Source organism: Vidua macroura, chromosome 15 (assembly GCF_024509145.1).
Source record: "Vidua macroura isolate BioBank_ID:100142 chromosome 15, ASM2450914v1, whole genome shotgun sequence".
In the NCBI taxonomy this organism is placed as follows: Eukaryota; Metazoa; Chordata; class Aves; order Passeriformes; family Viduidae; genus Vidua; species Vidua macroura.
The window spans coordinates 1292647-1434224 of NC_071585.1; the positions used below are offsets into that span (position 1 = coordinate 1292647).

The window sequence follows — 141578 nt, forward strand, 5'->3', positions numbered from 1 at the left end:
ACCATTAAGAAACTCTGTTTATTTAGGTAAAATTTGTAATGATCATCCCCTTCATTAAGAAACTTATTTTTCTGCAAGCCTAATTGCTTGGAAATTAGTTTCTCCTTATTTACTATGGTGAATTTTGCTAAGCCAGCTAAAACCATCACCCTCACAAGAAGTGCTGGAGAAATTAATAATACATACATGGAACAGTTTTAATTAGTATAATACCAAATGTTAATAAAAGATTTATGATCCGGTTAAAAGTTCTAATGATCACAACGGGAAAAGGGCTGAAATGTGGTGGCGATGATCTGTTAAAAATAAACAAATATTGCCAAACTCTCCAAATTGAGGATAGAGGAGATTTTCTTTTCCTTCTCCCGCCCTTATGCGTGTCCTGGCTCAATTATATGTGAGGTCAGGCTCTGACACCACGGAAAGCAGAGTAAATTCAGAATGGCAGGAGGATAGCCGTGGGGGTGATCCTGTGTGACAGCAGGGCAGGAGACACCCAGTGCAGGGGGAGAGACTGCATTTAGTTCAGCTGCTGCCACTGGGCTGGGAGCAGCCAGCCCCAGGTGGGTTTAGCAGAGCTCCAGCATCGCTGGCACAGCCTTTTAGCCCAGTTCTAGGAAAGTAGTCCATATTCTAAGTAGTTCAGAAGGCCAGCGGTGGAGGGTGCAGACAGAACCAGCTTGGCTCCAGCCAAAGGCAGATGCAATAAGCAGTGGCTGAATTTCCAGATGTTATTTCCTCAAGAGGAGCACACTGAAAAGCCTCTCAAGTCCCAGGTATCTCAGATGCACCTTACAGCTCTGCTTGTGTGGAGCCCGGGCAGCCCCTGCTGAAGGCAGCACGCGCAGATGGAGGAGCCCTCACAGAGCTGGGCTGGGGAGGGAAGGCATCACAGCATCCATCCAAGTCTTTGAACATTGGAATGAGGATCTCAAGTGAGAGGCCCTCTGTAACTGCAGGGGTAGTATGGCTGGGAAAGGAGCTGTGTGGGGGGACATCGAGCGACATTGGTCACTGCTGAGACCTGCTCTGAGGGTATTTAGTCAGATGAGATAAATTAAGATCCTGCCTTAAACCCTCTGGAACATGCTGGGCATCTCACTGGTGTCTTCAAGATGAAGCCCCAAAATGTGATATTGGAAACATGAAGATTCTGAGTGGAAATGGGTATTGCTTGCTTGGATTTGGGGGATTTTGGGGCAGGAACAAATGCTGTGATCTTTATTGTTTTCTTGAATGCTGCCTGGATTTGTCTCCCAGCAGCGCCGACAGGAGTGGGACTTTTCAGGCACAGTCTGGGGATACTCAAAGCCAGTATCAGAAGCCAGTCTTGTGCTGCATCCCATCAAAGTGCTCAACCTCAGATGGCACATGCTGGATCTCAGTCCCTGCATGGGTCCAGCAGGAGTGGAGCTGCTGCATGGTGCACAGGTCATGCCTTACCTGGGGCAAGTACCAGCACATGCCAACAGTGTGACTCTGACCTGAGGGGCAGCAAGGCCAGATGGGAGCTGGGGAAGAGCATTCCCAGCAGATTTGCTCCAGCTGAAGGCCTGCCACTGGAGGATGAATGTGTAGAATGTGTAAGATCACAGAATCACAGAATTAAATGGGCTGGAAAAGACCTTTGGGATCATTGAGTCCAAGACTAATGTCCTGCAGCTGGGGCTGGGCTTCCTTCTGCACTGGGTGAGGCCAGTACTCCAGAAAAAGAATTGATGGAAAAGTTTGTGTCAATAACAAAATTGGATGTCCTATCCCTGTTACAACCTTTGCTTTTGGAGCAGTGAATGGCTGAGCAGTAGTAAACCAGGAGCATTTTGTCATTTCCTTTTGCCAGCATGCCAGGCCAGGCACAGCTTGGGAAGGGCTGGTCTTGCTCCTCAGCAGTAAAAGCCCTCATTGCTTTTGTGTCAAACCTTTCACCTTGACACTCAGCATGCTGGAGTGGATCTACACGTGGATCTACACTGTCTACTGGGGCCTGTTTCCTCTTAGGAAGTTCCCTGTTAAAAATCTGAACTGGAGTCCCAGGCTGAGACCTCAGTGTTGCCTGTGCAGCCTAGGATGTACTTCCTCTCTTTGCTCTGGAGAACAAATGAATAGCAAGAAATTGACTGAATTGTCTGGGCAATGTGGAGATTTTATTCATTCCTAAACTTCAGAATATGACTTTCCATATTTGTTCTTTCCAAGGCCAAAAAAGGAAACACCATATTTATTCTTGCTAATGTAGCAATATTGATTAAGTCATAAAGCACATACAAATACATATTGACTCCCATTAAAGTATCTATCACTTACTACTTGTTCCTCAATAGCATTATATTTATATTAAAAAATGCATTAAAATTGGCATTACTTCAAGGAAAGTAGGATCTGCCATCATTATTAATATTAGGTTTTAGTGGGGGGAAAAAAAAAAGCTCTAAAGAGGATGCAAGTATTGAAAATGGAAATCCACCTCCCTGTTCCCTGAACAGCGACCAGATACTTCTGGCTGCCCCAGTCATTTGGTCCCAGGTCCTGAGCTGTCAGGTCAGCACTTTGGTTGTGTTGGAAAACTTTGCTGTGGGTGATATCCTGCACAATGGGATGAGGGGTTGGATATCCCTCAGTATTAGCACATCCCTGCAGAGCTGGGGGCTGTTGCTGTCCATGGTTGGAAGGGGAGGGCAGGTCTGTGTTTAGCTGGCTGTCAGAGCACAGTGGGCAACCTCCTGCCCAAAGATGGGTTTGCAACTCATCCACTCCCACTAAATTGATGTTTAAAGCCTAAACTTATGATTGAGATGCTCACAATCCCCATTTAATTCTAGAGGTTTCTCCCAGTGCTGTGCCCCCTGCTTTCTGCCTCCCAAGTCTCTCAGGTGCCAGGATTTTGGCAGGTCCCAAAGGCTGTCACAGATAACCTCACTCTGGTTGTGTGCAGCAGGCTGCATCCACAGGGACCCAAGCAAGGAACAAGCATGGACAATGCCGCCACGTTTTCCCACTGGAAGCCACGTGCTTCTTCTCAAAAGCCAGAGTGTTCCTTTTCCCTGGCCCCAACAGTGACATGAGGTGGTATGGAATAACCTGGCCAGGAAAGAGAGATAAACCTCATTTCTGGGAGTATAAACAGGGCAGAAATTGCAGGAAAGGCACTCAGTTTCTTTCTGAGGGAAATCAAGAGTCTTTGGACCTCAGGGCTGGTGACTCTGATGAACACACCAGGCTAATAAGGAACTGAGTGTACCCAGGCTCCAGGAATCTCAGGAGTTTCTGTGGCTGCTCCAGAGGAGGAACATGTCCATGGCAAGGGGCTGAGCAGGAGGTGGGTGGGATGGGTTGTGCTGCCTCGCTTCTGCTCTGCAAAGCCTCCAGGACCTGGAATTGTGCTCCAGGTTGATTGTGCAGAGATTTAAGGATTTCTCTTAGTTTGAAGAAGCTGGGTCTCTATGAAGATTTGGCCACTGCTTCACACAACCTGGCAGGTTGTCTGAACATGCACTGCCTCCTCATGTACAGCACTAAATTAGGAAAACCAGGAGAGAAATTGTCTTAATATCCATATATCTTTTTTGCAGAACATGTTTAGCCTTTTCTGTGCAAAGAAAAACTCCAGAAAAATACTGTCCACATGGCTATTTTATGCTTCTGCCTGTCTTTTCTTCTCTTTATAATTAGCCTAATATGTTATCTGATCCCTGCTCTTTTTAGTGTTTGTGTGCCAGTCTGACAGCCATTGTGCTGTTATTTCTTAGATAAGTTAATCACTTCTTAACAACTGGACAAGGTATCTTTATTTAACTGCATAAAGAGATTTAACTTTTCTCGTTAAGCTGTGACTGCTGGTTTATGTTTTGTTAATGACATATACTGTTGGTGTAAGGCTCAGCTGGTACACACCCTGGAGCTTTGGGCCTCCAGACTGGGCATTGGGCAAGGAGAAGCAGTCAGTGAGTCACTGCAGGGGAGCAAAGGGATCGTTCAGCTGTGGGTTGTGCATGCACAGAGCAGAAATGGGGCTTCTTGGTCAGATTTATGAGGGTTTCACACCTAGAGCAGTGTGGGTGGTGAAGCGGTCTGAGTGTGAGCAATGGAAATCCAGCTCAGAAATACAAAATTAGACCCTAGCTGAACCCTGCTGGGGGCACAGAAATGCAGTGGCAAAGGGGGAAAAACATCTGATAGTATTGTGTACTGTAAGGAGCTCTTCAACACAACAGAATGGGTAATCTTAGAGTGTTTTTAGGCTGCTCTATTGCAGAGCTGTGAGCAGGGCTGGAACAGCCCGTGTCAAACCCACCCCCACCCCCTGACTGCCTGTGTGTCAGGAGCATTAATACCCTCTTGGAGATCGGAGAATGGAGGTAGCAAGAGGTCAAGTGGCTTCATTAGGCCCCGGAGGGTCCCGCAGCGGGAGCTGAACGCGGAGCGTGGCACAGCGGGAGCGCTTTGTGCGGCCCCGGCCCTCCCAGAGCCGGCCCTGCAGCGCTCGCACGCCCTCTTCCCACTTGAACTCGCACTTAACTCTGTCCCTTGCGATTTTGGCTGCTGGTGCGGAGAGTGCTGACGGTTTCTGACAGGGCTTTGCAGACTCCTGGGGTGACTTCGACACCCTCGCCGTGGGGGCTCCCTGCTGGGGACACTGCCACTGCTCGTGGTTGGATTCAGCCTCCCCCCAACTCCCGCAGGGACACAAGGAGCAAGAGGCATCTCCGAGCAATTCTGGCATCAACTGCAACAGTAATAACAATTAGCAATTATGCAGAGTTATACGCCTTTGGTGCCTGTTACAGGCATCAATGAGGAGTTCTGTTTCTGTTTCCTACTTGTAGCTGGCCTGATCTTGCATTTTAATGGCAGATGCTCTGAGATAATTAGAGCGGCCGCAGATGAACCCCGGGGGTGGTTTGCTGCTGCTGCAGTGTGGCATGGCCACTCAACCTGCCCAGCCCCCCAGTATGTGCCAAGCCGTCGATGGTAGAAAGCCACGTGCCATACAGCCTGTATTTTGGAGAAGGAGGAGGGAAAAAAGAGAAATGGTTTCTGCTGCCCACAGCAGAGTTGTGCTGGGGTCCAACTCTGGGTGACGGAATTGGGTGGCAGGTACCCCTCTGGAGCTGTGGGGATCAGTGCTGCTGTGTTCTTGCCTGCTGTGCTGTCTGCAGCTGAAGCCGCTAACAGAGAAGGTGGAAATGAGGGCTGGGAGGCTGCAGAGCTCCTGCCAGCCCGCAGCGCTCCCTCTGGGAGCAAACGCGCTCTGCGAGCAGAGGAAACACAGATCTGCGCTGCAGCTTCTCCTCCCTCCCCCCAGTTCCCAGAGAAAAAAATGGTTAATGTAATACTACATCAGATTGGACTCTAAGGAGCAGAAAGCCAATTTTGGGGGAATGTGAGCCAACCTACATTTAACTGGGATGCTGATATTTACTGTTGCAGTGATCCGGGCCTGTAGCATGGGTGAAGTCGCTGGTTGGGGATTCAAAGTCCAATTAGACAGTGTTAATAGAGGAGGCAGCAATGCTTCATTGAGAGAAATTACTAAAATTGTACTTTCAGGACAGTCAATTAGCTGTGTTTTGACAAAGCAACAAAAAGATGAAACTGAAGCCCTTGGAAAAAAGAATGAGAGAATTCAGAGGGAACATGTCTGTTTGGGGAATCCTAATATTTTTTGTTGAAATCATTAAGTGAAATTAAATACTATTTTAAACCAAAGGGATAGAATATCTAATTAAGATAGAAAAAAGGTTTGGGGAGGGGTATTGTTGAGGGGATTAGAGAAAGGGTTTACAATTCATGTTGACTGAGGCGGGGCCCCCTGAATGTATTAGCTATGTTAGTAATGAGGATGGGAAAAATCTCTCAACAAGCAGATCTGAAGTTTAGGAAAGGGTTTCTTTAGGGTGACTCCAAGGCTCTCAGACTCCAGAGTGAAGTGTGGGAATGAAGCCAGGGAAATCAAGGAGATTGAGGACAAGGTGTGTTTTTGGATCTGCATTGGGGCTTCTGGGCTGTGCCGTGCTCCCAGTGCTGGTATGGAGTCGCTCCAGCAGCAAAGGGGCTGCAGGGCTTGAGGAGCCCTGGGATGGGCCAAGCAGCGATGGGGAGGACGATGTGGGCATTCCAGGGCCCCATGGATGGTGGGAGCAAGGGAAGTCCTGCCACAGGACAGGGCAGACAGTGGCCCCATGGTACACCCTGTGCTGCAGAAGCCCTGAGCCTTGGCTGAGCTGCTGCCAGAGCCCTGGAGAACAAATGGCAGGAGCTTGGGTGCCTTTGTGGGCTCACTCTTGATCCAAAGAGTGAGCCCACTCTTGTGTTTATTCTAAGACCTTCACCTCTGCTTTGCGATTACGGCTCCAGGACCTGGGCTGAGCCCAGTGTGCTCTTCCAGAGCAGAGGATGGGTGATGGGCTGGGGGGTCCCTCCCAGCTTTCCATGATGATTTGTGAGACCCTTGCACACATCAATCCCTAGAGCAAAGCCTCAGTGCATGGACAGGGCTGGCTGGAACTGTCAGGAGGTTTCTTGAGCAATTCCTCAGTAACCTGGGATGATTTTCCCCTATTTTGCAGCCAGTGTTCCCACTCTTAATACACAGCTCCAGTAAAACTCTTATGCCTGAAGACCTCTCCTAAAGAACTCCATTTTTGACTGATATCATCCTACTGCTTAATTCATTTGATATACAGAGACAGTTAGTGAAATATGCATGCTATATTATATTAAAGAGAAATGTAACCTTCAATTGGTATCTGATGTGCACTTTGCAATAACTGCTATTAGTTGTCTATAAAACTCCTAGACATCATTTGATTTTATTACCATTATATTATTTTACTTGGGAACATATATAGGAGGAGTGGTGATTGCAGGTCTTCAAGGGCTTACTGGGAAATATTTAACACAGAATGTTTTATTTATTAGCATAAAGAGACACAATGGATTGTTGGTGATTAAAGTGATGATACTGCTGCCATACTTGTCAAAAATATAGACCTAATTCAATAGAAAGGCGACAGTCAGTCTCCGTGTTGATCTATGCTGCAGCAAACTGCCTCTGAAAGCAGTACAATGCCTGAATTGGCCTCTTAATTTTATGCTCTAGGGCATAGCATAAAAAAGGGAATTCTTTCTAAGTGCCTGTAATTGCATGTTACCAGAACCTAAAATATAAGCCAAATTTTTGAAATCATAAGTGTTAAGTTTTCCATTTCAATTCCTTCCCTTCCTCCTCCTAAAAAAATCATCAAAATAGAAAGCTTTAAAATGCCTCGCTATCCCACATCATTAATAAAATATAGAGTATACTCAGCCTTTAATTGCAAATGTACATTTTAAAAGAAAATACTTTAAAAAAAATAACTAATTTTCCTTCTCTCCTGGGCATCAGGCACTGGAGCAGGGACCTGCTGGCCACACTGTACACGTCACTCTCTGTTTTGCAGTGGTGTGTTTCAAGCAGCAGCAATGTCCTGCCTGACTTGGGTCTGCTTGGATGGGCTGGACTATTGTTTCCCTCCCTGAGCTGGGGAAGGCTGGGAATTTGGTAAATCAAGCATAAAAAGAGGGAGGCAGCCCCACATCCCCCAGGTGGGTTTGGGGTCTCTTGACCCAGACTGGTAATGTTGGGGCTCCTGCCACCTCCCAGAGGCTGAGTGAGTGTGGTGATGCCAGGGAGGTGGGTCAGCAAGGTGGCTCCAAACCACTCAGGTGGACCAGCTTTCCACTGGGAGTCTGGAGTGGGAAGGGCTTGTGTCCTTCCTTTGCCCTGTGCTAAAATTAAATTCGTTTTGCACAGACACAAATCAGCATTTGCCTTGAAAAAAGTTCAATGTATCTCCCCTGCCACCCTCCTTGCATGGATCAGTGTTTACAACTTCACTCCTCTGAACAGACAGCAGGGAAAAAAAATAAGATTAACCATTTTGTACACTTGATGGCTTCATTGGACTGGCAATAAATCAATACAATTGAATTGAAGCAGATAGTGTTCAAATGCTATTATCCGTCTCTCTGTTATTGAGCTGGGATCCTCGGAATGACATAGAGAGATCCCTCCAGCTCCAGGATTCCCTTCCCTAGGAAATCTGCAAGATTCGACCTGCTCCAGGGCTCACCTGAACCCACTGGGCAGCCCTGCATTTTGCTGCAGATTTAATCCTTTCTGGGTTTGTTACTCAAACCTCCTCCATTCTGGGTTTGCTGTTCCACAGTTCAGTTGTTGCATACAAGCAGAAAATCATCTTAAATGCTAATGCTGGTGACAGTGTGAGACACTATGCTCATCATGAGAAAAGTCTGCTGGTAGAGCTGAGGGTGGCAATGCCATGTGGTCCCGGAAGGGTTTCCAGGGCTGGAAGCAGAGGCTCTGGATAACTCATCTGCTCCTGTGTGTGTTTGTTGTTGCTCTCTAGCAGTGAGAGCACCAGAGAAGGTCTGGCTGCTGCAGTCCCTGCAGTCATGGACATTTATTTATTCAGGCCTGCTTGGAGAGCACAGGGATTTTACCAAGGAATTTCCTGGTGCTCCCTGCCTGGTTCAGGTGTCTGTATTTCCATAGATTCTCAGGATAGATGATGGTACTGGGAAGTTTGGTTCTGCAGAAAATAAGAGTCATCTGTAACAGCTTAATATACCCAAAAGGCCAAATTTAATGTTGATTAAATGGGCCTGACTGCAGCACAGTTGCTGATAAGTTACACCTTCATAAAAGCAAGGTAAATCCAGCCAAAAGCTGAATACTGCAAGGACTGAGGTTGAGTTCAAGACTTTGGCAATGTTTTGTTAGCATAATGTTGTGTTTCTCCAGCACAGGGTTCAGTGTTTGCGAGCCACGCTCCCGTGGGGATACAGTTCAGGTGCTGTGTCCAGGTGCAGTGTCACCGGTGCTGTCCCCACGTTCTATCCCCAGGTGCTGTTCCAGGTGCTGTTCCCGGTGCTGTTCCCGGTGCTGTACCCCTGTTCTGTCCCCCCCGTTCTGTCCCCAAGTGCTGTCCCCCACATTCTGTTCCCAAGTGCTGTCCCCATGTTCTGTCCCCAGTTTCTGTCCCCAATTTCTGTCCCAGTTTCTGTCCCCAGGTGCTGTTCCAGATGCTGTTCCCGGTCCTGTCCCCACGTTCTGTCCCCCCGTTCTGTCCCCAGGTGCTGTCCCCACATTCTGCCCCAGGTGCTGTCCCCAGTTTCTGTCCCCACGCTCTGTCCCTAGTTTCTATCCCCAGTTTCTGTCCCCAGTTTCTGTCCCCACACTCTGTCCCCATTTTCTGTCCCAGTTTCTATCCCCAGTTGTTTCTATCCCCAGTTTCTGTCCCCAGTTGTTTCTGTCCCCACGCCCTGTCCCCACGCTCTGACCCCAGTTGTTTCTGTCCCCAGTTGTTTCTGTCCCCAGTTGTTTCTGTCCCCAGTTGTTTCTGTCCCCACGCCCTGTCCCCAGTTGTTTCTATTCCCACGCTCTGTCCCCAGTTGTTTCTGTCCCCACGCCCTGTCCCCTCTCCCGCCCGTCCCGCCCCGCCCCGCCCCGCCTCGCCCCGCCCCGCCTCGCCTCTGGACGCGGCTCCCTGCGAGATCTGCGGTTCCAGAGCGCCCTCTGGCGCCCGGACCCCGCCGCGGCCCCGCCGGCCCCGTCCCGCCCCAGCGCTCGGTTTTAACTCCTTCATCCCCGAGCCACGGGCGGCCCACGGACCTACAGCGCGGCCCCAGCCCCACAGATGGCCCCAATATCCACGAGAGGCCGCAGGTGCGACTCCTCAGCCTGAAACGCATGGCCATGAACTTGGCTTGAGCCTCTGGGAGTTCCCAGACTTTGCATTAGTTAGGGAAGCATTCTGCTGATCTGGCGGTGACATCAGAGCCCAGAGCTGTGATGGTTTCATTTTGCTACTGATGAGAGCAAGACCTGGAGCACGGGGCCTTGGAGAGCAGGGGGCTCTCTCAGCGGTGACTCTGCTCTCACTCAGTGGGGATCCCGGACAGAACGTGGTTGCAGAACTGATCCAAGTATTCCAATATATTAACAAGAAACCAATGAGCTAAAATCATCCTTGCTCTACATCCAGTGGGTTTATCTGGAGGATGATTTTCTTACACAGACTAATGACATTTATATTAACTGAGACTCTGATCTGTTTTTCATTACATGGAATGACTTTTTAAAAGGTCTATTAGTTTTGGAAACATAAATCTCCAACAATATCCTGTAAAATAAAACCAGTGGAACCTCCATGGGCCAGAGGCCTCAGCACCACAGGGAGGAGCAGGTGTGTTATGGGAGCACGTTCTAGGAGCACAATGGCCCTGCAGGGACCTTGGATGCTGGCAGCAGGTGTCAATAAAGTGTGCCAGGTCTAACAAATGAGTGTCAGAGACCCCCTCAGTTGACTTCTCCTCCTCTATGGCCAACATATAAATTGTGGGTTTGCAACTGCATCTGTTTAGATTGTGTCTGATACAGCCTGGATTGTGTCTGATACAACCTGTTGTGGACACCACAGTGACATGACAGCACATGGAAGGATGGCATTGTGGACCTCATGGACCCTCAGGAGCTGATCCACCTGGTGTTCTGCTCAGCTCCAGCACTGCCATGTGCCACTTGCTCTGAGGGATGACTGGGCACATGGGAGGTGTTCCAGCCACATGCCAAGACCAGAACATACAAGATGACGCAGGTGAGTGTAACACAGTGACAGCATGTGGGTGTGACACAGTGGCAGCATGTAGATGCAGTACAAGACAGATAGGAACTCTTATTTTAATGTTGCTCTCAGCACTCAGACTTCCAAATTTTAGATGAAATTGAAGAATTTCTTCTTAAGGTAGATGGAAATCCTTTCTTGAAAGGAAGCTATATGTTATTCTGAGGGCTAATATACCACAGGGCCCCAAACACTGGTAAACCCACCACCCATTTTTTGAAAGCCTACATCTCCCACATATGCACCATTCATGACCAGGGGCTTCCCTGGTTTGGGTTCCCAACTGGTTTGGGAAATGCAGAGAATTAAACACGGGGTCTGTGTGTTTTTCATTTGTGTCATCCAGGAACCAGGGCCATGAGTAACCTTCCTCCAGGGATTAGTTTTCCCCACTATAGGATACAGTTGTGAGATGAACGTTGAGATAATTGTGTGAATATTTTGTCACCTTTCTGTCTCTACCTGCTGCAGATTACTAGCAGCAGTACAACAGAGACTTCATCTGAAGTAGGTTTCCAATGCAGGTGACAGTACAAGCTTGTAGGAGCCTCTGCTGTCACTGAACAGCCTTCCACTGTGGGATTGCCAAAGCTGGCTGCACCTGGATGGAAACGGCTGGCCAGAATATCCTAAACCTCTGCTCTGTATGACCAGCCTCAAAACTGGACTCTGTTCTGGATGTGGGTATTGCACCCAGCACTGTGGGGCCCACTGGGCGGGAGCCCAGCCTGGATCCAAGGGCTCTTGAGCTGCAGCTGCTGGGAGCATCTGTCTCTGTGACACCAGGGCACGCTGGGTGCTCAGCCAGCCCAGTGTCTCCAACAGTGCCTGGAAAAAATGTGTGAGAGCAGACTAAGATTACAGTGATCTTTTCCCCAGAATCTCTTCCAAGCTGTTCAAGGATTTATTGAGCCACAGAACAGTGTCTTTTGCCTATTCTCCCTTGCTGCTTTTTCTTTTCCCATGAGCATATCTGATGCTCATGAAATTCTGACGTCCCCAGCATCCTGTGGCAGTGACTTGCACAGCTCTGCTATGTGTTGGCTGAGGATCTGCCTCTTTATTTTTTTTATATTTAATCTGCCACCTACAAGTTTCATTTTATGTCCTCTATTTCTTGTATTAGGGGAGACGTCAGGCAGTTGTTTCTTGTTCTCCGTGCTTCTTGTTATTGTATAGCCCTTTATTTTGTCTTTTTTTCCCAACATGCCTATTGCTACCTACAGTAGTCAAGATGTGGTTGTACCCCACACTCATACACTGACCTAATGATATTTGCTGTTTATCTCCCAGAGATTCCTACCATTCAATTTGATTTTTGACATTTGCAGTGCTTCACACAGATCCTAGAGCTATGTATTACATCTCTAAACTCACTTGTGATCAGAGATCCAGCCAGAGCTCATTATTTGATCTGTAAGATTTTCAAAACTGTAGTTTGAAAATGTGGTAAATGTTCATTTGTTCAGTAAATATCTTTGTCCAAAAGCCTGCTGAAGCCTATAAGCACATATATATTCATATTGATATACATAGAATCATATCAAGTGATCTGCGGGTGTTTTTTGTGCAGGAGCCAGTAACCCACCCTGAATGCTGCTGTGATGAGAAACCCTCATCCTGCTGCCCCAGCTGGACACATTCAACCTACCCTGCAGAGCAGTTTAATACATTAGATAAGCTCAGGAAAGTCCAGGAAATAAATTAATTCATGTGTGTGGCTTTAAATATACATCATGTTCTGCATGGCTTTGGAGTGGTTTTGAAAGACCTTTCCCAGATTTGTCTCTGCAAATTTGGGAGCTGTGATCCAGATCCATGTGTATAACCACATGGCTTCAGATTCCTGGTTTCCAAGAGTGTCCCCTAGCATAAGCTAGAACCCTTTTAGCCTAGCAATCAAGTAGAAACACAAGAGCTTGCCACATGTATCCCACATAGTACCCTTTTCCTGGCCACAACTTTGTTGGTGGAGGAGGTGCTTGATGCATCAAAATTCTGTAGCAAGAGCATCCAGAAACTTGGTGTCCTTCTGTTTCCTCCCCTGCAGCACCTTGAGCCTGCAAGATGCCCTGATGAAGCGCCAAGGAACTGAGAGAAGGCAGCAGTGAAATTTGCACATTGTCCCAGCTAGGAAGAGTAGAGACACAATATGATACTGCCATCAACACAATACCCTTCTGCCTTTTTATCCACCACAGAGGCCCCAGAGACTCTTGTGGGGAGGGTGAAATGCAGCAGTGCAGGAACTGGGGTGATAACAACACATCAACCTTTCCAGGTTTGCCTGTGGATCCAGCAGATTTTTTTTTTTTTTTGTAGGGTATTTTGCAGGGGGTGTAATGGGAAAAGAACAGAAGGGCCCATTGCGCTTTGGAGGTGTGGAGCTGCCTGTCTGCTTGTGCTCAAATAATGTTGGCCAAGCTTTTGACTCTCCTGACATCTGTACTATGAGCTGTGCATGCCAGTGGGACCTTGAAGACAAAATGCCACCTTTGACTGGTGTGCTTGAGGTCCTTACACAACATGTTGGCTGAGGTCAAACATAGCAGAGACCTAAGGGAAGAATGAGAGAGATTATTTTCTTTCCCTGGGCAGATTTATTTTAAATGTGGAATCTGCCTAAGAGGGCAGGTAAGATTCTCGCTGAGCCAAATGGGGTCTGGAACACAGCTCTGCCACGTTTTCTGGCCTGGGATTTAGTTTGGATTATGCCATCCCATCTCTGAGGTCTGTGACTGTGGCCAAGGGAAATCAGTCTCCCCATGAAAGACCTTCCAGTAAACAACCCTCTAGTAGGAAGGGTGTAGTAGGTAGGCACAGACAGGCAAACCTCACCTGGGACACCTGGGGCATGGATGAAAGTTGGGAGAAAGCAGGCAGCCATGGAGGAAGCTGATTTGGGATCACTAGAGGGTGCTGTCGACCTTGAAATGGGAACTGACAGTGCTAAGATGAGGGAACATCTTTCCTGAACTTACAGCCAGAGCAACTACACCAAGTTATGGTTGACCAACAGCATCCTGCATGTCACTCAAACACCAAATGGACCTGCCCCTCAGGCTCTGGCAGTGAAGCTGTAGAAATGGAGTATAACAAACGCAGGAAAATCAGGAACTGGACACGATCCTGCTGTGCCCCACCCCATGGCCCTATGTCTGCTCTTCTAGACCCTGCAGGAACCATGGGGCACAGGGGTAATATTTCAAAGCTTGTGCTGCAGTAGGAGTAGATGTGAAAAGGGACCACCAGAACAGGCTACTTTGATGTGCAGTATCAGGTGTTGTCTCCCATCTCCACGGTCCTGGCTGCCCATGAGTGGTCAGCAGAACTCATGTACCCTAGCAGTGCTGCAGAACTTCATTTTGGGATCGAGCTCATGGAGTGTAACAAGCAGAGCAGTGTCATGGGCTGGCAGCAGGTATAGTATCAGTACACAGCAGTAAATGATATTGCAGGGGGAGTCGTGGCTCATGGTACAAGGGCATGTGGCATCACTGGGGAGAGATGTTAGGTGCAGTCTGCCTCACTAGCCTGATGGAGCTCTTTGCTGCCACCCCCTTCCTACCCATGTCAGCCCCACCAATTCCAAACTCCTACTGCTCCTACTGGGAAGTGGCCTCGCCTTTGGGACCTGCAGGACAAAAAAAGTTTTAAAGTATCCTGGCTTTTCTCCCAGTTTCAGTCAGGACAGTGTTAATTTTTGCAATAACCAGGAAGGGTCATGGCCAGGACCTAGAGGCCATTCTGTACTGAATATTTAAAGCAAAAAGACAAAAAAAAAAAAAAAAAAAAAAAAAAAAAAAGACAAAAAAAAAAAAAAAAGGAATAAAAGAGAGAAATTTCAGGCTATCTCAATTCTCAATTTTTACTGTTGTGCACACTGACACCTGTAATCTATCTGTGTAACCTTACTTCTTTTCATCACTGGAATAGCTGAGTGCCTCCCCTGTGGACATCCTGGCTCACCTGCCATTCCTCCCTTTTACAGTTGCATGTCTGAAATTGGGCCCTAATAGGAGAAGGATCCCCTGAAAGCTTTATGCAAAATCATAGAAGAGATGGAGCAGCACCAGCTTGTGCTGCCATAAGCAGAAGCTGGGTCACCAGCCTCCCTCTGCTCCCCTGATGCAGCATTCTTTGGTGCTGAAGGACCTTCAGACACAGCTCTTTATGCTGCTCTGCATGAAAAATATGCTACATGCAAAGCTGGGGATGGAACAGGCACTACAGAAAGAGGGAAGAGGAAGAAAACTTCCAGTGCCACTTACAGCAGGGTCAGCAGCAAAAAGCAGACTGTGGGTAAGAAAGAAGACAACCAGGTAAGGATGGTGCCTCCATCACAGCTCCCTGTCCTGAGCTGGCTGCAAACGAGCCTGGAGGTGAAGGGAAATTGCAAATGCAAGGCCAAATCTTCCCAAAACAGCCCCAGGAGATGCAGCTCTTACCTGTGTTCAGGGCGCTCACGTGGCACCCAGCAGGGTGGCTCTGTCCATGCTGCCACTGCAGTGCCTAGACAGCACATTGCTCCTGCTGGTACCCCCAGTTCATGGGGACGAGGACAGCTAACACCTGCCTCTTGCTGCCCTAGCTGGGGATAGCAATGTGCAGTTCTTTCAGGCTAAAGTGAAATATTTGCATTTTCTGGTGTGCAAGTGATCTTTTTTTGAGATCAAGAACGGTGTTTTGATGCCAGTTAAGATTTTGGCCCTTAGTTCACAGGGACAGAAACTGTTGACTAGTGAAGGGAGGGGGAGCCCGGTGGAGAGGTTATGTGACAGCCATGGGGCAGGGCAGCTGAAGATTATTTCATTATGTCAGCATGTAAATTAAGATTGCATAGGAAATCTTTACTGTGTCTATAGCTTCTGATTGTTTGATTACAACTGCACTGTGGTTTTAACCATGCTAAAAATACAATTTCCTAAGTTTTGTAAAAGCTAGCTAAAAAGAGAATTCCATTCAGGGAAGCTCTGATTTTCTCCTAGTTGTCCCTGTACGGCTGTTTCTAAATCACTTGTAAGCCTTTTCTGCCATGCCGAGCATTACACAGCACAGAGCCGAGCAAAATAAAATGATCGATATTGTAATGGACTTCTCATCCTAGTACCATGGCAGAAATAATAAATGCCATGATATATGACAGCCCTTCTAAAGCCCTATGGAGCCAAATGAGACGCAGTAAGCATATATCTCCTACTTCCTACCCCTGTTTTGCTTCTCTGTGTCTGTCCTTTGTTTCCTCCCACATTTATTTCCTCCATAATGGAAGGCTGTAATTGTATTGAAAGTGACTCTGCACACAGGAGGACATGCTGTGGTTGCACTGCTCCCTTCAGCAGACCCAGGTGGACTTCTGGAGCTGCAGTTTGTGAGCTGCTCGGTGCCCTGGGGGGCAGGGCTTTGGGCGGGTTGGACCAGCAGTCATGTCCTCCTGTTGGCATTACAGATAAATGTAATTCACTCCCTTCCACTATTACAGTGTAGGATTCACCTTCCAGCTCCAGTCTGACATCTGGGTCATGCCATAACTTCATTTGAAATTTTGATACTAGTTCCCATTTTCAATCCAGCCCAAACAAATACCTCATCTGCATCTTTGCAGCTTTTAAGGCTGAGATGTCTGAGCAGTTAATGAGGTCTCTCTCTGCCAGGAACACCAGCCACTGCACTTGGTGGGATTTCTGCCTCTGCTGCTCCACAGATCCCTGGGTGTATCTCAGGGCAACTAAGGGTGTATCTATAGTGGCAACTATTTTCCCATAGTTGCCAGTCTTCCTACCCTAACGGCCACCCTCAGCAGTAACGACTTTGTAAAGATAATTAGAAATTAACCAAACCAAAGGTTAGAAAATGAAATAAACACTGTTTGTTCTCTGGTTCCTTGTGAGACTTTAAGGGGAGTAAATCACAGAATATCCATCCTCACTCATATGTTAAGCTGCGCTCCAATTTATTCCTGTACCTTGTTTTCACACACAATTTAACTATTATTGAATTTTAGTCAGCCTGTGGCAACCACCAGAAACACCTCAGTGGACAACCTGCCCTAATGTTAATGGGATGGTAGGGGATTGTATCGTGGCGAGACCATGTGCATCCTGTGGAACTGCATTTGCTGTTTGCAAAGGGGCCAGGTTCATGCAAGAGTGAGGAAGGGGAATCTTTGACAGGGTAAGTTTCATTTTCCCATTGTGTCAGTTATTCTTCAGTTTGTCTCATTTTCAGGACCATCATTTAATGTTGTTCCTTTATGAATGTCAGTGAAGGTAACACAACTACAAGTTACACATTTCAAATCAGTTGAGAGATAAGAGCACCAAGAACCTTTATACTTTTATTTTTGCAGTGTTCAGGTAAGCGTGAGATTAGCACACAAGGGACCCGACTTGTGCAGATCAGCCCCAGGACATGGCCTGGAATGTGTGGATGGTGGGCCCAGCCCAGGGCCAGTGATGGGCTCCCACCACTGAGGCAAACAAGTCTTTCCAGGACTGGTAGCTGTATGTATAAAATAACCCTGGAACTTTTAGCTTTATTGTGACAGATTTCCCCGTGTGCTAATTTCACATTAAAAAGTGGTGTGCTCCCATCATACGCCAGCTGAAAAGGAGGTTCCCACAGTGGTGGTGTCCCTGGCCTTCAGAGCCAGTGGCACAGGGAGCAGTAGCTCGGGATGGGAGCTCATCCTAACAGGTAATGCACAGGAAGGGAGCTGCTTTCGTTCATTTATTATTTCAGTCAAAGATGACAGCAGCAACCAGCTCCCGTCACAGAGCGCGGAGGGCACGTTCCACGGCAGCACGGCTCTTCGGCCAGCGGAGCCGCTCTGGATGCTGCGGCTGCAAGCCCTGGGCCAGGCCCGGGGCTGCGGCCGCGCCCCATCGCTGTCCCCACGGGCTGCGCGGCCGTGGAGCGGAACGCTGCGATCCCCACCCATGGCTCTACCCCACGTGTGATGCGGCCCCGGGGCGGAGGCTGCGATCCCGGCGGCCCCGGGGCGGCCCCAGCTCCGCGGCGGCGGCGCCGGGCCCGGGCCCGGGCGGGGATCGCACCCCTCACACGGCCCCGGCCCCGCGCCGCCCCCTGGCGGCCCGCCCGGCCCCGCGCGCGACCGCCGTCAGCGTGCGCGCGTGCGCAGGGGCGGCGCGGGGCACCGAGGGACGGGCCTGGCGCGCGGCTCTCGCGAGAACACGAGGCTATATCAGCGAGTGGGCGGGCAGGGCGCTTCCTTTAGTGCGCGTCCGCCCGCAACGCAGCAGTCTCGGTCAGTCGTGCCCCGGCCTCGCGATGGAGGACAGCGCCATGGACATGGAGAGCATGGGCCCCCTGCGCCCGCAGACTTTCCTCTTCGGTAACGCTCGCCGCGCCCACGGCCACGCTCTCCCGGGGCGCGCTGGCCCCGTCGCCCCCGCAGGCCCCGGGGCCGGGCGCCGTGCGGGGCCGCGGCCTGTGCCGGCCGAGCGCCGCCCCTCCGCGCGCGGGGAAGGGGCGGGGGGGCTCCGTCGGGGCCGGGGGCGCGCAGCGGCCGTTCCCGCGCGCTCCCCACGTGGCGCGCGGCCCGCACGTGGCGGGGCCCGTCCCGCTTTGTTCCGCGCTTTGTTCCGCGCTTTGTTCCGTGCTTTGTTCGCGGTGTCTCCTGCCGTTCCTAAGGACGCGGCGCCCCAGCAGTGCCCGCGGAGCGCATGGCAGCGCGGCCGCAGGCGGAGCGCATGGCAGCGCGGCCGCAGGCGGAGCACGTGGAGTGCCGCGGCCGCGCGCGCCTCGCTGCCCCGGGGCAGGCCCGGCCGCCCACGGCGGGCGGCTACGGAGCTGCCATCGCCCCGGGCACCGCGGCGGGTGCTGGGCGGGGATGGTCTTTAAGCTGCTGGGCTTAACCGGGCCGCGCGGGGAGATGCGCGGTCGACAGCAGGCCGCGCGCTCGCCTGGCGTTCTCCTCACCCCACGTGTTTCGCTCCGTGCGGGCCCGGAGTGTGCCGCTAGTTCCCTGCAAGTACGAGGCCTGGGAGCAGCAAGCTGCCAAATAACTGGTTAGCAAATACTTGCGTCTTAAATAAAACAGTAGGCTTATAACTGAATTGTTTTACAGGCTGCGAGCTTAAAGCGGATAAGGAGTTTCAGTTTAAAGTAGATGATGAAGAAAACGAACATCAGTTGTCTCTAAGAACGGCAAGTAGTGTTTGGTTTTTAACTTTCCATTTTAGATGTAGTGTTGTGCTATGATGGTGACGTTTTTTAACGTGCCATTTATTTCGCCAAACATAATTCAGGTGATAATTAATATGTAAATCTGTTAAAAATAACCATCTCTTACTGGCAGTGGAGCATATTTCAGATACTTTCTGTATTGAAAACGTTTCTCCACTGATGTTTCATTGTGGACAGCAAGCAAATGCAAGGCTGGAAAAGGTGAAAAATCAACTTACAGTGGGATAGTAAATATCTGCCAAATGGAATTAAATGCTAGGCTATACCCTGAGGCAAATAGTGCAGATGCTACCAGAGCACAGGGAGAAAGTTAGATTTGTAAGAGTCATACATAGGCACACTCTTGTAGACTACTAAAAACTTGGTTTTGAAAACCATTTCAGTGTGTTCCCATAATATAACGCCAATTCTTTTTCTTTCCCAGAAGCAGATAATAAGTAAGTCCTAATAAGAGAGCAGGAGGTTTATGTTTTGAATTATTGTCCTTGGTTTGCCCTCTCCAAGGATGTAACTGGGAAATCCCATCTTTCATTCAGATAATTCATCTAACAGACTCCCAGGGAGTTCTTGGGTGGGTCCTTGGAGCTTTCTGGTGCCACACAAATCAGACACAATATTTCAAGGCTTTTGTTCTGGACTGACCATGATTTTTTGGGTAACAATAATGTGCACTATCTTAACAGACAAGAAATTGAAGAGTTGTAGCATCTTTGTGGTGTATTGCTGTGTTTACTTAAATGCAGGGAAATGCTTTGATACCTGGAAGCAAGAAAGTCTTAAAATTGGGGACTAATTCCTACAGCAAAATTGCTTCCTGGAGGTCACTTGCATAATTAGTCTCTCCAAACACTTCATGGTGTTACTTAAAACTCTTCTGTTTGTTATGTGAGTCATGTGTTTTCCATCCTTGTATATTATGAAAACTACAGCCTGGACTTGACAAAGCAATTTGTTCTTAATTACAATTCCTTTTGATGGAAGAATATAGCAATATATAGGGCAAGTCCACATGCAGATTTCTTGTATCTGAATGTTTGTTATGCTGATAAAATTTGTGATACTTAAATTGTATTGTTTTACGCAAAGTTCCTTTTCTATTTATATTTTCAAAACTAACTGTAGCATCTCTTCTGATGTTGTACACTCAGGGATGAAGCAGATCAATCCACACCACTACTTTGTTGTTAGGCTTGGGGGGCGAATTAGGTCCTATGTCAGTAATCTCTTTTCATAGAATAAAAAGGGATGATGCACAGGACAAATAGGATTCAGATACCAAAGGACAAACTAGGAAATGTTTAAGATACTTGAAGACTTGGAAGGTCTCAGACAGGGTTGAAACAAAAAAGACCTTGTGGAGTAGAGAAAGGACTTAAAGAAAAGGTGTAAAGGCAGCAAAAATCCAGGGGCTGGTCTATGCTCCTGATAAAAGCCTAGATGAGTAAAGGCAGTGTCTTTTAAATTATAAATGTGGTGGACTTGGGCATAAGGTACAGCAAGATGGGAAGAAAAGAGGTGGATAGATGCAGGAGGTAAAAGTGCCATGAGTTTCTGTAAATGTCTTACTAATGATAGCTAAGAATAGGGATGGTCACTGCTTCATCACCTATTTGGTGTGCATTCCTTCAATGTAGAAATTAAACCGTGTGCATGGATGCTTGCCAAACACACGAGAAATAAATGAAAAGTAAGTGCTATAGTATTAAACTGGGGCAAATGACAGGGTATGCTCTAAAGTTTTTGTCCCACTAGCTGAGCAATTGAGTGTTCTTAAGACATTTGAGAGGTGAGATCAGAGCTGCAATTTCACCTCTTTGAATTGCTAATAACAAAATTTGCCAGTAGTGAATCCAATGTTCTATTTCCCAGCCTTCAGTCTGATACATCTAAGTCTCGACCATTGCAGCCTCATTAAAGCTCAGCTCTTGAAGAATGGAAACTTCTGTGTCTCTGCCTGAAGTGTTCACACCTACATCTCCTGTGGGGGCTGGAAAACTTTCTTGGAAGGGGCACAGAGCCTTGTGCACTGCTGTTGGTAATAGTTACAGTATGAAGGATTTGTGTTTTTCACATCTTCTGCACATAGTCCTGTCTGAGAGGCCCATGGTTCAGTGAACTGGAATTTCAGACCTGGCCACTGTCTGTCACTTGTCTCCTTGCAGCTATGAGTTTTGAAACTCATAACACTCTTCAGAAAGTGCCAGACTCCTCCTCAGAGTAAGGGATCCAGATGCTTCAGTTTAGAAATGCCTTGGGACAGCAGTTCTCAGTCTGTGATGAATTACAGCAAAAGACATGTGCATAAATCACTGTATTCAACTAAGCTGCGGTTAGACTTGAGTCCTCAGTGAATGTAAGCAAAAGGCGCACGGTGTGGTAAAGGGAAGCAATTGGCAGATAACATGTGCCAGGAGGGGGAAACCTATAGGTGTGATTCTGTAGAGGAGATGATGTGTTTATACTTCTGTCTTTGGACCAGCTGTAGAGCTGACTGAACTTGTCACTGCCTCTTTTTGGTGCAGTGATCCATGAGCCAAGTGACCTGATTCCACTGTCATCAGAACACGCCTGGAGGTGCCCCTTGGAAGTTTTAGTGTTGTGGAGACAGGGTGTCAGCTTGAGATGGAGTCTGATGGAATAATTTGTAGTCAGAAATGCAAATTTCAGTATTAATTGATGCAGAACAGTGAATGGAGTTTTTTCATTCCAGTGAGTGGAGTTTAGAAGATTTTAAAATATTTGGGATGCTCAGACTGTCCTGTTCTTGACTTCACAGGTTACTTTAGGAGCTGGAGCCAAAGACGAATTACACATTGTAGAAGCAGAAGCACTGGACTATGAAGGCAACCCTACTAAAGTAGTACTGGCATCTCTGAAAATGTCAGTGCAGCCTACAGTAAGTACAGAAGCTTAGAGAATCTACTGTAAATTTGGTCTCTAGTGAGAAAAAAAATGTAGAAATGGCTTGGGTCAACTGAATTTTAGTGAAACTGAGCAGTGTGTTCCGAGAAGTGTCTGTTTTACTAGATGTAGTAAATACATATTTTTTGTGCCTAGTAGAGTACTTGAGTTATGTGGAGATAACTGACTTGTTCAAATTACACATTTTTTTAAGCAATAGTAATTATTCATGGCATCTATATATAGACAAGTCTAGGCATATGCAAGCAGATGCATCTTTAGGTTGTGTTGCTTTCTCTAAACCTGGGATGGGAACAATTAGTTTTTTCTGCAGGTCCCAAGCTCTAACGCCACTCTGAAGAAGATTGCTGCTCTGTTTGAAGGGCACCTTGTTGTCATTTCTGCTATCTGGAATATAGTTTGACTCACTTGCTGATAGTGTACAAGTAGAACTACACAATGCTGGGGCAACTGGGATGGATAATGTTCAAATCGACATTGCTGCCAAGTGGAGTAGAAAAAAGTGTGTGTTGGTCTGGCCTTGGTGTGCTTTAACTGGGATACGCAGTGAGTGTAGCAAACCCCTGTGTGTGGCTTACTGACACCGAGTTGATCCTTTAACACTTGCAGAATACTCTGTTGAATGGGAACTTGGAGTAACTGTTAGCCATGGAGTCTCCAGCTGTTGGTGCTCATTTCCACTGGGGTGGAGTGTCTGTTGAGTACACTTTGTGTGGAACATTTGACTGAATACCATTGCTTTGTCTCACAGGTTTCATTGGGTGGCTTCGAGATCACACCACCAGTGGTGTTGAGGTTGAAATGTGGTTCGGGGCCTGTTTACGTCAGTGGTCAGCACCTCGTAGGTATGTATGGCTGGTCACTGCTGTGTCCTGGCACCTGGCAGCACCAGCAGAACTTAAAGGATTTGCAGCTGGTGCCACAAGCAGTGCTTTCACTGGTACTGGCCCTCTGAACCTTAAAGGCACATCCTTGGCATGAAGTGGCTGTAGGGCAGGAGTTGAGAGGCATGCTTGCATGCCTTTGCTTGCCACTTGGTTCGTATGAATAAGGGGCGTTTGCCAGCCTTGCAGTTTCAGTTCTAATTTCTCCCCTTAGAAGTGGGTGTTGATGTCCCACTGTAGGCTTTCTGCTTGTCAGCTGAGTGTAGTAGTACTTGCTTCAGTCAGCTGGAAAACCCCCTAGTCAGTGGTTAGGTCACTAGTGGAAAGCTTCCTGCTGTCAATTCAGCACCTCAGCCAGACCAAACCTACTCAGTTGTGGGTGATGCTTTTTGTTTCTTACTAGTGGTCTTGCTTTATATTGTTAAATGAGGTGAGGTTTTTACACTTTGCCTTGGCTTTATCAGCATTAGAAGAAGAACCAGAATCAGATGAGGAGGAAGATGATGCAAAAATTGTCAATGCTTCAACAAAGAGACCAGCAAGTGGAGGAGGAGCTAAAACACCACAGGTATATGGACTTGCAGTCAAGTTCACAGCATTTTCTTCTAGTTTGGTATTAGTCCTGCCTCTAGGAGGAAGCGGTTAGGTGCCTTGCTATTATAAGTGGGAAGGGATTAGTTTGTACTAAATGACAGAAGTGTAAATAAAGTACAGAAGGTCCCCAAAATTTTGCTGAAGGGGTAGATATAATGGCTGCTTTTGTGGAAATTCTGTCTCCTGCAGTAACTGCAGGTTCTGGTATAAACATCAGTGTTGAAATGCTGATTGAAGCGCTGGACTTCAGAGGAAAGGTTCATATATTCAGAGCATATGCAGTGAACATGTCAATAGCTTTGGACTTGGCAGCTGGAACTTCCTGGGTTTAGCTAAATTGATGGAAAGTAGCCTTGTACTTAGGACACAGTTTTATATGGCAGTTTCTCTTTATTACCACAAAATGGTATCAACACTTAACAGACTTTCTTTTTTAAAGAAAAAACCAAAATTAGCAGAAGATGATGAAGATGACGATGACGATGAGGATGACGATGATGAGTATGTATTCCTGTTTTGCTAATGTATTTTCAAATACAGGGCTAACTTTCAGAACATGAATTGTGTGACGTAACTGGATGCTAAGTGAAAAAGCTCCTGTATCTTGGCTAGGGAAAAGGCATCCTTGTCTTTTTTATCTCTACAATGCTATCTAAATTAATGTTCTTCAGATATGTCATACTGGGCTTCCTGTTACTCATTAACTTCTGACAGTAGTAGTGGAAGTCCCTACGATATATCCCTTCAGTATTGAAGAGGAGGGAGTGCATTTAACTGCTTTAAAGGTAGTGCTTGCCCTAGCACTTAGCCATGTGTTAAGGTATAAAGTAAACTTGGAAAGATTGCTTGCTTCCTTCATGAATAAAACATTATATTGGGAGGGAGGGGGAAGATCAATTCCTAATGTGGATCTTGAGTTATGGTGAGTGACTTCCTTTTTAATTGTAGTGATGAGGATGACTTAGAGGATGATGAGGAAGAAATTAAAGCACCAATAAAGAAAGTAAGTGGCTAATACTGTGATACGATAATAGTCGGGCAGGTAGTCTCCTAAATCAATGAGTTTTAGCACAGCTCTCTGGAATGTGTGAATGGGGGATGTGCTAGGTTTAGCTCAGTCTGTGTAAAGAAATTGTAATAGGGTGTGAGAACACTTCAGTGTGAATGTGCACCCATCCAGTCCATGTTTTATTTCCTTGGCTGCAAAGGTGTGACTGGGTCTTATCAGCACAGGGATGCAGCTGTCAGCCTGGTGTGGGCCTGGATGGCTGTTGGGCAGCAAATGAAATCCTGCTCAAAGGGGGGGTTGTGCTTTGCAGTTCCAGTCCTGCATGCTGTGGAAAGGCGCTTTCAGCGACTTCAGGTGCAAAAGGCTGTAAATGTGGGAGCCTCTGGGAGGGTTCGCTGCGGGCAGGAAAGTGCCGGGGGGGCGCCGTTCCCTCGGCCCGCGAGGGCCATCTGGTGGTGCTGGAAGCGCACAGCAGGGCAGCTGCCCCGGGAGAAGGGGGGGAGGCATTTTCTTCTCACATTTGTGTACTTCGGCTTGAAGTTTTGTGTTCATACCTACTGTTTAAAAACAGATATTTAATGTTTTTACTTCAGCACGTGCTGCTTTGTCTCTGCTGAATTGCCACGGGTGATACTGCACGGTGGCTTGGTGAAAACAGTCTGAAACACAGATTCCTGCCATGTGATATCATCTAGGGTGCCTGAACAAAATGGTCCCTTGATTTATATAGGAATTTTAGACTCCATGTCATAGATAACGTGTATGGTGTCATGTCCCATGCACATCCCAGACAATATTTCTGGATGTAATGCCAAATGAGGTAATGATTGTGTTACAGAAAAAAGATAGCACTGAATGAGGTAACAGAACTAGTTCTTAGGTGTGTTACTGTGCTGCACCAAGAGGTTTTCCTTCGGGTTCCTGTAACCTGCTATCTTGAGTTTACTTGCAGTTCATTTTACAAATGAATGTGTGTGCTTGCTTTTCAGCCTGTTCGTGAGGTTGCAGGAAAAAATATGCAGAAAGCAAAGCAGAATGGAAAAGACTCTAAGCCATCCACACCAGCATCTAAATCAAAAGTGAGTGAAAACAATCGAGTAAAACAAAGGTTTATTCTAGTGGGGAGGCTAGTTTGCTTGCCTAATGTGAACTTCAAACAGCATACTAACATTCAAATTAGATTTTTAGATCTTGATATATGAAGCATGTTAAAGATACTGTTCACTGCTTCATGTTCTCTCTGAAACTCTTCAATGATCAGTATGTACCTACAACAGGCAGGATCTGAAATCAGACACACTGTCCCTTGGGAATATTGGTAATTCTTTGGTTTGAAACACTAAATCTGTTCTTGTGCAGCACCTTGTACAAAAGGGTGACTGCCAAGTGTGTTTCTACTGGAGAGCACTGGAGACTGCTGCTGCCACGGGGCTCTCGTGATGATGACCCACTGCAGGACTGGCAGCTTCCTTGTTAATGCTGTCTTAACTGTGTCCTGATTCCTTGTGCAGCTTCTCTTTGCTGCATGTACTCAGACATGATGCCAGGAAGGTTCATAAAGAAATGAGCATGGGATCTGTGGCAGGACAGCATCTGAGAAGCACTGCAGGTGTGCCTTTTAAAGCATGATCTAATTTGGCTGCAGATGTGGAGTAAACTCTGAATCACTAAATATTTTGACTATTTTTGGTTTCATGTCTGTTCAGAGAGCTGTGGAGGCACCTGCCCTGAAGCATAAGATATCAGTTATGCTAACTATAATAACTCTAGATTTGAAAATCATTATTTTTCATGCTTCTAAGGAATGTGTGGGAAGCATAAATGTAGGTTTTGTGGCTTTCTGAAAACTATATGGACTTGTCAGTGTGATAGCTAGTTTTATAAAATTTATCTTATTCTCTGTAGCTTTATGTTCAAGTTACTAATAAAATGAATCATTTTCAGACTCCAGATTCCAAGAAGGATAAAACTCTAACTCCAAAAACACCAAAAGTCCCTCTGTCATTAGAGGAGATAAAAGCAAAAATGCAAGCATCTGTAGATAAGGTGAGTTTTTTGGAAATGAGGTTTCTCAGCCTTTCTTTTAGAAGTCTGCAGATGAGAAGAATTGGATGTTTCAGGAAATGGTTATGATGTTGCTGATTCCTGTGCTGTTACTACGCATGTGTGTTGATGTTGAAGCTCAGAAATGAAAATACATTTGGTGAAAAAAGCTTCTACTAGTGAGAAACAAAACCACTTTGTATTTCTCCAGTAGTGCTGATTAGCAATTTAGTATTTCTTGGTGAACTGTCTCTGTTCAAATTTAAAAAAAAAAACAAACCAACAAACCCTTAGGTGATATTTATTGTAAAGATGACTTAAATAGTGCATATACACTTCTGGTTACTAAAGTGGAGTGAGTTCCTCACGTGGTTGGAATGCCTTGGTCTTGAAGCAGTATCCTGATGCTTGTAAGGCTCAGTAACTTCCAGAAGAGAGAGATAGATGCTTGTGCTATGAATTGATGCACTGCTACAGACCTGAAAACATTTGTTTTCTGGAGGGATCTGGGGTTGAGTCTCCCTTCAGTGGATGCTTCACCCTTTTAAGGTGTCAGGGCACTCACTTGCTCTGGATGTTACCAGGTTTGACCAGCACTTGGTGGTCACACATGTCAGTAGTGTTTCTAGCAGCTATTTAAGTATAAAATAGAAAATCCACTTGTAGGCTGATTGGGTGTAGCAGGTGATTCTTTTCCTCCTGAGCCAGGGTTGAAGTGCATCTGCCAGCACGGTGTTATGTGCTGCCCCTGTGCTAGAAGCAGATGGGAGTGAGGGCCTGGCTGTGGCTGCACTTGGCTGGCTCAAAAGTGCTGATGTGCTAGGAAGCATTGTTGGTTTGCCAATGGGGTTTTTTAATTCAAGGTAGTACACTTTAACCCATACAATGGCAAACAAAGGTCAGCTAAAGAATTAGGATCATCTTCTGCTTAGATTATTAGTGTTTTGGGGCTGCTTTGTTTCAGGAATGCAAATGAGACCAGAAGTGTTTAAATACAGGGTTGATGCAGAATGCTCAATGACAGGCTGTGATGAGGATGGAAATGCACAGCCCTGGACTGTGAGCCTGACATGATGGATGGGCCCATCCTGGTGGGTTACAATAACTCCTGGATGCTGCTGTGGTGTTAGGAATGACTCAGGAGCTGTGATGAGTGATACTTCTGCAGTGTGAGCACAAGCAGCTTAGCTGCTCAAAGTAGACAGTTGCAGAGGGAAGCATGCAGAGCAGATAACTGGCAAAAAAGAGCTTTAAAATACATTATCTGGTGCTGAAGAGTGCTTCTATTGGGAAATGCTGTCTAGCAGGGAGCAGCTAAGTGTGCTGTCCTAATTGGCATGGGATATTTCAACTGATTCACCTGAGATATTGGAAAGTATTTCTTTTGGGACATGTGAAAGGAAATCAGTGTCTCTTAAAATAGTAGGCTGTGTTATTTTCCCTGGAGATATTAGGAGACAAGATGATAAACCTATATCTATTATTTATTGACTGAATCTGCCTTGTACATTTGAGCATGTGCAGAGACAATTCCAGGGATTACAAGAAAATGTTTCTAGAACAATTCTTTAAATTAATAGAAGTTGTGTATTAATGAATTTTAAAGGATAGGTGGGAGGTAAAGTTCATGTTTTGCTTTAGAGAGCTGAAGCTAAAAACCTGCCTGTGAAGGGTGGTCTCAGGTTGTGTGTTGTAGTAAGAGTCCATAAATACAGAATTAATTGTAATTTATCTGAGTAGCACGGGACTGTTGACTACAAACAACATGATTTTAAGTGGTGAACGCTGCTGTGCTCTTCAGCATTAGCAAAGAATCTTGGACAGCAATTCAGTGTGTAGCCACTTCTGTGAGAAATATGTGGGCATGGTAGAAAAACAAGCTTCCTAAAATGGTTTAAAGCAAACTAGTGTGGGAATTTGCCAGGTGAGCTCAATCTCCATGTATTGCAAAGGGTTTTCAGCATCATAGGTTATTTATTGAAAGCATTAAATGACCTGCAGACCCTAAGACTTGCTTTTTTTCCAAATAGGGTACTACCCTTCCTAAGCTGGAGCCCAAATTTGCCAACTACGTTAAGAATTGCTTCAGGACGGAGGACCAGAAGGTAACGGAATTCATCAGAGCTTGATAAAGTCCAAAAACTTTTATAACCTTAGGGATTCTTTTCCACTTCTTAATCTTTACAAGCTTTGGACTGTTTTAAAGGGTTGCAAACCACAAACAATACTTCAGGTTAAATATATGGGAACGGTTTTAAGGGTTTTAGTTGGCCAAGATGGGAAAGCTAATATTTTATTACATTTTTCCAGCTTTTATATGGTTGGTAAATTATCTCTTGCTTACTAAACCCACAGAATTTTCCTTTAGGCACCATATTGACTAAGGAAATGAGCTGTGGTTTCCCTTGCTGCTGAATTTGGCCACCTCAGCCAGTCTGGTGTTCAGCCCTTTGTTGGGGAGGGTGTCTGGGACGGTGGAGCTGTTTTGTGATGGAGATTATGGCATTCTGGCCACATTCTCTCCCAGAATCAACGCAGCTCTTGAAGGAGCACAAGCCGAAAGGTGATATCAGAAAGCAAGTTTCTGAATTGGTTATTACTTCACACAGACTAAGCTGAAAATGTGTCTTAGATTTCCCTGACAAAATTCCATCAAGTTAGTTTTGCAGTGACAGAATTGCTTATGCTTTCCTGCTTCCCTCAATGGTTTGGTGTAAACTTGTCTGATGGACAAATTTATATGTTCCTAAAGGACTGTTGAAAAGCAGTCAGCCTCAGCTACTGGACTTGCTGTAGCATTAGCTAGGGTAGGCAGAGTTCAGCCAGTATTTGCCTCACTGGTTTACACCCATCCTCTCACCTTCACTGAATTCTTACTGTTGTGACCTAGTGTGAATAATAATCTTCTAGCAGAAGGACCCAATGTCATGCTTTCAACTTGATTTTCTCTGAAAGGAATGTACTTTTTTTTATAATTTATTGTCAGTATTTTATGAAATAAGTGGTGATAGTAAGCTAGAAGTGATTTTTTAAAATGGATTTCAATTTCTAACTTTCTGTGTACACTTCCAGGTCATTCAAGCTCTCTGGCAGTGGAGACAGACTCTGTAAGAAAAGAAAACAGTTTAAACAGTTCGTTAAAATCTGCAGTCTTATTTCTGTAACCATTATTTGGCTGTTCTTTTTACAAATACTGAACGAGCTTTCCCTCCTGTGTCTGATAAATGTCATCCAGATTACCTTGCCAAGAATGTGTTGTCCAAAATGCCTGTTTGGTTTTTAAAGACAGGACTCCACCCTCAGCTTCATTTTAAGTATGTATGGAATGTTTTGATAAGGCATGGTGGTGGTCAGACAAATGGAAATGGTGGGGAGACTAAATGTATGTGAAAAAATAAAATTTAGTATTTTAATAAAGTACTATTGTTTCTTTTTTTTATGGATATGGGGAATCTGCATACTGAACCCAGAGATAATTGGGGTTTAAAGTTCTCTGAGAAACTACCTTTGAGTATTTTAGTTGCTTCTCTTTACCAAGTACACATAAACTATCGTGTGTTGTCAGCTTCAAAAACAACTCCAGTTCCATGAGCTTTGGAGCTACTGAGCAGATGATTCAGAAGAAGACCAGAGTGGCAAGCGGGGCTTTATTCCTGTCTGAAAGTGACCACTAATTGTGTAATTGCCTCAAACAGCCCTTCCTGCATCTCAGTTTCTGACCTGCTTCACTGCACTTTGGTTTATGGTTTCTCTCTAACTACTGGGTTTATAAAGGGCCTGGAACTCTGCTTGTAAAATGCAATACTTTTGATCTGGGATTCGCTGGCTGTGCTGTTCCTCTGAGGAGCTGCAGAGTCTGAGGCTGCCTCACATAATGACTCCTGTGAGGATTTTGTGGAGAGAAGAATTAGCTTGAATGATGTAGGGTGTACCTAGAGAGCTCACTGAGTTCCAAGCCTGTGGATAAACTCCTGTGAGTGCTGAGACTGATCTCTGACAAATCCAAAAGTTTAGATGAGCAGGAAGTCCTCTCAGTCAAGTCCTCTGGCCTACACATGATGCTCAGAGGCAGAGTTAATATTTTGGACCATTGTTATATGACATAAGAGCATCAGTGGTCGTAAGGGCTTTCAGGTGAAGGGAAGCATGGATGTCTGTACCTTGAGGATGAGACTCCTCAAGTCTCCTGGCTCTACGCTGTCACTTCCAATGCATGACCGTTCCATCTTGTGTCCAGTAACTGCAGTAATGGAGACTGGAAGAATACTCAGAAAACATTCAAACAGTTGTAACTATCAAACTCTGCTTTAATCCTTGCTGTGTTTGTGAATTAACACCACTGACTTGTGTTCTCACAGCAGGAAACCCCCTGAGTAAAGCAGGTTGAGTTTTCCCCACTTGAAGGACTTGGACACTTGGGTCCTGCAGCAGGTGGCTTTGCAGGACATATGAACGTGCACTGGGTTGTGCTGATTGGGCATGGGGTCTGTTCTACTGAGCATTCTTTACAATTTGTTTAGGTAAGATACACAATTTGGTTTGTAAAATTGCCACTGAGTTTATTTTTTTTATGTTTGCTGTTATAAAAACCTTAGTTCATATTGTTGAGATGCTGGGTGCAATAGAAAGTGCAAGTCTCCAGAAACAAATAGTTCTTTTTGGGAAAACAAAGCCATGGGAGGTGCATGGTAGACAAGCAAAATGGTGCAAGTCTTGTGTCAAAGATTTATTTAAGCTTGAGTATAATTGCAGCATGTGAAATGGCAGAGTATAACAGTTTGAAATGCCTGTTTTGGTGGGGTTATGTCAATAGATGATGTCATATTCACAGTGAGAGCAGATTTCGCTGGTGAAACAGAGCTAATGGCACAGACAGGCTTATTTAAGCAAAATTGCCCTCAATTTTGGCTGAAAGAAGTGAAAATTGTATGGTAATTTCAGCAAGAAATTACTAGCCAGTAAAATACTCTGATTACTGAAGTTTTAAGAAAAGCCAGGGTGTTGTCTGTAGGTGACTGACCAAAGCAGGTCTGGGATGCAGCCATGCTCTGCACAAGCATTGCAGGGGGAAGGCAGAGCCTGTATGGGCAGCTCTGAAGGAAATCATTGCTGTGCTGGTGCTGCTGTATAATGTAGGTCAAGTCATTGTCAGGCTTCTTTGAGGCACTCATGGCATAAAAATAATTTCACTTGGCTCTGTTAGGTCCTGCACTGTTCTCTGCCAGTTTATGGAGTAGTAAGTTTATGGTGGTCACTGTCCCACTTCTCGCCGTGGGGCCTTTTCCCTGCCTCTGCTGTTGTGCTGGTCACATCTCCAAACCCTGGCTCATTTTTAGATTGGCTATCTGATGACTCTGGATGCAGCTGTATCCTCTTGGATGTTCACGTGCAGCTGCCAGTTCTTTCACTTTGAACAGAGCCTCAAAATTTGATTTTAAAATAAGTTCAGATGTGAAAATACCTGTTGAAGAGAAAAGACAAATACCAGATGTAGGTTTTTGAAGTACTGCTTTTGACTTTATGCAGAGTTGAAACATGTTCTTGCCATGGTAATGATGACAACAAAGCTGTAGTGTTTTGATAGCTGTGTTGAGGGTTCTAAGCCTCTGTGTGATCCTGGTCCTTGAGGATGGCTTATTTGAGAGCATGGAGCTCTGCAGCTGAATGCGTTGCTATTTCCTAACACTGATGGGAAAACAACTTCTTTACAGGATGATGAAATGCCTGTCCAGGTAGTGGTGCCTTCACCTTTCCTTTGTACGTGAATTTCCCCTACTGCTGCCTTTCCTCTTGCAGATCCTGTCTGTCCTGGCTTTTTTTCACATTTCATTTCCTTCTGCAAGTGTTTCATTCCCTACAGTGAACAGGTAGCTGGTGTCCCCCTGTGTGGGACAGAGGGGAGGCCACCCAGCTGAGTGGGTGTGTGTGACCGTGCTATGTTGTCTGCAGATAGAGCTGCTCCACATGGATCTCTTGTCTCCAAGTCTCTGGTGTCTCTTGCCATCTCATTTCAGAAGAGGTGATAACAGAAGGACACCATCCTGTTAGGAGCTCTCAGTCTGTGCCTTATTCCTAAGGGTGTTCAGGAGAAGTGTTTGTGGCTGCCTTAGGTCTGTCCTGGGGTTCTCTTTGCTCCTGTGATCCAGCAAACCTGCCAGAGTGGCTTTTCAGTGTTCAGGGGCTGTGATGAGTGCAAGGCTCTTTGCCTGTGCTCAGCAATTCTTGCAGCTTTTGGAGAGAAGCAACTCAAGCATGGCTGGCAGGAGGGTGGGAGTGTGTGTGGGCTGAGGTAATGGAAAACAGGGCCAGGATGGGTGGTGGTTCTGGGCTCCTTGCCACCCAGACAGTCCCTCAGGGGCTAAGTTCATGCTCCTACCCAGATACCCCAAGCCATGTCCTGTCTCTTTATGTGCCATTACTGACTAGCAGCCAAACTCTCTCAACTTTTCCTTCCTTCTCTGTGGAACCAGCACCTAGATCCTTATTCTCCTCACTGTTTTCCCAAAAGGGCGTTAAAGACTGGATCCTACTTAGAAATGTCAGAAAAAGCTGCAAAAGAATGGGGTGGTTTGGAGCTCAGTGTTGGATGGAGCACAGCGCCTTTATTCCTGCCCTTGGCTAGTGGGCAGTAGGTTCTGGCAAGTAACAGCAAGTACAATTGATTGTGTTGAGTGAGGTTTGGAGGTTTTGTGATCTGGTATTTATTAAGGATTGCTTTGCCTGAGCCTGGTTCTCGATGTCAACACAGTGAGTGTGTGTGATGGGGCACAGGAAAAGTGATGCTGGATTTGCAGGTGTGCCTGACGGGGCCTGACTTGTCCTCCAGTTTGCAGGTAGCACAGGGAATACCCTCCTGGCTGCTCACTGGTTTACCTGTATGGATACTTTTGGGAACAGTTCTGTGTTATGTTGGATCAGCTCTTCAGTGACTGGCCTTTGGATTGTGTTACGTAAATGGATTTTCAGCAGTGCCTAATTGGGACCAAGTAAATCAATCAAATATATCAAATGCTAATTAAGACGTGTGCTGTAAGGACTAAATGTATGGCCTGCATCCAGTTGTATGAAGATGACTTTTGCTCTTCTTCTTTCTTCAAAAACTTCTCTCCTTCCACCACTTCTGTCACCTCTCCCTGACCAAGCCATAAGAGCCTCTATGGGAAAAGGATCCTGGGAGAAAACAAGCAAGAAAGGGCAATGAATAAAAGAAGGGGCCAAGGGTCAAAAGTGAGAATGGGAAAAGTGAAGACCCTGGGAGGGATGCTCAGCAGGGCACCTCTGACAGTACCCATCCTCACTGAGCTGGCCATGCCAGCGCCCCGTCCTGGACAAGGGCATGGCCACTACCCTGCTTGTAATGCAAATGGCAAAGAGAGGGAACAGAGCTAGGCCACTCAGAGTTGATGCGCCTGATTCACCTCAAGTGATTACTTTACCCTGGTACTAGAAACAGTCTTTGTTTTAATTGAAGGCAATTTTGTCAGAAGGGTCCTGGAGTCTTACTCAACCAATTCCTGGGGCCTGAAGCCTGCTGAGCCCCATCCAATTCTGTTGACTTACTGTATTTAAGAGAAAACAGTTTCTCTTGCCTGTTTTCAAATGAAGCCTTAGGTTTTACATTGGCTTTGTTTTGGTTTTTTTTTTTTTTTTTTTAATGAGTAATAATTGCAGGGAGAGTTGAAAATGTATTGTAGCTGTGGAGGTATTTGGCATTTCACCACTGCAGCCACCTTTATCTGTGCCTGTTCATGAAACTTCCCACTGCTCCTTACATTTGTCCCAAAGCTTGTAATTGTGCTATTTTCCCAGGAATGTCCTTGATAAAAGGCTCCTAGCAGCCCTTACCATGCTATTTTAAGGCAGTGAATGTTATCTGGGCACTGCTTCGAGTGGTGTAAAGCTGTTCCTTGGGTGTAAATGTGTGTGAGGACACCAACAACAGTGCACAGTTACAGCTAATGAGTAAAGCTTTCAATTCAATAATAAGGCCACCTCTGGTGTTTAGGCCATTCTTCCCTGATGAATATTTATCCCATACTTTCAAACCTTTTCTTACAATTTTCTACATGGAAAATAGATTTTAACTAAATGACTGTAGCTAAGGGCAATAACATGTAATTGGACCACTATAGTGCAGGGCACCCAGCCAGTCCTTGTGATCTCCAGAGAGCACAGGACAGGGAGATTGGGGGATCTTGGCTTCATTTTTAGGGTCTTGAATTAGGAGAGATGCTTCTACTTTTTCCTTTTGGCTTCATGGTTCTAAATAGTCCTTTCCAACTCCTTCCTAGTTCTACATCTTGCCACAACCTTCTTGCTTAGTCCTTTGCGGCTCTTCAGACTTTTCAGTCTTCTGATCCTTTTCAGTTCCTCCTCCAGTCTTCCCTAGCCACTGCTGTTGGAGCAGCACAGCCTTTCCCTGATCTCTAGGAAAAGCTTGGACACCGTTGCAAACATGGTGCTCCTGCATGAATCTGTCCCCTTTCTGGGTTGCTTGGCAGTGTCCCTGAGAGCCCAGCTGTGGCTGGTGCCCTCATTGTGGCCATGATGGAGAATGCTGATAAAAGCCCTGCTGCTGTACCTCCAAGTGGGTGGAGCTCTGCTTGAAGGAGACACTTGTGCGTGCCCCAGGAGAATGGGGCTTCCAGAAAGGTCTCTTTACTAATCTGTGACATTGATTTTCCAGAAAAATGGCATTTTCCAATTTTTTTTTGTGTAAATCCACCCATATGATGTTTTCTGAGTTCTTGCTCTGATGCAAAGTGTGGCTACAGCTCCTCTGCAGAAAGATTAGTAGAAACATAGGTTTTCCAGCATTGTTTTCAGAAACTGCCCTGTCTCACAGCCCACCCTGAGTTCCTCCAGGGTCACTTGTTCACTTGTGTCACCACTGGGGACAGTGACACAGGGCTTTGAGAGGTCTGTGATGTCACCAGTCAGTGCCTGCCTCAGCCCTGAACTGCCCCTGCAGTGTCAGTGCCAGCTGTGGGGACATGGGTGGTCATGCACATTGTGTGAGGTCCTGCCCTGAGCCAGCAGCTGGTGCAGAAGGCAGGAGCCCAGGGTGGTGGTGTGGGGAGGGATCGGTCATCCTACAGACAGGGCTGGAGATGGTGACTTGCTGGAGACAGCTTAATTCTGAGGACTTCAGTCAAAGAGGTTTATGTTTAAGAGCTGTTGAGCTGAAAAGCTCTAAGTTAAGGAAATATTAAGTTTTGAAGCTTAACAGTTTGTGATATTTTAATTTTTTTTTATTTTTTTTTTTTAGGGAAAAATGAAACCATAGAGGAATATAAATCCAAGGAGCCAAGCCCTAGGATTTAATGCAGTGCAAAGGCTGGAAAGTGGAATTTCTTGCTGGTTTGGGTAGGGTTGTCTGCAGAGGTTGGCCTATTCTTGCCTCCCTTCAAAAGCATTCTAGCAGCTGTCGCGTGCTTTCAGAGGGGAGCTGCAGTGCTCCTGGGATCAAGGAAAGCCCATGTGTGTCCATCCTGTGCCAGTCACTGGAGCAGGGTGGCCGGGCTGGGGGACACAGTGTCGGGGCAGGCTCTGGCTAAGGGGCCCTGGGTACTGGAGAGGGGCTGGATACCCCAGAGAGCAGGCTGTTGAACCAACCCCCACTGGTCCGCCCTTTAGCTTGAATGCCTGAATGTGGGGGAGCTGTGGCTGAAGTCCTGTCCTGAACAGTTCAGGGTCATTTTGAGGTGACTCTTCTGTCAAATGGCAGTAACTGCAAAGCATCCCCTTCTTCCCTGAGTGTCCAGATTATGTGGCAGAAGCATTCCTTGGGATGAAGTTGTCTTTCTGTGTGTAAAGTGGATGAAGACAGAACACGCACCCCAGTCAGTCTGAAAGTTGTCTTTCCTTTTACCAAGGCTTTCAAATTCATAAAACCTCTTCAGCTGGATTTTCTGTAAGGAAAAGTTTGCTTATAGGAACAAGACAAGGCTGGAGATGCAGATAACAGGAGCAAACCACACACAGATTTGCTCCCTGGCAGCAGGGCTGGGATGTAGAGTGAACTTGATCTTTGTATAACATCAGCCCACGTTTTTAATTTTAATTTAAATCTTGGCATGCCAAATGTAGCGGGGCCAGATCCTGGCTGTTCCTGCTGGCTTCTCTTTCACATTCCAAAGGGGTATCTGGGGTAGGAAGGCTTCCCATTCAAGCATGCTCTTAAGTCCTTGGCCCCATTGAATGGGCTCCGTGCTCTATGAAATGCCCGCTCCTCATGGGATATGGACCAGTGGAGCAGGGCGAGGGAAGCTCATTTCACTGGGGGCACCCTCAATGCCCTGCAACTGAAAGGTCAGGCTGCTCAGGCTTTGATTTGAGCTGCTGAAGGATGGTCACTAATCCAGTAAGTCCACCGAGGGACTGTAAGACACAGCCTTAATTCAGGCATTTGCAAGGGTGAGTGGAAGGCAGTAACCCCAGGAGCTCCTAGGGTGTCCTGCAGTGCACTCCTACCTGGCCTTGCCTTGGTTTGTAAAGTGTTGAGAACTTCAGGCTCTCAGGAACGTGCTGCACCAGCCTTCACACCCTGAGCGTGCTGTAAGAAAAATAAACAGCCTTAAAGGTTTTCCAGTGGGCATCAGCTGCTCTGGCTGGATTTGTGCTGGGAATCTAATCACACAGGAGCCTTCAGCAGTGGAGCAACAGGTTTGGGTGTGGACTTTTAATATTAGAGATATATACATATACACACATGCTCATATATATTCATAACAGCATGCTGCTAAACTATATTTCTGTTTTTTTCAGAGACATGTATGAGCTGCCTCTTCTTTATTCTGTGCCCCATCTGTGTTGTTCAAGACTGGTAGTGTAGTCTGAGATTCACCCAATATTGGTATTATTCTCCAGGTAACTATTTGGATACTGAAGGTTAAGGGGTCTTACCAGACTACTGAGGCACAAAGGATGGATCTATTTTAAAAAAGAACTTTTGTGATTACAAGTACAATAATTGAAAGAAGAAAACCCTCATGTGCCCTTTAAAACAACCCCTGGTGTTGCCCTGGCAGTTTTTGCTGTTTGAGGTGTCCAGGTCCTGGCCTGTGTGGATCCAAGTCCTTTGGGTCATGGCTGTGGGGACAACTGTGCTGCCAGCACATGGCTTCTCAGCGTGGTCTGGGCCAGCATCACCTGGGATGAGTTTTTCCATGCGTAGCTCACAGCTCTTGTTGTAGCTGCTGTGATTTTACTTGCTGTTGGGGCAATTAAAATGATACATGTTAGCAACAGCTTTACAAATTCCTATTTGAGCTGTTCTGCTTCCAGCCAGGTGCAGCAGCCCTGGGGCAGCTTGGGTGTTGGGCACAGCCAAAAGTGGCCGTCTGAGGAGCTTTTTCTTGGAGGCAGGTGCAGCCACGGTGAAAAGCCTGAGGAGCAGTCAAAGCTTATGCCCACAGGTGACTGTGAGGATTTTGGAGGAGTTACTGCCTCTGGCTTTGCAGAACTCCTGTGTGCATTGGGCAGCAGATACTGGACTTAGCAAGGTGAGGGGCTGGTACTGGGCATGACCCTGTGCTGTGGGTACCTTTCCTGTGGGGCTGAGCAGCACCTACTAGCATAAGATGGCACAGGCTGGGCTTCTGCCATCCAAACTGCTTCCAAACTGGTGATGAGTAGGGATATATGGAATATTTTCACATCTAAGCTAAATACTGTGATCTTGTGAGTCCCCAAATTCTGAATCATTCCAGTGGAGGCATCTCGGTGAGCTCAACTTGTAGGGCTCAGGATGGTGTCTCTAATGTTCTTGGCCATGTGTGAAAACAGCTTTCAGCTGTGGCAAGGTGCCATGGGACTGCCAGGACAGGGATGCATGGGGCCTCTGATGTTGGTGACATCAGCAATTGACAGCAGTTTAGGTTTTTGTTTTCTTTTTTAAATTTGCAGATCCATAAGACCAGAAGTGTGAAGTCTGTTAGATACATCACAGACATGTGTTAGTGCTGGAAGTTTTATAAGGACTTGCTTTGATCACTGTTTTAAAACGTAATGTTTTCTGTACCTCTTGGGCCTGAAACTATGTGGCTGAGAGTGCTGGGGGAGCAAGCACCTCGGTCCCTGTAGGGGTGGGAGCAGCTGGGCCCAACACGCTGCACTGATGCACGCTGTTATTTGAGTGGAGAATTTGGAAAGCTCAGAGTTATGGTTATGTTCTCACTTAATAAGGTGTTAACTGACGTTGGGTGCTCTTTGGAGACTTCGGCTATGTGTGGAGGTTAACGGTTCCTGGCATCTTGTCTGCTATAAATGAGCTTTCAGACAATAGGAAAGAGTTACCACACGCTATCAGCGTGTGATTTTTTTCCTTAACCTCAAGCAAACCCCCAAACAAACCAAAAAAACTCCCCAAAGCTGAGGCGGAGGAAGCCTCTGGGCTTTCCCCGGGGCTGCGGGCGTTGCGAGGCGGCGAAGCGGCCGCTGGAGGGCAGGCGAGCCGTGCGGAGCGGCGGAGGCAGCGCCGGCAGCCCGGCGCTCTGACCCTGCCGTCCGCGTCCCGCCGGGGAGCGGTGCCGGGCCCATGGACCGGGCGGCTGCGGTTGTCCCGGCCCGCGAGGGGCCGCTCCGGGGCTGCCGGGCCCCACTGCCGCCCGCCCGGGGCTCGGCGGGCACGGGACGCGCTCCTGCCCCGTCGGAGGTAAGGGCGCACTGGGCAACCGCGGCCACACGTGTCGGTGGAACGGGGCAGCGGCCGCTGTGCGGGGGGTTCCGAGCCCCTCGCGTCCCGGGCGAGCGACGCCGCCCGCTCTGTCGGGCCTGGGAGGGCTCGGGGGAGCCCGACCCCCTCCCTCACTTATTCTGTAAAAAACGTTTCCCCGGGCGGCGCTGCCCGCGGCCGGGCGGTGCCCCCTCCGCGCAGGCGGTGCCAGCCCCGGGTCCGCCCGGGCGGGTCCCGCCTCCCGCCCCGCGCCCCGCGCATCGCTATGCCGCCCGCCCGGAGCGCGCGGCGCGGGGTGCGGAGCGGAGTCCGGAGCGGGGCGCGGCGGCGGCCGAGAGGCTCCATCCGCCCAGCGGGGCTGGCCCGGCCCGGGGGGACGCGGGGGGGCACTTGCTGATGATCGGAAGTTACTGACAATAAGCACCTTCATCCCCCCAAAGGCGGAGAGAGGGAGAGGAGGAGGAGGAGGAGAGACAGGGGGAGAGGAGAGCTGATGCCTGACGAGTCACTCGGCGGAGGCAGAGCGGGCGGTACCACAACTTCCCGGCGGCGCGGAGCGGCGCGGAGCAGCGCGGCGCGGATCGGAGCTCGCCGGCCGGATCGCTCCCATGTCAGCGCGGCGGCGGGAGACTGCGCTCCGCTAGCGACCAGCCGCCGGCCAACCCCCTCCTCGCCCAGCGATGTATTCACTGCTCTCAGCCTGCACTTGCCTGTAAGGATTATGGCATATTTCTAAATATTTTTTTTAATTTTTAAAAATATTTTAAATTTTTTTTAAACTTTCATTCTGGAGGCTCCGGTTGCATTTTCCTTGCAGCCAGGTGATAATGGGGACCTGAGCCTTTTTATAAGCAGAGCATCGCTCTGAGCCCTTTTAAAAATTGCAAACAAAAACAAAGAAAAACCCAAACAAAACAAAAATCAACTTTAATCATTCTACCACATCATTTGATCTTTTGTTGCTTTTTTTTTCTCCTCTCCAGATGTTTACATTTCCTGCTGCTGTGCTTTCAGGTACAGGTACGTGTCCTTTCTGTCCTCTCTCGCTTTTGGTTGTAAAATAGAAACAAAGGCGGCGTGCTGACCTCGAGTGCCAGGCAGGTTTGGCTGGGGCTTTCACTTGTTTCCCTCTAGTTTTTATAGCTATATTAAACCGAGCCCCGCACCAGATGCTGGAGTGTCACTTGCCCTGGACTGGGGCTTCCCCTGTGCCCCGTTGTGCTCGGCCGGCGGTACGGGCAGGGGTGCAGCCGGTGCGCCGGTAGCCTGCCGTAGCGGCATCCTCTGGAGTGCATTAGCCTGGCTAATGATCTGAGAGGGAGTGCTGGACTCTCCTTGCACAATGTTGATTGATGCACTTGTCTTGGAAGAGCAGGCGCTCTCCTGGTCGCCCTTCTTTCCCTTTTTCCCTTTCTTTTTTTTTCCACCCCCCCCCCTCTCTCTTTTTTTTTTTTTTTTTTTTTTTTTTTTCCTCTTCTCCTCTTTGGTAACTCACTCCCAAAAACCGATGCTTTGAAAAACACAAGTTTTCCTAGCCAAGAGAAGGAGGCTGCGTGCTCCCTCCCCATTATTCAGTAGAACGCCGTCCAAGTCAGCTCCAGCCTTTGATCCTGTCTCGGCAGGAATGAGGCCGTTGGAGGAACACCCTGAGTGAGGCTCTGCAGCCCAGGTGCCCGCGGGATGGGGATGGCAGCTGCCCCCGTGGCCATGCGCCCCACTGCCACAGGGATTTTAGCTGGACATCCTGGAACAGACCCACCTGCGGGGCCGGGCAGAGCAGGTGCCACTAAGGTGGCTCCAGCCACCTTCCCGCCGGAGCTGGGGAACACTGTGCCACCCTTGGCACTGAGTTGTGCTTTGGCCGGGATTGCACCTGCTCACCCTCTCCAGATCTGCAGCAGGGGATGGTCCTGGATGAGCACAGCCTTGGAGGGGGCTCCATCCCTCTGGCCAAGCTAAAACCCCAACCAGCCCCATCCCCTGCTCTCCCATCCATCCAAAAAATGCCCGATCACATTTTTTTCCTCTCCCCCTCCAAAAACTGCAGCTCGAACCTGACACCAGCAGAGCCTTCCGTGGTGGAGCACTCTCCTCAGGAGGAGAGGATCCACAGCTGTAAATTACCCTGCGGTTGGAAGGTGTTTGCTCTGTTTCTCTGGTGCGTGTTTTTTTCAGCCCGAGGAATGACAGGCTGCGCAGGGCTCGCAGCGCCGGAACCCTTTGCAGCGGGGAGAGGTTTTTTTGCGCTTGTGCGGTAACTGAAGTTAATCAGCCCTCCAGCCCCCTTCCTCTCCCCCTCCCTTCGGTGCTTTTAGTGAATCAGAAAAAGTTTGGCTGGCTGCCTGGAAAGCACTTGCTAAAATCTGATCTCTTACTTCAGCAGCCTTAAAACAAAGTTATTGGCATTTATACAGTTGGAGCTTGCAGGCTTCCAAAGCAATAAAATAATAAAAAAAAAAGGAAAAAAAGAAGAAAGCTCTGTGCTCTGGTGCTATTAGAACCATACTTGCTACCTTTTGTGCTGATTTTGCAGCGTTTTGGGGGCTGTGAGGTGCGATGGCTGCACTGAGCTCTGCGGAGGTGTCCTGGCTGCGGCTGGAGGGGCAGAGGCGCTCTTTGGGTGTCACACGCAGAGCGGAGCTCCTTCGGCGATTGGTGTGGGGAGCCAAAACATTAGATTAGTCATACTCGAGGGCCTTCGAGTGAGTGTTTACAGTATTAATGGTAGATGAAAAGATGTGAATGCTGTAAGTTTTTATTGCCCATTTTGTTACACTTTCTTTCTGGATTTATTCATGGGATTACATGTTTTGAGCCTGAATGGGAGCAAGGGATTATAGGATTTCTTTAATAATGATCAGTTTGGGTAGGAGTTAGCCTTTGGTGAACTGGAGTAAATTAATGCATCACTTAGGTTTAATATTTATTTAGTCTAAAGGAAGTTGTTTAGTTTTGCTTAAAGGGCTCTGTGTTGTACTGGGGAGATTTAAGAGTTCCTGAAGTGGATTATGTTCTAAGGCTGCCTTTTGCCCTCCGTTCAAGCCATGATCTGTGGCTCATCTTGTGTGCTGGTCTTAGAAGTACTCTGCTCTGCTGCTGCCTGGTACCTGTGTGCAGAGGTAGAAATCCCTCTAGTGTGTGTGGGGCTGGAGGGATTCGGGGACAAAACACCATAGTTTGGATATGCTCAGTGTGTTTTGGTGGATCCTCGTGTACGAGGGCTGTGGTGCATTGACGTGTGAGCTGCTGCAGTTCTGTGGTGGGTGCTCAGCTCTGGCCAAAAGCTTTCTCATAGACCCCAAGGCCACCCTACATTTGCCAGTGGGTAATGGGGCAGGTGTAGTATCCCCTGTGGGCAGGTTATGGCAGCACTGGGAAATGTTCCCCAACCCTGGCCACAGGGAGGTTGGAGGGTCGGGAGTTTCCAGGAGCAGGATTTAGACCCCTGGATGAGTTGAACTCTTCCAGGGCTTTGCCATTGTGTGACATTTCCACCAAGGAGCACAGGGACTAACACATGGTGGGGCAGAGGGGAGCACTGCCAGAGCGTGGGTGCAGCACAGCCCTGGGAGTGGCCCTGGACCTCCCAGGGCTGCCTGGAGGAGCGGTCATTCACTTTCCCCTGCAACAGCAATGCCCCTGTTCTTGTTTTCTTCTCTTGCCTCTTAGGAAGTCACTCTGATGCTTGGAGTCGCTGCAGTTCCAAAGCAAGGACACTGGATACCCTTGCAGACCCTGGAGACATTAATTTATTTATGCAGGTTGTTCTCAGGAATGCTCTTTTGCTGATGGTTACTGAACTCTCCCTCTGTCACATCTTTAGAATTCTTCAGTTTATTCTCCTACCTTTTCACACTTCCAGGAGCAATTTCTCTTCCATGTGCTTTTTTGTTCTGTATGTCCCAGAGTGGTTTGGGGTTTGGCTTTGGCTTTGGAGTCAATCTCTGCTCTTCAAGCAGGTGAGAAACCCCAGAAGCACCTTGCAGGGTTGGAGGGTTTTGCCCCATGCTGTGCTGGCTCTGGCAGCACCAGTGACATCGAGGATAACAAATTTGGGGACATGGGACCTCAGAGGGCCCCCTTTGCCAGGGCAGGTGGGGGCTGGAGGCAGCTTCAGTGTAAGTTGAGCAGTAGGATCTGAGGTTCTGAGTGCTGTCCTGGTTTGCAAGAGCTTCCAGCTCTTCTGTCCCTGAGCCACCTTGAGTGCAGGGCCAGGCAGACCACGGGGCAATGCCAGCGTGAGCTGCCCTGGCTGTGCTGCAAAGCAGAGGGTGGTCCTGCCTCAGCCTCTTCCCTGCCTGATAAACCTCGCCATGTTCTCCTACACGGAGTGCATCTGTCTTAGATTATGAAGAGGTCCCTGATAGGGCCAAATCCTTTGCTTTTATGGCTCTTGTAGGTTAAGATCCAGCTTTGGAATCTGATCCAGAAGCAAACAGGAGGTCAGAGGAATGCACAAGGCAGCACTGGGCTATTTTCACATCTGCTGGTGTTGTGTAAGAGGAAGGCTGCTGTGTGCCATGCCAATAGCAACTTATGTTTCTCCTAAGCTCCTGTGCAGCGACAGACAGTTATTGTTTGGGACATTGTAAAGTGAGACACGGAGAAGTGTTGCTTCCACACGTTCAGTGAGCCAGATCCTGCGGTCTGGCGGAACCACACGCAGGAATGCCAGAAGGACATGTCAGAGGCATGAGCCTGCTGAGCAGCTCCCTCCCCTCTCCCTGCCTGCTGCTCCATAGCCATCCTCCCTGGGACAAGCAGGATGGGTGGTGAGTGCCACCAAATGGCTCCGGGGATTCACTGTGGAGAAGCCAAAAGAGGTCCTGGTCACAACCCGCCCAGCTTGCCTTGGCTGGCCACTCTTTCTGCAGGTGTGCAGCAGTGGTAGAGCCACAGCTCCCTGCCTGCCCTGTCCTTGCCCTCCCGGTGACAGCACCAAAGTCAGGGTGCTAGACTCCACATCACCAACAAGGTTATTCTCATGTCTCCCCTCCCTGCAGATGGGCACCCACTTGCCTTTGTCCTCTCTGGGTGGCACAGTGCCTGTCTTGAGGAGGCGCCAAGGCTGCGTGTGCTGCCAGGGATGGAGCTTTGGGCATCCCCATGTTGTTCCTGAAGCGCTGTGGGAGGGGGTAGGTGGTGCGTCCATGGGCTGCTCCTTCCTTGTAGTCAAGCCCTGCATGCCAAGGCTCAGTGGTGCCCAGAGCCCCCCAGGCTGGGTGATCCCATGCTTCCCCTCTCTGTTCAGCCTGGATTGGGAGCACCACATCCTCAGACAGCATCCCTGTGCCATACCTGCCTCCTGCTCCACAAGGGTGGAGAAATCATGCTGAGAAGGACAGAATATGGCAAATGTGGTCTGTGAAAGGCTGGGCAGCCCTCTGTTGATTTTTTGGATTGCACCTGCCTTGATTACTAGGCAGTGAGAAGACCAGAGAAACTGCGTGAGCAAAGCCTGAGTTAATGAGCAGAGGAGCTCAGCGATGTGGAAGTGCATGGCCCCATCATGGGCTGGAGTTGATGGGATGGTCCCTAGCTCTGGCTTGGTGCTGTGCTGGATTCCCAGTGGTGAATACAGTTCCTCATGGTATGCCTCTGCTGGCCTGCAACCTGCAGAGGCAGGGTCCTGTTGTACGTGAAATCGTTTGTTCCAGGAAAATCCTTGCTCTCCAGGAAACAACCATGTGGCTTGCCACAAGGGATTTTTATTCCCTGCTGCTGACTCATTGCACCAGACTATGAAGTGTTGTGTCCTGAAGCTGCCCTGTGTATCTGCTTCTGCCTCCTGAACTTTGGAGAGCTTGGGCTTGTGGAGGAAGAGGAAACACATTGGAGCAGTTGCCTGGGCTGGAGCAGGGAAGCTGAGTGGCAGTGGGCTGGTGCTTGGGCTGATGTGTGCTGGGGTTCTCCTGTGGGAGGGGCGAGACTCAGCTTAGCTCGGGTGAGCGTAGGTGTGTGTCCTGCTCCTACACCGATGGGGATGTGCAGCCTGTGCCCCAACAGCAGCTCTTGGCTGCCTGTCCTGGGCACACCATGCCTTTGCTTCTCCCTGAAGGTCCCCAGTCCTTCAAAGCGCTGGGACAGGTTCTCTGCCACAAAGACCCCTCAAAGACATTTAGCAGGAAGATTTGCAAAGCTGTTTCCAGATTCTTACCCCAGCAAGGCTGACAGAAACGTGAGCTGCTTCAGCGTTTGGGAAGAGTGCCTAGAAGAACACCATGAGGTTCAGATTTTAATTGGCTGCAGCGTGATGGTTGTATTGTATTTCAGTTTTGCTTTCCTTATTGCACCTAACAAGTACAAGACTGGATGGAGGCAAGGGGCGCAGCGTTTGGAGTACTGCAGGATTTGAAGTGGTGTGAGGTTCAGTGCGGGGTTCAGAGCAGTGTGGGATTCTGAGACATGCTGGGTTTGGAGCAGTGCTGGGTTTGGAGTGGAGTGGGATTCACAGGAGGAATTCCTGCTCAAACTCAGAATTAGTTTTTCTTACAGAGTAGCTTGGCTGTTGCATATCAAGGTGGGAGAGAAAAGAGCAGAATGGGCAGAGGGTGGCACTGCCTGAGGTCTGCAGCTGTGCCTGGCATGTGGGAAGCAGCTGGTGGTGGGAGTGACTGCTGAGGGTGACAGGAGGCTCAGGGAGGATGAGCAGCACTGGGGGCTTGGGCAGCCACACTGAATATTTGATTTTGCTGTAAGCTGATAGCACCGAGCTGGTCAGCCGGGCCAGTGGGTATCTCTCTCTGCTGTGGGAGGCTGAGCTCAAGAGAGAGACTCACCTGGGACTGAAAATCATTATTTTGGATATGTAAAGCTACTTCCCAGATCCTTGGAAGAATTTTTATATATCTCTTCCTTTCGTTAGGACTCTGCTTTGCTCTCTCCTCTTCTCCCTTGCAGAGCTGCTTTTGCTTTGTTTTTCCACAGATTTAGATACTTTATTAGGATAAGTGCAGGTGAAAAAATGTGTTCATGGAATGTGATTTAAGAAGGGAAAAGAGGAATGGCTGCTGTTGGTGCCTGGACAGACATGGGGATACCTCTTGCCAGGGTCCCTGCCTGGGGTCTGCGAGTTGCTCTGGCCCTGGGAAGCCTGGGGTGGGTGCTGGGGGAGCTGGAAGCCCTGGGCCCAGGGAGGCACCTAAATGCCCTTCTGCCTGTGAGATGCTCTGCTGCAGGGCATGGCCTTCCTGTGCTCTAATGCTGAGACCAGGGGGCTTCCACCTGGGTACTTGTGGCCTGGAAGATCCAGACATGATTGTTTTTCTTTCCTTCCCTGGGTTTTTGTGTTTTGGTCACCTGCTGTACCATAACAGCAGGTAGAAGCAGACATTATGCAGAGCTGCGCAATGTGCTGCCTACCTGGCATGTCGCCTCTGTGTCCTGATGCCTCTCCAGATGTCCATGGAGGATTAGGCATCTGGCAAAGAAGCTGGAAGGAAAGTAAGAAAAAAACCCCAAAATATAAAAGACTGTCTGGCTCTGCAAAAGTATTTCACTATTGCCATTCAGCAGCCTCGCCATAGCATGAAGAGAAAGAAAGGGGAACACAGAGGAAGGAGGAGGCTTAGCCTGTCATGGTCTGTGTGTTTCCTTTTGTGCTACCTCCTCACAGCCCCAGGGGCTGCGGCGGGTGGGAGCCGACGTGCCAATCTTCCCCCTCCAGGGGCTGGGCTGTGGTCTGTGCCCCTGGTGCGTCCATGTGGGGTTGGTTGCCTGGGCAATGCTATCTCAGCCCCTGCCTGCTCTGCCTACACAAACAGCTGCATTTCAGGCTGAACCACGCGGCAGTGTTGTCCACGCAGTGACAGCACATCCTCCCCTTTGCCAGGCTCTCTCACACCCTGCTCACTGTGCCTTTTCATGGAGTTACTGCCTTCGTTCTTCTGCAGCCAGGAGAGCCAGAACACCTTTAACCTCTGGAGCTCAGGGTGCAGAACAGCTCTGATGATCTCCTGCATGTGACTCCTTGCCTGGGCTGGTGCTTCTCTGGCTACAGGGCTGGAGCTGCACTGGTGCTGCTGAGTTTGCTGCTGATGCTGCTGGAGGTCAGCGTTGCTTTGGAGGCTGTGGGAGGACAGGGGAAGATCTGAGGCTGTGGCATTGGGGTAAAAGGCCTCAAGTTGTGCCAGGGAAGGTTTAGATGGGCTATTAGGAAAAAATTTCTTCAACAAAAGTGTTGTCAAGCACTGGAAGAGTAGAGCCACCATCCCTGGAAGTGTTCAGAAGATGTGTGGATGTGGCACTTGGGCATCTGGTTTAGCCATGGGCCTGGCAGGGCTGGGTTAACAGGTAGATTGGTGATCTTAGAGGATTTTTCCAACCTAAATGATTCTGTGATAGGAAGTGGGCAGTGGGGAATGGCCCAGCACATCCTACTCACTGTTGAGTGGCTGGTGATGGACAGGAGATGGAGCAGAGTCCAGCCCATGGGCTCACCCATGTGGAGATGGAAGCAGGGGCAGGCTGGGGTGCTGGCACTTGCCACAGGCAGACCCAGAGCCCCCATGGTGGCCAGGCTAAGGGGCTGGATCTGGAAACAACAAGAAGCTGGCACTGAGGGGAAGCAGGATGGCGAGGGGCCCAGTGTGCCCTGTGATTCCTCTGCTCGTCTTTTAAAATCCAAATGCAGGGATGCTAAACCTTGGTGAAGGTGCCAGAGAAGTGCATATTGCGTGGATACAAATGTCAGGATGCAGCAATTAATAATGGATTGCTCTTCCTACAAGGTATTCCCAGCACTCCTTAGTCCTCCCAGTTACTTTTTCTCCTGCAACGTATTTCAAATCCCTTTTTTTCTGCTAGAATACTATCTTTGGCATCATTTTGAAGGCCAGCTTGTTAAAAAGCTTTTGTATCTTTTGGAATACTCTGAGCTGCTCTTGCACAGAAATCCAGAATTAACAGAAAAATGCCGGGAGCAGTGGTGAGCCTGGTTAATGACTGTGTGTAATGTGTGTGCTGGGTGTCTGTAGGCATAGCTGCTGGGATGGGAAGCCATGGGAATATAAATCACAAAGTGGGTGAAGGACATTTTTGGTAAAAGGGCATTTTGCTGCTTCTCTGATGCTTTTTATCCATTTGAAGAGAGGGGTGGTCTGGAAAGCTGGCAGTGCTGTGACTACAGGGACTGGGGTCACTTCCTTTCTGTCACACCCTGGGTGATCTCCTCACGGTGTGGCTGCATCGCTTCTCCCGTTGGAGTGTCGGGTACAATCCTGATCAGATAACTGTATTTGCTTTCCCAAGCCAATGAATTCAAGCCACAGGTGGAATTCAACTGCGTTGTAGGAACGAACAGTGAGTGGAGTATGTGCTCCGTTTCCAGCCACATTCTCCAGCTCTAACATGAAGCTGCTTTTGGTCCCCTTACTCTCCCGGGCTGGAAGGTTATGATCCCACGTGAGCAGCCTCAGTCCCTGGGTGTGAAGGCTGCACTGTAGCACTGCACAGGGCAGTGCAGTATTGATTAGCTGTACAATATATTATGATGTATATAGTGCAGGTTTCTGACCCTGTGGTTGCGACCTCACGGTGATTGGGAGAATCCCGGCCAGCTGAGATCAGAGCAGCAAGCAGCCCCCAGCAATCGATGAGGCAGCAGCAGCTCTGCTGCAGGGACAGCGCTGGGTGCTGCAGGCACGTGCCACCTTTGTCCCAGGGAGCAGGCAGTGCTGCAAGCTTCTCCTGGAATTCCACCTGGAACTCCGTGCTGGGAGATGGGCCGTGCCAGCCTGACTCCAGGCTGTGGGGATGGGAGGGACTGTGTGTGTGTTTCCTTTGGGGTTCTCAAAGCTGGAACATCTCAGGCTGGAAGGGAGGAGTGAGAGCAGCTCTGGTCAGCATGGAGAGTCTGCCCTGCTCATCACAGAACCAGAATGGTTTGAGTTGGGAGAGACTTTAAAGCCCCCCCCCTGCTGTGGGCAGGGACGCCTCCCACTGTCCCAGGCTGCTCCAAGCCCCAGTGTCCAACCTGGCCTTGGACACTGCCAAGGATGAAGCATCCCTGAGGCTGCCAGAGCTCCAGGAGTGTTTGGACAGCATTCCCAGGAATGCAGAGAGTGGGACTGTTGGGGTGTCTGTGCAGGGCCAGGGGTTGGACTGGATGATTCTAATGTGGACCTTCCAATTCAGAATATTCTGTGATTCTCTGGGCAATGTGTGCCAGCACTTGACCACCTCTGAGGAAAGAATTTCTTCCCAACATCTAATCTAAATTTCTCTTCTTTTACTTTAAACCCATTCCCCCTTGTCCTATAATAAATGGGAGCAGTCTGCCAGCAAGGCAGAAGGCTTGCTTTGTGCTGTTTATGTTGAAAGAGTAGGTAATAAGAATTTAATTGCTATTTAAATGTAGCAAACAAGAAAATTGAATTTATTTGCTCAGCTTTCATTTCTGGGAGCCTGATTTCCCCATTGTGCACCATCACCATGTCTGTCAAGACACTGAGCACCAGGTCAGTGGTGTCAGGTTCAGTTGTGGGGTTTCACTTCCAAAGGAAATTTGTGCAGAGTCTGATCTGAGGTCAGCAAGGCTGAGCTGGAAGAGCGGCCCTGTGCTGGGTTAGTGGCCCTTGGGTGAGGGTCCCCAGAGGGTGTCCCCAGACCAGGCAGGGACCTGGGGGTGTCTGGATGAGGCATGGGGCCTTACATCACCTCAGTGCTGTGGGCGTGGATGCTGGTGGCTCAAAGAAAGGGCTCTTGGGGGATCCCCAGCTTCATGCCACAAGGTCTCATCTTCGTGTCTGCCCATATCTGGCCTGTATTTCCCCCCAGCCGCATTTTCCCACTGCTGGTGACTGGCAATGGATGGAGCAAAATGTGTGGGGTTCTCCCTGGTACCCCCAAGCTGTGCAGAGATGCAGCAGCCCAAACCTCAGTGATTTTAACACAACTTTATTTTTTCCCTTATTTAAAACATTTCAAAAACAGATTTATTTTCCAAAACAGTTGAGAATTGTTCCCTGAAAATGGGAAACTTGCAATCTAAATTAATTAATACCAAATGAGACTTATCCCTAACTCAACAAAGCTGAAAGATAAGAAATCCTATTTGTCTGCTCTTTGCAGTGCAAATATTTCCAGGCAGAAGTGTGGCTAATAGAGATCAGAACAAATCTCCTATTAGAAAACAAACTCAGCCTTTCTTTTCTGGCCCTAGGCTCATGTTTGTTCTATGGGATCCTGAAGGCAGATTGACAGTTTGGTTTGGATTAAAGTCAACACATGGTTTATGCCATATTTTTGATAAGGCTCAGTAGTAATCTGATTTTTTTTCCTAGGCCGTCTTTAGTACATAAGTAGTAGAATTGTCCATTCCTGGGAATATTTTTCCAGTGAAGCTATTGAAGAATTTATTTCTGGAGGGAAGATGAAATTTCTTGTTTTAAAAACTCTTAAAATCCCAAGTTAAGTTGAAATCCATTAACTGCAAGCTGTAAGCTTGACGTGAGCTGGGCAAACTTCAAACTATTTTATTAACTGATCTAGAAAGTGTTTTCTTAAAATACCTTTGGAAAGGCAGAGAGGAGGAGACTGGGTCATGCAGGGGGAGCAGAGCAGGTCCCTGTGCTTTACCACCATCAGCCAGCTCCGACCAGCAGGAGTAAAAGCAGCCACCATTTGCAGCTGTATGTGCTTGTGAGCTCAGGCTTCTTCATGGGAATAATAGGCATTGCCACTGGCTGCTGGTTCCCTCCTTGATGTGTCCCCAAAATAGGCTTTGCTTACCCTTGGCCCCTTGGGTACAAACAGCTGTGTATTTGTATGGTATAGATTTATTCTGTATATAAATAGGCTTCACTCTCCAAAGTGAGTGTGTTTTTGTCATTACTGTGTTTCCTAGAAAGAAAGTGGGGGGGAAAAAAGTAGAAAAATTGGGAATGGGGAGCACCCAAGGAGGAACTGGGAATTGCTCACTGCCTTTGAACTCTGTGCCTCAGCAGCTCTGTGCCTGGAAACCCATCTGCAAAACTCTGGGTCTGTCCTCACTGGAGGATCCAGAGAGCTGTTGTGGCTCACTCTGTGGCCACCTCCATCTCTGATGCCAGTGTGGAAACTTCCAAATGGAATTATTTGATCAGGATGAAATGGATCCCAGAGTTGTCTTTGGTGCTTGAGGGTAACTGGTGCTGGCAGGACCCATTGTGTCCTGAACTGGGCACTGGAAAAGCTCTGACTTGATGGTGATGCTGAAAGCGAGTGAGATACCTGTGCCAGCCATATATTAACTCCCTTGGAAATAGAATTAATGGAGCTGAATGTTGCCTGCATCTGCATTCATTTGAAGCTGCCTCCAGCAGCAGGTTGTGACCAGCAAAGGGCTTAGGTGAGCTGTGCCCTGAGTGACAGGTGCTGGGACGTGTCATGGACTGAGGTCCTTGTCCCCCAGCACGTGGAGTAGCTTCCCTGTATCCCTCCGCGCTGGGTGAGTCGGAGACCTCCGGCCTGGAATGGTAAATGTGTGTTTGCACAATTAGCGTGGTCCCTTCCTTCCCTGGGAGCAGAATGGTTTATTGATTTCTGTGGCCCACTCATCCCCACCTATTCAGCAATAATGACCCTTCCACACCAACTCTAAATCATCCCAGCATGCTTCGCCCATAAGCCCTCTAATCTTTTTGGGTTGTTGTTGGTATTTATGCTCATGGAGGTTTATGATCTGTTGGTGCTGGCTGCTGAAATGCTTTATTTACCCATAGGCTGGGCCACACAGGGAGCGTCCTTATTCTGGTATCATGTTCAGGATGCTGTAGTTAAGGGTTGTGTCAGCACTTCCATGCACAAATTTTATTATTCAAGGGTTTTGCAATTCTGTGGAAAAGAAAACCAGCAACCTGGCACAGCAAGGGGAGGCTCGAAGGCAAACATGAAAGCCCAACAACCCACTGTTCATTTAGGGATTATTGGATGGGCAACCTTTTTCTTTGAGGAAAGTAGCCAAAAACATCCTCCTCCCTTGCTTTGATTTTGTGCAAAGAAAACCCTCTTTTGTGTGCTTGTGTTGGGGTGGGATGGGGAGAGCACAGTGAGGCAAGACACTGGCTGGGATCCTCTCTGGATGCTCGAGAAACAAACCTGTGGCTGGTGCAGAACAGAGCCGCCTTCTCCTCGGAACGTGCGGCTGTGGAGAGCTCGGGAGCTGCTCCCAGGGCCGCCTGCTCCAGCCCGGCCCACAGCCCTGGGAACAGCAAGTGATGGGCTTTATAAATGTGATTTATGGCCCTGTTAGTGCAGGAGCTTGTGGGCTTATAAATTATTTGGAGATCTCTCAATGATAGAGGGAGTGTGGTATAAACAGGAGAGATAATAGGGCTTGAGAATGTATTTCAAAGGGCTTTTGGGGAAGGAGAAGTTCTGTGACTGCTGGCAGAGGTGATCCTGGCTGTGCTGGCAGAAGAACCTTTACAGACCAACCCAGCCAGGATATTTTTTATTTCTCCGTCTTAATGCTGATGAGTTTTGTGGGCACTCCATGGACAGCCTGAAGCAGAGTTCATAACTTGGAGCAAAAATGCTCATGGAGCCCTTTGGCCTGGGACAACAGACTGGGGTTAGCATTGAGGGTGACTCAAGCAGAATTGATCAGTCCTCAGACAGGAGCAGGCAGTGGTGAAGCAGTGAGGGAGCTGACAAAAAAGATGGAGAGACAATTTACAAGGTGATATAGTGCCAGGACAAAAGGGAATGGCTTCACACTGCCAGAGGGCAGGGTTAGATGGGATGTTAGGAAAAGTGCTTCCCTGTGAGGTTGGGAGGTCCTGGCACAGGGTGCCCAGAGCAGCTGTGGCTGCTCCTGGATCCCTGGAAGTGTCCAAGGCCAGGTTGGACACTGGGGCTTGGAGCAACCTGGTATGGTGGAAGGTGTCCTTGCCTGTGGCAGTGTTGGAACCAGGTGATCTTTAAGGTCCCTTGCAACCCAGGCCATTCTATGACTCATCCTGTGGTTCCTCGGGAAGGGGACTCTGTCACAGAGGGAAATCTGGATGGCAAACTGCTTGCTCATTCCTTTTGTTAGCAGGTACCGGGCTGGTGTGAATGGCAGGGACTCCAGAGGAGGTCCCTTCCCCTTGGCACCGTTCCCACAGAGGGTCACTGGGTGTTACCTTGTCAGAACGAGCAGGAGTGGAACTGACTAGGGCTTAGTAAAAGATTTCCAGAGAGGACACTTCATAGAGGAAGGTGATGCTGGGATAATTCAGTCAAGTCCCCAGGCATCTCTACTGAATCAGCTTTTAGAGAAGCCACCTCTCACCTGAGGTCAGTACTTGGAGCTGCTGTGGGGACGGTTGCTGGCCAAGTCTCTGTTTTCTTTGAAAATGCAATGCAAAAAGGTATTTTCTGAGTTCTGCCCTAACCTGGTGTGCACTGCTCGGTAGTTGCTGTGTTTTACCCTAGAGGGAGTTGCTTTTCTGCAGTGGAAGCAAGGATCTGTGTTCCTTGAGGATGTCAGGGGACCACATGAAAGGAGCTCCCAGGATAAGCACTGGATCACCATGAGGTGCTGCCCCTGCATAAGTTTATTCTCTTGTGGGGATTGTGGTCTTTGATGATCTTCCATCTCCTTCTGATGGCAGGGTTTTCCTGAGTATTCCTCGGGTTTTCTGTATCTCGTGCCTTTGCTCCTGTTTTTGTGGAAGTCTCAACTGGGCTGGTATCAAGCAGAAGAGCAGAGATATCACCTTGATATCTCTGGCAGGCCTGTGCTTCAAACTGACATTTTAAGTCCTTGTGGTCAATAACTCTGCCTTTTTCCAGGGTTTAGGAAATGCCTGACCAGTTTCAGGGTAGTGGGCTCGGGGTTTCCACTCTGCCTTGCTGCTGTGGCCAAACGGGTTTGCAGCAGGAGCATCTCCCCTGGGGAAAGGGGAGAAAAGGTCAGGGGTGCTTTGAACCTGGCAGGTTGCTCAGTAATTGAACTCAGGTCCAATTGAAGAGGTAAAGTAAGTATTTTTAGTGGGGTGCTGCAGCTTTTGTCCCAGGAACACCCCGCTGGGTGCTCTGCCCTGGTCTCCACTGCAGCCCCACTGCTGTGGCCACCCAGGCTCCTCCAGCGCTGGGTGAGCAGCAGAGGGTCATGGGGACAGCCGGTGTGCTTAGCCAGCAGTGCCCTTGGGTGGGGCAGGCAGCCCCTCAGCCCTGTTCTCACCTGTGCAGAGCCACCTGTGCTGGGCACGGGTTTAATTCCTGCATACCAGGGCAGGTTATTTCAGCAGGAGTGCTTTCTCCATCAAGAAAATAAGGTTTTTTTGTTAAGGTAGTGGAGCCAGTTGTACCATGCTGAGCTCCCCAGTCCATAGTTTCACAGGGCTTGGTTTGGGCTGTTCTGCAAAGCCTGCTGCAGATTTCTTTGCAGCAGCACCGATGCTGTGAGGAGGGACATGAAATGACTTCTGAGAAATCTGTGTGTCGTGGTGGGAGCAATGAGGAGTGGTGGCAGCAGCACAGAGCCTCTTAGGGATGTGGGATCCAGTGTGGCCCAGGTGAAGGATGAAGGACATTGCCACTGGTCAACAGAGTCTAGGGGACATGGATGAACACAGAAACTTCCTCTGGAGCAGAGAGTGCACCCCATGCAGAGGTGCCAAAGCTGGAGTGGTCACACCTGTGTGCTGTCAGGTCAGACCTTGCAGCTCTGACCTCCCTCACAAGCCCTGGGCAGCGTCTCAGGGAGGCAACCCTTAGCCAGGCGCAGGGGAAGTCAGAAAGACCACCCAGTTCTGATAAGGGCAATTTAGAAAGGAAGGGGAAGATTGTGAAAAGAGGGGCAAAGGGGCACAAAGGGAAGAAAAAACCCACCCCACCGCCGAACAAAACTGAAGATCAAGACTGCTGTTAAACACACTGCCTGTGAGGGAGGTCTCACCGTGCCTTTTCTAATCTAGAGCCAGCCAGGATTGTATTAACAGCTTCAACGCAATGGAACAAATTAATCCCTGATGTAATTGAAATCGGTGAGGTCGCACAATAGGTGAGTTTGACCCAGTGGGATAGAAATAGAACAAGTATTGGAATGAAGGAGTGAAACGAAGTCACACTGTTCAGCCATTGGTATTTCATTCCTAGAAACAAAGGCCAGACAAATGCAGAGAATACATGGCTCTGCTGGGCATGGTTGAAAGCTGCTCAATAATATCAAGCTTTGAAGGGATATTTCTGTGTGGAGAGGAAGTATATAGCAGAGATATAACAAGCATTAAAAAAGAAAAAAAGACAAAGAAAGAAAGGAAGAAAGAAAAAACCCTGCTTGCTCCTTGCCTGATGGATAGCATGGTAAAATAATATTATTATTTTAATATTATTATTATTAAAACAGCTATTAACTAATAATCATCACCATCATCCTCATCAAGATATATCACAATTGGAGAAAAATAAGAAAAAGATTTAGGGTCTAAACTGTATTTCTGGAGACTCGAACTGTCAAGAGCCCATGGCAAGCTGTGGCCTCCCGCAGCTGAGGTACATGGGGTTGGTTTGCTTTGGTCAACACAGGTAGCAGGAACTGGTCCCACTGGAGCTGCCTTTGGATGCTGGGAGGGGGCTCAGTCTTGGCCCCTTTGGTGCTGCAGCACCAGGGCACAGCTCAGGGGCACGGGTGGCACCAGGGCTGCCTAGTGCAGGCAGCTGAGCTGCTGCTGCTTGTGGTGACATTGTCAGTAATGTGACCTGGGAGCTGCTGGCAGCGACCTGTTCTGAGCCAGTGAGAACAGACAGGTGCAGGGGGGGATGAGAGGCTGGGGGCTGCATTTCAGCACCTCAGCAGCACTCTGGTGCTGAGCTGGGCTCCTAAAAGTCATTCATCAAGGCTGAAACCCTGCTCTTCCCCAGGATTAACCATTTCCCAGGGTGCAACAAGTTTAGAATCTCACCATATCACACATGGTGCATTTTCACAGTTCTGGCTATGGCTCATTCCACCATCAAAAAGAGAAACTTAGTTTTCTGGAAGGTGGCATCATCTTTCTCTAGAAAACGGTCAAATGCTGATTGATGGGCCATAAAACATTCATTTCCTTAAGCTCTCAAGTTCCAATTGTTTGGCCCTCCCTCCAGCCTCCCTCCTGGTTTCATACCAGGCTCAGTAACACTGTGCCTGCCATTCCAAGGCTGACAGATGCGTTGCTTTTGCAGTGGTGCATGGCTTGGACAGCTGGTGGGGTCTCGGAGCTGCTGGAAGCGTGGCTGAGTGATGGCTGCATTTCTCAGAGGTTGTGTGTTTCAGAGGGAGCAGAGGTCTGACACTGCCCGAGGAGATTCAATCTGCCTTTCTGAATGCACAGGTCAGCTCTCTGGAGGAAAGGAGGCTTCGCTTGCAGAACAGCTTTTGGATCCAAGTATGTGTCACCTCATGGAGCTGTGTCCACTTTTCTAAGCCCTGTAAATGTGTTCTCCTTGGGTCTTACTTAACATTTCTGAAATCCAAAGGGACGGGCAGGCTTGACCCCTGCATCACCCCATTTCTTTCTCCTTTTTCAGCTTTCTCACCAAAAAGAAATATCAAAAAGCATTTCAAGTGAAATACTTTGTAAATGCCTTTGGTAGAGTTTTTTGTGGAATCTCGTATCTGATCACTTTGAACAACCACTTCCACAGTGCTCCATGCCCTTTCTCACTGACCATCCCAAAGGGTGCCTAGTCACCATCCATGGTGACATCTCCCACAGTTTAAGAGTGCAGCTTAAATTTTTGGATATTTATTTTTCAAGAAAAAACTATTTTTCAATGGGTATCAGGAAGAAACAAACACCAAAGCAAAGCTCTAAGTTCTCTTATATGGAAAGGCTTAGCTCCATTTGTGGAATTCTGGCACTATTGCACCATGGCCTCTCTCCCATTGGATGTACAGAGCTTCACTGCAAAGTACCTTCTCTGCACATCTGAGTGTGGAGCTGCTTTTCCAAATGTGCTCCTAAACCCACAGAAGGAACCACGCCCAAGCACTGCTCATCCACTCCCATCTGGCTCTGGGAGGCTCTGCGACATGATAGTAACAACATCCTGCTGGTGGATTGACTTTGCAGTTAAATGGAGGAAAGAGGAGTGTATGTGTTTCACTGTGTGCTGAGGGTGGCTGTCATGGGGAGCCAGCAAATCCTGCTGTGATTTGTATACAGGAATTCCGCCAAAGCCATGGAAGCAAAGTGGTTTGTTACTTGCCTTTGAGGGCTTGAGAGAGAGAGATCTGTTTTGGATATCCTCTTGTTGACCTTACTGAGTTAACTTTCATGTGTTTAGAAGGTCATGGAGAAAATCATTAATATTAGGTTGATTTGATGGCTGAAAGGTAATAAGTATTTCCTGCTTATCAGATGGGATTTGAGAGGACTTTGAATAGCCTGATTTGTTTATCTTTTGCAATCGGTATGGCCCTTAGCTAGAGGGATTTTGTATTCCTGGTTCAGGTGGGGGAATGACATACGGAACTCTCTATTGAGATCTCCGTAGCATAAATAGCAAAACACCAGGAAATCCTCAAGTCCAGCTCCCAGCAAACATGGGTATGCTGTGGGCCTTGGACATCTCATGCTGTAACACTTTATGACATGAACAATAACAGATTAACATCCCCCATTACTGGAAAGCTTGAAATAGAAAAATCCGAAATGCGTGGAGGTTGGTTGGGTGGAAAGCCAAATCCTGCAAACGTGGCTTGGCACAGCCAGGTTTCATTGACCTTGGCGAGACTAGGATTGCTCCATTCACAGGAGGCATCTGTGAGAGCAGAGATGGGGCACAAGCCTGTGCAGGGCTGACATCAGAGTGCTGCTGTTGGAGGCTTTTGCTGCTCCTGAGCTTTTCTTGGATTAATGCACAGTGAAACCTTTGGCTGCATCAGCAAAATGGTCTTTCCCTCACCCTCCATCTGGGATTTAACAAAGAGGGGAGTCATTCTTTAAGCTGAAGGATCATTGTAAAGCCATTTAAAATGAAATTCACTCTTATTTGGGAATCATTTGGCAAAAGAGCACATGAAAATCTCCCATTGTGGACTTGCTGGATGTCATTTCTGGTTCCTTTGGCTGTTGGGAAAGGAGGTAGGACTGAATGCTCCACCTTGAATGATAGGGCAAGGACAACAGACGAGGGAGAGCAGCTTCCTTTCATGAGTGAGACATTTCTGTTGCTTCTGGGGCTTGAGGTGATGGTTGTTTTTAAAATAAATGCTATTTATTCCCTTGTATGAACTCTGGATAGCCAGCTGTGTTTGTAGCTGGATATTATCACTGAAAGGTGTAGTGAAAAATAAATAATAAATGGATAAGGAATTAATGGAAAAGGAAAAGAGAAGAGTGAAAATGAAACTAAATTCAATGTTCTTATTGGACAACTGGGATTTTGCAGGTTATAAATTGTTGCCAAAGAATGAGATGGAGTTACACAAAACCACTATCCTGAGATGCTGAAATGGACATGCACAGATAGCAGCCCATACCAGCTGGACAGATGCCAGACAGACCATAATACAACCCCAAATCCCTGGAAGAGTCCTGTCTCTTGTGTCCCACAGTGCTGCTCAGGAGCTAGAAGGTGCAAGCAGCCCTTTCCTTCAGAGACCTGTTGTGTGGAGCTCTGGACCCAGGGTCTGTTTTGCTGCCTACATGGAAGTGTGGATGATCAGACTGAAAGGCAAAAAAGGGCCTCATTTTGTGTATGATATGTTATGTGCAGTAAACAGGAAAACTTTCTTTGGTGAACAGGAGTGAAAGCCCTTCAGTTTAAGGGTCTTAAAGATATTTCTGCACTCAAGTGTATTTGAGGGTGAGTCTACTTGGTTTCAGGTGACCTCCTTGACTGCGTGTTGGCAATCAGTTGCCAAAGGAAACATATGTTACTAATTTTTATGAGATTTATAGAAGAGTCTGTCTTTTGGTATATACATGGAGTTCCTTATCTCAGAGAGGTTTGCTGCTTGAGGGAGTGTACCCTGTAGGGAAGGAGTCCCGTGAGAATGGATTTTAGCAATGATCAAACAGGTTTTATCTCATTAAATCAACACTGTGTGAAGTTTTTTTTGAGGGGTATTGATATTCTCTGCTGCAGGCCAGATGCAGCCTGGGCTGGCACGGTTAATTCCCTTTGGCCACCCTCCAGCAGAGCATCCTGTTTCCACAGGGTGGTTAAGTGTGAGCTTATCTTTAAGCAGGTGGCTAAATCCGGGTGGTTTCACTGCTGCTCTTACCACGGCTTCTGGCCAGGAGACAGCTCAGCTGCAAGGGGAACCTGTAGCCTGTTCCTTTTCCAAGATTTCTGCCCTGGGTCAGAACCGGGCACTTCTAGGGAAGTGGTGGAGTGACACACACTAGGCTGACTGTATTTCGGGGTCAGCATCACCTGCTGATTCCTGCATCAGCTACTTCAGGCCTTGGCTAAGGGCTTGCCAGCCAGCTTCTTGGACAGGGGAAGAGGAGATGTCACCCCCTGTGCTGCTGGTGCTCTACTTGCATAAGGAAGGGGTGCTTAATTAGCTGATCTTAGGCAAGACAGTAGTGACAAAGGTGCACAGGTGTGTTGGTGACATGTTGGAGCTGAGCACTGTGCAGGAAGCTCCGTGGGTATTCCTGGGCCCACCGAGGCACTGCAGCTAAGGGCTGGGGCCTCTGCAGTGTGAGTGCTCCAGAAACAATTAGAAGAGAATTAAAATGTGTTTTGGAAAATAGATTGCATTTTCTGTTGGGTGTTTCCAAAAAAGCAAAGCAACCTGCCCTTCCCCCCACTTCAAATCCCACCTGTTTTGGTTTTTTCCTAGAAAAATGTGAAATTCATTAACATGTGGTGAAAGCAATGTAACGACGTCATCTTGATTTAAAATCTGTTTTAAATCTTAAAATAACAGAGCCAGAATTTTAGCTGCAAAAAGCCTTGCTTTGTGGGCACAAGGCAGACTGTCAGCATGACTGGAACATCTCTGTGTTTGGTAGTTTAGCATCCTTTGCAACAATGGGATTTGAAAAACAAAAAAAAAGCAAGAAAAGACATGGCAAGGAGAAAAAGAAATTAATATGATTTCTGTCAAAAGTCAAGTCCTGTGTGCTTTGCTCAGGTGTAGCTGTGGTGCCTGGGGAGGGCAGGGCAAGCAGAGCCCTGCTCTGTGCTGGCCAGAGCTCTGTCAGCATCCTGATGTGGCACCCTACCATGCCCTATGGCTAGGGGCTGCTCCTCCTCCTGCTCCCCAGCTCTGGGTCACAGCTCCTGGCCACCCTGTTTTCTGAGAGTGGGAAATACTGTGACCCCTGTCTGTCACCTCTGACATCGCAGTGAATGTCCCAGCATTGCCCTGAGCCTCCCTTGCCCAGCCTCTGCCTTCAGCTCCCTATGAGCATCTGACAGCCAAATCAAAGATAAATCACTTTCTCCTCAAAACATCAAATACCAAAATCCCAGATTTTAGTAACAGCACTGAAGGCAATCCCGAAGCATCACTGGGAACCTCATTGCTGCTGCCGCTCTGCTGATCTTGGGCTTTGGCTCAGGGTGCTTTCTGAAGGTCTGGTGCTCAGCAGCACTGCCTGAGAGAGATTTTCTTCCTGTTGCAGGCCTGGGTGTCCCCAGGATAACTGGAAAAGCTGCAAAGTTCTAGTGAGGCTTTCACTTTCAGGCTTCACTGTATTTGCTGGTATGAGATGATGTGCAGAAGGCTGAAGTGGGGCTCTTTGATGTGTTGTGGCCACTTTCTTTATGTGTTTTAGTCAGGAGTGGATCTGAACAAGGATTTATTCACCTTTTCCATTTTCATTGCCAATTCCCACCCCACACTGATACATCAGAACACTTTTGCTTGCAGACCATGTTTCGTGTCATTTATTGTGCTCTAAAGGGAGCACAATATTGTGCCACCAAAATGTTGCCCATCTGTGAGTTTGGAGTGGATGGTGTGGATGTTGTGGTGCAAATGCTCCACAGGTCATAGATGGAGCAATTTTTGGGCTTTCCTCTTGTTTGGGTGTGAAGAGGTTTTTGGATGCATGCTGCCCAGTCTGCCCTTTGGGAAGGCATCTTGAGAACAGTGGTGTTGTTGGGTCCTCTGACCTTGGGCAAGTCAGGAGACTCTTTGGAAGGAAAAGTGGGACTACTGTTTTGATATTTCTTGGGAATACTTAAAATAGGAAACAAAATGAAAAGTTTACATTAATATTTTAAGCTGTAGTGAACTAAGGTTAATTTACTCCCTTGGCCAGAACAAACAGATGAGGTGTCTGAGGCTGTCAGACCCCTCCTGATCACAGCCACTGGTGGAAAAGCTGGTTTGACTTTCACCACTCCTCCTGTGGCCCTTTTGAGGTGGGCAGAAACACATCCATGGCTGGTGACCATGTGGTGGCTTCACTGCAGAGAAGCAGATCTAGTCAGTTAAGCTGAAGAGTATACAAGTGTCACTTCTGTTGTAGTGGACTTTATGCCAGTATGAAATTCAAGTCCAGACTGCTAAGGGCAACATGAAGGGCAACATGAAGAGTTTTTTCCCTTGACTTTTTCTTGTAGTTAACTACAAGACAATCAGTGCAGCTACTGAAGGTGATGCACCAAATCTCTGAGAAGGGTTTGGCTGTCCACACTTTCCAATTTGTGCCCATGTAACCTGCTAGAGGCTGTGCGTATATAGTGGGGAGCCTAATTTATGGTCAGCATGGCTGACTAGGATTTAATCAAAGCGGGAACAAGCAGAAGTTTTTATTCAAAAACCCACAGTTTGATTGTAATGGCCCAGGTTTGTTTTACTGTGGAGACCCAGCTCTGGGTGGAATTATACACGAGTACTTGACACTGCTGCCAGGTGAAAGGCAGCCAAATCTGAGTCCCCCAGTGCCAGTGCCCCTGGCAGGCTAGTCTGCAGTCCCTCTGCCCCAGAGCCTTGTGTTCATGGTCTGTTCTGCTCTCTCTCCCCACTCCCCACCCATCTCAGATGTTTGCTGCTGAGGAGAATGTGGATTTTCGGATACACGTGGAGAATCAGACGCGAGCGAGGGATGATGTGAGCAGGAAGCAGCTTCGGCTCTATCAGCTTTACAGCAGGACAAGTGGGAAGCACATCCAAGTGCTCGGCAGGAGGATCAGTGCCAAAGGAGAAGATGGAGATAAATATGGTAAGAATATTTACTGTTATCCCCCAGACTTCAGGTCAAAGGCTTTAATCCAGGATGTTGTGTTACCTCTTGGGAGAAAAGTAATAAGAGCAATAAAAACCAAAATAAAATGAAAAATAACATTTCCAGGTTAAGAACATGAGATTTGTTTTGCTGGTGCTGCCTCCCAGCTGCAGGCAGTTCCCACAGTACTGCCATGCCCCAATTTATTAGTGTATGGTTGAAGAAAAGAATGTCTTTCTCCCCAAGCCATGAGCTCACAGTGTGTTTACTGCAATTCATAAATGATGCCGAAATTGGTGGTTGGGGAAGTCCTTTTGCCATGAACTCTTGGGCTCGCATTTCAGTGAATCCAGTGTTTGAATGAAGCACTCTCATCTTTTTGGGTGGTGGGATATTTGGTTTGAACTGAAAGTAGACTTTGAGAGCTTTGAGAGTTCCCTAGAGCTCAAGCTGAATCTCTGAGTGTGTGTGGATCTTGCAGGAAAAACAATACTTACCCTGTGCTAGCAGTGCATTCAACTATCCTTGTTCCGATTTGCACACAAGCACCATGCTGGAAATGCTGCTAAGAGGCTGGGCTATGAAAAATGCTGTAATTCTGGTTCATTTTGAGATGGTTTCTGCTAAGATGCTTTTACTCTAGTTGTCTGTTGGGAGGATTTTAGGGATGTTGAGAACACTGGTCCTGTTTGTGTTTGGGATGTGCGGCCCTGTGTGTTCCTGTGCTGCTGCACAGGTGTGTGAGTTTGCTGGCTCAACCATTCGTGTGGGATTGTCGGGTGCAGCACTGGTGAGGTAGAGCTGAGCTACGAGGAGGGCAGGTCAAAATCTGGGAGTGGTTGTTCCCTCAGGAAGCTTCAGGATGGATGAGGCACACGCTGAGCACTGAGGGCAGCTGCTGCCACTGCTGGCACAGGTGCAGGAGCAGCGAGCTGTGCCACGGGAAGCGACAGCCAGAGAGCACCTGGCAGGTGGGAAGTGACCCCCCCCAAGGCACTTGTGTAGGGTCAGCCCCTCTCTCAGAGAAAGCCCTGCCCTCAGGTCTCATCAACCTTGTCCTTTGTCATTCCCAAATTTCTAGATATTACAGGGCGGAAATGTGCCACTTGGCTGCTAATTATTTTGTCAATTTATGGCATTCATCCTCCTGAGCGCTGATGTGTAAACGAGGCGCTGGGCGCTGCCGTCGCCGCCCGGGTGCGGCTCCTGCCCGCGGTGGCTGTCAGGTGCTGTGATGGAGTTTTCCTCTCGGTGAAAGAAGGCGGCATTTACAGTGGGTGCAGCAGGGAAGTGTTCCCGGGAGCAGTTGACAAGTGCTAATTTATGTGTCAAAGCCCATCTTGTCCCCTTCATACATATGCAATCGTGTCTGAACAACAAACCCGCGCGTGCGGGAGCGTGCTCGTGGCCGACGACGGTGCTGCCATGACAGAGCCCGAGATTCCGGGCCGGGAGCTCCTGCATCCCTGCCTGTCTCCAAACCCCCGCACCCCGAATCCTTCCCTGCCTGTCTCCAAACCCCGCTCCCCCATCCCTGCCTGCCTCCAAACCCTGCTCCCCCATCCCTGCCTGTCTTCAAACCCTGCTCCCGCTGCCGGTGTGCTCCGTGGGTTGTTTGCCTGCACCCCCAGACCCGCCCGACTCCGTCCCCAGAGCTTCCTCAGCAAACGCGCCCGAGGCTGCAGAGCCTTCTCGCCCCCAGCCCTGTGAAAGGTTATGGAAATCTGCTCTTGGTGCTGCTTGGCACGGAGCACTTGGAGCATGATAATCGGGGAGACAGTGAGGTGGGACACGGCAGGCCGGGATGGAACCACGCAAAGCTCCTGTCCGGGATAATGGAGGGGGGAGAGATGTCGGAGTTACTGGAGTGAGAACCATCTGTGTTACAGCCCAACCTGGACACAAAGGCAATGACACAGGGTTCATTATGTGCCAGGAACCCCTCCCCCTGAGGCATTATTATGGAGTAACCTTTGATCAAGACCAGAGAGAGGCTTAAACCGGGTCTGGGGATCTCAGCAGTTGCAAACTTTTGATCCACATCTCCGTCTTGCCGGTCAGGTCTGCATCTGGAGGAGGACACCTCCCACGCAGCAGATGGCTGAGTGTCCCCCTGCCCTTTCCCTCCCCTCTGGGTAACAGAGCCGGACTGTGCCACCCTCGCAGATGGCACCGGCTCCCCCGGCTCCTGCCCCGGCCCTGCCGAGGGAGCGCACGGCGAGGGCGATGTGGGTTGGCCTAAGGATTGCAGCTTGGGGAAGGCTTTAGGAGGAGAAGCACGTCTGAGAAATGTCTGAGAAAAGGCAAGAGACGTGGGAAAAGGTGCCCGTGTGCTGGCTCCAGCCGTGAATTCTCTCAACAGCCCGGTCCAACTGGGAGAAGGTGATATCCCGCAAGGACCACGCCGTGGGAAGCTCTGTCAGGGCGAAGGCCCCTGGTGCTTCATCACCAGCCCATTACCACCAGCCCGTTTCAAGGATAGCGGAATAAATAATGTTTTAGCACCTCTTTCCCCTCTTCCCTTACATTCACAATAGTGTCCAAATGTTTCTTTTTTCTTCTTTTTTTTTTTTTTTTTTTTTTTTTTTTGCACATATCCAGCTTCCAAATGGGAGGGTTGTCCTGCCTTTGAAGGGAGGTTACTTTTATTGCAAGGTTTATTGACTTCTGTAAAACTTCTCACCTCTTGGCTGCAGAGAATGCCCAGAATAGAGGGGAAGTGGCAGATCTCAGGCAGGGAACTTCTGCTTTCCAAGCAGCCACCCCAAGTACAGCAAAATGAGCAGCCAGCCCTGGCTCAGGGAGGAATGATGCTGCAGGGCTGGGGGATCAGGCCAGAGGAATCCCCGTTGACTGCTTTATCCAGGCGTGCAAATGCCATGTGCAAGGCAAAATGCATGCTCTGCAATGCATAATTCTGCGGTCATAATAATTCCGGTGTGTAATTTTTGGTTTATGCATTCTTCGGGGCCAAGATCTGGCCCCGTGTATCAGATTATTAAATGGCAAATTAAGTCAGTTAATAGAATTAATTGAGTCGATGTAATCCATTTAATCAGATGGATTTGATCCCTTCTCAGATGAATTAGAGTCCATTAACAGATAATTATTGGACTAAATTAAATCTAATAATAATGCCTCCTGCTCACAGCAGCACTAATTAATCTAAATACATTTACCTATCTCCCAAGGTTGTTCTTTTTTAAAGGCTTAATTGATGTTCCTAAAGTGCTCTGAGATCTTTAGATAATAGATTATCTGTGTGAGCAAAAATATTATCTCTTAACAGACTATAAACTAATTAAAGGACTGATCTATTTGCATTTTTACTTTAATCCCTTTAACCTATTCAGAAAGAATTTTCACTGGCCCAGAAAAACAATATTCCTATTATAAGCTTATTATTACTTTACAGGTTCCTAAGTGGTCCTTTCATTCAGAAAATGAAAGGGTGAAGGAGAGAAAACAACCATTAAAGTGCTGAAAAAAAAAAAAGGACCTGGAACCTTTATATTCTACCTCCGATAAATGGTACAGATAGGGAAGAGAGGGATCAGTGACCTGAAACCTTAGATCCTTTCATTTATTTTCATTTCACAAAAGGCAGAAGACATTCTATCCTGTTTGCTCACGATCTGTGTATCCGGCGCAGTTGGGCAGGCAGAGCTCTCTTGGTTGGGTGAAGGCATTTTTTGCCTCATTTGTATTTCACAGCCATTGGGGTTTTGGTTTCATTTGTCCCCAGCTACTGCTGTCCTGCGGGGCACTGAGCAGTGACTACCATCAGTGCAGAGGTGTGAGAGCCCTCTGCTCCTTGCGGTGGAGGGAACTAAAATTTGTGCTGTCCCGGAGGCTGGGCTGTGGTGTGGAGGTACCTCACTAATCGCCTGTTCCAGGTGGTGTTTGCTCCATGGATCCATTCCATCACCGTTCCAAAAACGTTCTCAGGTCCCTCAAGAGGTTATAATCGCTGTGTTTTATAAACCTTCCTACTGATACGCTCTCTAGTCTACAGCGTGGAGGCTTTATTTGGGGCCACCCTGTGCAAGGGGCAGGGCACAGGTGGGACATCAGCACTGGGCACTGAGGCAGTGCCAGCCCCTTGAGAGGCTCCCCCGGGTTCAGTGGGTTTAGCTCAGAACTCCCGTGGGATGGGTTTGGGGTCTTAGCAAAGCTTGGGTTTGTCGGGAAGGGAAGGGAAGGGCACAGACAGATGTGCTTCTTTGGGTGGTACAGAGACAGCAAGGCGCTGAGGCAAACGGGTGTCACTTCCTGGGGCCGCTCCAGCCGGGGTGGTGAGCCCTGCATCCCCCACCTCCTGCTCGAGCTGGAGCTGCCCTGAGATGCCAGCGGACCTGCCCATGGAGAGCACATTACAGCTGTGTAGACATCAGCCACACTCCATCCTGCTAGAGATTTCATTTGTGGTAGAAGTGGGCTCTGTTCCATAAGGAGGTGTAATATGTGTGGAAAATATTAGAGCAAAATAGCCTCCTTTAATTGACTCTAAATTTTGCAGGATTCCTTCCTAGGTTTGGGTAATCCGGTGCTCTCCATAATTAATGGCTGACATAGCACTTCTTCGGGCTTGGCAGCCTGACAGCTAATTTAGAACTCCCTAAACTCATTTCACTAATGACTCCCATTTGTTCTATCTGAAAGCCTGGAAACAAATGCAAAATACCAGTGCCATTGTCCCATCCTTAGCAAGTCATTCTTTCCCTCAGTATTTCTGGCACCTTAACAGCAAGCTGCCTTGGGAAATCTGATTAACCCTTTCCCTTCCTGGAATAGTTTAAATCAATTTTGATCCCTCTCCTGGAAAGAGCAGGAGTAAAAAACTAAACTTACTGTGGCTGGAAGGCTCAGAATTTCTGTGCAAGAAAGATAACAGATATAGTCCAAACATCAATTTGAATTTGTGAAATATCGCTGTATTTCCACAATTTTTCCACGTGTATTTCCAAGCTGCTTTTCTTGCCAGGAACAGGTGCGTGCACGGGTTTGTCTGTCAGTGCAGCTCAGCCCCAAATCCCGAATGAGCTGGGATCTGCTTTGTAATTTATTGTGCTGACCCATCAGGATGGCTGTTTCCCATTTAACTGAAGTATCGCTGCCTCCAGTCCCTTCCCATTACAGTTTTGACATTACGACAAGACAAATAAATTTTTAAAAGACCTTTTATCTTCTAAACCATTTATTTTCACTTACTTAGCCCGAGGGCAGAGCTGACCTCAGCGTAAGGGATGATCATTCACCATGGCAGCTGTACAGTCAATGGGTCCTGGGGACAGGCCTGAGCCGAGCAGCCTTCGCCCTCCAGCTGCTGTGCTGTGGCTCTGGGCTTTTCCCTGCTTGCCCAGCTATCCCTGAGAGCTGTATTATTTTTTGTTCCTTAAAACGTCTCCCCTTTTCATTTGCAGTGGGGCAGTGGTGAAGCTTTTCCTTGAAAGCAGATGAGGGGATGAGCTGAAGCTCCAGGCAGCTCAGGGTTTTGCTGAGCCAGGAGGAGCTTCTGTGTGAGGCAGAAGCCTGGGCTGGGGCTGGGCATGGAGCTGGGCATGGAGCTGGGGCTGAGGATGGAGCTGCAGCTCTCAGCTTGCTCTGGGCAGCGAGAACTCTTGGTTGCTCTCACCTTCCTGGTGGCTCTGAAAGGTTCCATTTGAAACACACTGTTAGCATCTTACACAAACCATCTGTACACTGAAGATATTTTCTGTTTTTATTCTGCCATATTCTGTGCCTGTGCCAAGGTGGGGAAAAGCCTTGCTTAGGCAGGATGAGAAGTCTGAGAAAAATCCTAGCTTTTTTTGATTCATGACAAACCTATTTCGAACTATTAATTTGTTGGCAATTTCCTTTACTTTTGATTTTGAGCTGCTCTCCTGAGCTCCTGCTGCAACCAGCATCACACCTGAAGCCCAGTTTCTGTGCAACAGTCCTTGTTCTGTACCTCCACTAACAGCAAAACCTTACATTTATTGTGCCTCTGACACCACACTGATTTTGGATCTTGAGATAGCTTAAGGAACTTTGGCTTTCATGGGGAAAAAAAGAATCTCCTTTTAACTCTCTGTCTAAACTTCACAAGTCTTCACAAGCACTGGTCAGGGTTTGGAAAGCATAGGCCTGTCTGTCAGCAAATATTAGAGACTCAGAAATAATGAGGAGAGGCAATTTAGATATCTGCTGATAATTTGTCATTTTTAATTCCTGTGTAGAGTGGAAAGTGAGCTACAAAGTGAAAAATCTTTATTTTCATGCAAGTCATAAAAGGGTTTTTGTTAACAGTTTGTGTGTGTGTGTGTATAATTCTCCACTGTGATTTAAGTGTTCCCATTAGAAATGCAGAATAGGAAATAGGATCCCATCTGTGAGCAATTTAAGAGGAAGTGAGACAATGGAGTCGATTGCTGCTTCAGTTTAGATAATCAATACAAATATTATTAGTATAGTGATTTATCTTCTGAGACACTTTATGAAAATGTGAATGCCAGCCCCTGAAGACAGGTCAATATGATGTTATCTGTTCCTGCCTTGCTGTGTTTATGGTGCTTTCCCATGAAGGTCAAGCAGCTGCTTTGTTAAATGTTCTTCCTTGGCTCTGATGAAATAACACATAAACAAACTTAGGGCTTTCCTTTCTCCTCCATGGCTCCAGAAATGTGCTGTGCTTGTCAGTATAGTGATTACTTCTGTCTGAAATCTGTACTGGGGACTGCTAGGGGGACACTGGCAGGTGATCTTTAGGGTCCCTTCCAACCCAAACCATTCTGTGATGAAGTTCTGGAAGACGTTTGTATTATTTTAAATATATTTCTAGGCCAGGAGTGATTCTGTGCACAAATGCTGAGAGCTCCTTTGGGTTTATTGCAGTTGTTCTGCGTTGGTGTCTGTTACCAAACCTTGTTTTATGCTCTCTGAGGTTTTCCGATGTTTAAGCATTTGGCTAGTCATTGATTAATTCAAGTTGGTTCTTGGGGTGCAGTTAAAAGCACCCTACAAATAGGCTAGTCTGCATTTCCAAAAGAGTTTTTAATTGCTTTTACTTTGGACAAGAAGGAAGGAAAACATTGTCAACAAATGGTCTTGTACGTTTTGCTTTGGGTGAACATTCCCATACATGATGTCAAGTGGCCAAATTTATTCCTTCACAAGAAACATTTGGAAGAAATGAGAACTGTCAATAACACTGTTAAGAACTGCCTAACTATAGACAGGATGGGGAATACAAAACTTGATGTGAAGATTACACTTCTCCTTGAAGGTTCCATGGAACCTCACTCTGCTGTTGTTTGAGATTCCTAAAGTCAGATTCCTGGAGACTCATAGTGGTGTTGGCATGGGCCACACCACTCATCTGGAGCATCTCCTACTCCACTTGGCTGATCTGGGGTGGTGGGACACTGGGGCTGGACCCTCCAGACACTGGACACGGAAGGAACTTTGTTCCTCATGTACAATGAAGTGACGTGAATTCCATTGTCTCAGTGTCCTCATATGTCTCTCCTCAGCCCAGAACTCCCTCACCCCATGGTGTGCCAGCAGGATGAAAGCTTTGCAGATGGAGTGATGCTAAGGAGACAGTGCTAATGGAGACCACACTGGTAGCCTGGTTAGAAGGAATTATTTGGTGCTTTGAGATGCTGTGAGACTGTTCCTGTTTTTAGGTTGGGATTTCCTCAAGAAAGGTGTTAAGTGCATAAAAAATAAGGCACTTCAGTCACTTGGATTTCATCTCAGTTCTTTGAAAAAATAGATAGTCAGGAATTTCCGCAGCTGCAAGGTGGAGCACAGCAAATATTAACAAGGCCAGTGGCATTGCATGGCCGTCTGCAAGAACAGGGGAGCGCCCAGGCCCTGCAGAACTGCACCGGGGCTCGGCAGAAAGGTGAAAAATAACGAAGCTGTGAAGAGGAGAAACTGCTGATGCATGATGCTTGGAAAGCTGGAAGATTCCAAAAAAGGAGCTGAAAATATCCCCCAAAAATGACTATCTGTGGCTTGAATGAAATAGTGTCCGATCAGCATTCAGAAACCACTGAATCCAGGCCGTTCCAATACTGGCGTTTTCCAGACTGCTTGCCAGTCGGGTGCAGAGGAGAACATGTGTGGAGCGTCTGCGGTCGCACTGCTCGCAAGAAGTGGAAGGTGAGCTGGATGTAAAGGCAGTGAGAAATCCCAGTAAAAAAGAAGAAACACCTACTTTTTCTTCCAGTGAGGAAGAGTGGGGGTATTGGGGTTCAAGGGAGATGGGAATGTTACTGCACTCTGCGAGCATCCCTTTTAATGAGCTGTGCCAGCAATAAATAGTGCCCGCTTTGGTCTCTGAAGAGCTTTCAGTATTTTCTGAATGCCCATAATAGACAGTTCATGCTTTTATGGTGAACACAGGAGCTGAGACCTTCTCAATATATCCTGAGCTTGGAGTCCCTGAGTTGTGCTGTAGCTGCCTTGGGGATGTGTCTGTCCTTTATTGATGCTGCCTGGAGTGGTGGAGCTTGGAGCGTGACAGGGTAGTGCTCAAATTTTTTTGCCCTTGTCTCTATGAGCTAAAATGTGTGCCCAGAGGCCTTCTCCTCTTCTGGATTTGCAGCTGCCAAGAGCAGCACAAACTTCCCAGAGCAGCACGAACAAAACCCCACCATCCACTGTGACCCTGCCTCTTTCAGCTGTGCTGAGTTTTGGGTGTTCTTCAGCAGTGACAGCAGCTGTGCTGCCTGGAGGGCTCCAGCCCTCTCTGTGGAAAGGAGTCCTTGTTCTCCTCCACTGCTCAGCTGCTCTGGCCTCATCCCAAAGCTGGGCTGGTGGGGCAGAGAAGGAGCAGACGTTGCTCCTGAGCAGCTCGATGGTGATGTGAGCCTTTGGTGTTTGACCACATGGTGGGTGACATGCTTGGGATCCTGTCTTCAAGCTGGTGTGCTTTGGTTTACATCTGATGTTCTCAAGTGCTTGTGGAAGGACAAGAAGGAGAGGAAATGGCTGTTGGAATGTGAGAGGGGAGCTGTAGCCATCATGGGATGTCACTCACAGCCTCTGGAGGCTGTGAGGACCTTAGAGTAGAGAAGCAGCAGGGAAGGGCTAGGAATAGGGTGGCATGGAAGCACCAGATAAATCTAAAAAATATTGTGCAGGTGTCCCCAGTGCTTGGCCAGGGACAGCTGCAAGGCTCACAGTTTGCAGCGGTGAGTGCTGAAGCAGACTGGGGGATGCTTCAGGCTCCTGGTTTCCAGTCACATACTTGGCTGGTTAGAGGGCGAGCACTGCAGCTCCCAAAAGACGGTCTTGTCCTGTTGGGATCAGTGTTGTAGGACCAGGTTCCAGTGCCGAAGGAACTTGCCTAAAGGTAACTTCAGCATAAATCCCCAATAAGGTTTCTGCTGGTTAAGTGGAGGGATCACACAGAGGGATCTCTGTTACAGCCAAGGCTTGATTATCCTTTTTCCTACACTCCTCAAACTCCACCGACTTCAACAGAGCCATTCCTGGAGCTCCTGTGTGAGACTGAAAGGAGATTAAGTGCCCAACAGTGCCTCCCATTCCTCCTGTGTCTTGCACCTTTGTTCAGACCTTGCATTTCAAACCATTTTAGCCGGTGGGAGGCAAATCAAAGCTGTTAGGTTTGAGCCGGTGACAATGGCCTGGTGCCGTGTGGTGTGCCCAGCCCCTTGGCTTTGTGCAACGTTTGTGATTCTTGCCTTTATTTCGTTGCTTCGGCATCTGCATTTGTAACCGTTTTTTTTTTTTTTTTTTTTCAAGTGAAGTTTCTGACTGGTGACTCATTAGGAGTAAATAGGCAAAAGGATATTGACTTTACACCTACTAATTTGGGGGTGCTAACAAGCACATGTAAGAGCTTTATAGTCACCGGGTAAATTGTCCCACCTGGGGGGGGCTGGAGGAGGGGAGATAAAAAGCATTACAAAGAAGCAGCACTTTTGTTTCTAGCTCCTAGCCTTGGCTGTTCCTGCTGCTACTGGAGCTGGGGTGGACGTTTGATGGTCACCATTGCTGGAGCCTGTTCTGAGCTTCCCCAGGATTTTCCAGCACCATTAGACCCGTGTGGGCACGGGACTAAGATCCTAATGATAGGATGCTAAATGTGTTCACTCAGAAATTAGGTGTCCCTTACATCGGCTGAGGGAACAAACACTCCTTCCCGTGATGTGAGTGCAGGCTGGCTGTGAATCACGGTGTGCTGTGCCTGGAAGGGCAGCTGGAGACACAGCGTGGCCTGAGCACAGCCCGTGGAGGTTCTGCCAGCCGCAGTCCAGCAGCGCAGGATGGGTGCCGGCTGGCAAACGTGACTCCCTGTGCGGGCACCAGAGTCTCACGGTCACGGCCGGGGGCAGCTCGCTCTGCTGGGATTAGTGCTCTGTCCTGCTGGTACTGGGGCCCCAGTCAGCTGCAGATGTGTCTGTCCCTCTCCAGCCGTGCCTGTGGCACAGTAATGTCACCCTTAGGTGTGCTTAGATCAGGATGTCACCGGCTCAAAGAGTGACCTGTTGCAGGGCAGCTGGAGCACAGCTGAGAAGTGAGGGTCCCCAGCCCTGGTGGTCCTGCTTGAAGCAGAGGGTTGAGCTGGGTCACCTCTTGAGAGCCTTCTCAGCCTGAATTATTGCTTTGATGAGTGAATTTCAACACTGATTGTCAGAACAGAAGTAGCAGGTAACGCCATTGGTGATCCCTTGCTTGAATGCAGTGATTTTCCTTTGGATGCATTCAGGGAGACCCTTGGGAAGTGACTTTTGTGGTTTGTCCCCATTTGTGATTTTTGTATGGAGATTTTTAAGAATTTGTATTACTTTAAAAATTGGAGATAGGCGAAGTTTTTCATTCTCCCGCTTCAGTCCTTCTGCCCTTTTGCTCAGGTTGGGGCGACCTCCTTGTGTGGAACGGATTATACCATCTGCACAAGGCTGTGCAAGCTGTAGTTTATCTCAGAAGATGTGTGCTGGGGAGGGGAGAGGCATGCTGTGTACCAGGGCGAGAACCAGCTCTCATCTCTGCTCCTCCCTGGACACGAGTCTGGTGTGCTGCGTGCTCAGAACAGAAGGAAGGTGTCACCACTGGCTGTATCTGATGTCAGGCTCCCGCTCTGTGGCTGTGACTTCAGCCTCACCCCTTTTCCTCCTCCTCTGTGCCTGACCTGGCTGCATCCAATATCTGTCTCTCAGCAGGAGGAATCTGAGGAAATGCAGCAAACTTCGGCTCCTGGGGCTAAATTGTTATGCTCTCTAACAGCAAACTGTGTTGAACTAATTGACAACCAGCTTTAAACGTACCCCAATCAAGCAAATGCATTGATTTATTTTTTCCTCTCTTGCCGAGCACTAAGCAGCTTCCAGCTTGGTTTCCTCCCCAAGAAGTGGATAACTCATCTATTGTGTAGTAAAACTGATGGGCAGTGTTGACTTCTATACAATCCTTTCAGTATGCTTAGGGAGGAAGGAGTTCTTATGCTTCTATGAATGTTTGACCACTTAAAAAAAAAAAGAAAACAAAAAAAGCCCAACCCAAAACCACACACAACAACAAAAGATGATCCATTTTCTCTGGATGTCTTTGAAAGAAGCTTAGTTTAGAGACAGACTGGAGAGAAAGGCTATTGATTTTGTTTGACCTCCAAAGAGACTGCGGTCAGTATATTTTCCCTGTTGGAAGTGGTTCAGGGCTCTGAATTTCCGTGTCAGCGTTTGTATCCTGAAGCACACTGAAGCTTTTGCTGCTTCTTCAATAAATAGCAAGCTGTAGGGAAAGGTAATGCTGGAGTAAATTTATTTCCCTCTACATCTGCCTTTCCATTCTTTTTCTTTCCTATGTAGCTTGGTCATGTTGTTGATGAAGCATTTACAACCTTTTTCATTGAATGTTCTGCAGGTTCGTGGCTTAAGCTGAGACTACAAGGATAGTTTTGTAATCCTTCTCTTGCTTTTTCCAGGGCTGAGCTAGGTCCTTTCCCAACCTCTTGCCTGCACCAAAAAGGAGCAAGATACCTTCCTGTGTAGAGTAATAAATGTTCTAAAAACTGCTGTCCTCTCTTCTACCCTGATTATTCTCAACCTTTGCAGAGGAAAGCCTTCCTGATTTTGCTTAGTCTCCTGAAGAGAAACAGATTATTCTGTCTGGGGACTTGGTTGTACTGAAAATGCTCTGCTCGGTACAGGTCTGTGTAGTTTTGTAGATGTTCTTGTAAAATGACTCATGACAACTGATGTTGTTGCCCTTTCTCTGGCAGCCACTTACCAAAGGATGGCTTCCAGGGATGGCAATACCTGTGGGATAAGTCGGTTGTCAGGTTTAAAGGAGCTTCTTGGAGCTCCCTGTGAGATGAGCAGTGCCAGCAGGCATCTCTCCATGCCAAGGTGTCAGCTGTGTTATCTCCTCCTCATTTAACAAAATGCCTCATGTAGTGTGGTTTTGGGGTGCGTGCTTCCGCCTGCGTGGCCACAAGTTCAGCACAGCCAGTTTGCTGCTGTCAGCACATCAAAGGGCAGCCTGATAAAGCTGCCACAGCATAATCAAGTCATGGTAGAGAGTTGCTGATGTTGGGTACCAGCTGCTGAGCTCCCCTGTCGCCTTTGCCAGCATGAGCTTCATTTCTAACCCACACAGACAGAGCTTCTTGGAATCCCCTCTTCAGAGGAAGGGTTGGTCTTCCTGCCTCTGCCAGCCTCACCTCTGCTTCTGGCTGTGCTCTGGGTCAGGGTGGAGGCTGCTGCTGTGGGTGTGTGAGCCCTGCAGCGTGTGTGGGCTGCTGACAAATGCATGGCACCAGTTTGTAACTTAAGCACTGCGTTTCACTGAGAGCAATGGCCAAGCGCATCCCTAAAAAACAGTGAGAGGCTGAGGATTTATTTGTGCACTCTGGGCCAGGCTGAGGCTGCAGCCTGTGTTGAATGTGTAACTCTGCTGAGACCCCAGAGCAAGACTTTGAGGGCTCCTCAGAACCTTTCACTGCTGTCTTCAGCCCAAATGCCCCACTCCCCACATCTGAATATTCAATTGCATTAACCCCTTGCAAATGGCTCAGCAGTTACCTCCGGGAGTAGTGAGAAGAGAGAGCTGGAACTGTTAAGCCTCTGCACAAACACGAAGGCAAGGAGCTTGTGGGAGGAGCTTGTGGGAGGGGTGGGTTTGCAAATGGTATCCTCCTGTTTGCACTGGACCACTGGGAAGGACAGGGCAATGCAGAGCGGCTGCCATGGGACAGTTTAGTAATATTTAGTGCTAAATTAATGCAGTACTTATTATAATTATTGTATCAATTTGTAATTATTACTTATAATAATATTTACAAATAAATACAAACATTATTATTAAAATAATACAACATTCATCAATGCACTGCTTGCTTTGGGAGTAAGTAGTCCTGAGCTTGTGGTCTGAGCACAGACTGGGCTGTTAGGTATTGCCCACCTCAAGGTCATCATGAAGCTTTGTTAATTCATAAGCAGGAAGTTTTTCTTAGAGCCCTGAGCAGCAGGTGATAGGCCAGCTGAGCATGTTGCTGGAAGGATAGGTAATCACAGGGGAAGCAGCAATGCTCTGTGTTACCCTGTTGCAGTGGCTTCTAGCAGGTGGTCAGCAGGACATTGTGATGACAGATCAGAAATATGACAAATTCTTGTTAATGATCAACATCAAAAACTAAGAACATGTAGTAAAGCAAAGATGTCCTTATGTCTTAAGTGCCTGTAATCTGCTTCTCAGAGCTGGGTACCAGAATATCCCTTTGATTCTCAAAGGTAATTGCACCTCTTAATTAGCTGGAGAAAAAAATTCCCGTAGCCTGAGATCTTGCTATATAAATTATAATTAACCCCTTGGCACTGGAAGTTGAGATTTCCTGCCCCCAAGCACAAATGCAAAACACATTAGCAGCACTTGACATAAGGCCTGAGCAGCCAGGGGTCAGGCTGCTACCCCAAAATCCAGCTGCACTTCCCAGCGCAGCAAGGAAGCCACGGGAACTCAAGGGGAAGCTCTAAATACAGCATTTTGAGGAGGCTTGACCTGCTTTCTTTTCAGAGCTGCAAATGTCCCAACAGGAAGGACAACACAGAAAAAAACAAACCCATCCCCAGAGCAGAGCTGGGAGCGAGGAGAGGAGTGGATTTTGAGGCGACATGGCCGGGTGCCCCACCGTGAGAATGGTGCTGGTGCTGCCGCCCCACACACCTCCAGCCCAACCATTGTCTGGTGCCAGACACACTTGGCTGTGCCTGTTGTGTGCAGGGCTGGGCCACCCACTGCTGTCATTCACCAGCATCCTGCTTTTTTGTCTCCTTTTCATCGCGCCTGCTGGGGGATGAGCGTTAACTCCTCACACCAGAGGTGACCTGTGCTGCAGTGCCAGGTTGGGCAGCTGACGGCAGGGAGGTGACAGCATGGCTGGGGGATGGGGGCTGCCCTGAGCCTGTCTGCACCTGTGACACTTCCCTGCCCGCTCCCCTCATCCACACTGTGACCTTGGAGGAGGGCCAGGCCTGCTGAGCACCTGGAAAGCCTTGCCACAGAGTCACTGAATGGTTTGGTTTGGAAGGGATCATAAATGTCAGGTAGTTCCCCACCAGGAGCTTGCACTGAAGCTCCTTAGTTCGTGTTACCTGATTCCTCTGCTCCTTTGGGGTCCTGGATAGAGAAGTGGCTCCCTTCTGGCACAGGTCAGGCTGCAGCTTTGTGCTGGGCTATAAAGCCCCTGGAGAAGGTGTTGTTGGCCAGGGGCCGTCTCTTGTCTCACCACTCTGGTGTGTCCTTGGGCTCCTCTGTTCCAGTGGTGCTGGTCATGAGTGTCCCAGCAGTGGTTGCTGGGTTCAGGTGGTGGCAGCAAACATGGGGAGACCTGTCACCTTGCCAGGGTTCAAAGGTGGTTGTGTCCTCCCATGCCAAAGGTGGGGGCAGCCCAGTCCTTGGGCTTGGCACACAGATGTGGCCAGCAGTTCTGCCTGCAAATGTTCAGGTCTGTGTAGGTGTAGGGGTGGGCAATTCTCTGTGTACTCCAAAGGTTGGAGGGAGATCAAAGAAGGGGAGTCAGAAGGTGTCCTGGTGGGGAGGAGGGATGTGCTCACTGGTGTGGGGTAGCGAGAGAGGAAGGTGGGTTTGGGTTTGTCCTCTGTATGTCTGCAGGTCCTTGGAGTGAATTCTGTGCCATTGCAGAGCTGATCACAGAGCCCTCCGAGCTAAGTGAGTGCTGTCAGTCCCAGTTTGGATGGGTGTGGGCTGCACACATACAGCAGAGTTGTTCCCTGCCAGAGTGGCACCCACCACCTCCAGGGATCTTTTGCCATGCAGGTCCTTGGGGCCATCCCTTCCGGGTGGGGAGAGGAGGGCAGGATGGTCTGTCCCAGTGAGGACAAGAAAGTGTTGAGAGAATTTTGGATGGAAACACACACGGGGCTGAGTCTGAGCTTTAAAGGTGGCCTGGGTCTCTAGATAAATTGAGATAAACGGCAAATAATATAATATAATATAATATAATATAATATAATATAATATAATATAATATAATATAATATAATATTTTCTGCTGTCGATGCTGCTTCTCTAAATTCAGAATGCTCCCCCCAAAAGATATTGGAGATATTACCTCTTTTCTTTGCTGCTGTTTATAATGCCACAGATGAGGACTGGCTTAGTTCTGTACTTGACTTATTTTTAATATTAAGATTTAACATGGGATCTGCTTTACTTAATCCAAACACGGTTTGAATGCAGAATTATATTTGAGATTTTTAAAGTACCTTTATTAAAATGTAAAACTAATTTTACAGTTCTGACAGGTCTTATTTAAATACCCAGTGCCAGATGCCTTTTGTCCCAAATGACTTCAGGAAAGAAAAAAAAAAAAAAAAAGACTTTTAAAACTTCTCATGCAATTAAAATGCAGTAAAAGGGAAGTATATAGTCTTACATATGCTGAGGACTAGGGGTAACAGTTTAAGAGAAGTCCCATGATAAATGTTTCCAAAAATAAATATGTGAAACCAAAGGTGTTAAAGGGAGAGTTAATGTGATACCTGATTTTTGGTGGTTGTTGCATTGTTTCTGTTGCTCATGCCCTGAGAACAGTTGTAAGAACTGTGCTGTGTCTGTAGGGAGAAACTTCTCCAAAGGGGCTGGTGCAGAGGACTTTTCTCCACAGTCCTTCCCCTGAGGCACTCTTCAGGGTGCAGCTGGTGCCAGGTGTCCCCAGGTGCTGTAGAAGATCAGTCCTTGCCCACATCTTTTAACGTTTATTCCAAAATAGTCACACTCTCTTATATCCTCTGACCCAAGAGCGACGATTTTCTGTACTGCATTTAATAATAAGTTATCCTTTATCTGGCAAAAGGGAGCTTCAGCAGCACAAGCATTAAGAAGTCAGGTATCTTTGAAGCTGTGTTTGTGACCATGTCTAAGAGAAAATCCTGCTTAAAATCTTAAAACAGAAAGGAATTTTCCCCATGTGCCAGAATATTTTCTTCTGGTAGGTTGTGCTGCTGCCTGTGCTCCTTTGGGTTTCAGAGCCACAAGAATCCCACTTAAAACACCAGAGCATCCTGCAACTTTATTTTCAGCATATTTTTCACTTGCTGAAAGAAGTGAATGTTACAATGAGTCCCTTTGAGAAAATGCATAGACACACTTATACTCTGATCCATAAATATAATTATCTTAATTTCAGCTTTTACTGGTGCAGAATAAGAACCCTGCTTGGTAGAACCTAACATCTTTGTATATCGGGCATGTCTGATAATCTTAATTCAACCTATACTGCAGATGCTTTACACATTTCTCCTGATCAGCCCCGTTTTGGAGCACTCACAAACACAACAGTGCAGCCTGGACAGGCTGACTTCTGGAGTGTGCAAAACCATCTCGGTGTTGGGATGTGGGAGAGATTTATGTGTTCGGGACTCCTCGGAAAGAGGAGATGGTAGTGCTGACATCACTCCTACTTCATCCCTAGGGAGGAGCAGCCTGCCAGCAGCTGCCTGAGGGAGGTGGGCAGTGCTGCAGGGTCCCCGTGCTCTGTCCTGAGCTCCTGGGCACACAAGGAGCAGCTCTGCAGAGACAGGAGAGCACGTGGATTCCTGGGCTGGTCATTCTCTCCTTATTGTTATTTTTGTGTACATCAGTGTTTTTATTGGGTCCAGCTGAGACTGGGAAATGAGAGTCAAAATACCTTCACTGGGGTTTGTTCTTGCAATAATTCTAACCCTCTGTGGGGACGGGAAAGGTTCGCACTCTGTCCAAACCCGAGAGACTCCAGCACTTTGGATGTGTTTCAGCGAGGAGCTCAGGGCCAGGTTCTGAGGTCGTTGTCTGTTGGGCTTGACTGTGTCAGTAGGAGTTTATTCAAATGAGAATGATCAAAGACATCAGGGTTTGGCCCTTTATTTTTAATTTTAGGTGTTTTTTCAAGCATAACAGGTCTTCTGAACTTTTTTGAGGCTCATCCTTCAGTAATTCCAGACTCAGAGCCTGGCAGCTTGTCAAGCAGTTTTCCTGCCTCTGTATAAACACTGTCCACTTGAGCTGTGCTTGGAGGCAGCAGGATACCCTGGTGAGATAGAGGAATTTCTGTGCTAACATTCTAAACGTTTCTCTTTCCAGGCTTATTTCTTAGTCATGGCAAGTTTGCAGGTGGCAAAGTTCAGGGCAGAATTTGTTCACAGCTGTCCCCACCCAGGCGTTTTTAAAGCACACAACCTACCCGCCTCTGCTTTTACTGAATCTTGTCTAGATAAGCTTATTCACCATCACTGAAGCAACTGCCAAAATATTTTTAGTGTCTCTTATGGTGAATTATGTATAAAACATCTGCAAGAGGTCAAGTCTGATTTCCCACTGCTTAATCCTGTTTTCTTAGATGTACAAAAGGGTGCAAATGGCTCCATGTTAGAATGACAGTGTTTTACATTCATTTCTCACATGGCTAAGGGATGACCAGCCTCTGGGTAGTGCCAATAATATGGTACTTATAGCTCCGATGGGGGGAGGTAGGGAGGGATGTTTCTGTGTGTGTTTGTTTATTTGTTTTGTTTTTCATAGAATTACAGATTCAGGGATTTACTAAAGTTTTATTTAAGTTGGACAAAAATCTCTTAGACCTACCTTGATATTTATTCTGGTCTGATTCTGGTCTTATATCTGCTGAACTCTCAAACAATTTTCATATGTGTAGGCTAATAAAAGACCTCAAATTAGTACATTTTCATTTCAGCTTCTCCCAAGATGTGGTGACTAGAGTGAGTTTGTAGGGACTATGTTTGGAAGCTTTGTCATCCTATAGGAGCCTGGGCAGTGTGGGGAAGAGGACTTCTATGTTTTAGAACCTCCTTTTTTACCTTGATAGTGCCATTCCAGAATAAACGACACATCTCTACAGGGTGGGGAGGGAGAATCTGCCTGAGATGCCCGGGGAACATCAGCTCAGCGTCGTCCCCTGGGTGTGTTTTGTTAGCCACTGCTGAAGTGGTAGGGGAATTTTTTGGGTGGGCATCCCTACAGGTAAGAGCTCTGTAACAGTCCAGGCCAGGCTGGACAGGGCTTAGAGCAACCTGGTCCAGTGGAAGGTGCCCCTGCCCAGGGGGCTGGGACTGGCTGAGCGTGAAAATCTCTTCCAACCCAACCATTATGTGATTTCATGTTTCTAGGAATGGTGTGTCAGGCTTAAGTAGAGAGTATTATTAAATAGTGGAGAATTATATCAAACAGCCTGAGAGTGATCCTTTCTGTCCTGACCATCCTGGGCTGTGCACCCTGAGGGCTGACTGCAGCACAGCATGTCCTGCCTGCGCAGCTGGCCAGGGCTGGGCATTCGGGCTGGTGTGCTTGGCACCAGCATGGACATTTCTGCATGTCTTGGCCCTGTGTGCTGCAGATGAGCCCAGGGAGCACCAAGGGACAGCTCAGAGTGCGGGATGTGGGACAGGAGCCTCCGTGGTGTGAGGCTCTGGGAGTGGGAGTGCCCGAAAGCATCGCCCGGAGCCTGAAGTTCCCGTCGGCTGCTGCAGAGGTGAAGCCCCAAGGAAGCCGTGCCAGGAAGGGAAGGTGGGCGCTGTGTCGGGATCCTGCTCCTTTGCCCATCCCGCTGCCCCTCGGGCGGTGCAAGCGGGCGGTGAGCAGCGCACAGCCCTCGGGGGAAGCTGTCCCCAAAGCCTGTCCCGGGCTGTGCTCCCACCCTGCCGGCGCTGGACCCTGAAGCCGTGTAGGGGTCTTTATCAGCACTCAGGGACTTCCGATGTGTGTGAAGTCCTTTGTGTGGAAGTATTTACAAGATCAGGTTGCCGTAGTGGAAATGCCTTTGAGGTCTTTGCTGCATTATAGATTTTCTTCAGATGTCTCCCATGCAAATATTTAACCTGTCTGGTTCCTGAGAGCTACTGACGCTGTACTGCGGATGGCAGGTTGTGTCTGCAGCCTGTCCTTTGTTCATACTGAGCCCTTGCTCCTGCTTCCCTTCCCACCCCGTGATGGGGCAGGAAAACGTGCCAGGGACTTGGCACTCGGTGTATGTTTTGATGCCCTGAGGACCTTACACCCCAAAAAGTCTTTGTCCCCAGGTGCAACAGTTAGGGTACTGAAAGTTACAGCATTTTTAAAAAATCCTCATTTAGAGTAACAGCATCTTTCAAACCTGGGTCAGGACTGGGAGCTGCTCCCTGGGCAGCTTCTGTGCTGACACCGAGCACTTCCCTGGCTTGTGCAACAGGGTGGCTTAAAAGAGACAATATCTGGAGCCTGGACCTCGAAGCTGCTCTTAGTCTTCCTCCCCACGAACATACCTTTTAATAATTTGATGTGCATAAGCTGTGCTCAGGAGAGACAGGATGAGCTCAGGGCAGGGGTATGCGGGTCAGAGCTCTGCCCTCCCGAGCACCAGCCTCGCTGATTGGGGTGGTTACTTCTAATTTGCACCTGAATATTTGAGAAGGGAGCTGGGTTCTGTGGATTATAACTGTTAAATACCATTCAATTTGCAGGACTGTGCAAGTATGCAGACAAAACCTAGGGATGCAGCCTTGATTCCCTCACTGGGCCACAGCCTGCAGGCTTCATTAGATCCTCCAGACTTTACCTAATTTTGGTGTTATTCCCTTATCATTACACCATGACTGTGGAGACAAGATCATTCTCTCCTGTGTTGTGGTTGTGGAAGGGATTCATGTGGTTTTGGTAGGGGTAGACAGTGTTTGAACAGATTTCATCTATTTTAAGCACTGTTGCCCATGTTGGGAGTCTCAGGAGAAGATCCAGCAGAGAGTGGATTTTGCTCTCCCATCAGATGTGAACTATGCACTGTGAACAATGGGAATGTCCTGGTTCACAGCACCAGGGTAACAAACTGGGAAAGCGGCCCTCCATCCCAGGTGCTGTGCTCCCAGCCTCAGTGTGTCAGTGCATCCTTTTCATTCGCTGGAAATGGCTTCAAGTCTGAGAATGGTTCCCCTGACTGTTTCAGAAAAAGAAGTGCAACCAAAGCAACAAAATCTTTGTCCCCTCTGAGATCCTTTTCCCCAGTGTCTGGCCAGCTGCAAGGTGCCTGTGGAGAGTGTAAGCAGCTGTGTTCCTTCTCCCTGTGGCTCCCTTTTCAGGGGTTTCACCTGCAAAAAAACACAAACCAGTGGACAGACTTGAAGTATCCAGTCCTTCTGCACTCCTCGTGTGTTTTCCCCTTCATCTCTTTCTTTATCTGGACCTAAGGATTTTGTGATTGGTACTTGTAAACCTTAAACTTCTCAGGTGCCCTCTTTCTCCTCTCTTTCCCTGTGCTTTTCTGCTCCTGTCCTCCCACTCCCAGGAAATATCTGAAAGATAATTTGGCATATTTTCTGCCACCTTCACATATCTCCCTGACTTCATGTTTTCTTAGCTGGTAGATAGCTTTTCAACATATATATATACATGTAATCCTTTTCACCTAGACTTGTGAGGAATTCCAGTCTCTTCCAGTGGGAGTTTTCAGGAAGGTTTAGGTTAAATGGGCCAATAAGGCAAAACATGTAGCAGGAGATCTCACCCTCTGAAGACATCTTTTCTCTTTTGCTCTTTATTTTATTCCCCTGGAAAATATATCAGAATATCTAGCTGTCAAAGAATTTAAACAATAACACCTGATCTGAAGATTGGAGCTCAGGGCCTTTGAAAATAAAGATTGTAATCTCTGTGTGGTGTGTCCAGGGACAGATGGGGCTGGAAGTCAGGGGTGCTGAGCAGCAGAGTGCTGTGGGGCTGCTGCTCTGGCATGGTGGCACTCATTTCACCGGAACTCTCCTGTACATTCTTTTGGGTTTTCCCTGGCACTTCCATTATGCCATGGCATATTTATCACAGGACAGGACAGCATTCCAAGTCCAGTCTGAATTAATGTAAAATGTGTTGGTGGTGGCTGAGCTTTTCTCCTGCTGTGTGTGAATAGGGTGGGAGACATGAGCAGCCCCTTGTGCTGTGTCAGCTTCCACCCCCTAGGAACTCTGGTTGCATCCTTCAGGGCTGGGATTCATCCCAGAAGATTTCAGATGTGCTGTTTATGTGTTGTTTAAGGCATCTGTCCCTGCTCCTGAGAGAACTTAGGGAGATGCCTGTTGCACAAGGAAGCATCAGCAGTCAGGGGTGCTGCACACCCCTGGATTGTAGCCAGCTGGGTTATAACCCACCCTAAAGCTGCACTGATCTCTCTTGTAGAAAAGGGGGTCAGGGATCCCTAGAAATGAGATGTTTCCAACATCTTAAGACTCAGATTTCGCAGAAGTGGGAAGCCTCTGTGAGGCCTTGGCCTGTCCTAGGGCAGCTCAGGTCACAGCAGGGATCAGACATTCTCTGCTGAACCTCCTGGCTTCTGTTCCCACTCCTCAGCACGGGGTGCAGGATGGTCCCTGGGGATTTGGGCTGTCTGTCGGGACCCTGGGATGGATGCTGCTGTGTTTGCCAGCACAAATATCTCACTGGATGCCTGCTTATCCTCTGTTGCTCGGGCTGTGCTGTGGCACTTGCCTGGGAGGGATCTCAGCGCTGCCGTAACCTCTGCAGCCTGCAGGAAAGGGGACTTCCATCTAGTTCTAAATTATGACATTATTTTATTAGAGCTTTAAACTTTAGTTAAATTTTTTATTTAAAAAGGGGGAGGAAGGTATCATATTTTAATTAGTAGCGGTGCCAAAGGAGTCCTAGATTAATTATTTGAAATCACTCCATCCAGATGGTTTAAATTTTCACAGCAGGGAACCGGCATCTTTTTAAGGTGATATTTTTCAAATTAAAATCAGCTTGGATATTAGTCATACTGGCTGCAGAGCGAGGGGGTGGGGAACATGAGCCAGTGTGCCCCGTGTTTGTCCATCTCAGCATGGGCTGCCACAGGGCCCTGTGTCAGAGGGCTGGGAGCTGCTGGCTGTCCCGTGGGAGCACCGCTCACGGCGCTTGTGCTGGAGGGTTTTGTCGGTGTTAGCTCCTCCTTTGGCTGGCCAGAGCCTGTATCTGATGTTCAGAGTCACTCTCAGTAGCTTTTTACTCTCAGGCTGGAGTGGGCTCCCTCGCAGCTCAGAGGGAGCTGTGCTGTCCTGTTCTGGCCTGTGTGGAGCCCTCGGCTGACCCCTGTGCTGGGTGGCCCCACACCAGTTCGTGCCTGGGTGGTTTGGCCACTGTACATCTGTGGGCAGCTCCTTGGTGCTCTGGGTGTCGGCCCCAGCTCCTGGACCAGGCTTTGCTGGCTCCACAACCTTCACTCACATGCTGGCTGCTGGTCTCCCGCTCTGAGGCTGACCTCCATCCTCTGCTCATGTGAGGAGAAGCCCTTTCAGAGTCACCTCCCTCTCTAAATGCAGCCAGTCCTACCTTTGCTGTTCCCTTGTCTGTTAATGCAGCACTGCACCTGAGCAGCCTCCCTGAGCTTCCTGGAGCTGTGGCCACTCACTGTGTTCCAGCCACGCTGCTCAGCCTGTCCTGGAGGAGCTGTCCTTGGCCCTGTGCCATCACCCCCCTCCTGGCTGGCTCCCCTTGATATCCTCACATTGAAGGGTTATTTCTGGCTCCACGCCCTTCCTCACAGAAGGGGTCACAGGTTGGATACTGCCCTGGCAGGTGAGGGGACAAAGTGGGCAGCACCCAGTTGTTGCTTCAGGCTGCTCTCCATCACAGGTACCTAAACCTATGAGGCGTTTCTGAAAAACTTCCATAAATATCCATATCTGTGCATGATTGCAAGTAATATCCTGCTGTAATACAGACATTATCCCACTTGCTTCAGAAAGAAGTTATAATTTAAATATCCCCTGTGATAACAGGTTTAACAAATAGATCTAAATAAATGTAAGCAGCTAGTAACTGGAAACCCCTGAACTTACAGATGTGACTGAGCTGTGAGGGGAAAATTATTTAGGGCCCTTGTGAGTTAAAGGTTGGTGATATTTGCACTGCTGCAGAAGCCAAAACCTGACTTTACAAGTGGGAAAAATATTAATGTGTTTAAATGAAACAAACTCCTATTTCTATCCCCATGGTAAATCCTTACAATGAACATATTTGCTCTTAGAGGGCTTTAAAGTTTGAAATATGAATGCCAAAAAGAATGTGACTTTCTGCAGCACAGATCAAACATTCTCCAGAGTTTGGCAAAAGCTGTATTTCTATGGTGGGGCTCAGCACTCACAGGCGTGAGTATTTCCAGAGCAGGAGCGTGGAGCTGCACTTGCTGACACTCACACATTCTTGCATTGTGTTTCAACCATGTCTCCTTTCTCCTCCTCCATGTCAGAGATGGATCTGAACCAAAATGTCCAGTCTGCCTGTTCCTGCCTCTCCGGGGAAATTCCTGGAATCCGAATCTTGAGCATGACTGGAATTTGTGTTTAGATTAGAGATGGAATAAAAGGCTGGATTTGGATTTGTCTGGGTTTTTGAGACGATGATGATGATGGCGTGCTGCTTGTCTGGGTGCCAGCCTGGCCCCTTCTGCAGGTACAGCTGTGGCAGAGCAAGGGGTTTATGGAGATGCAGTGGAAATCTGTCCTCTGCCCTGGCCCCTGCTGCAAACCAGCTGTGGCATCAATACCCTGCTAGACACTGAGATTGGCCACATTTCTCCCAGCTAGAGCCTGAGACCTCGGCCTGGACTGCCAGGAAGAAATTTGTGACTTCCTGAATGCACAACAAGGCATGGAGGACCCATGCAGGAGGGTGTGCATCAGACAGTGCCAAATTTCTCCCTGCTAGCAGCTGTGGTGACTTTTGGGAGGTCAGTGTGACTCCAGTTTTGCACTGGAATGTGTGGCTGAACCACTTCTGTGTAGTGTTGGAGGGCTGCTGGCTGTGGGGAAAGGATTTTCTTTCTTGTCATGCTAATCTTTCATCTTCATGAGAATAAAATTCATGTTCTTACCCTCCAAGAACCCTCCTGCAGCGTGAAGGAGAGCCTTGTCATTGGAACAGGCTACCCAGAGCAGTGGTGGCATCACCATTCCTGGAGGTGTTTAAAAGCCATGCAGATGTGACACTTGGGGACAGGATGTAGTGGTGGCCACAACAGTCCTGGGCCATCAAGTTGGACTTGATCTCAGAGTTTTTTTCCAACATAAGCAATTCTCTGGTTCTATTAACACTGAGCTAATGTTGCTGCTGGTGGTGGGGTTGGTGTGACAGATGGAGCCCATACGTGTGTTGGTTATTGTGTGGTAAACCAGCTTTAAATCCGGGGTATCTGTGTGGGAGTGAGTGGAGTCAGTCAGTCAGTCAGTCAGTCAGTCCTGCACCTGCACCGAGCCGTGAGCTCGGCCCCTGGGGCTGTCCCCTGCACAGCTCTCGGGCTCTGGTGGTGTGGTTCAGCTGGGCAGTGGGGAAGTGCCCTGGGGAGCTCTGCGCTCTGTGCCTTCAGGGGACCACACTGGTAAAGGCTTTCTTTTCTTCTTCCTTTCCAAGCCCAGCTTCTAGTGGAAACAGACACTTTTGGAAGTCAAGTCCGGATCAAAGGGAAGGAGACAGATTTCTACCTTTGCATGAACAGGAAAGGCAAGCTAGTGGGGAAGGTAAGTGTTTCCTATTAATTCATCTGTAACCCGAGTGTTACCTTGAGCAGTCTCCTCAGGGCTGTAATGATGTGTTTGAGCCTCGTCTGTCAGCCTCAAATGAGAAGCAGGGCAGGGGATGTGGGGTTTGCAGGGCAGCTCTTGCTGTCCCAGGGGCTCTCCTGAGTGCTCTGTTGGACCCCCCAGGCTGTCAAACGAGCCCTACAGCCTCACGGGGCTCTCCAGTGCTGCTGCAGGTGTGCACGGGGTTGTGCCTCACGTGAGATGTCACCTCAGCATCCCAGTGCCATGGCCACCTCCACAGCACCTTCCTCACATGATCTTTCTTTGGGGGGACATTCAAATATGAATTTCCCCCAGAATTCCTTTTGGCAAGCAGAGCACTGTACTGTGGTTCATGCTGGGCAGCAGAAAGCTCCTTCCTGCCAGCCAGGAGCCAGGGACTGGCACAGCACAGCCAGGGCTGGAATCTGAACACTGGGGATGTCTCCCCAATGGAAGTATGTAACAAATCACAGCGTGTTCACCCCTTCAGCCCAACTCATGTACTGAAGTAGTATTTCTGTTATTCACACGGTCCTTCTTTATTGTTGGAAAAGCTGGAGGCTTGCTAACCAGGCAGAGTCTTATGCAAAGCTGAAGTGCCACCAAAAAATAAATGTCAAATAGAATATTCCAGCCTTCAAACCTCTGCTGTGCTCACTTTGCACCACCAGGAATTCAAATCTAGCATCTTTGTGGTCATGAAAAAGGGAAGCAGGATTTTGTTTTTAGTCAAAGCAGTGAACGCCATGCTCCCAAACAGAAACCAGAAACCAAATGGCTCTGATGAAAAATTATTTACTGTTGTGGTTCCAGGAGTGACACCTGTGGGACACTGCCTTCCCTGGAGGATCCCTCTCTCTTCCACTTGTGCTTCCTTGGGGAGCACGTGCTCTGTGGAGGCTAAGCCCAGGACCCTGCTGCCAGCCAGGACCCTGTGCCTGACCTGCTTTGGAGCTACCTGTCAAGGCAGGAGGCATCCAGGGCACTGCTTAAAATCAGGGAGAAGTGGAAATCGGCACTCTGGGAGGGCTGGGGCAAAGCAGCCAATTGTCTCTGCTTCCTGCGCTTGTGTTACCACCCTGCATGGGACCCCAGTGTTTGGTCTTGGACAGGGAAATTATTTTAACTGGTTTTAAACCATGTTGGATGCTTTTGAAGGTTGCATTGGACACAAACCTACCTTAGATTTTTCTGTGCCTTAATTTTCCATCTTTTAAATGTGATCATAGCATTTTCCCCAGAAATGTTGCAAGGATAATGTTGTTAATGTTTATGAAGTGCTGATACCAGTCATGGAGACCTTAGAAGCACTCAGGTGGGGTAAATTGAGCACAAAATCCTAGAAAAATCCTTTTTCTTCAGCAAGACCTTGTCCCAGTGGGTCAGCAGTGGCACAGGGCAGCCCGCAGCCTTTCCTGTTCTGAATGGAGTGTCCAGGAGCATCCTGACAAAGTCAGCATCAGTTTTTCCAAACATACCATATATTCGTATGGAGTGTGTATATAAGGTTCATCCCTTGATTTGGCCCACTGGGCACTGAGGCAGGACAGTTGTTTCGCTTGTCACCTTTCAGGCGGTGTGAACCTTTTTTTTTCCCCCAATGTGCTTTTCATGGTGTTAAGCTGGCAAATGTTTTGTTACAAAGAATAAATAAGTCTGTTCTTGTAAATACTGCTGCCCTCCCACCCCAGCCTGTGACAAGTTCCCAAAGCAGCCAACCTGGGCCGGAGGGAACGCGGCACTGGGCAGGAAAATGTTCCAGACGTGTTGCCCACATTAGCAGCTCCTCATGAGCAACAAAAGAAAACAATAGCATGTCTTCTTGATACCAAAGAGTGTGGTTTTAATTAGTGTCATGGTTTCAGCTCTTTTTGTGGCAAGAGTTTGAGGGAATGCTTTTTAGCCTGAATGCTCTAAACAGCCAGTAAACCCCAAGGAAAACATGAGATAAAAGTTATGCCTGGGCTTATACAAATATTTAAGTTCTGTCTGGAGGTGGAGGGGAATGAAGCCCACAAAGTGATTGTTCCATGGTTGTCCTGCTATGTTCGTTTGGCAGGAGAGGAGCCATGGGACCAACCCGGGCCTTTCCTCTGTTAGTTTCCTATTGCCTTGCACTGCAGAATCCCAACCAGACCAGCACATGCCATCTGGCTTTGTTCTCCTCCTCACTCAGCAGTTTTGGGTCCTCCCCAGTTGAAAACCTGCTTTGAATTTAGCCCTTTTTGTGTCCCATAATCACCTACAAAGAGTGCCACAGTCAGGAGCAGGTTGTTGTTCTCAGCTGGAAGCGGTGATGAACACAAGAGCTCCGGAGGTGGACAGGGCTTTTCCCTGCCTTGGAGCTGGCTGTGTTGTAGGGAAGCAGATTAACCCCCCGCGGGTAAGAAGAGCAGCCTTTGTGTCCTTATTTCTGATGATTGCACCTCCACCAGAGTTTCCTAGTAGAGCCCTCTGATGGAGCCTGCTCAGGAGCCCCAAACTTTGTGGGTTTTGCCTCTCTCAGGTGCTGCTGTGTGTGTTCACAGAGCAGTGACCAAAGGGCTCAGAGATGTTTTGGGCAGGTTCCTGACTTACAACAGTACCTGCTGCGGTCACTGGCACTCTGTGATGCTTTGGAAAATGAGACAGGGGATGTGTTGTAAAGCAGTGACTTCTCTGTTACAGGTGAGTAACACCCGGTGAAAACAATCTGGAGTGTGTTTTTTTGTGGATTCTTGGTGTTGTTTTGAAGAAGGCCCAAGAATCATTTAATTTTATTTCTTTTTACTTCTGCCCATCTGTTTCTTTGATCATGGGTTTTTGGTGCTACATAAAAATTGTAGGTCCTGAGTTTTCTGGTCTTCCTGAGGTTTTCTCTGGACCACTGAACTTTATTATAAAATCACAGATTTTTTTGGGTTGGAAGGGACCTTAAAGCTCATCCCATTCTACCCCCTACCATGGCAGGGACACCTTCCACTCTCCCAGGCTCTTCCAAGCCCCAGTGTCCAGCCTGGCCTGGGACACTTCCAGGGATGCAGGAGCAGCCACAGCTTCTCTGGGCACCCTGTGCCAGGGCCCTCAAAGTAAAGAGTTTCTTCTTTATATCTGCTATAAATTTATCTTCTTTTAGTTCTATTGCAACAGGTCCTGCTAAAAGGTTTGTCCTCATCTTTCTTTAACCTTTTTAAATACTGAAAGGCTGCAATAAGTTCTTCCTAGAGCCCTCTCTTCTCCAGGCTTTATGGTGGAATCATACTACAAGGAGAGAGACGAAAATACGAAAATTCAGAACAAGAATGCCAGCTGCTTTTCTGAGAAACTTTTTTATCTTTTTTAAAAAATTATTTATCTGTTTATTTATCTCAGACTTCTTACAAACACAGGGGGAAGAGGACTCAAAGGTGCAGTTCTTTTTCCAAGGAGAGGCACGATGTGACTTGTCTACTTGTGCTAAGTCATCTAGAACATAACTCTGAATATTGGCAGTAATTCAGTGCTAGAGGCAAAGAGGAGCTGATGGTCTCTTTGGAGGAGCTCTTGAGCTTCTAACTGGTTCTCCTGGGGAGTCCTTCTGTGGTTTCTCTCTCTGCCTCAGCTTCTCTTATCTCGTGCATTGAGATAAGGCCATGGCTAGAGTGGGGATGTTGTGTTTGCTGAAGGCTGCAAGGGTAAGTCACTGAAGTCTCCCAGAGCGAGGAGCAGCCTGGGCCGAGCAGGTGGCTCTTACCTGAGCTGGGCTCCAGCTGCTCTTGCTGAGCCTGTCCTTACAGCACATGCAGCTCCCTAGAACTGCAGGATGCTGCAGAGATTGCCTTTCCCTACTCTGCCCTCTCTGGCAGGAGAGGATTTGCAGTCAGGGGTCTGTGTGAAGTCTGAACCATCAAAGGATGGCCAGAGCCTGCCCTTCTTTTGGGCACAGCCAGGGTCGGTGGCTGCTGCAAGGGGAGCAGAGCAGAGCATCTCCTGACCCCCAGCACCATCTCCAGGGAAGTTCCCTGACATCCCCCTGTGGGATGAGGCAGTCTGGTCAATGCTGGTGCTCAGGGTGCAGCAGGTATCCGTGGGGAGGGTACTTCACACTCTCAGCTTCTTTCAAAGATCCTCAGTGATCTGGTGTCCACACACTCTCAAAATCATGGTAGTATTGGGGGCATACAGAGGCATTATTTTTGTAAAAGCATTTTAATGAGTTTCATTTTATTCCTCCATTCTCTGAACTGAATGTGAGCAGAGGGGAGAAGCTGTTTGGTGAAGGGTAGGAAGCTGTGGACAGCTGGGGGGTTCCAGAGAGGTGACAGATAATTTGGGTGCCTCCTGGGGACATGTCCCCTGACACCACGTCTGCGGCACTGGCACCCTCCCAGCACTCCCAACGAGCAGCATGAGCTTTGGTCCCCAGGCACAGCCCAGCTCTTGAACAAAAGCTGTGCCAGCCAAAGCCTGGCTGTGCCAGGACCTTGTCATTGGTACAGGGGACAGGAGGTGGCATGGCCATGCTGGCCACCAGTGCCTCTCCCAGCCCTGACCAGCACCACCACTGTGCTGGTGCCACTCACAGCAGAGACCTGCCTCTCAGACACAGCATTTTTGCTGGTGTGATAACTGCTTTCCAAGCCAATATATTTCTTAATGTTACCAGAAAGTTGCTAATACCATATGGCAAGGCTCTCTGTATTTTTGCAGGACAACAAACAAATTGTTGCTGGATGCCAGACTGCTCTGGCAGAGCTTTATCACTGATGCTTGCCAGCAGTAGCCTTTAGGGGATAGTAATAATTTGGGGTTGTTTACATTACAGCTTTAAAATAGGGGTTTTCTTGAGGCATGTGTGTGTTTAGTCAGGAAAGTTGGCTAAAAAAACTCTGACAGCATCAAAGACTGAAGGTGCCCACCATGGCCTGTAAATGTGCTCTTGGCCCCTGAAACTCCTCCTGGCCCCATGGGAGAAGGAGCTGTGGAGGCTTCAGCAGGAGCCTCCCTTTGTAGGGAAGGAGACTCACTTAGGTGGGAGATACCAAGGGATCCTCCAAAGCCTTTTTGCTGTACCTGGAGCAGGTTTGTCTTTGGTTGAGAGCAAGGTTAAGCTTTCTTGAAAAGTTGTCTTTGAAAAGCTGCTGGTGGAGAACCAGTTCCTCACTGCAGGTCTGGGGGCTGAGGTAAGAACACTCTAGGATGAGCCCCGAGCCTGGTGCCCTCCACATGCCCCAGTCCTGTGTGACATTTGGGTGCCAGTGCTCCTGGTGCCTGCTGTGCCAGGGCCATCCTGGAAGCCAGGGGTGCTGCAAAGGTGCCAGGAGGTGTGTGGAGAGGGCAGGGGCACCCCAGGGTTGCAGTTTGGAACTCTGGTGCAGTACATGTGGTGTTTTCCCTCCCCAGCTTGTATATTTAAAACCACACCTAACTGCATCTTGGATTTGGGGCAGAACTCTAAGTTTCACTGGAGTTTGATGCTTATCCAGAATTTTTCCAGGAGTTGCACAGTATTTGGGTTGCTTGAAAGGGGCTTGTAAAACCTAACAATTTTGAATGCTGAATTTGCAACATAAACATGAGCAGGATTGGTGGGGTGTCAGGTTTAATAGCATGTGTTTTGTGGATCTCTCTGTGACATGCTCAACCATAAACCATTCCAACTTGGCATCTCATGCGAAAGCAAACCTTGACATGGCTTTTGCTGGATCTCGCTCAGATCTCGTTTGGAACTGCAGTCTGGGTCTTCGCTCTCCTGAGTTTTTTTAGTTTAAGTCATCTAAATAAACACATGCATTGGACCCTGAAGCCAACCAACTTTGGACATTGCCATACTTTGGACAGGGAGACCTGATCCGGAACCATCTCAAGTGTCCAAAAATCTGGAATCAGAGCCTGCAGGATTGCAAAGGTCTTAATATCAATGAGATGACAAACCCACTTTTATTTTGGTTGGGCCATCAGAATCTTCTTCATTTACCTGATCAGGCTTTTTTCCTGCAACCTGTGGAAAAAAATTGAATTATTTTTCTGAAAATTTAGAAGCTGAGATTCTCATGAAATGAAAAGTAGAAGTGGAAACTAAACCACACTCCTCCATTCTCAGATCCCAAACATCATTGAGAAGCTGGAGAGGAGCTGCAAGAAGGGACCTAGGGGGTCCTGGTCCATGGCCAGTTGGATCTGAGTCAGCAGTGCCCTCGAGCCAGGAGGGACATCCCTGTCCTGGGGACATCAGGGGCAAGGCAGGGATTGTCCCGCTCTGCTCTGGGCTGGGGCAGCCTCACCTCCAGTCCTGGGGCAGTTTTGGGCACCAAAATACACGAAAGTCACCTTTTACCTATATGTGAACATCTCCAGTTAACTTAAGCTTCTCAGCACAGCCATAATTCTTCAACTGTTTGCTCTGAAATAAAGCAAGTGGTCCTTTTATTAAAAAAAAATACATATTCTTCGTAGTATTATTTTTATGATAAGGACTCACAGGTACTCTGCTGGGGATGTGAACATTTTGTGTCCTGGCTGTGTCAGGTCACCAGAGAGCTGTGTAACACATTTACCGGTTTATTGTGATTTCTCTTTAGGAAATGTCGTGTTTCCTTTGGATATTCCTAAGAAGCCCCAGTTCTCTCTCAGACTAAGCTTTGCGAAGTCAAGGTTCACTTGCAGACCAAGCTTGTAAGCTTGACCTCTGAATCGTTTCCTTATCCCATGGCTGGAAGATGTCTATCCCCTTCCAGGGAAGAAAACCATCTTCTTGAAAGCTGTGTGATAATTTAATTTAATCCTTGCTGTGTTCAGGAAGCAAGTGTCACCATAAAGCTGCTGGCCTCCTGTCCCCTGTGTTTTGTGGTGGCTGCAGCTGTGTGTCCTGTTGGACTATTTCAGTTCCCTAAGGTTTAATGTTAATTAAAATTACTGATGGGGATCCCTGAGCCCTGGTCATGCCTTGTCTTGTCTGGGTGGAGAGGGTGTGCTGCTGAATGCATCTTGTGCTGACAGTTATCAAGTTGGATTTAATTGCTTTCCTCAGAGCATCTCATCTCCTAAGTGCAATTTTTTGTTGGTCTTGAGCATCTCTTAAGCTGAGGGTGATGTTTCTTCTAAGCACTACTTAGCAAATACCCTGATGTATTTAACTGCAAGAAGGAACGAAGCAGTGCAGCCTGGTCTCTCTCAAACGGGTGCAGCAGAGGTCACGTTCAGGGGACTCCTGTTCCTCAAGGACTGTTTCTCCTTGGCTTGCAGTTTGGTTTTGGAGAGGAGGTGAGAAAACAGAGGCTATTTTTGCAGTGGAGAATAAAACCTGTGCTCTAACAGTAGCAAAATAGAGTCTATTTGATATGGCAGTTACAGAACTATATTTAAGGTCCAAGAAAAGTAGATCCTGCTTAAATACAGTTTTGTTCTTGAGATTCTCTTTCCTTGTCTTTTGGGTACCCAAAGAGACAAAGTTTTCCCGAGGGAGGACAAGTCTCAAGCCTTGAATTTGTTGCATAGGGATGGAAGTTGGTCACTCACAGGCTGGAACAAATCTGGATGATAATTTTTTATGGATGGCACTTGATTTGATGATGGATATCTCTCTTTTCTTAGTAATATAACTTGACAGGAAGAGAACTAATGCCATCCTCCCTACAAGCAATGACCTTTCCGGTTCTAAATTCCCCCCATTTAAGCTTGCCCCAGGGAAAGTGGTGTCACTACTGGAATCTTGGCTGCATGAGTTTGCATTTGTTTGAAATAATAACTTACAGTAAGTGTGCATGTTTGTTTAATGTGAATAAATCTGGGACAAACACAAAACTTGCTATGAGGTCAGCAACTGTTCTAGTCTCGTTATCCTGCTTCACTCATCATCTACACCTGATGTTTTAAACACATTTTTAAGAAAACTTTTCCTGTAGTGGCACAATTCTCTGTATCATAGAACCACTGAGGTTGGAAAAGCTCTCCCAGACCGTTGAGTCCAAGCTGTGCCCAATGCCCACCTTGTCCCCAGCCCAGAGCTCTGAGTGCCACCTCCAGCCCTTCCTGGGACACCTTCAGGGTTGGGGACTCCATCTCCATGGGCAGCCCCTTCCCATGTCTAACAAATTCCCCCTGATGTCCAGCCTGAATCTTCCCCAAGCCTGAGTCTCTGTCCTCTCGTCCTGTCACTTGTTCCCAGGGAGAAGAGTGACTCCCACCTTGCTACAATTATATATTGAATTGAAGCCTACATGAAATACCCTGCTGCTCTTAGATGGCTTTTATAGAAAGTTCAGGTCTGGCCTGTGGAGGCTGGAAATGACTGCTGGAAAAGAGCTCCCAGCAAAGGCCAGCAGAGCCCTTCAGCAGCAGGCTGTGCTTTGTACAGAGGGGTAAAAACACCTTCCCATCCCTTATCATGTGCAGCCCCTCCCATCTTCTGTGTAACTGGACCTGGTGGGTGCAGATAACAGGAGATGCCACAGATCTGCTCAGATATCACATCTGAAACCTGCCTGGGGAGTCAGACCTCCTGAAGAGCAACAGCTTCCTGCTCCAGGGAACCTGCAGTTTTGAGTTAAGTTTCCTAAATTTTCTCTTGGTTTAATAAAGTGAATTTAAAAAGCAGTTGATATTTCTCCTCATTAAGTACATGCACCTCTCTGAGATGCAGTTAGGAATGTCTATCAAGCAAATGTGCATCTTTCCAGGTAAAGCCACCTGGTTTGCCCTAATTCAGGCTGTGGCCACCCTACTGCAGTGTTGGAAGGAGCCGTGGCAGTGATGGAAGGAGCAGGTGAGGAGGCCTGTCCTGGTGTAACCCCAGCCTTGCCTGGTCCAGCCTACAGAGACTCCTTTAATCTGTGTACTCCTGTTTGTCCTGTGACAGAGAGCTCTCCCAGGGCAATGTGAGAAATGCAGAACTTAGTTAGAAAAGGGGAATGTTGGAATGGAAGGTGGAAGGAAAGAAACATTTTAAACTGTTCTCTTCCTTCCTTGGTTCCTTCAGCTTGTGTCCGGCACAGACAGGCACAGGGCTCTGCCAAGCCTGGATGTCCTGACCCACACGTGCAGGACCGTGCCCTTTTTTGCCTGTTTTCACGAGGGATGGGGTGTTCCCAGCACCTGGGGGCAGCTGGGGGCAAATCTGTGCAGGGCTGCTTTGGAACAGGGCTTCTGGAGGGAGATGTGTCCTCCATGGAGCATCTCCTCTGGGACACCTCCAGGGCTGGGGACTCCATGTTCATGGGCAGCCCTTTCCCATGTTTAACAAACTCCGCCTGATGTCCAGCCTGAATGGAGACCACGAGAAAGCGTGGTTTTGTGTTACTTCCTTGCCTCGTGAATGCACTTAGATGTCCTGTGTACATAATTAACTCTCCACTGTGCTGGCAGACACTTTTATTGAACTGCCCATCATGACTCCTAAGTATTTTCCTGGGAGGATTGTGCAGGTTCAGAGGGCAGAGAGCTGGAGGAAAAGCGCATGAGGCTGAGTGACTCTTGGCAGTTATGGATGCAGCTTCCCTGATTTACAGCCTGCACTAGGAGCAGGAATGTGCATTTGGGTCAAGAGGTGTCTTTGTGGTCAGGATGCCTTGTCATAAATCCAAGATGCTGAGCATCAGGATGCTGCTGATGGATCTGTCCCAATAATGCCCATAAAGTGCAGGGGATGGCTGAGTGAGTGAGCAGGTTCTGCCTCCCCAGAACTGTGGGCTCTGGCAGGGCATGCTCACTTCCACATCGTGTTTTCTGACTTGCCTTTAGAAGTTCTGCGTGTGTCAAGGGGGAGAGGGGCAGTGGTAAAAGCTGTGACATTAACACAGCTCCTGTATTGCCTCCTTCCACCTGGGATTCTCCAAGCCATATGGAGCAAGTGTAGAGGAGGCTCTGAGCACTGGCCCTCTGGCTTTGAGCTGAGCTTGTGCAAAACTGCAGAGAAGGAACTTCCTGAAAGCCTCACGTCTCTGGGCACTGCTGGGGAACAGCTCCGGGGCTGCCAGGGGTTATCAGTGGCGTTTGGGGCACCAGCCCTGGGTCCTCAGCTGGGCATCCTTCAGGAACAGCTCACGGGGACTGCTGAGCTGTGCTGCTCCTGGAAACCCTAGCCTTCCTTGCTGTCACTGCTGTGAAATTTAGGAGACTTAGGGTGGGATTTCTTCTGTGTAATGCAGTGGGTGAATCTAACAGGGTCAGTGTCCGAGGGAATTTCAGCAGCCCTTTGAAATGATTGCTGAGCTCAGTGGGTGTGCCTCACACCTGGGGGTGGCATGAAAACCAGCACGGTGGGGTGCCAGGGCTTGGGAGCCCCCTCTGTCTGTCTGTGGAGGGGGAGAGAAGGATGGGTGCAGGAAGGGTCCATTTTCAGCGGTTTTCCTTGTAAAAGCCTGGGTTGCATGCACCTCTTGGAAACCTTTTCCTTGAGTAGCTTTTCCTGCTCCAGGATTTTTGGGAGGCAGGGGCTTGCTTCCCTCGCAGAGGGAGATGCTCTCCATTGTACGGAGGGCTGGTGTCACCACAGTTTGACTTCAAGCCTGGGAACTGAGCTGGGAGAAAGGTGATAATTAAACCAGAGACTCAGCCCTCTCTCACTTGGAGTGCTGAGACTTGCTGTGCCCTGTGCCAAGCCAGTATTACTGGGTTGTCACAGGCATGTTTGGTGGTGTTTGGGGCTTTTTGTTATTTGCAGCACATCACCTGTCGCTCACCCAGAGAGCTCCTAATTGCAGCAGCACTTGAGGAGGGGACGTGTTTTAACCTAAGCTTAGCTAACAAAAGCTTAATTTGTGCCCTGATCTTTGCAAACAGAGAAACTTTTCCATCCTGGAGGCTTCTCTCGCCGCTCCTCGGTGTTACCCGAGCTGCTGGCGCGAGCTCATTGTTGCTGTGCGAGCCGAGGGAAGTTTGGATTTCCCGGTGCCCACTGCGCCAGATTTGTGAAGCGTAAATGAGAAAACCTGCCCTGACCTCCGTGTGCCATAAAGAGCTGCTCAGGTGGCTCGGCGTGGCGGGCTGCGGGGGAGGGCGGAGGCGGCTGCTGCACCTGCTGATGCTTTGGCTCGGGCTGGTGGCACAGAGCGGCCGCGAATTCCCCCTGAGCTGCAAGCTGTTCGTGGAAGGAATGCCTCGCTCCGAGGAGCGCTCCTGCTAGGACAACAAAGAGCTCTTTGATCCTTTCCATTTGGAGAACTTAAAACGAGAAAGCCAAACTACAATAAGACCAAGTTGGGTCATAAAAAGGAGAGCAGGAGCACCAAAGCGCTCCGGAGTGTAATTGTAGAAGCAGCAAATGCTTTGGCACTTAATTCTGCTTTAGTGTCAGTTCAGCATGTTTCACGTTTAAGACTGGAGAGCCCCTCACCAAATGCTCTGCACAAACAATCTGGGGCTGCTCCTCGGTGAGCCCCGGGTGCTCGGAGAGCCCGGCTCAGCTCGGCCCCTCGGCTCTGCTGCGCTCAGCTGCGCGGGGTGGAGCCGGCTCACGGTGCAGGAACTCTCCTCAGACCCCTTAGTGCAGGGTGAGCCTGGGGTGCTGCTGCTCTAACCCTGCTCTGTAAAAACTCTGGCACCACTCAGGTCTCTGCCTGGTGCTGGGCACTGACCTGCTGCCAGCGAGGCTGCTCCCCAGCCCTTGTTCCAGGAGATGCTCTGCTGGAGCCAGCCCTTGGTGCTGCTCAGGCTGGGCTTTCGCCTCACTCTGCACAGACCTGGGCCATGCCCCAGAGCTTTCCCTGGAAGGTGGCATTTCGATCAGGCATTTTATAAGGCATTTATCAGAAATTTAGCTAACAGATACCACATCTTCCCAAAGTTCTTGGTCTGTGTTTAAACAAAAACATGTTCTGAATGGTTTCTTTGCAAAGAACTGACCTGCCAGGTGGCATGGCCTTGTTGCATGGCCAGGCAGCAGCCCCATGGCCAACACCAACAATTTGGTCTCTGACTTACAGAGAGCCTTTGCAGAAGCAGAGTTGTGCCTCTGCTGTGTCCTGCTCTGAGCAGGGAGTGTGGCTGGAGTTGCTGCCAGTGGGATGGTGAAGCCAAAAAGGCAGGAGCAGCCAGTGGGGCACACGAGGGGCACAGGAAGCTCTCATTCCTGCTGTGGAGGGGACAGGGATGTGGGGCTGGGTGTGGGACTTCCTCTGTCCTGTTGCCAGGCCATTACACTGGGCCAGACAGCCCCTGTGGAACTCTGAGGCTTTCAAGAATTTCTTTATTGTCAAGAATCAGTTGAAAACACAAAGCTGCGTGTTTTGGAGGGTGAGTGCTCTGCAGGGCGCATCCCTGCCAGCGCAGTGTGTATGAAATGTGGCTTGGCAGCAGCTCCCAGCTGGCATTGGTGATGGAGGGTGCAGCCCTGGGTCGGTTGCACCAGGAGCTCCTGGGGAAGGGTGAGCCCGTGGCTGGAGCAGGGAGTGATGCTTGGCCAAAGCTGTCTCCCTTTTCTCTTTCACCTCCCTCTCTTTGGAGGAGCGAGGGGATGGCTGACAGACCCAAGGAGTGATTTGCTATGGCTTAAGTAGGGAACTAATTAAATCTTAAATGTTGGGCACCTGATGCTTAAAAATTACTGAAAACCCTCACAAATTGATTTTCCCCCTAATATATTGCTGTGAGTACAGCTCTTCATGGTGTAGGTAACTTGTGTGAATGATTTATCCTGTTGGGGACCATAAAAGAAACTGTAAAATTATCTTGTCAGTATTTGAAAACCATTTGTGTGTCTGTGACGTGTCTTAGCACATACAGGAATGCTCTGTTTGGGGAAGTGAGGTCCTTATCCTGATTTATCTCTAGGTACTTGTAAATGCTGCTGTAATTTCATGTTATCAAACCATTTAGCTCTTCCTCTTCCAGAACGAAGTTATTTTATCTCATGCACCTTGTTTACTTCAAATTAGCCCTGAGGTTGGCCTGAAGTTGCACCTTGTTATTCCTCCATCTCCTGTCTCCGTCTTAGGCTCTGTCGGCAAATTTGAAGGTATAAGTAAATACTTTTTTGTTATTAATAGAATAAGTTCCCCCCTCCTACACACGTTTTCTTTTCATTCCAGTCCTCATTTTCCATGAAAAACGGACATTGCAGTACAAGCGGAACCCTCCCAAATTGCATGAAAACCCCTTAATTCTCCTAGCAACAAGGTCAGGGCTCAAATCCAGTCCCTTCCCAAGAGCATGAAGGGAACAACCCTTCCAATTACCTGCAGTATGGATCTGGTCGGTTCACAGGCACCTGGGTTTGGGTAGATTTGAATCCCAGCCATGGTATTGTTTAAAAATTCTCCACTCACTGGGGAAGGGTTTGTAGTAGGCTGGGCCCTGAGAAACCTGGAGCTGTTTTTATGGCTTCCCATTGAAATCTGGTGGAACCCTGTGGTGTTGACTGATTTCCCCCTTTGCCACTCATGTGGCTTTGATCAAACCCAGGACTTGGAGAATGACACCCCCAGGAACTGGAACCGCTGAGCTTTGCCCAGTTCTGCTGTTCATTAAAGCATTTGTGAGCTTCCAGTTGAGGTAAAATGGATGGTAAAATGAGGGCCTTTGTGCCTATTCTGGATGGAGACTGCTGGGTCCTAAGGCAGAGCCCCTGTGCAGGCCCTGGATTAGCAGAACTGTTGGAAAAGTTGCCAGAATTCACCCTCTTAATGAGGTCTTCTCTGGTGCCGAAAGCCTTGAGGCAGGAGGGTGCAGTGCTGACTTCAGGGTAAACATCACCTTCTGGCACACGGATGGAACCAAAGCTCTGCTAAAGGCATGGAGTCCTGGAGGAATGGCTGGCCCTGGGGGCTGGTGATGACCAGCCATCCTGACTTTCCTCTGTTGCTACCTCCAGCCTGGGTCATGGTGCTCGATGGTTCCCCTGTCATGGGTGTTTGGGGCCCAGGGGTGCAAGGAAGCCTGTGCAGCATGGCCCAGAGGGTTTCCCTCCTGTTCTGTGATTGCCTGCCCTTCCCACAGACTGCAGCAAACTCCACAGAGATTGTGCAGCGCATTTCAGGATGGCTCCCCTGGAAGGGCAGGCTGAGCTGTCCTTGGGGAAGGGATGGTGACCACGCAGGGTTTGGCTCCTTACCCCAGCCTCGTGCCCAGAGGAGCCCCTGAGCAGAGCCAGGGCTGGGGGCTGAGCAGCTCATGCTGCTGCAGCTTCCCTGCCCCCCCAGGATATGATGGGTGAAGACTGAGAGGGTCTGACAGTGTTTAGTTTGGGTGGGCAGGGTTTAATAGTAGTATATGTAGGCCTAGTAGTATATGTAGTTCCAAAAAACTCATTTGATATCAGTGGGAAGCTGAATTGGGCTACGATGGAAATCCTTCCTTTGACTTTGCTGAGCTTCAAATGAAGTCTTTTGCAATGGTTTCTATCTACTTATCCTGTATCTACTACTGAATATCTTCTGATGCATAAATCAAAGTGCAAGTGTACATGATGTGACATTCTGGGTACAGCACCAGTAACTCAGCAGTTAAAGGGCAAAATATTTTCTGGCAAAAGGTTATGGGTGAGAACAATTTCCTTTGTGCTCAGGGACTTGAAGATGCAGTTGTGTGATGCTGTCACTCCCTCCAGTGCTGCCTGTGCTGTGTGAGAGTCCTGGATGCAGAGATCCTTGTTCTGCCGTGTTCAAAGCCCAGTTCTGGGTCTGGTAGGATCTCCAGGCTGAGCTGAGCCCGGTTTGCCTTCAGGGCTCTCCAGGGTCCCAGGGACTGGAGTCGTGCCGGGGTCCCCAATGGCTCCAGCACCCCTGGAGCACCACGTGTGGTCCATCTGCCAGGGGATGCCCTGGGATCACATGGGGGAGAGTTTTCAAACTGCTGTGGAGGCTTAGACTGAATCTTTTAATAATTTTATTGGGATTTGGGTAGTTGTGGGTGAAAGCCCATAAGGTATTTCAGAAAACATCAGGAGTAAGGGGTAGAAGGGGAAACACTGTTGTTTGGGCTATGTGAGTTTCTGGGGTTTGGTTTTTTTCTGACTTAGTATGATGTTTCCCTGGCACGAATTCAATTCATCCTCTCTCCCTAAGGGAAAAAAGCAAAAGCTGGATTTTGTGCTTTGCTTGCAGTTGAAGGCACTGGACTGGCTAAAGTTAACTGTTGTCTTTGAAATTTTTTTCTCCCCTTGGATAAGAGCATTTAAAAAAAAGAAATTATGACCTCATGCTTTCATGCTTTAAAAAAAAAATCCATTTTAGCTGATGCTTGTTATGGCTCTTATTAACAATGTTTGAACCAAAAAAGAGGTCCAGATGTGATGATTTTATTTACGCCAAATTGGGTTTTGGTCACTGAGCTTGCATTTGGATTATTTATTTTTTCTTTCCTTTTTTTTGTTTTTTTTTCCTTTTTCAGCCTGATGGCACCAGTAAGGAGTGTGTCTTCATTGAAAAAGTCCTAGAAAACAACTACACGGCACTGATGTCTGCAAAATATTCAGGCTGGTATGTTGGATTCACCAAAAAAGGGAGGCCACGGAAAGGGCCCAAGACCCGGGAAAACCAGCAAGATGTACACTTTATGAAGAGATACCCAAAGGGGCAAATGGAGATACAGAAACCTTTCAAGTACACAACAGTCACCAAGAGGACTAAGAGAATACGACCCACCAACCCCAGCTAAAAACGGACAAAAATAGTGTCACAATAAGAAACCACAAAAAGAAAAAAAAAACTGCACCAGAGGAATATTTTTACATTAAAAATAAGGAAGAAGCTCTATTTTTGTACATTGTGTTTAAAAAAATAAAAATAAAAAAAATTAATAAAAGACTAGATGGCAAATGCTGGGGAAAGCTGTTCGGGATTTATTGTGACTTGAAAAATGAAATTAACTGCTCTATTTAAATTGACTTCTTATTGTTGATGACACACAGGTGCTTCTTTTGCTTTTTTTGGAAAGGACAACTTCTCAAGCATATCCCCAGAGGGAAAAAAAAAAAAAAAAAGAATTCTTAAAAATAAATAAATAAAACCAAAGAAAACCAAAGTTCTTTCCCAAAGTTACTGAGACCCTGCCCCGCCAAGTGCCGGTTGGCAGTAATCTATTTATTGCCTGCTACCCACCGGCCAGGACAGGCGGTGGGAGCTGCAGGGACGAGGCCCGTGGAGCTCTCGGCGCACCGATCCTCTGTAACCCTCCTGACGACATAGGGAGTCACGGCTCTGTGATCCTGCATCCCGCTCACTTCTGGAGAATGCTGCTAACTACATTCAAGTGACTACAAGATGACCTACTACACCAATGATAAGGGAATATTTTAAAACCAGCTATATTATATATATTATATATATATAAGCTATTTATTTCACCTCTCTGTATATTGCAGTTCCATGAACCAAGTATTACTGCCTCAACAATTAAAAAAAAATTATTTAAAACATATGTACATATTTTTGCTGTTCACACTTCTTTCCCCTCCCTGAGTAGTGGTTTTTTAATGCATATTTATCCTTTAAGCGAGGCCAGCAGGAAATGCTCAGGGTAGTTTCCCCACTATAAACTTCATTGCTGATTCTGTAGTTCCTCCTGTTCCTTAACACCATCTTCCTCTTCCTCCTTGGTTGTTGCCACAAGGAAGAGTCTCAGTGGGGTGATGGTGGGCTGAGTGTGAAGGAATCCATGCCAGCGTTTTTCAAGAGCAGCACATTTGATACCTTGCAGTCCAAGGAATATTTCCTAAAGCTGTGGCCAAGCAGAAAGTAAACTGGAAAGTGAGTATCTGACTGCATTAACATGTACTTACGTGTGGCTTGTGTTTCCTTCATTAGAGCTTTTAGAGGGGCTCTTGCTTTCAGCTGTTTAATTCAAAATTGTGCCTTTTAAAACTTGCCCTCAGCCAGACAAATCCCTCTCCCTTGTCCTGCATGGTTCACCCAGCTCATCCAGGAACTTGTTTCCCTGGTCAGTCCAGCCAGCTTTCCTTCCAGGAATTTTGCACAGGATATGGGTGATGCAAAATGTCCCACAAACAGAAAGTGGGGAAAAGAAGCAGGATGAAGTATCAGATTTTAGCTGGAATGGTGATGGAGCCCAAGTGGAATTTTAAGGAGAAGCTCACTTGGCTTTTCCTTCTCTCTGACTGCAGATACGGCTACACTCCCTGGTTACAGCCAGGGCTGGAAATGCTCAAAACCACTAAGAAAGATTTTCTTGTTAATCAGGAGAATGACTCTCCCCAGAACAAGCTTTCCCAAGATAACTTTGAGAGCTGCAGCCAAATCCTGCAGATCAAAGCTGTTTGGGAGATGGTGCAGATAAGCATGCAAGCTTGAGGATGCTTATCTGAACCAATCTCCAAACTTTGCAAGCCTGGAGAAAAATGAGCAGTGCTAAGCAGGGTCACTCCACGCTGCTCCAGGAGGAGCTGGGCAGCTGTACAGGTGATGCCTCAGGCCAGCTAAGCACGGGAGGTCACTCAACAGCCCCTGTCCCAGGGATTCCTGGGAGCTGCTCTCCTGGGGCACCTGGAGACAAGCACAGGAGCAGGACCCAAGGGTGGAATTGGTTGGTGGGGGCTGGCAGGCTTTGCCAGCTTTGTCTTCAGATTGATTCATGTGGGAAGGATTTGGGGAAAGTTCAGAGGAGTGCTGGGGTGGAGGATTGGGAGCAATTGGAGATTTGCTGTGTTAGTACCTCCAAGAGGAGACACCCAGTTGATTTCCAGAGTGAGAAAGGTTTTATCGGTGCCTTTCTTCTCCTTGAAATATTGCCATGGTTTCACTGTTAGAACAACAGAGTTTGTTTGCTACTGGAGAAATTCAAAGGGGTGGGGGCAATAAAGGCTGGAGCAGTGTGGGCAGAAGGGATCTCCTCTTCCAGACTGAGGCTGGGAGCAACCAGGGAGGATCTGCTCCCTGTCCCACAGTGGGAGATTGGCACATGGGAGTGATGGGCCATACAACTAGTATGCAGCTGGGGCCTCCATGTCTCATGTCATTGGCTTACAGGAGTATTTCCTGGACAGCAGTGGTACAGGTTCCTCAGGCTGGGGAAAGGCAGTGTGGTGAGGAGATTGATGCTCACCTGGATTAGGTGATGCTGGAGGGATTTGTTGGCTGATGGTGCACATCATTTGTATTTGACCATCTGCTTTCAGGCTTTATTAACAACAAAAGCAGGGGCAAAGGTGAGAAGAATTTGCAACTTGTCCCCTTTAGAGGACTGTCACGCTGGACAGAAGGGTGCTCTGGGTAGGAGACATTCAAAGACTGAACAGAGATAGGGGAAATCCATCCTGTGCTCAGTGAGGGACAGCCCTGTGCATGGGCACATGGTTCTCCTGCCTGGGCTGTGCTTGGGGGTCGGGCCAGGAGCTGGTTAGAGGTGGTTGTCAGCAGCCCTGCTGGACAGGTCTCTCTCTGACATCCAGAGCAGAGAAATAGCTTGTCTATGGTGTTTAACCTCATTTTGTCCTTTCAGAAAATCTTCAGTCACCCTGAGATTTCCCATGGAGGCTTTGCATTTAATTTACTTTATAACTGAAGATTGTTAATGAGGATTTAATTGCTATTCTGGGATTCTCCTCAAGAGCGAGTATCTGGGTTTGAAACAACAGGTGTCTGCTAAGGAAGGTAGGAGCCTCCCCTGAAATGGAAAATGTAAACCCCCTCCCTCTGAATTACTATAATTTTGAAATTAAGGGGACTCTCAGGCAAAGGTATGGGAGCAGGAATAACAGTTCTTTATTAGGGAAGAAAATAAAAATAAAATAAACAATGCCGTAATACACAACAACACTGACAGAGTCAGAATATGACCTGACACCCTGTGGGTCAGGGTGTTGGTAGCCATCCCATTAAATGGTGGCTGCAGCCCTCCTGCAGTGCCAGCTGTGGTTCTGTTGGAGCAGTGAGCCTGTAGAAGGGTGTACTCTTCCTCTGAAGATCCAGTGGAGAAGACAGCTGCTCCTCTGGGAATCCAGTGGAAAAGGCTGACTGTGGTCTTCTATGTTGCGGATTATATCCAGTTAGGAATGCTTGGCTCCTCCCTCTGGGCAAAGCTTCTCAGCTAGGCTGAGTGCCTGGCCCAGGCAGGGCAAACCCTTTAGCCCACAACACACCATGGTAGTGTTGTTACCTGCCTGTGGCTTACCACTGGCCAAGAGGATGAAGAGTGTCCTGGTCCCTGTGCAAAGTGCCTTCCAGCCCCCTGCCAAGCTGCCCTGGTCTTCCTACCCCCTGCCACAGAGCTGTCAGTGGGTGACTGAGTTCACATCCTTGCAGCTGGAGCCCCCAGGTTGGTGTGGTCTTTCCTGCTTAGCAGCAGGGTTGTTCTGTTCTGTGTCTGCCTTGTTGATGCAAATGCAAGTGCCATGGTAGGCTCTGACCTGGAGTGCCCAACAGAGTCTGATCTGCCCCTCTCGGCCAGCAGCTGGCTTTTGGCAGCAATCCCTTGGGAGCACAGGCATGGGAAATCCGTGTTTGTTTCCTTGTGCCATCCTTGCAGTCTTTAGCTCAGGATCACTCCCCTGGTGCTAGGTCACACAGACAGTTTGGATGAGCTTTTCACAGATGCGAAGCAGTGCGGCAGCCTCTTTCAGGAGCATGTTTGCAGATTTAGCCCTGCCCTTCTGCACCTGCCCAGGTGTAGCCCATCTGTGACAGGAACTGATCCCTTCAGCTGCATCTCTTACACATCAGCATGTGTGATATCTGTGCAGTTGTAATTATAACAGCTTCTGGGAGCACAGCTGATCCATCTTCCAATAAATGTCATGAGGTGGGACAAGGGGAGAAGGAAGCAGTCAGGTCAAAAATAATGACGTTTTGGGAAGGGGTGCTGCCCTAGTAGTTAAGTGACAAGAAGACTCAATTTCTGTGCTCCCTTTTGGAGTTAAGGCCATAGTCTAAACAGGCTGGATGCCCTCATGTCTGTGAGCCCTCTGTGTCTGTGGGTGGATGTTGGAGTGGGGCAGAGCTTGGGGCAAAGCAGTGTGAGGCCTGAGCTCAGCCCAGCCCTGCCTGCTGCACCGCCTTGGTCTTTGCAGCAGCTTACTTACCTGCTCATGGAAACGTGGCAAGGTGAAAGTTAGGTCTGGCTTAGGCAAACAGCCAGCCTAGACCAGCTCTTGGAGCAAGGCTTGATGGGCCATAAGGGTGGTGATCTGCACCATGTGCCTGGTGATGTCCATCAGCTTTCCTTGATTCTCTGCTCAATTTGGTGTCTCTGTACTTTCACAAAAGCAGTGGAACCGGAGTTCAGCCATGATTTTAGACTCCAGCTGGAGAAGATGGTGTTTATGTTGTTTAGGAGAGCTTGTCCACCAAGGAAGATCTGACTGAGCAATTGGAGTCAGCTCTAGTGGGACAGGTTGGGTATCAGAAAACATGGGTTACTTTAGCTCACAGAGCACACTGTGTTACCATGCCTTCCTTTGGGAAAAAACGTTGGAATAGGTGAAAATGTGTGTGTGTGTATAGTGGTAGTTGGGCTTTTTTAGGTCACTGGATTACTCTACAACACAAGTATCTGCTGATAGATAGGACCTCGGGGGGGGGGGGGGGGTCTGTACATTCCCCTGAGCCCCGCTCAGTCATGCTCATTCAACAGAGGGAAAAGGGTCACACAAAGTAGCGGTGTCCCTCGGGAAAATAGCTTTTCTCTGCTGTCCACTCTCAAGGTATTAAACACCATGGGTTGTGTCTGCTGTGAGGCAGAGCAGGTATATTCCTATGCAGAATTTCCTGGTGCTGTGCCAAAGGGTGGAAGTTTATACTTAAGATTCACAACAGCTGTTTAAAGTACCTATGTCTCATGCCAGCCGTACCACCTGAATGGCCAAGGGATATATATAAAACTTCAATTATTTTTTGAATGTTTGTTGTTATTCATTTGGAGACAGATGAGAGGAGATTCCTCACAAATGATGTAACCTATGTAGACTGTTATTTCCAACAGTGTGAGCTGAAAAATTAGGGAGGAAAAACCAGGTCAAACTGAAACTTTTCTTTTTTTTCTTTTCAAGCAAGACAAAGTTCTGAGTGGAATGATTTGGGTTTTCCAGAGTCATTTAATTCAGTCTTATTGAGGATTTATTTAATTTCTTTAAATACATGTGATTTCACAGGGTAAGAAAAGAGAAATAGAAGTTTCAAAGTTAAAAAAAAGTCATGTGATGCGTAAAATAGTCTCCCTGCCTATTTGTTAGTTGAAACTGATTTGAGCCCCCCACTGAACCTTCAATCCTTTGGCAGTTTTCTGTTGCTTTAGCAAATGCTGCCTTTCTCCACTCGCTGAGGCCCTGGATGGAACCTTTTCTGGAGCCCACAGATGGGTGCAGAGCCCAGACCTTCTCCCTGTCCCACCCATTCCTGTTGCCCTCCTTCTGCCCACCCCCTTTTATAAGAGGCTGAATCCTGGCTGATGGTAGCAAAGCTCAGAACACTGTTTTCTTTCCCGTGGCATATTAAGTGCCTGTGTTAAGGTGCCAACGCAAGGAGATCTACACTGTGAGCATCCTCCAGAATGCCCATCCTTCAGCAAGGTCTGGCACATACTGGGGGCTCCGTGGCCATCAAGACCTGTGAATTTAGTGGTTACTGACACAGACAAGCCAAGCTGTGAGCTCTGGGCTGGTAGTGACCAGTCCCTCACTGTTTGTTGTGGGTGGGACTCGTTTCTACTCAGAAAATTACGGAAAGCTTAGTCCAACCAATGCAGCGTGAAGGTGGCTGACACCTGCCTGGGCAAGGGCTGATTCCCAGCCTTGGAGCAGACTAAAGGGTTACTGTCTGCACATCCCAGGGGCTGCCAGGCTGGAGGACCTGTGGCTGAGCCACAGTAAGCATAACTGAGTTATGCTGGGTTTGGAAAACAACCGGTTGAGTTTCCCAAGCCACATCAAACCCATCTAAAGAGAGATGAATTGGTCTGCTCAGGCCTAAAGTATAGAAAACACTGCCTTTGTTTTGAAAAAAACAACCACAGCGGCCAGGAATAACAGAAGACATAACCGCACCAAAGCCTCTGATGGGAGTTTCCTCCTGGGTTAAGCAGCACAGGCATCCTGAAGTTCGTGGTATGTTTTGAGGGATGTCCTGGATGCAGGACACTGTGGCCCAGCTGGGGGAAGCACTGCAGGTGATGCTGATGTTCCCCTTCCCAGCTGAGGGCTTCTTCCTCCCTTGGAATGTGTTTTCAGTGGCTTGTACAATCCCAGTCTTGGAAGGGCCAGTTTTTTTCTGCTGAAGAGGAAATTCTGAACCTGCTTTTGTCCTGAGTGAATGCAATGAGCTATAGCAATCATGGGAGAAATTTGTAATTGAAATATTTCACCCCAAAACTTTGCAGCTTGGGGATTCAGAGACATGTGCTCATTTTGGGGCACACCCCTATGGCTACCCAGGAGAGAGGTGCCACCAGAAGCTCTGGCATGCATGGAGCAGCAAAGGCGTAGGGAAAGGCTGTCCCAGTGTGTTGTGAGGCTGTGCAGAGTCAGTAGCCCCTGTGGTGGCCAGTTTGGAGCTGGATGGGATCAGAGCCCACCGTGGCCAGCTGAGAGGTGACTGTGGCCAGCTGGGAGGTGACCATGGCACAGGCCTGGAGCTGCTGCTGGCCACAGGGATTTGTGTGTGAGGCTGGAGGGAGCGGCCAGGAACCAGAGGGAAGGCAATGGTGTGCGAGGGATGGGCCATGGCCCGTCAGCAGGGCCTGAGTTCCAGGGTGGTAGCATGTTACTTTGATCAGATGATCGGATTTGCATGAACCAGAATGTAAAAATCTTGGCTGGGGTTTACAAAGGAGTCTAGAGAAATGAGCTGCTTCTTTATGTGTCTATCTGACATGAGCACTGAGTGAAAACCCTTCCACTCCTTGGTGGGACCATTTTCCAAGGAGAGACAGCTATGTAGAGCTTAGATGTTGTTCACAGCCATGGCAGGCTTTTGGGCTGTGATCATCTCTGCTTGAGAGCTTTCAAAAGGATAAAATGAGCCTCCTATTATAAAGACTGAAAATAATCCTAAATGAATAACACACATGCAGCTTTCACAGGCACACATTTCTGAGCCATTGGAAATGTTGGCACATGCAAACAAACAAAAACACATGTCCCAGACCTCTGGTTTTCATAGATTCCTGCATGCCATGACATTTGGGGGGGTGGCATTGCCAAGAGCTAATGAACCAGATTCCCGGGCTTGACTTGCAGAGCTGGCTTGGGGATGCAAGGACAGACAGAGGAGGCCTTTGGGCTTTAGACAGGCTCTGGGGACCACAGCATCGCAGGAGACCCTGCATGGGGTCACTGCCCATGGGGGGACAGGACAGGGGGAAAGCTGATCCCCATGGGGCAGGGTGGGCAGTGAGGAGGTTCCAGAGAAAGGTGTGCAATGGGGAGGCTCTGGAGCAAGGTGTGCAATGTGGAGGCTCTCTAGAAGCAACCTGAAACCAGGGATCTGAGACCCAACTCCTCTGAAAGGCAAAGAGGTGATGGAGAGCAATTACTTGGAAACCCACATCTGACGGCAGTGCCTAAAGCACTCCCTGGAGAGAATGTCTGGGTGAGTTGCCTGTGTGTGACTCCATCTGATCTTAAAGTTGCCATGACAGTGACAGTGGCAATCACCATCAGAGCCAGCACCAGCCTCTGGGGACCCTGAGGGTGAGGGATAGGGACCCTGTATCTGCCTAGAGCTGGCAGAGAGCTGGGCTTGTGCAGGCTGTGCCCTGGGCACACGAGCTGGGTGATCACACAGCCCGTGCGCACCATCTGTCTGCCTGCCTGTCTGGATTCCTTGAGAAAGGTAAAACACCGTTTCCTGTAGGGTCAGATATTTTGGAGGGGGAAGAAAGCAATTTGTGGCTATGTTGTCTGCCTGATCAAAAGTGTTACTGGACTGAGCTACACAATGTGCACTCCTTAAACCGGTCCCAATTAGCCCTTCTTGCTAATGCTGCGTTTCATTCCTGGGAGACTGCACTGGGAGAGCTGTTATGACTTTGTGATTGTGCACATACCTTTATGTGCTTTCATTCTTAATCCCCTTTTTGCAGAAGCCAAAAGGTCTTCCAGCCAAAAAGGAAATCAAAACCTTTTGTTGGCTGCTTCATAAGAATTAAGGGTGGGATGAAGGTTGTAGCAGGATCTTAATTAGCCATTGTAAATAATGAGAGCGGCAGTGCCTGCAACCATATACCACCTTGGGTTGAGATATTGTCAGACCACACAAAGCTAGGTGAATGGGCAGCACAATGGCAGATAAAATTTACCCCTGATAACTGCAAGGCAAGGCATGGTGAGGAATAATTCGAGCTGTGCCTGCACTCTGTCGAGTTCCACGTTAATTTTAGTCATTTACACTCACAAAATGAGTGCAATAACAGCCACTCTGGGGTCTTTTTTCCTCTTTGCTGTTATGAGAGTAAAACAAAATATGAGGATGGTTAAAGAGAGGGATGTAAAATATTCCCTAATTCCTGTCTGCTCACAGCATAGATCCAGAGGAGACCCTTGCTAACACACCAAGCTTCTCTCTGGATATCTGATCTCAAAAGGGGATATAGTGGAAATAATAAGTGTTCAGAGGCTGACAATGAAAATACTTAGAGGCCTGGTGAGGGAATGCTTTATGTAGGTATTGAAAGGACTGTGCCTGCTTCATTTAGAGACAGAAAAGTAATGAATAGTCTAGACTGCAGAGAAAGGAAATTGGGATCTCCCATTCACCTGCTCTCCCAACACAGAGAAATTCAATGAAAGGCAGCAAATGTCAAAACTGCTGAAAGAGAGGGGTTCTTGACTTGGGGAAAATTAACATGTAGCATGGAAATTAGCTTTGGGTTCAGACAGTGGGAGCCTGGAGAGCAACCTCAGAGGGGCAGGGTGTTGGTCAGCACACCCGTGTACAGACTGGTGCTTCACCCATCCCACCCAGTGAAAACCACTGGGGTTCAATCTTGTTTCATCCATGTTAAATAGCTCTGGAAAAAGAATGAAATAACTCCACATGTGCTCTGAGTCCTTGCCCTGTCCTGTGTCACAGAGGCCTGCTGTTCTTGCACTCCTGTGCTGGCTGAAGGAGCACCAAAGATGTTCCATGATGGCCTTGCAGGACACTTGTATGGTCCATCCTCGCTCTTTTACCTTTCCATCCCCACAAGAAGCTCCACAGGCACCTCTTTCCAATGAGACTTTTGAGACCTTTGCCCATGTGGCAACCCTGGTTGCAAATCCTACCTTGCCTTTTCTCTCGGTGCTTTTTAGATTCCAAGGCCTTTCCTGTGTCAGAGAGGGACCATCCCATTTACTCATCATCAAGACAGCACCAGTGTGGGATGTGGCAGGGATGTATGGCTGTGTGTTGCATGAAGTCAGAGAGGAGAACTGTCCTACCCCTCCACAGGGTGACCCAGACATTCCCCAGTCCTCGCTGCCTTTCACGTCAGCCAGCCAGACAGCTGAGCACAAGTGGTCCCATTCTGGAAGTGGAGAAGTTGGGATTACTCGTCTGTTCTTGAACATGGCAAGTTTTGCCCTCTGTGTTTCACAGCCTGATCCTACAAGCTCCTCACACACATTCGGGCTGAGATCTTTTGTGGCCTGAGGGATTTAAGTGCTTGAGTCCCATCCGTTTGGCAACTTACAGCCAGATTTCTCCTGTGGTTTCAGGAGGAGATCCATGCACACGACAGTCCCTTTGCTCTGGGGAGCTAAATTGCTGCATGACATGGTTTGCTGGGAAGCACCACAAACAGCTGCAGGGTGGGAGCGAGTGTGTCTCCAGAGCTCTGGGCCCTGCCATGGTTGGTGTCATCTCCAGGAGCAGCAGGGGCTGGGCTGGGCAGCGCGGCTGTGGGCCCGGCCCGGCTGTGGGCCCGGCCCGGCTGTGGGCCCAGCTGTGGGCCCGGCCCGGCTGTGGGCCCGGCCCGGCTGTGGGCCCAGCTGTGGGCCCAGCTGTGGGCCCGGCCCGGCTGTGGGCCCGGCTGTGGGCCCGGCTGTGGGCCCGGCCCGGCTGTCCATGCTGCCAGCAGACACTGCCGTGGGTGGTCTGAACGTGGCCCAAGGTGCCCTAATCTCTGATCTGCTGCAGCAGCCAAATGATTCAGGGCTGGAGGTTTGCTTCTTACCTGTGCAAGGTGTGAACCCAGACCACAGCCTGCTTGTGAGACAACACAGTGAGGACAGACCCTCACTCTTTCTAGGTGGCTCCTCCAAACATGGGCTGGCTTCACTCAGGTGCTGGGACCACCTGCCAGCAGCTGGGCCACAAGCCAGCAAAGCCCTTCTTCCTCTCAGGGCATCATTCTCCAAGTGTATGGAGCAAGCCAGATCCCACAGGCAGCTCCCAGCCTCCTCGAGAGGAAGGGATTGCCTTCAGGAAGTGACTGACTTGGCAAGTAAACCAAAACCCTGCCCTTGGGTGGAATTCATGACATGTAAATTTATAGGTGACTTCTGTGTAGCAAGGGAGCAGTGATGGAGTGAATCCTTATGTGCTTCATTAAACACCTTTCCACCTGAGCCAAGAGGTTCCTACGCCAGAGCAGCAATCAAAGCCTCTCCTGGCAGCCTTACAGCCACAGGGAAAAGGGCCAGCAAGCTCCAGGGTTGGTTTGGCTGTGAGCAGAGAGGAGCAATGACACCTGAAGCAGCCCTGCTGGTGGGGTGATGATTTTGTGACCTCTCCTGCTCAAAGAGGTCAGAAAATCATTGCTCCAGGAGAAATTACCCCAAGTTCTTGAAAATGGCAGAAAAAATGGATCAAAGGAGTGCATGGAATGAAAGATTAAAAGTCATTTGGTTTCCAGAGAAGTGGTGATGGGTGCAGGTGAAAATGCGACTATGGCTGGAGGTTAGAGAATCAGGAGAGGGCTGTGCCTCTGTCTTCTGGCAAATAACTGGAGCATTTTGTTCTGTTATCTCCTTTTGGGTGTGCATTATCAGCTTCACATCTGCCAAGCAACTTCTCTCCTGTTTGAAAGGTGTAGCTGGTTCCTGAGCAGGAAGCACATCTTCCTGGAGGGCGCAGGGACACCTGCTAGAGATGCTGGATGTGCTGGGACGATGGAGGGGACAATGTGAGCACCCACCTGCACGGGGAGAGTGCAGGGCCTCCCTCCGGTGGAGCCCCTTGCTCTGCTGTATCTCAAGCACATGCATTTGGTGTCCTGCATGGATATCAGGGGTAAATTGAGTCAATTATCTTCCACCATCTCTGTTGAAAGTGGTATTTAATCCTTTCCTTTAAACCTTTTATCTGACACTAAATGGTCATTAATTTAAAAGAAAAAAAGTTAAGCTGACTCACTTTCCAGCTGGAAAAACCTTTAGAGTTGCAATAAAAATGCACCGAGGTCATGTACTGATAACATTGTTCTAGGGAACAAACAAAAACCACCGTTAGTTTTGTATTCATTGTATTTTTCTGGGCAAATGAATTACACAAACAGGATCACTGGTTTGTAACTTGTGGGCATATGATTGTATTTCCTATTAGATCTTCCTGGAAATTTCCTGAGTTGGAAGAAACATTTAAATTACAACCAGCAACACATTTCTGGTGGGAATCTCTCCCAGTCATAAAAAATAAGGAAGTCTTTAGGCTGATGAGGAGGAATTCAGATTCATCTCCCCAGTGTTTTCAGTCAAACGCAGGAACCCAAGACCCTTCTGCTCTGGGAGTGAGGAGGGATGCTGCTGGGGATCCAGGCATCCTTGCTCAGGCTGTGGGTGCAATGGGGAAAGCAGGAGACCTGACTCACCTGCCTGTCCTTCTCCATGGACGCATCAGCTGTTTGCATCATTAAGGAACAAGTCTTTGCTCACCTACATCCAACACCTATACCTACACTGTACCACCCTGGAGGAGAGCGCAGGTTTTCTCCCAGGGCTTCTCTGGCTGGGATGTGTCACAGAATCACAGACTGGCTTAGTTATTAAAGCTCATCCAGTCCCACCCCCTGCCATGGCAGGGACATCTTCCACTGTCCCAGGCTGCTCCCAGCCTTGTCCAGCCTGGCCTTGGACACTGCCAGGGATACAGGGGCAGCCACAGCTGCTCTGGGCACCCTGTGCCAGGGCCTGCCCACGCTCACAGGGAAGCATTTCCTCCTGCTATCCAATCTGACCCTGCCCTCTGGCAGTGGAAAGCTGTTTAAAGGAACAGCAAGGGAGCCACACTTGGTGGGAGCTGCTGGGAGAGTCAGTGCCCCTTTCTGCTCTGACCATGGTGTCACCCAGACAAGGATGGTTGGTGCAGCTGGGGTCCTGGAGAAGATCCCACCACACTGTGCACCAGTGACCACCTGCCCTGGGCACACAGGGACACCCTCACTTGTGCCTGGTCCTGGCACCATCTCAGGGGACACCTTCACCAAGGCCATGCTGAACCTGGGGTTGGACTGGGATGATTGAACAAGGACTAAACAAATCAGGAGTCAGCTAGGGGTCTGGTGAAATATGACTGAGAATTTTGTCATTTGTGCCTTGGAAGGTACAGCTAAAGGAAAAGGATTAAGTTTTGCATTTTTTTAACCAGTTTTTTTTTTTTTTCCCTTGGAAAATTCTTTGTCTTTTACCAGCCTAGAAAAAAAATATAAAACTATTGAAATGTGAAAAGAATGAATTTTAGGTCCCAGGTTTTGTGCTTTTGACAAAAAAACCAAGCTTCCTTCAATGAAAAATTTTTCTTACCTGTAAATGTGTGGAGATTTCCAGCCAGCTCTTACATTGATTATTCGGGTCATAAGATTTGAAATGACAGTGATGAATTTTCCCATGGTTAACAGTGCAGTGCCAGGCCCTCTCCTCCTGGCCCCACCCCTGTGTCACCCATGGCAGGGCAGCACTGAGCCAGAGCAGGGGACCAGGGGGGAGGTCAGCTGCTGGGTGAATCAGGGCTGTGTTGACACGGCCAGTCCAGCTCTTGCCATCCAAATGTTTGTGACCAGTTTGTATCTGAAGCCCCAGAGCAAGGTGTGCTCTGACCTCCTTGCCAGGATCCATGTGGTCGGTGCTGGAGGCATCATTTCCAGGAAGCAATCCTGCTCCTTGTTTAATTACTTCTAAAGTATAGATTGTGTGGTCCATGAGCCACTGCATTGGTGCTGCTGAATTTACAAGGGATGGATAAAGTTACAGCAGTGAAACCTCTCCCGTGGCTGTGGGAGCTCTTCTGTGCCCCATTAGGTCCTGCTGATTTCAGGGAAGGTTTGTCACCAGGTAAGTGAATGAGAACTAACTCCAGCCTTTAGGCCTGGGTCTGTTTTTATATGTGGACGCTTTACTAACAAGCCACATGCCCTGGCTGTGGCTGCCCCCTTAACGTGTGGCAAGTGGGTTATTTGCACTTGTTTGAGCATTTTGCTTGTGCTGGCAGGGAGCCCTCCATCCCTCACTACCTGCCCTACTGCATTTGCCATAGCCAGGGAGCTGGCAGGACCAAAGGCTTGTGGAGCTCCGTGTACATCCCAGGAACTCAGTCCTGGCCGGGTTTTGTGGCAGTAACAGCCATAAAGCAGAACAGCCACGACGGGCAGGAGTGAGAGCAGCCCCCATCCCTGCTGCTGCTGCTGCTGCCGTCCGTGGCTGCCAAGCTCTCCATGTTGAACCAGGGTTTATTGAGGCTGTGCTTTTTGAGGCTAGAGGTTTGTCCAGCATTTAGCACACCAGGGGCTTTGCATGAGAAAATGGTAACTGAAAGGCAGGACAAAGCACAACAGAAATTACAAGGAGCGTGAGCCCCTTCCCTGTGCACAAGAGCTGCTGTGAGAGGCTCCTGTTTGCATAACGAAGAGCTCGGCTTTTGCTGTCTGCCTGACTCATTTATGCTTTTCTGCAGCTCTGAGCCCCAATCCAGCCAGACTTGACATTAGCAGATGCCAAATGAATATTTGCACAAATGTTCACCAGCGAGTTTTTGTGCCGCTCCCTCCCTCAAGGTGGCAAGTGTGGGTGTGGAGAGCTGCCCTGCCCCTGTTTGCGAACATGTCCCTTTGAACTCCCTGGCGGGGAGGGTGAAAGAGAGGGGAAAAGGTTTTCCAAGCAAGAATATAAAAATAATTATTAAAAAAAGTCACCTGAACAGGTTCCAGCTTGTGTTATTTTGTTGTTAACCCAGAAACCTGTGGATACCAAAATCTGGGAAAGGAGTGGAGGAATGGAAACGGACTCAGTAAGAGCGCGAACGTGGTGAGCAAGAAAGCAGAGCTGAAAAAGCCTCAAATCATGACTTTGCTTTTTGATATGAAAATTAGACACATACAAATTAGCTAGGAAATATCCTGTTTCTTTCAGGGTGTTGGGGGAGGAGAAAGCATTAACCTTAGAAAGGGAGATCTCTGGCCACCCCAGGGAAGGTGGGAAGTAAGTGTCGGGTGATGTGTTGACTTTAATGCAGGAAAGGAGCCTGCTGCCGGGAGGAGCACTAATCCTGCATCTGCCTTTTGGGCTGCGGTTGTTAATATCCTCCTTTGTCTCCTGGATGCAAGGGCACCGTTCCAAGGGGTGCCCACACACTGTCCCGGGCAATGGGCCCCTGCCTTGGCTGGGAAGGGCAGAAAGGGCCAGCTGGGCAGGGGTCTGCAGCTGAGGAACCCAAAGCTGCTCACCTGGAGGCCGCCCGTGCTGGGCACAGCAGCGGGTGCTTTGCCACATACAGGGAATCGCAGGGATTTGGTGGTGGCTCCCGTGGGAGCAGGACAGACCCTTCTCCTTCCCACAGCCCCTCAGAGGCTCAGGTGGGAGGCAGGATCCAGCCACCTTTCCCAGACCTCCTGAGGCTCCAGCTGGGTTTGTCATGAGCCTGGGAGTGGGAGCAGCAGCAAAACGCCTGAGGATGGAAGAGTTAAGCACACCCTGGCAGCACTCCCCTGCCTCCCCTCCCCAGGCTCATCTAGCAGATGGGGGAAATACTAATTATCCCCGAGCGAGTGGTAGCTGTGTGGTGAGGGTGATGCTGTCCTGGAGCTGTGCCATGCCGCTCAGCACAAGGCAGCGCTGCCGAGGAACGGGGTGAGCCCGTCCAGGGTGACCCGCGGGGATGTGGTGGCACCAGCCTGGCAAGAGGATGCTGCAGCAAATCCTGTGTTCAGGAATCAAAGCAAGGGCTGGAAATAGGCTTGGCTTTTCCCATTCTGCCGTACCCTTGCTTTGGGCACATTGATATCCCTAATTCCTCCCAGGAATTCCCAAAAGAACAAGTAGTTTTTAACCACTGCAGTTGGTCTTTGCAGGTAACTGGAAAACTGCTCTGGTAGAGACGGTTTTGTTAAAAAACAAGCAAACAAACAAAAATCCACGGATTTAGCATGTCTGAGATGCCAAAGGTGCCTTGTCAGCAGGCAGCTTGTCCCTGGGGTTTTCAGGGTGGAGAGACAGGTTCCAGTTGTGTCTTTTGAGTGAGGGTCTGTGCGTCTGCCCCTCCCTTCTCCCCCAGCTCCCTGCCACCGCTCTGGGCTCTGCAGATGAAAGCTGCGTTCCAAACAAAGCATTATTGATTATTATCCCCTCGAATTTCAGAGCGGGTTTGCATTTCATGTACATGCCACAGTCCATGGGCTTGCTGGAATAAATAACACATGGGAGCTTGTTCGTATGCCGAGTCAATAGGGAGCTGTCGGCTTTCATGCGATTTCACACATTTTTTCAGCTAGCTCAGCAATCCAAATGCAAAAATCCAGCAAACAGGGACATCGTGTTTATTTCTGACAATCCCTGGAGAGGACTGTATCCGTAAACCAATGAATGGATTACACTCATCCATAGATGATGGGGTTTTTTCCATCTGTGACAGATATTATATGGAAAATCTCCATTTAATATCTGATCCAAGAATAATTCAATACAAGTGAGTAATATAAGTTAAAAATGCTGTAAGTTCTGCTTAACTCCTTCAGGGTGGGGGGCAGAAGCTGGTGGAATGAAGCTTGTGTATGGTATCTCCTCTCAGTGACCTGATATCCATACAACTCTGAGGAGCACAGCCTGTGATCAAGTGATCAGGTTTGGACCCTTCTGAAGGACATGCTAAAAGCCTGGCTGGGAAATGAACAAGGGGTCTGAAAGGCAGAGGTTGTAGGTAGATCGCCGTCAGTGTTGTCATGACAATCTTTTGGAATAGTCCAGAGTCTTGGAATCAGAGAATCACAAAATCATTTGAGTTGGAATGGACCTTAAAAATCACCTCATCCAATCCCCTGTCACGGCAGGGACACCTCCCACTGTCCCAGGCTGCTCCAAGCCCCAGTGTCCAACCTGGTCTGGGATACTGCCAGGGATCATGGGGCAGCCCCAGCTTCTCTGGGCACCCTGTGCCAGGGCCTGCCCACCCTCACAGGGAACAATTCCTGCCCAATAGCCCATCCATCCCTGTCCTCTGGCACTGGGAGCCATTCCCTGTGTCCTGTCTCCCCAAGCCCTTGTAAAAAGTCTCTCTCCATCTTTCTTTTCTTTAGGCGCCCTTTAGGCCCCCTTTAGGCCCTGCAAGGCCACACTGAGCTCACCCCAAAGCTTCTCCTCTCCAGGTGAACAATCCCAGCTGTGCCAGCCTTTCCTCCTAGCAGAGCTGCTCCATCCTCTGCTCATCCTGGAGCCTCCTCTGGCCTGGCTCCAGCAGCTCCAGCTCCTCCCTGTGCTGGGCCCAGGGCTGGGGCAGCTCTGCAGGTGGGGGCTCACCTGAGCACAGGGACAGAATCCCCCCTACCCTGCTGCCCACGCTGCTTTTGATGCATGATATAGATAGATATAGAAATATATACATACACATGCCTATGCATCCATAAACACACACATACAGCCACACACCCATTAGATATACACATACACATATGTGTGTGCCTCTCTGTATTCACTGGTAGCCTCCCAGCATCCCAAAGCTTTGTCCTTGACCCAGTGACAAGCAGGAGAGGAAAGGCAGCAGATGGGTGCAGACAGAGAGCGAGCGCAGGGAGAGCCGAGCCAATATTGCTCACTATGATAGACAGTGGTCTTAGCACACCAGCAGCCTAATGCAATGTTTCTTGCTGTCAATTTTTTTGGTGGATATGCTGGCAACGGATGGATTTAAGGAGGAATGTGAAGTGTCAGAGCTTGCTGCTGTTTGCAGGGATATTCCTGGTGCAGAGGAGGGCACTGGGGCCCATCAGTGTCAGTGGAAAGGAGCAGGCACAATGATTAATTGCTGAAAGTCCAGCTGAATTTAATGTATGTTTTACTTGCCTGGAGACTGGTTCTCCTTCAAATACAATGGGAATGAGACCTGGGGCTGGCTATGGGCAAAAACAAGCAGAGGAGAAAAATAAAGTTTTACTATTATGATTGACTTTTGTATGGGATAGACATTGGGCAACATTTCCCCTTTTCATCCTGCCCCTCTGCATTCTGATATCCCTGAGTACCCTACCTTGTTCTGTCAGTCATGGACTCCAAATGACTGTGCAGAATTCAGGAATATTTTGGAACATATGTTCCCCCACCTATCTGGGGCCAAATATTTCCTTTTTTTTTTTTTTCCCTACAAATACAAGGGAGGAAGTAGCTGATTAACACATGCATTACTCATTTTTGGTACAGCACAATCCAAACATCTCGGGTATATCCCCTGATTTTTGTTATGAACACATTACACACTCCCTGAGAAACAGCTGTGGAGCATTTTGTTCTTGAGAAATTAATTCAATTTTGTGTCTTCCCAATAAACAAAAATTATATCGTCATTAGTGTGGAGTAGATTTGGCTAAACCTGCTGCCTTGAAGATGCTTGTTTATGGTTAGAGCCCTGCCAGCTCTGGTGCTGAGGTTTATGGAGTTGTATAACGTTTGTGTGTGTTCCTGTGCCTTTACTGTTCGATCGGTTAGCAAAGAAAGAGGAAATCAGATTTGTTAGCGATAAAGTAGTGTACAATAGCTATTAAAATAGGGTAATTGCATAATTAGCACGGTAGTGGTAACTCACCCAGCATGAACAACAGTAAAACAGGCCCCTGTTTCCCTCGGTCCGACTTGAGCCGGGACCCTGACAAAACTTCCAAAATGGTTATTTAGTAGAAACACCCACGAAAAACTTAAAAGCCATCGTAAAACTGAGAAGGGAGGCCCAAAAAACCACAGGGAAGCCAAACACTTTCAAAGAAACAATAGTAAATTAGGTGTTAAAGATATAAAAGCCTGTTCCCTAACAATTTAATTAGGTAGCATGTCTGTTACAGACATTATGCTGCTAGGTTTGGAACCCATGGCAGGGCCTCACAGTTCTCAATTCACACTAGCTCCCAAGAGAGGAGTTTGTTATGAAGGACTGAAGTTTTTGCTCTACAGAAAAGTATGATGGTAATCAAGTGAAAATGGCAGGTAGCACAAGAAATTACTATTTTTCTTTGCAACTTTCCGTGACATATATTTACAGTAATTAAAAGCTGAGTTTGAAGAATAGTTCTGGTTTTAATTAGCACCTGCTTCAGTTTCATCTGAGCTCATTCCCTCAAAGAAGGATCAAAACAACAACACTTCCCTGAAATGAGCTTGAGTTTGAGCAGTGTGAGATAAGGCTGCCTCAGCTCCTGTCCTGCCTGCAGGAAAGGGGCTCAGCCCTTGCCTGGGTGTGCAGCCTTGCCTGTGGTCTCTTTAACTCCTCCTGCAGCCACACAGCATCTCTCCTACTTGAGAGTGAACCTCTTCTTGCCCATCTGAAATTTGGCTGGTGGGATTCTGGCTCCACCCCCAAAAAAGGGAATCCTGATGGCTTTCATAGAGTCACAGTTTTGCCTGGGCTGAGACCACTGTTAGTGACTTCTAAGATTAAATTTGTGAGGTGGAAGTGGGGACAGGAGTGCCAGGGGAGGGAAGGGTTTTGCTTATTAAGAGGCTGCTGTTAAATGGAAGGGACAGTCCAAGTGCCTCAGTGTTGCTCAAAAAGTCACCCCATCACTGGACACTGTGATAAAGCCTCTGCTTTTACCTCTGAGGTTCTAAAGGTGTGGCTTTTTTCTCTTGATGGCAAAGAGGGTTGCAGTTAATGACTGCTGTAGAAAGAAAGGGATCTTGTGGGAAGATTCTGCCTGACCTCTACTCAAAGGTAGGACACTCAGCAGTAATTCCTGCTGTGCTCAGGGCAATTTTTAGGGATAAAGTTTCCATCAGTGTTGCTTGATGGTTTGTTCTTCCATCACCTCCCAGCAGTGTTTATACCCAGGAAGGGAGAGGCATCACAAGCTGAGGTGTCATTTATTTTTAGTGGAGTTTCTTTGCTTAAAAGTGATGGCATGTCTTTGATGGAGTTAACCAAAACAAGTGAAGAGGTCCTCTCCTAAGCTCATGGTTGGTTTGCAGGCTTTGCCTGAACCATCAGTCTGATTTTATGTCGTCTGAAGGTGAACGTGCTGCCCTGTCCTCAGCACACCACCTTCGTGCTGCCTGCACCCCTCAGCCACTCATCCAGCAGATCTCAAACAAGTGGCATTGCCACCAAATGAGACCAAGCCCATGCAGAAATGGGGATCTTCAACCACAGTTCAGTATTTGTCCACTCCAGGATGCAAACATGCAGGTCCACTCCAACACTGCCAGCTGGAGGAAAAGTCAGATCTTCTCTCTTTCAGAGCCTGCACAGGGAAGTGCAGCAGCTGCTGGGCTCAGTGCATTCCAGAGAGTATGCTGAGCTCAACTGGAAAAGGGAGGAGCACTTTAAAACAGGACAGGTCTGCTTCAAGCACCTCTTTGTTTCTGAGGGCAAGGTATGGGGGCAAAGCAGCTCCCTTGAGGAAAAGCTGTTCCCTGCAGCCCAAGCACAGTCCCTGTGTTTTGGGAACAGGCATCTCCTTGATTTGCATCTAGAGAACGAGCCTGGGCTAAAGTTCCTCTGCTCAAGAGAGGCACTTCAGGGCCTGGGGCTGCTCCCACGGAGCTGTGAGCACTGGTGCAGGCAGAGCTGGGTTTCAGTACTAGTGACCAGCAGAGTTGATGGATGGGCTTCTTTGACCCCATCAGCCACCCAGCAGAGTTGCAATGCTCAGAGAGCAAAGATCCACTGACTTCTCTTACTCTGGTATCCGTGTCCAAAATTTCTCTCCAGGCCACTGAGATTCCACTTCTCCTCCCAAAGTAGCTGGCAGCAGCTCCCCTCCCCGGGGAGCAGAGGCTTCTGCATTTCCATGCTGTTTTGTGTGTTGTTTGCAAAGAGCTTCGGAGTGAAATCTTTCTCACAAGGCTTTTTTTTTTTTTATTAGCACTTCATTGTTTTTTCAGGACTGGAAACATAAGCTCAGCCATCCCGATGCTATTTTGGACCTCACACCTCTACTTGACCTAAGAAAACTAAGGACAGCTGCAAAAATACAAACAAACAAATAACTTAGAGCATTGGATATGCTTTAAACCACTAATGAGCTGAGCCTAACAACCCCCCTAGGAGGCATATGTTAATTTATATGTTTTTATTAAGTCTAGTCTTCAGCTTCCCGATTTGTCTGTGCTGTGTGGCAGGGTCCTCAGCGAGCAAGGGAGACAGAGCTGGGACTGGAGCATTGGAGAGAGCTAGAAACAGAGCATTTTCTGCTATTAAACATCTGCTGAAAGGGACAGTGACAGGGTTAGGGTGGTGTAATGGGATGTTCTGGTTACTGCATGTGCACAGACATCAAGCAAAGAGCTGAAAGAATGCCCGTAATGGTGCCTGTTGGGGAGGAGGATGGCACAGATCCGCAGGGAGCTGCCCCAGCCCTCGGTGGGACCTGGGGCCAGGGCTTTCTTCCTGCCAGAGCTGCAAACCCCTGCTCGTCTCACTTCACCTTCCAGCTGAGCTCACATTTCCCACAGACAAGTACTGAAATTGGGGGAAAATCAGCTATTGGAGAAGGGGATGGTAATGTTCCCCCTCATTGCTTCTTGGTGTTACTGGATGTCAGTGGTTCTGGCATAAACAGCTTGTTCCCCCTTCCTAACTCTATTTTCCAGCTTGTTCCTGTGAAGCAGCCGTTATTCGTGACTTCACTCCAGATCTATTGCTCTGGGATTTGGGAAGTGCTGCCACTCCCTCAGCCCACATCGCTGCTGTGGGGTGGGGAGAAGGAGAAATGGGGAATAAACAGAGCTGTCACCTTGCACAAAGTGGCAGATGGAGCTGCCTGTACTGCCCAGCCCAGCTGCAGCCCCGAGGTGGTAGCCAGGGCTGTGACCAGGGCCAGGACACGCAGGAGCTGAAGGAAACCATTGCCTCCAAGTATAAATAGCAACACGAGATCCTCATATAGCAGCTGAGATAGGAAAGCACTGGACACATCCATGCCCTGCAGCTCCTCCTCTAGAATTCCTGGCGGCTAACACTGTGTGTTGGGTGGTGCAGCAGCAGGGTCAATGGCTGGTGAGGCTGCTGCAGCCTCTTGTGCTTGCCCTGGTCTGTTTGATCCATGGGAAGTCCAACTTGCCCTCTTACACAGGGCAGATGCAGCCACTGGGCTTCAGGCCTGAATGCTCTGACCTGTGGAGGCAATGTTGATGACCAGGGGGGAGTTGAGATCTTCAGGGGGGACGTTGAGATGATCAGGGATGTGTTGAGATAGCAGGGGGATACTGATAGAGAGGGGAGCCAGGAGTGCTCATTGCTCAGTCCCACTCCAGACATTGGTGCTGTCATGACAGGCAGCAGAACAGAGTCCACTGACTCCAAATGTCTCTTTGATTGGAGAACTGAGATGGGTAAAAATAGCAGCTTACTGTTGAGGAAAACTGCTTCCTGTCTGGGCCTGATTTCATCGCCCAGGCCAGTGCAGCTGCAAAACCACAGTCTGGCTCTGTCACTTCACGCTCTCCTTTTACATGGTTACTGCACTCCAATCACTGCATTTCAGAGGGGCCTCTGGTCTGCAGGGCTCTGCTTCAGGGTACCCAGCCTCAAATATTTGGGGCTCCACATCAGTCATGTTTGAAATATACTATTTGTTTATTTGCACTGAGATTGCCCTGAGAGGCTTCCTCCCTCTGCTAGGAAGTTCCCACCCTGTTTTACTAATGATCTAACCTTGCAATTCGTAACCCTCTGGCTGGGAATGGGCACCCATGAGAGGGAAAACTCACTGCCCCTGCTTTGTGTTGGGAGTGTGGTCATTTCGCAGCTGGACTCGGCTCCAGCTGGATGACCAGGGGAAAGGCTGGAGGGAAGTGGAGAGAAGAGCAGGTCACAGACTGGACACATTCCTCTTGCATGGGATCCAAAGGCTGTAGCCTGCTTAGGTGCAACAGAATGCTGGTGGGTGAATGCAGGAGTGAATGCTGTGGGAATTGGAACCATTTGGTCAAGATCAACCAAGCTGATCCTTTAAATTGTCTTACAGGCCAGGTTCTTCACCTCCTAGGACTGTAACCCTCAGTTTGCCTTGCAGAGGTGAAGTCATTTTATGGGTGATCTTAGAAACTGCCCCTGGAACAGGATTGAAGCCTTTTTTGAAGTAAACAATCCCCTGGGTGCTACTGGATTTCTGGGATGGCTCCTCTAGAGAAGTGTGGAACCAGTGGTTTGGATCACATCTCATCCTGCCAGCTCATGCTCCTCTGTCTTTCTGCAGATGACTGTCACCCCATGGTGCCACAGCCTGTATGGTCACCCACCCTCTGCTTCCTGCCCTGCCAGGTTATCACCAAATACACAGTGAGGAACTGCAGCATCTGAAACAGGGCTCAGGCAGATGAGCTCCAGCAGCCACAGGGCACCTTCAGAAAGAATGGAGCATCTCTGTCCCAAGAGTGCTGCTCTGGAAGAGGGGAGTGCCTGAATCTCACCCAGATCTGATGCTCTGCATTGAGCGGTCTTGTGTTTCACTTGTTGTGACTTACACCAGCAAGTGTTTCCTCTGTTTCTAGAGGTATCTCGTGTGGGTTCTAGCTCCTCAGCCTGTGGGGAGGCTGCCTGTTCAGTGTCATACGGCACTTCAGTGGCCGGAGTTTCTTCACATTGGTGTGTCATCTCCCTCATTTTTGGTAAAACTGCGTTCAGATTTTCTTTTCTTCTTTCCATCTTAGGAGCAGAATTACTCTGAGGATTTGTTCCTCTCCTATCCCTCTTCCCAGAACAGTAGATAAATATTTCAAGCTGTGTCTGATTTGATTTAAGATCTTATTTCTGTTGCTGAGGTACATTTTCCTTGCACGGAGGACAGGCTCCATCAGAGCCGTGATGATTCACAAAGGGCTGATTTGCCAGTTTAGTTCTCTGGTTGTTGCTGGGCTTGGGAAGGAGATCTGCCCCGGACCTTCCCACAGACCCAAGGGTTGCAGCTGGGTCAGGCTGGGTGTTAATGGGAGCTGCTCAGAAGGTGGAATTTCCACTGTAGGAGAAGCTCTGACACTCCCCAGCTCCTTTTGTTATTGAATCAAAATAAAAAGTTGCAATTTGGAAGTTTCCCACAAAATGAAAATTTAGGAACCGTTCAGAAAAGAAAACCTTATTTAAATGTTTTGTTCCGACTTTCCTATGATACCAAATCAGGAAAAACTAAGACATTAGGCAGTGGAAAATCTAAAATCTCTAGAAGGTTTGAGTCAATATTCAGCTCTGTGCAGCAGTGGAAGCAAGAAGACCAGAATGAAATTAAGCATGTCAATGCCATTGAGAGGAACCAGCGCGGTGGTGATGAAACACCATGTTTTGACATTCTCCTGGTGTAAAATTTCATTGAAATTGACAAACTGCCGAGAAATATTTTGATTTTTAAATAGACTTTACTGGATGAGAAATTGCTCTGTTGAAAAATTTTCAGCTGGCTCTATTGCAAATTGAGTCAACAGCTGATGAGCAGACCATGTCACTGCTGGGGAGGGCTGGAGACACGTGAGGGTCAAACCCCCAGTGCTTGAGCAGCCACTCATCAAATACCATTTGCCTGGAGCAGGAAGCTGGGCTGAACAAGAACGACAGCGTTTGGCACCTCAGAAGTGTCCAGATGGCCCCACACCAGGTGCTGGCTCTGGAGAGTGGACACAACCCAAGTTGTTATCAAGGCTTCTTGCAGCAGCCATTGCAGAGACTGACAAGTCAGGATGCCTTCGCCAGGAGCCAGAGTCAGGTCCTAAATCAGCCTCCAAATTCCAAGCAGATGTAAGATGTGGAAGCAGGAGGAAGATAGTGAGAGGAGCTGTTCTCTGGAGCAGACTGCCTGGAACATGTGCTTGTGTCTTCTGCTAGACAAGCCTCTGCCAAAGGAGAGCGTCAGATCTGAGGAACTGCTGGTTCAAACTGACACTTGATCTCCTCTAAGGTGATTTCATGTGCATCCATGGCACATGAATCTTAACTATCTGCTAAGTCTGAAAGCCTACTTTGTTCTGTGGTCAGCTTCAGAGCGAGAGGAAACAAACGTGCTGAATTCCACAACTGTCTCACTTCCAGTAATTCCTTGTAAACTAGTCAAATTATATACTTGTAGTGCTAAAAAATAATAATAATGTAACACTTAAGAAGACCTGTCAGTCAGAAAAACGTGTGCCCTGTTTTTGGGTACATAGCCATGTGCTGCTTTGTCTCTAGGTGGAAAACTCAGCCAGACTCAGCCCAACCTGAGGAGCTGCAGCTGCCAGAGGGTACCCACGTGCACGGTCCAGTCTGGCCATGGCTACACTGGGAAAATGAAGGAAGACAACAGACGTAGCACATCCCCCCACTCTGTGGTTTCTTCAAGTGTTGTGCATTCAGGCTATTACATGAGAGGAGGTTTTTCACAGCTGCAGGATGTGTGTGATAGATTCATGATAGGAGATAAGACCTTTCTGGAGTGCCTGAAGAAGGTAGAATACAACTCTGCAATGACATGAGCTTTGCTCCTTTGTGAACCTTAAGGCTCTGGAGTGCTGTGAGCCCAGGGAGGTCAGGGTGCATTTGTGCTGGAGCTTGGCCACACTGTGGGGTGGGACATGGGATCATTACCTGGAGAGGGGGAGATGAAAGCTGTTACCTGCCAGTCACAGCCCTTGGACATGGACAGTGACCAACGGCATCCCAGCACACGTGGGGACACCACTCACACAGAACTTACACTGCAAGAGGGAAACCTACAAAGCTCTGGTTTGCAGTGAAGTTCTATTGTTTACTTCTGCTGGTGCTTAGGAGATAAACAGCTGCTCTTTTTTCTTTTTTTTTTCTTTTTTTTTTTTTTTTTTTTTTAATAAAATGTTTATGCTGATTTGCTGGGAACATCTTGGATAACTTCTCCTGATTGCCTTTCGATGTGGATTGAAGGTTGGAGTTGGGCAGAAAAACAACTGATGAGCTAAAAAGGAGCTTTTTGGTGCACATGTGACAAATGCCAGGTCAGGAGGTCCCACCATCATCCTCATCTGGCTTGATACCCCAGGGCTGCTTTTAGTGACCCTTCCCATCTCTGAGGTGACCCTAGCTTTTCCACAGCTCTAGGTATACAAGAAACAGCACTGGTAGCAAGAAATAGGTGGGTAATTGTAATGAATAATCTAAATAGCAATTCTGCCTTTTTTTTTCCAGTATGTGAGTTGTCTATATGAAAAGGTTAGATTTTTCTTTGAGAAACTTATTTGGAAGGTTTTTTTAAAAAATAAGCTCTGAAAAGAAAGGAAATCTTGGTCTGGAGCTTATTAGTGAGCAGTTTGTTGTTAGTGTTTGATAGTCCAAGTCCAGGCTGTCTTGCATGCATGCACACAGCTCACATGGGCCTGATTAAATCCCTCTCAACCCCAGGGAGCTGGCACTGCCAGGCCCTGGAGGGTCCATGGAAACGACCTCCTCATCTGAAAGGGACAGGAATACTCTGGAATAGGTTTCTCCATGTTTGCACCTGGCTATAGGTATTCATTATGCTTGCTGAGACTCTTCAATATTGGCTCAACACTTGTCTGTTCAGGGAACAAACCTGCCCACTAACTCCTCTGGCAACAAGCCTGACTGAGCTTTGGGCTGCGTCCTTGTAAGCTCAGAATTTAGCAAGGGATTTTTAACAGGTTTTATGAAAACAGCTCCTTGGGCAGAGGAGAGAAGCCAGGCTAGTATTTAAAGGGCTAGAATTATGTGGGATGAATTTTCTGAAAGTGCCTTTCCAGTTTCCAAGCCCAATTCCCACTTTCTTTGCATTCTCTTGTGTTGGTTTGCCCACTCCAGCTCTCATTGCTGGCTCTGTTCCTGACTCCTAAGCCCTGGAAATACCCAGCTGCCCATCTCTCCCCCAGAGCCACCACAGGTCTGGGTGGGCCAGAGGTGCCACTTGTCACAGTGAGGTGCTGAGAGTGGAGCTCCTGGGACATTCGGTCCTGTGGTGCTACTATCAGTTTCCAGGCCTAGAAACCCATTCATGAACTCCCAACTGGAGCTTTCTTGTATCTTCAGTGACCCACAAAAATCTGGTTCTGCAACATGAATTCCTTTGACTGTCCCCAGGAGCATTTCAGCTCTTTGAAAAGCTCCCTCCTTCCCTGTTCTTTGCCTGCTGGGGCTTTGGCTGATGGAGCACCTCAGGCTCCTTGGAGCCCTCAACCCAACTGCAGCAACATTTGATGTCTTTTTAGAGTGTGAAAATGCTGTAAAAGAGCAAGAGTGCTCAAGGTTGCTTCTTGAAACAGAGTAAGCACTGAAAGCACAAACTGCTCTCTGAGGGAGAAAAGGGGGTCTCTTGCAACCCAAGAAGGTTCAGTGGCCAGCTCAATGGGTTGCACAGATTTCTGGCTCCCAATCTTTGTGTCACCTCTGAGGCTTGGATGTGAGTCTGGTCCCCACCACAGTCACACTTCCTGGCTCAGGAGCCTTCCAGTTTGCCACCATGATGGAAACTCTGCCACAGCTGCTGCACCCACTCAGCTTTCTCCAGCAAAGCCTGTCCCTTTCTCCCCAGAAAGCTGCACCCTCTCCCCCTGCACACTCTTGTCTCAGCTGGCCTGGAGCACAGGAAGCAGGACAAGGTCTGCTGCCTCAGAACAGCCCTGTCCACCATGGAGCACATCTGTGAAGGAGATGTGAACAAGAGAGATGTGTTCCAGCCTTTGCCCAACAGCAGGCTGAGGGTTTGCCCTGCTTCCCCCAGCACCTCCTGGGATCCAGACCCAAACCTGTCCTACTGTACCACTGTTGAACTCTTCCAGAGCCCAGCTTTTGTCTCTTTCCAAGCTTGTCTGCATGTAGGGCAGAGAGAAGGGATGAAGAGGAGGTAGAATGGGTGATGTCTTTTAAACCAGAAAGAGGTTATATTTTCTTGGTGGAGTCAGTGCACACATATCCAAGGAAGGACTGAAAATTGGAAAGGAACAGAACCCAACTTACACAGCTGTGCAGATAGCCATGGGTTGGCCAGCACGGAGTAGGAACACTGTGCCATGATAGGAGGCTGGCATGGGATCATCTCAGATTATTAGTGCCTCTTGTTTTATAAGCAAGGTTCTGGGGGAAGAAACATGTAGTGAAGTGAAACTGGTGATTGTACAGGCATGCCGGCGATTAGGGCTGCAGTGGGTGGGCAGTCTGTGGGGGCTGCTGTGTTAACTCCAGCCAAGGAGAGGCACATGCTTTCCAATCTATGCTATCTCAGTTTCAGTGCTGCAGACAACCCATCAGGGTGTCATTAACAAGCAGTTATTCTGCTCTTATTGCTGCGCTTTAAGGAAATATGTCAAAGGCATTTCTTGTGAGCGAGGTCTCGGTGCGATCAGATTGCTCCAGCCTTCTCACAGCATTCCATTCAGATTATAATACACAATAGTTCAGACCCTGCTGTGTCCCATTACTCAATTATGAAATTGCTTTAGAAGTTGGAGCTTACTGATTGGCTCCCAATGATTTCATACCCATCATATTTCTATGTTTGTGCTCTTGGGCTGACTGCTCTGTCTGGTTGGTTCGAGCCATTTCACTCCTCTGTTTTATGCACTTGCATATATTTTATACCTGTCTGTATCATTAACTAGCTCCCTCAATATGCTTTGCAACTTCAAACCAGGCTGTGAAAGTGCAAATTACCTTTGAGACCTGTTGTTGGGGGTATGGAGTCTTCATGTTATTGGCTCGGGGCTGAGAGAGGTGGGAAGGTGTGTGTAGTGAAACCAAGCACAGCCCTGTGGTGCAGAGCTCCTCTGCCTCCCTTGCCTGGCAGATGTGCAGCTGCCCACAAGGGAGCAAAATGGGGAGAGGATGATGGGGTGGCAACTGAATTTTTTTGTGCAGCTTCTGCCAGTCACACTGAATCCTAAAGCACTTATCCTCCAAACATCACAACAATGGGTAGCATTTCATCTGCTACCCATCACAACCAGCCTCTATAAAATTTAACTTTGTTCATTAATTACTCACAAGGGGCAAGGAAAAAGTGATATTGATAGTTGGTGAGACCTACTTTCATGTATCAGGTCTTGACACAGCTCTTTGCCCTCATGGAGTAAACCTTTCTCACTGGTAGAAGATTTGCTGGAGAGAGGCACTGTTGCTTTATGTTAAAACAGGCATTTTACACCTGTTGGAAATAAACCCCAGTAAACCTGAATGGATGTGGTTTTATTCTACTGAATGACACAATTTATCCTGTCCTGCATGAAAGGAGAGTGAATAAGAATGAAGTCAGGAGGATTCAGCTTGTGCATCTTTGAGATGGTCAGTCCTGTTTGAACCCACCCATGTAAGAACTGAAGCAAGGTCCTGTTCTAAATTAAAACAGTGTTATGTGATCTAGTTTAGAGAGCCAAAATAAACTTGTGCTTTGAACTTTTCTAAAATGACTGCAAGTATCACTTTGAGCACCTATTATTAATAGCAGTGTTAATTTTCAGTACCATTTTGTACCACCCAAAGCAAAAAAGCTGAGGCTGATAAACTGATAGTACATGCATTGCCAGAGCCTATTAGAATCAAATTGTTGACATCTTCTAGGGAGATGCTGAGATTACAAAAAAATTCTGTGCAAAAATGTCGTTGGTATGCAATTAATATTCTGCCTCCTCTGTCAATAAAAGAATGTGATTCAGAGTCAGAGGGAACTGCTCAGGGGGTTGGATGTGTTTGGGAGCTGTGGATGTGAAGCAATTGGATGCCATTGACCTCATGCTCAAGCCCTCAATCTGCTGTTCAAGGGGGGGAGATTTCTTAATAAAATCCCTGAATTCTGGTGGTGCCTCAAGAGCTTCCCTTGGGTCAAATAATGAAATCCTCTGTAGGTTAAGCCCTCACTGGAGACATTTAGATACATGCACAAATTAAGATGAATTCAGGACACTGAATCTGTCTGGCTTGTTTTTAAGGAATAGGTTTTTTTGGTGGTGTTTTTTTTTTGTTTTGTTTTGTTTTGGTTTTTTTGTTTGTTTTTTTTTTTTTTGTTTTTTTTTTTGTTCCTCCAGTTCAGATTAGACCACCAGCAGGTTTGTTTCACCCTCTAGGTGTTATCAGGGAATTACTGGAAAGCAGCATGACTTTCTATACCTTTGATGCTGGTAAAATGATAGCCCCTTCTGCCTACACAGGGATGTAGCTAGAAGATCTTTAAAAGGTTTCAGCTTATAGTTCCAAGATGAGTTAAGGCTTTGGCAATGGCAACAGGATCCTTTCACCTGCCAGCAGATAAGGATCATCATAAATGTTCACCATTCTGGGTTATGCTGTTCAGTCAATTGAATACTCAAAAAATATCCAGCATTGTGCCATATACATTTTTCCCTTTCAGGGTTTCCCCTGGGTGTGATCATTCTGACAACCTGCCACACCACTAGGTGCTTATCTTGCAAAGTTATTTCATGTATATATTAACTCATTGTGTTTACTTATTTAAATATTCTCTGCAAATGAGACATATGGCAATTGCTGGCCAGCTTAGTCTCAGCTGCTCCTCAGATCCAGCTGCTAATATAATTTCATAACTTGGCTCATGTAGTTCAGATCTGTACCAAAAGACTCTGTTTTGAATTACCATTATATTTTATATTAATACTAAGCAAACTCACAGCTGTCCTACATTGCTGTTTTCACCCTCCCTGGAATTCAGCTCTCAGACAGAGGACATAACACTCTTGTATGTCTGTCTTTCAAGCTTTCAGATCTGTCCTGGACTTGTCTTGTCTACAGCAGAGAAGATGTGCTAATTGCCACTTCAGTGTTCTCAGCTCAAGATTTCCATGGCTTTTTCAAGGACAGACCTAAGTCAGACCTGACCTGGAAAGTTTTTCCAGCAAAGCCACAGTGACTTTCAACTGGGCAGCCCAGGAAAGACTTATGTGCAGACTATCCAAAGTCTCTGAGGGTGTTTGGGATGGGATTTCAGAAGTATTTAATCACCTAAAGATGGAATGGTATCTAGCAGGATTTTCCAAACCACACTGGGCCCAGATCCTCAGTGGGGTTATGTGTCTGTCTCAGGAAGTCAGCGGAGTTAAGCTCTGCAGCACTCTGGGGCAGAGAGCTCCATGCCCTGGACACATCTGCACATCTGCAGGAGCACCAGCACCTTTTGGAGCCTGGTGATGGTGAATCCCAGCCTGGAAGCTGAGCACATACCTTACCCCAGCTCTGGGGAATGGTCTCACCTGCAGAATATAACCTCCCAGCTTACCTGCATTCAGCTGCTGTCTGGGGCTCAGGTGTGGGGGGGTGCCCAGGACAAGCATTTCCAGCTTGCTCCATCACTGAGACTGCACAAACAGCTCTCATCTGTGGGAATGACATTTCAGTCAGCTGTGTGACCCAAACACTTCCTTTTTCCCACAGAGGCAGAGTTGTCAGGAAGAGGAAAAATATCAAACAGTTGGATTTTTTGTGCTCTCTGAGGCCTGGATGAGCAATGCTCACAGCCACCTTTCAGTCCATGGCTGGTGATGTGCTCAGGGCCCTGTTTCTTTAGTACAAGGGGGGAATGTGGCCTTCTGCTAGTGAACAGCTCAGCTCTTTCCAGAGAGGCAGGGTCTCATGCCTGTACTAACTGAAAGCTGGATATTTCTGCTGGTGACAAGCTAACTGGTCATCTTTTATGGATGAAAATAGAGAAAACATGCAAATCTACTGTAAATCCCACCCTCAGCAATCCCCTGGGATAAATGGCTAGAAGGCATCTCAGGTGACTTTGGGGTGTGCAGCAGGCTGGCAGCCGTGGCACTAGCACACTGAAATCCACGGCATTGCCAACAGGCACAAACCTGGCCCCGCAGGGAAATGTGGCCAATGTGGGTTTGAGGTGCACCTCACCTGGGAGTTTTCCAAGGTACACCGGGATTGTGCCGTGCAGCTGAGAGCCAGCTCCTCACCCTCCATCTTCTGCTTTCTCATCAGAGTGGATTCAAGTTTATTTAATCTCAGATTTCTTGCTGAAAAATGCTCAGTGAGCATGAAATGCCTTTGAACTCTGGGAGTTTTGCTACTGCCTGTAACAGGGCCGGGAGCAGGAGACGGCCGCTCCTGCAGCCATCGCAAACACCTCTGCTCCACAGGGGCAGGGAGCACGGGGGTCCCTCTGTGCCCCTGCATACTTTGGGAGCACGCTGGAAGCAAGGGGGGCACGGGGTGTGCCCCTCGTGCCCTGTGCCTCTGCCCACACATGGCACACGACGGGGGCACGCTGAGCTCCATGTGAAAGTGTTTCCAGCCTAGACAACAAACAGCTGCGAGGGACTTGGAATCCATAAGAAAGCAGATAGCCAGGAAACCCTTTCCATTAAGAGAAAAGGGGATTTAGTTGCTGAGTGCTGCAAAGATGCATACATTTTCCTGAAAAATCATTCGTATTGCCAATGTGAAGATTCAGTGCATTGTCAAAACAAGCCAAGATTCTTGTTAAAACCAGTTCCTTTGGTTTGTTAGGCTACTTTGCTGTGGTACCTCTAAGCCAGCAGATGTACTGGGGTTTAGGAGAGCTGCTGCAGCGAACCTGAGGTGGCTGGAAATGACTGTGAGCTGAGCAGATGCAGGCGATCCTTTGCCACAGGAGGCTGTGCTGTGGTACCTGGGATACGGCATGTCAGGCGCTGCTGGCTCTGGAAGCAGAAGGGTTCCTGATAAGGCTCCACACTAGAGGAGGCACAGGAAATTCTCTGGGAATCCTTGGTGCTCCCCACTTGCAGACACAGTTATGAAACAGAAGAAAATAAGACAAAATCCACATGCTATTTATTGTAATCTTCTTTTCATTTGACTGAATGTCATGAGTAACAAAGATCATTTTGAAGAGAGGGGTCATGGCTTTTATTAGGCTAACTGTGGTGATACCAGGAAAGCAGAAGAAGCCCTTGTGCACTTGAAAGCTTGTCTGTTTCTCCAGCTGTATTGGGCTAACAACAGCCTCTCATGCTCCAGCAGTACCACTGTTAGCTTAAGAAATAAATGTGATGCTTCTGATGTCCTCTTCTGCTCTTCATGGCAGCAGGGTTGTTCCACCCAGGCTGATTAAGACAGACGGGGTATATGAAACTGGAACCAGGTCTGATATGTCTCTGGTGGATGTACTAATGTAACTATTCATTTACCACCTCAGCAAACAAAAAATACTCTTCAAAAATCCATTGAATGTGTATTTGAAGCTAGAATTATTCATATTGACTTTATTCAGACTATAGCACTGGAACTAACAGCACAAGCCAAACAAAGGTAAGAATGTCTAGTGGGATGGGTAGAGATGGCAATTCCAATAGTAAATGCCTCAAAAATCAGGAAGCTGAGAAATAGGAATTCTTAATTTTCCGCTTCTTTATTGAGCCTTTTAGTTCCTCCCATCTCACATCTCTCATCTCTCTGGAGTCAGTGCTAATTCGCTCCTTTCGATACTGTTTCCATCTCCCAGCTGGTGCTGGGAGAGCTGCTGCTCTCATAATGGCACACAGAAGGAAACCTGAAAGCTCCTGTTTGGGGAAGAGACTGGTAAAAGCACAATGGTTTCAAACCAGATGTACTGGGTTGCCCCAGGTGTGATGCTCTGTGCAGGGTACTGGGTGGAGCCTCTCAATGCTGTCCCATGGTGAACACTTTGGGAACATTTCATTTGCAGGTGAAGTGGACCTGGGAATCCCAAGGGGAAGATGTGTTTCATGTCAGGGAAGCACTTGCAGATGGCTGAATAGTGACTCTGTGCTTGGTGTCCTGGAAGTGCTGCTGGACAGGAGACCTGCCACAATTCCCAGGGTGTTCTCCCTTTCTGGGGAGCACTGGAGCTCAGTCCCTGCCCTTCCCGTGGGCTGCTGAGGTACACTCAACCTTTTAAAAGCAAGCACGTCCAGAAATGCCAAGATTCCCATGATCTGAGCAAAACCTCAGCCTCAGCCTGCCTTCTGTGAGCGGTATTCTCTCATCTGAGCTTTAAGGCAAGCTCCCAGCCTATCAGACTCTTGGCAGTAATTTCCACACCAGTTTCTTGTATTTGGACTTAAGATTCCCTCTTGACCCCAAAAGTCACACTAAAATGCTAAAAGTATTTTCTTTACTTGCTAAAGAAAACACAGAGGGCTTTATTTAGTTATTCAGAACTCCTCAGCCATTCTTCAGTCACTTTATGATTTCCAGAGATGTTATCTGTGCTGTTGTCTCCCAGCTCACACTGCTCAGAGCAGCTCAGAAGGGAAGGAAAGCTGTTACATTTCATTGTCCTCAAAAGAGGGGAGAAAAATCTGACTCAAGCTCCCAACCCAAACAACTCTGCTGCCTCGTGCATTCTTGACAGCCAGGAAGGCTCTCTTGAAACCGTCTGCAGCCTTTAACTCCCTTGTAACAAGTTGGCCACTGCCATAGAGAAGATTTTTTCTCTACTGATTTATGAGATTTAATTTACATGCAAGCCTGGAATACTTGATTTGGGAAGAGTTCTACCTCCAGCCAAGCAAGGGCTGAGATGCAGAGCACTTTGCGTGGTATGTTCGGTATTTCCACAGCACTGCAGCAGCCCAAAACACCCCAATTTCAGAGCCAGCCTAGTTGTGGGTGGTGCTGAGCTCTCTCCCTCCAAGCCTGGCTGGGCCAAGAAGATGCATTATTGAATTGGGTGGATTTAAGAGCTTTGGGAAGCCTCTGCATGACCCAGGCAGGCACAGTCTGCACTGTGGCAGCCTGGGCTCCCGTGCAGTCCCTACATGACCTGGGACGTTGTTTGACCAGGTTTCCATGGGTGGTAATGGAATTTTCCAATCTGAAGCTGACTCACTAGAGCCTGCGTGTAGGTAGGATTATGCTGAGTCTGCTGTTTCCTTTAGAAATAATGGAGAACGTTTGGTCCTTCTCTGCATCAGGTCAGGAGCTCCTGACTGGCTTATGGTGCCTGGTGATTTGTATCCTGAGGCCTGGTACCATCCCAAATTGAAAATTGCTGCTACTGCATCTCAGCTGAAGGATGGTACGTTCTACCTGAAGGGTGGTGGATTTTATCACCACATGACTAATTTCATCATATGCAATGTAGGAGCAACATACTTTTCATCCTGTGGTTTGTTATCACCCCTTGTTGTGCTGTGTTACATGTGCACATGAGGTCATTGTCTCCTGGGTCCTTAAAAACCTCAGGAGCCATGCTAAAACCTCTGGAATTTGGTGGAACCTTCGGAGGCTTCAAACTTGACTGGAGTGGAAAGGGGCACGTGAAGCCCCATAGGCTGGATTCACTGATTTAGCTCTGGATGGAGATACTTGCACATCCTGGAGCTGGGGAGACCTGTTGGCTTGGTGGGTCACCCACACAGAGCTGTGAGCTTGCAGCAGCAGTGTTTACACCATTCTCAAGTCTTTACCACTACCATCCATTCACACCAACTCCTGCACAAGCCTCAAAGTGCTTCATCTCACACGTTAGGGTCAGGATGTTGCTACCACCCTGTTACCCACCTCCAGATCTGTATGGGAATAAAGAGACAGTGCTTTAAAGCAGGCTCTGCCTTGGGTGAAACCAGAAGGGGTCGGGGAAGATGGGGAGAGCTGTTGTCTGCATAGATGAAATGGTGAGGAGCTCAGCAGTGTTTGGTTCTTGGCAGCAGGTTTGGTCTGCTCAGTTCCCAAAAACTGCTCCTTGCCTGGATCACCACCATCACTAGATGATGGAATAAATTACTGATCAACAACTGGATCTGAGGTCTGGAAGGATCCTGCTACACACGAGGAACTCCTTTCACCTGTTGGGCAGCTTCTCTGACTATTTAGCTCACAGCAGCCTGTGGGGTTACCGCTGACTGCAGCAGGCCTCTCTGAATAACACCAAGAAGGTCTCCCATGGAAAGTGATGTAGGGTTCGTGGAACAGCCCCTGCTGGGGATATGCTCAATCCTGAGCATGTAAGGTCTGAATGGAATAGCGTGATGGACATCCTGGGAGGCTGGGAGTGTGGATTTGGATCCAGGCACCAGGGCTTACTCACACCCTTGTGATAAGCCAGCCTGGGGGAGAGGCATGGGATTATTTATCTGTTTGGCTGGAGATGAGGCAGTAAAAGGTGATCTTTTAGCAAGTTCAGAATAAGGAAACCTGAGTCGGAGACAGCCTCAGCCTCCTTCTCTGCTATCTCTGCCGCACTAAACAGGATAATTCATCACTCTCTCTGGCTTATATAAAGTTGCACTCTTGGATATGACCTCCCTCATGGGACCTACTCCACCCACCAGTACCTCCCTGACCTCATCTCCCCTCTCCCTTCTCCACCTGGCATCTCCCCTTCAATGCCTCTGCACCCCTCCCACCCTGCTGGCAGCCCCTTGCTGCCGGGGCCGGTACGGAGCTCGCTCTTGCCAAATCTGGCTCCTGCCTTGTTTTTCATTTCCATCTGGGAGCCCCCTCCCCTACCTGCCTCTCACCTACACCTAACTTCCAGCTTTGCCTCTCCACCACTTCCTGATCCTCCCTCTAAATATAGGCTGTGTGGTTTGGGAGTTGCCAAACAAAGAAACAAACAAAAACCAGTGGAAGGCTGTGGTTTCGGATAATTTTCTCTTGCTTACCTTGAGTGAGAAACCACCTTTCACACAAAGTCATGGCTTAGCACAACCCAGCCCTAAGCCAGAGAAGCACCAGCAGGGATGGGATCAGCCATGGGGGAATCGGCTGGGCTGGTCCTTGCAGGACATGGAGCACAGTCTGTGCAAGGCCTCTGTTTCCCACCCTTCTGAGTTACTGTGCTACACCATCTCTGTGTTACTGGTAAGGAAAACAAAGCCCAGAGGTGGTCATCTGACTAGCTTCTTCATCTCGTGAGGAACATTATTCTCCACCAACTAAATCAGCATGGGATGGGTTGATCTGGGTTGCTGCTGGGAAGTAGTTAAAATGCTCCTTGAAATGAGTGTTTGATCAACAGCTGTCTGGGGAAAAGGTCTCGAAAGCAACAGCAGCAACAAAATCTAAACATACTGGTATAAAAATATATGTGTATTATGTCTGAGGAATATAACTTGCCTGATATTAAAATCACAATGGGCTGGGGGAAGAAAACCCCAAGCTTTTAAGACACAGTGTCTTACATAGCTGTCCTCTAGACCCCAACCAGGCTTGGCAGGTTGTTCTCATGTGCATCAGTTTTTCTGATAAAATATACTACCTATGTCTGTGCAAATTTCCTTTCTAGAAAGAAAATTGCACAATCTCTATAAATCCTGTGGATTAAGAGATTAATGGAGCAATCCCTGGCCTTTGATTTGAGGGAAACCAACAGGGTTTTGCAACACCTTTTGTTATGTCCTTGGTGTTGCATGGATGGACACTGCTCTGTAACCTGTACATTATCCTCCTTGTCTGTATTCCGTCTTTGCAGCTCCTCAAGTCACAGAGCTGCATGTCCTGGATTTCTTTGCTTTTTCCAGTGTGAAGAAAAAATCCCAAAGGCTCCATTGAAGACCCCTGTGTCAGTGCCTTCCTTCTCCATGGCATCAGGGCTCTGATTTCCCACTCTGCCAAGAGAGCTGAGTTGTGTCAAGGACGGAAGCAGCCCTGTGAGCTGATAGTTATTGGTCAGTATTTATGGTGCACTTCACAGTGAAATGCCAAAAGAAGCAATTAGAGAAAGAATGAAACAATGAAGAGCCAGGTCAGGATTTTTCTGTTCTTGATATGTAGCACAAACCTCGTTATCTGGTTATCTAGAATTATTATTATACTATCACTTCCACTGAGATGGGCAAAATATAAGCCAGGCTTGTCCCTGGATTAAATTTTGCCCTTAGGTACCAAATTAACAGGGATAATCTGCGATGAGTTTGCCAGTGTTCAAATTCAGCTCTGAACTGTACTGGCTTTACATCCTAATGGTGACAATGAAATGTATTGAGCTAGAAACTCATTGATTTTCCACCAAATAGGAATGTACTGGAGCATCCACATGATAGTTATGTTGTGCTGGAATGTCCTGAATGATTCTTGGCTTTGAGGAGCTTATTGGCATACATGGTTAAAGCAAATTTGGGGTTTTTGTACAATACATTGTCATGTTTTTAGCCCTTGGAGATGATGCTGTGTTTCAGAGCTGGCAGCTGCAGTGGTGTACGACCATAACTGTGTAAGTACAGTACATGGGAAACATAAAATGAAACTTCCCATGTTTCAGGGAGTGGAAACAGAATGAAAAATGCAAGACAAACTGGGAAAGAAAAGGGTTAACCATTTAAAGGATTGAGTCAAACAAAATATATCTGTGCAAGAGCCTCCCCAAGGAAGTCACTGAGACCACATCGCTTGGATCATTTAAAATTGGACTGTACAAAGCAATAGAGGAAATTCTGCAGGGAACAATCCTTCACTGGCAGGTGGGATGGATTCAATGACCTAATAAGCCTTTTCCATCTCTAAGTCCACAAGATGAGCCTGTAACTAGTGCAATATGGTTTTGCCCAGATTTCCCATGTGTTGGCTGTGAGCAGAGCCAAGCTGCACCAAACTGTGTTGTGTTTAAGTTAACTATTTCTGTAGTTCTTTTACCCCAGGTAAAAGGTTCTTTCTGGTTCCTCTTTTAGCAGAATTCCTCCCCAGACAGATGACTCTTTTATACTCCCTCCATTTTTTCATATGTAAACAGGTTAAACCACATACTGTATCTTATATTGTCCTTAAAATAGAACAAGAGGGCAGGAAAAGAGACACCCAGCACTGGTAATGATGGCCCTTTCCAATGGCCACGGACACAAAAGCAAGCCTGCATGAGGAGGAGTAGCCTAGTGGGATGAAAGAGGCTGTGGACTCTTTGTGGGCTACAGAACCATGCTGGCACCACAAATGAACTCTTTGGATGCTCCAGGTTCACATTTTGGGATGGTGCCACAACCCACATCACCTGAGTTCCAAGGCTGTGGGATCCTTTCTCTACCAGGGGTAATTTTCCTACTACAAGGCTTTTAAGGGATGCTAGTGCTGTTGCCATCTGTGCCCATCCCTCGGAGACAGTCATTATCCTTGATCTTTTAGGCTCTAGTAAACACACACACAGTGAAAACCTGGTAAGGACAAAAGTGTTGGTGTTACCCAATTGGCCAAATATCTTTGTTTTCTACCTGATCCAGGCTGCATGCTGTGGAGAGGGATGCAGTCTCTCCACCCGCCCCGTCTGAAGCCCAGGGCTGGGGGAGATGACCCAACTGCCCTTGGACTGACTGCTGTCTCCCCCGTGGCTGCTGCACTGCTCTCGGGCC

The 141578-nt window shown here is 48.2% G+C and overlaps 2 protein-coding genes across 4 annotated transcripts; both read left to right on the forward strand.

Annotated features, from left to right (window-relative positions):
- The first annotated feature begins 17893 nt into the window (after positions 1-17893).
- On the forward strand, positions 17894-29765 carry NPM1 (nucleophosmin 1). The gene is made up of 11 exons (XM_053991190.1): positions 17894-18039; positions 18775-18854; positions 21670-21789; positions 22567-22660; positions 23164-23267; positions 23733-23794; positions 24242-24296; positions 25292-25381; positions 26247-26348; positions 28376-28450; positions 29418-29765. Exons 1-11 carry the CDS (start codon positions 17976-17978, stop codon positions 29454-29456), a joined length of 885 nt encoding a protein of 294 aa, XP_053847165.1. The 5' UTR covers positions 17894-17975; the 3' UTR covers positions 29457-29765.
- A 9702-nt stretch (positions 29766-39467) lies between these two features.
- Positions 39468-103433, forward strand: FGF18 (fibroblast growth factor 18). Of its 3 annotated transcripts, none has more exons than XM_053991488.1 (5): positions 39468-39733; positions 40005-40041; positions 61925-62105; positions 87009-87115; positions 102443-103433. In XM_053991488.1, the coding sequence occupies exons 1-5, from the start codon at positions 39702-39704 to the stop codon at positions 102707-102709; spliced, it is 624 nt and encodes a 207-aa protein (XP_053847463.1). In that variant the 5' UTR covers positions 39468-39701; the 3' UTR covers positions 102710-103433. The 3 variants fall into 3 exon arrangements, with proteins under 3 accessions (XP_053847463.1, XP_053847466.1, XP_053847465.1); XM_053991490.1 differs by lacking the exons at positions 39468-39733; positions 40005-40041 and adding exons at positions 54769-54991; positions 56246-56357; XM_053991491.1 differs by lacking the exons at positions 39468-39733; positions 40005-40041 and adding an exon at positions 53070-53280.
- The last annotated feature ends 38145 nt before the right edge of the window (positions 103434-141578 follow it).

What these genes read in the sequence shown, in the direction of transcription:
- NPM1 (XM_053991190.1), top strand. Translation starts at nt 17,976, where the DNA reads ATGGAGGACAGCGCCATGGACATGGAGAGCATGGGCCCCCTGCGCCCG. An exon ending in GAGGAGCTAAAACACCACAG is followed by an intron (nt 23,268 to 23,732) that starts GTATATGGACTT and finishes TCTTTTTTAAAG; the next exon opens with AAAAAACCAAAATTAGCAGA. An exon ending in TGCAAGCATCTGTAGATAAG is followed by an intron (nt 26,349 to 28,375) that starts GTGAGTTTTTTG and finishes TTTTCCAAATAG; the next exon opens with GGTACTACCCTTCCTAAGCT.
- FGF18 (XM_053991488.1), top strand. Translation starts at nt 39,702, where the DNA reads ATGTATTCACTGCTCTCAGCCTGCACTTGCCT. An exon ending in AGAAGATGGAGATAAATATG is followed by an intron (nt 62,106 to 87,008) that starts GTAAGAATATTT and finishes TTCCTTTCCAAG; the next exon opens with CCCAGCTTCTAGTGGAAACA. An exon ending in AAGGCAAGCTAGTGGGGAAG is followed by an intron (nt 87,116 to 102,442) that starts GTAAGTGTTTCC and finishes TTCCTTTTTCAG; the next exon opens with CCTGATGGCACCAGTAAGGA.